This window comes from Cibotium barometz, chromosome 43 (assembly GCF_041138505.1).
Source record: "Cibotium barometz isolate CiBa-2024 chromosome 43, ASM4113850v1, whole genome shotgun sequence".
Classification (NCBI taxonomy): domain Eukaryota; kingdom Viridiplantae; phylum Streptophyta; class Polypodiopsida; order Cyatheales; family Cibotiaceae; genus Cibotium; species Cibotium barometz.
Window position 1 is genome coordinate 779,593 of NC_141088.1, and position 144,179 is coordinate 923,771.

The 144,179-nt window shown below is 43.6% G+C and overlaps 1 protein-coding gene across 1 annotated transcript; it reads right to left on the minus strand.

The window, feature by feature from the left end:
- Nucleotides 1-16,361: 16,361 nt before the first annotated feature.
- LOC147613403 (sodium/hydrogen exchanger 6-like) lies at nt 16,362-99,656 on the minus strand. Its single transcript, XM_086781339.1, has 23 exons — nt 99,461-99,656; nt 99,000-99,360; nt 58,499-58,550; nt 58,335-58,394; nt 58,167-58,191; nt 57,967-58,052; nt 57,675-57,786; nt 57,498-57,560; nt 57,263-57,282; nt 57,082-57,179; nt 33,487-33,515; nt 33,326-33,357; nt 33,156-33,203; nt 19,753-19,813; nt 19,541-19,638; nt 19,347-19,422; nt 19,204-19,223; nt 19,002-19,099; nt 18,697-18,806; nt 18,536-18,619; nt 17,316-17,419; nt 17,091-17,191; nt 16,362-17,019 (listed from the first exon to the last, which is right to left on the minus strand). Exons 2-23 carry the CDS (start codon nt 99,154-99,156, stop codon nt 16,757-16,759), a joined length of 1,797 nt encoding a protein of 598 aa, XP_086637465.1. The 5' UTR covers nt 99,157-99,360; nt 99,461-99,656; the 3' UTR covers nt 16,362-16,756.
- Between the last annotated feature and the right edge of the window lie 44,523 nt (nt 99,657-144,179).

The window sequence follows — 144,179 nt, forward strand, 5'->3', positions numbered from 1 at the left end:
GGACATCGAGGGCTTATAAAAACCTATATGTCTGTGAAGAAAAGCTTCTTCTGGCCAGGACTCAAAAAGAATGTACTTGATCATGTGCGGCAATGCTTAATGTGTGAGAGAGTTAAGGTAGAGAGAGTCAAGATGCCAAGAAAACTGCATCCCCTAGACATTCCACATAAATGAAGTGGGAATGTATCATTATGGATTTTGTCACTGGACTACCTTCAGTGCAATTAGGTTACAACTCCATTTTTGTGGTAGTTGGCAGACTAACCAAAGTTGCCCATCTGATTCTAGTCGTGAAAGAAACCTACACTACATTGGATGTTGCGAGAGTTTTTCTCAAAGAGATCTTTAAATTGCATGGCTTACCCAGGAGGATAGTAAATGACAGAGATCCCAAGTTCACATCGAAATTCTGGATTGCATTTTTTGAAGCAGTAGGAACTTTCTTGGATCTCAATACTACAGCCTATCACCTTGAAACACATGGCCAGACTAAAAGAGTGAATCAGGTAATAGAAGATATCCTTTGGTCATGCTATGGGCAGGGAACCCAAGAAGTGGTTAAGCCATTTGCACACTGGTTGAATTTTCTTACAATGCTTCTTATTATCGAGGCATCGGAATGAGCCCTTTCAAAGCTATGTATGCACAAAATTGCCTTACACCATTGACTTGGTCCGACCCATTGATCAGAGTTGAGATGCCCAGAGAGATGCTTGATGACATGGACCAGCAAATGCAATCAATCCGTAAAGATATTAAGGCAACCCAAGATAGGCAAAAGCAGCATGCAAATAAAAAGAGATCAGAGAGAGTGTTTGAAGAATCAGATATGGTCGTCATTCGAGTACGACCAAAAAGAAGTTCCTTATCTTTAGAGAAGTACAAGAAGCTCTCTCCCAGATATTGTGGACCGTATGCTGTTATAAAGAAGGTAGGCAGTTTAGACTTCTTCTGCCTCCCCATCTCAAGGTACATAATGTATTCCATGTCAGTTTGCTTAAGAAATATGTACCCAACCCGAGTCACGTGCTTGATAATGAACAATCGATTTCTCCAACTCAAGGCCAGATGGTACTCCAACCTGAAGAAATATGTACCCAACCCGAGTCACGTGCTTGATGAACAATCGATTTCTCCAACTCAAGGCCAGATGGTACTCCAACCTGAAGAAATCCTTGACGTTCGAGAGAAGGTTCTCAGGAGCAGAGTCCTCAGAGAGTTTTTTGTCAAGTGGAAGTTCTTTCCTCTAGAAGACGCCACCTGGGAGAAAGAAGAAGAGTTGGTAAAACATTACCCCCCACTTTGCGAGATGAGGACATCTCGTGTTTTTCAAGTGGGAGAAGATGTAACATTCCTCCTCACCCTGAATAATGAATAAGCTTTTACCTCAATCCCCTATAATCATTCCCTATTTTTGAATGCAAGAAAATATTATTTTTGCCTAGAGAGAAAAAAAAATCTAGAGAGAGATAATTCAATATTGAGATATTTTTGGATATAAAGATTCTCCTAATGTCTAAAATATAATTCCTTGAAACAAAAATTCTAGATAAATTCTCTAATGTGCATTAGGAATCAATTAAAAATATGTATTAAATACCTTAGCCTAAGGGTCTAGATTTTCAGAAATTTTTGGATTATGGTCCAATTAAGGTTCCTATGGGACCAATAGGATTAATCCAAGTGTTGGGATGAGATAAATCCAAAGAATTAAAAAAAACCCAAAAATGAGTAAATGCTCAAATAAGATGAAGAGTTGACTGAGTACAAGGTTTATTAGTTAAAAATTAAGAGATATTAGTAAAAAAATGAGATATTTAGAAGAAATGATGCATTTTTGACACCTTAGTAAGGAGGGAATGCCACATCAAGGAGGTTCCTTTTTCTTCATGATCACTTGAGTTTTTAATCCAAAAAATGGGATATTTTTCTCTCTCCTCTCTCTTGGACCAAACTGGATCAAAAAGGGAGCCAAAAACTGGTCCAAATCTTGTCCAAATTGAGTAAAACTGAACCTCAAAAGATCTAGAACCTAGTTGGACTTGGTTAGTGGCCTCCCTCACCTATAAATGGATCCTCATCCTTGAGCTATACCATGCCAGTGTTATATTAAAATAATCATATTTTCTATTATCCCTTAATTTTTCTCTACTTTTGGGGAGCTTGGAGCTTCTCTCTCTCTTCAACAACTCTTGGAGTTCTCTTCTCCTCTTGCTAACCAATTGATTGGTTTGGGCTTCACTACTAAAGAAAGAATCAAGCCAATCTTAGAGGTAAGATGGATTTTATGGTTTTTTTTCAATTATCTCAATAACTTTCTTCTTCTCAACCCCTCTCAAGCTTGAGAAGCTTTCTAAATGATTGTTTTAATTCAAATCAAGCTTTCCCTAAGAGTCTTAATGTTTAATTAAGAGAAAGTTAATCTTTATGCTTATTTGTAATGCTTTCTTTAAGTAAATCTCTCTCTCAAAAAGAATAGTCATCTCTATGGCTAATTCTTTAACAAAAGAATGTTTCTCAAAGATAATCTCTTATTTCAAAACTAAACTCTAGGATGGATGAGCTAGAGATTAAAAAAATGATATTTTCATGATTTTGTGCTATTAAAATAATGGTTAATTATTTTAGATTATTTAAAAAACTCCTTTAACTCATTCTAAATGAGAAATGGATTATCTTAACAAATTGGGAAAAGAGGAATGTTGAAATTGACTTAATCTAGTGGGATAATCATAATTATGATTTAAATTTATAATTAAAAAGTAAGCTTAAAAGTAGAACTTCTATCATATTTTTATTACAAGCTTTTATTCTTTTAGAAAATTTAAAAATTATCAATAATAGCAACGAACCTATGGTAAATTTTTTCAGAAAAAAATACATATCTTATTTTTATGCATAATACTAAAAGAGGAACTCCTACCATATTGTAGGTTTAGAAATTTTAAGTCAAAATAATGATTTTGACCATACTCATGAAAGAATACTTTTGTATTTATGCATAATTATTTAATTTAAAAAAAAGAAATTTTTGATAAATTTATTTTATGCATAAGAATTTTTAAATGATAAAAGAGGAATTTCCATGACATTCGAAATTCAATCATTTAAATGCAAAAAGAGGAATTTTTGGCATATTCAAAATAAAGGATATTTTTATTTAATTTAAAAAGAGAAATTTTTGATAAATTTATTTTATGCATAAGAAATTTTAAATGATAAAAGAGAAATTCCCATGACATTTAGAATTCAATCATTTAAATGCAAAAAGAGGAATTTTTGGCATATTCAAAGAAATGGATATTTGTATTTAATTAAAAAGAGAAATTTTCATGGTATTTTAAGTAGAAAAAGGTTTAAATTAATTTTGATGACAAAAGAGGAATTTTCACCATAATTCCACCTAGAAATTTAGGGTATATTAAAGTTGATAAATAACTTGGTGGAAAGAATATTCTTAGACATTTATGTGGATAAATCACCAAATTGTTTTATACCCAAAATTTAGTGGAAGAAGAGTATTTTTATAAAATCTCGATATTCTCATATAGAACTATTTCTTTATCTATTGTGATTAGGAAGGAATGAAATTCATAAAGTTAGAATTTTTCTTATGGTTAGAAGTTCAGTAGATTTTTATCTGAAGAAAATTCTTAGGAATCAAAGCTAGAAGTAAACCGAATAATTTTGGTTAGACCACGACTGTGAGAATGGCCCGCCTGTAAACTATTTGCCCATATCTCGAATCTGAATCAAGCAAAAACCTCGAGACCAATTCCAAATCTTGACACAAAGAATAGACTACCGTTGAATTAGCATAGTTTTTCCTTAACCGAAATCACCAAGAGTCAAGTTGAAAATTCAGTCAAATGATGGGTAGATTACCGTTACAATGATTCTAATTAAGAAAATCTAGATTATGGGAAAAGGGTTTTGTGGAATCAAACTCAAACCAGAATTCTATTTGCATAGAACTTCTCTTTTTAAAAGGACTATTTTACGCCAGAATGCTGGAGGAAGCATTTAGTTTGTGATTAACTAAGGAGAAGAGCCTCTCGTTGGCAACAGCTAGCGGGGAGTCGTCAAGGGACATCGCTCACGGCAAAGCATGTCAACCAATTTATCTTCCTGCAGTTCTTAAAACAGAGTTCTGCATAGAATCGATGACTTACCCGCAGTGCTCGAAATCACTTGCTTCGGTATGGTTAAAATGGTGCGCTTCCGGTATGATGGGCAAGGACCGACGAAGCGGTCCCTGAGTGAAGTGCTAGGACACCTAAGTAGGATCCTAGAGGGTTTTGACCAGGTGATGCATGGGCTCACGATTGCTAGAACACCCATACATACGTCGAGGAAGATACGAAATTACTATGGTTTCATTGAAAGATTGTTTTAAAGACAACCGAATCTGTTAAAATGGCAATTTCATATTGGGTGTGTAAGTGGTATGACTACCTTGAATTTTTCTTAAAGTGCTGGCTAGGGGACCTGGGAACTCTTTTCCTCGGTACCCGGGCAAAACATAACCAAATTTTTATAAACGAATCCCACCAATACAGTGGTTGGGTGGTTGGCTAATCCATGGAGGCTGGATCGGGGGATTCCTACTGTGATACAAATAGTTATGATTAAGTTACGTTAATTAGATTAAGTCCAAGGAAGAACTTGTTTTATGGGAGGGAATCAACGGCTGTGCCTCTTAAAAGGTGGAAAAAAGCAGTGATTCTATGGACCAAGTGCATCTCTTCCTTGATCTGACCATGTGACTTACGAGTTCGATCGTCGGATCAGTCTGGTTAGTTAAGACTTTGACTCAATAGATTAATTCTCCCGTTAGATGATTTTTCTTGTGGAATTGCTCGTGCCTTCCAGGGGTGAGGGAAGTCTTTCCGGGTTCGGTTTCAGAGGAACCACCAGGCTAGTCTCTTGTCCGGACATCCGTGGGTGGGTGAGACCCCGAGTTTGGTTCCCTGTGCCCTGTGCGAGAGGCTGACGCTGCTTCCATTGCCCCAGCGCCCTCGAAGGGGGCAGGGATCTCACAGGTGGCTAAGGTGGAAGAATTGGAGGTGGTAAGGGAATTTCAGGTACCCTTAAGATTCCTCTTTGGGCCACTTCTTGGCCAGGTTGAGGTGCATTATGATGAGCAAGTCCTGGAAAGGCTAGCGGTTGCCTAGGGTTGGCGGGCAATGCCTGAGGTAGGGCTCTTGCTAAGGCAACTTTCTGATGGTAGCAATTGGAGACCTCATGATTTCCCTTTTTGACACAATATGTATAGTAGAGGCTTGGACGGGGTCTCAGGTGTGGACACTCCGTTCCATTATGGTTAGCTTGACATGTAGGGCACCATACAAGTTCCCTCCTAGGGTAAAGATGAGGTTGGCCTCCCTGGTTCTGGCCGGTTCTCCATTGTTGGGTCATTTGGTGCATTAAAGTAGCAACCAATTTCTCAACATTCTATCCCGATGTGGACTCCTTGATTTTGCCATCAGCCTTTGTAGTGGTGGTCTTGAAAGAAGATTCTGATATGCCTCCGTGGAGTTCTCGAGAATGAGTTCCCTTGAAATTGTCCTCAAAATCCATAGCACTCCTACAACATTTCTCAAAGGAGGTATGGCCCAAGGCATACAATGAGTTGTGTAAGGGCACATCATCAAGACCCTCTAGAAATCTCCCTATTAACCTTTCGTTAGAGAACTTGTCTCTGGCACTACAATGCAAGTGGAGATATCTAACTCTATTTTGATAGTCTCACCTTCCTTTTGCCTTACATTATGTAGCTTCTCAATTGGGCTCCATCCGGTACCTTGGCGAGTATTTCCTACATTGAAAGCCTCTTTCAAAGCTTCAAAGGTGGCCTTATCCTCAGTCATCATTGGCCTACTTTGCCATCAAGGGTGAGGCCAAAGGCACTCACCTTGACTTGATCTTCTACATGGCTGAAGGCATCACAAATTTGATTAAACATCTCTGAATGTGGGATCAGATCTCCGGTCCCATAAAATTTTATAATAAGTTTTGAGATGTTTTTCGGTTTATTCTGCTCTAACCTTGGTGCAGGTTGGTACTGGTGCTGGAGGTGTGATACCTATAGCCACCCCCTCCCTATTTCCATGGCCAATCTCAGCATTTCTGGCATCAACCCTGGATGGTATAGGTGGAGTTTGAGGAAGGGTTGGTGGAGGAGTGGGGCCTGGAGGATAATATACCATAGAAGGCCCCTATCTGATTGGTGGGTTTAGATGTACCCCTTGTGGTCCCATGTGGTACTTAGGGTAGACTCCTTATTGTAGGTACTACTGATATACATGTGGACCAGGCTGATGTGAAGGGCTTGGATAGACCCTTTCGCCTTGATGCGAATTTCTTGGTCCCTGAGATGATGGACTTGGCCCTAGACTTTGTGCCAATCCTTGGACCCTATATTGATTAGCTATATGCGAGACAGGTATACACCTCACTAGATGGGTGGTTCTGTCTACGTTTGTTGGCTTTCGCTTTGTCCTACTTCTGCTCTAAGAGACGGAGTAGGCTCACTCTCTAGGGGTTGGTCCATGCCTCAACCCTGGGTTGAGGTTCTTATGACTTTGTATGTCCCAGGATAAAATCGCGTAGCCTCAATGCAAGGCTTCTCTGTAAATTTTTGGGAGAAGAAGGAGCTTGCTCTTTGACAGATGGTCTATCCATACACTAAAGTTCTGGCTCTCTGGTTTCGAGGTTTGTTGTCCCTCATCCCGTGCTTGGGTGGTCTTCCCTTTCACTGGTTCTGTCAAAGACAAACACGGTTTGATTCCAATTAGTATTGAGACCGATGGGTCCAATCTTATCAGCAGAGGCGAAGGAGCTTCCTGAGAGTTTGCTTCATCGAAGAGAGGGTTATTTTGCACCAGTCTACCCTATCGTAGGTGCATGAAAATATGGAACTATAGTACCAAACCCCTCTAAGAAAAATGTTTTTTTTTTTTGAAATGGAATGGCCGTACACTTGGGAGCGAACGGACGTATGCTTTCAGAATGTAAAGGGAACGGGCATTCGCTTCTCAAGAGGAGAGAAGGAACGGATGTTCGCTTAGGGATTAGCATGGACGTGTGCTTCAGAGTTGAAGGATGGAGTGGCCGTTCACTTCAGATCAGACGAAAACGGACATTCAAAGTTAAGTGCTGCGGAATGGGCGCTTGCTTGCAAAATGTGAAAGGAACGGGCATTCAAAATTTGGTCCAGAATGGAACCGGCGTGGCAAGCCACAAACGTTCACTTTAAAAAACTAAGTGGAATGGATGTTCGCTTTCGGTGAGAAGGAACGGACATTCACTTGCAAATTCAGGGGTCAGAGAAAAGGACGCAAGCGTGGCATATGTGGAATGCTTGTGGGAGTTGCAATTGAGAGCAGGAATGGGCATTCTCTTTAAATGAGAAGGGAACGGACGTGGCACTATCAGAACACGGGATTTTCAAAATTCAACTAGGACATTATGGCTGCAGTGTTAACCCAATTCTAGGGTTAACAAGAGCTACCAATGTAATTCCTTTAGTTGAAATCTTAAACATAAAACAATGGTTGATTCATTTCCTTCACCAAGAAATCTTCTAGTCATAATTTTAACCCCTCTTCAAGTGCATATGTCATTTCATGATCACACTGTAGGACCTTGTCAAGCATGCATAACCAATCTTTGATATGTGAGAAAGTCAAAATTTGTACATTTTCATAAATACTTGCAAAGAAATGTAGTTGCACTCACCACTTATTCTTAACATGAGGTTCAAGCTCCTTTACTATGTTATCTTGGACATCATCCCCTTCTTGTATTAATAGTCATCAAATATGTACCAAATATTTGGTACACACATATATTCACGCAACACTCTTGTCAAACCACCATTACCACTTTTTCTACCAAATTTCCTTGGACCAACATCTTTTCGTCTATAAAGAAAAGGGGTCATTTTATTCATGAAAAATTCACAAGTAATGGGGTTTTTTAAATACCCCTTGAACACGTGTGACACATAGAGATTCTTAGTAGTGCATCCCCCGAGAGGACACTCTACTAGGGGAGGGATGACAACTACACGTTCCACCACACAGTGGAGAAAGAAGAGGTCGTTCATTGAGTCATTGGAAGAGACCGCTGAGGAGGAGTCACCACAGAAAGAACAAGCCCAGGTTGCCTTTGGGTTGGGAGGAGACAACTTCGGAGAAAGGCCAATTACTTTCAGTTCAGGAGGTTGGTGGGGATGGAGATAATGTCTCTTTGCCAATTGAGAACAGATTTGTGGTTGAGTTCCAAGGATGTGGAAGAGGAAGGACCCTCCTCATCCAAGAAAGGGTGGACATGTTGATGATAAGGATGTGGTTAGCCAGGTTTCAGGGGGTATAGATATGCACATGGCAAGTTGTGGGAGATGTGATAGGTCAGTGTCGTCTAATATCCCATGAGGTCTGCCCATTGATTCCCTTTTGTCATACAAGACCACATGCTATGGTACGAGGTCTCCGCACTGACATGGCCTCATTAAAAAGTGCTTTCCAATATGAGGGCTATCTTGTAGAAAAGGGGTCGTTTGTGGTATCTACATGCAAATATGATGGGGGAGGAAAGGCATCTAACTCCATTAATAATAGCATCTTGGTCACCATTATGGAAATATGATGGGGGAGGAAAGGCATGTAACTCCATTAATAATAGCATCTTGGTCACCATTATGGAAAGAAGTGGATGCAAAGTTTGAGAAGGAGATCAACACCAGGAGTGAGTTCAAGTTTCTTTTTGGGAAGATGTTTTTTGTTTGGGAAGGAAATCATAGAGTCATGGCTTGGATGGATTTGTTCGCTCAATTGTAGAAGGAAACCAAAGCATGCCATGTCCATGTTGTGTGCTCTGTCATTAACCCTAAGTAGACATCAAAGATAGCACTTCTTGCCAGTTTGTAGAGAGAGTCAATGCGTAAGTACCTCTTTTTATGCGACTCGGTAATGAATAAATTATTTGTGGTAAAAAAATGGCTTTATTGTAAATGTTTTTAATATTAGTATGGAGTATGCCATTGTGAATCCTAGCTTGTGCGATGTGCTCTAGAAATGTAAAATATATGTAAATGTGAAGCCTAGCTTGTGCGATGTGCTCTGGAATTGCAATAATATATGTAAATGTGATATCACTGCTTTCTTGGACACCTTGTTTGCAAGAGAAAGTGAAAGTAATTGAGTCATTGAGAGCCAAATATACAAGTTCAAATGGGAAACAATAATTGTATCCTTTGACAAGAGGATATATTTTAAGGCTACTATTTTAGGTATGATTTATCTTTACATATTACAAGGATAGATGAAAGTTCAATTATATACAAACTATGTCAAATTAGAATACTCTTTCTTTGTTTCATAAAGGTGGAGTATACTTTAGAGATTAGAAAGGCCAAGGAGTTGGTGTCAAGTACAATTCCTATTAAGAAGCAGGAGGAGGCATTAAGGAAAGAGCGCTTAAAAATCCATAAGAGATTGTCTGATCGTATGGGCATGGTATGTAGCCACACTTCAATCCGTCTTATCAATTTATCACGATGTGTGCATTGGTTTTCCTAATGAGTGTCATGGCATGTGCCTTGATCTTTGGTATGCAAGTGCTTAATGTCCTCCACGCAACGCTAGGTGATCGATGGGTGTCTAGGATGCTAGGCAAGAGGTTTGACAGTCGAGATCTTGTGATCACCAATGTTGAGATACGGGAAGATAAAATTTTGGTGTTGTTATCTCTATTAGATTCAAACAAGAGGATGAAAAATATGTATGGTATGCTAACTGTAGATATTCACATTGAAATACAATAGTTATTCACATCATGAATAACTCAACCCTAGGGTAAACAAAGGCCTATTAAACAAAGAAAAGTTGGGTCAAGACAGTGAGATTTGGCCTGCTAAATTTGGTCACCCATGAGACGAGGGTTGTGCAATGAGCAATATCCAAAGGTTCCCAACATGAAGAGTGGTTATGTAAAGAGCACCTCCCTTACAAACATTTATATAGAGGGAAATCTTTACCCATCCCAACGAGCAAGTCTCTTTCACTCCTAGGATTAAGAGGGACACAAAAGGCATCGCACAAGGACTAGAGAGACCTTTTTCCCAACAAGTGAGAAGATGGAGGTAGAAGTAAAATTCAAAGAGGCCCAGAGGTAAATGCAAATCCTAAATCACAAGAAATAAGAACTAGATGCAAGAAGGGCCTTACAAGAACAAATAATTCTTGAGATGATGCAAGATCTAGAGATGGACACCTAAGTAAGGGAAAGAAAAGAGGTTATGTCATAAGCCCAAGCCCTTGCCCAAGACTTGGCACAAAAGGGATGCCACCCTTAGAAGCAGCTAGGGAAGATTCTAAGGGAGAACAGGAAACAACTACCCTTCATTAGAACCCAACTCCAAAAATGAAAAAAAAACCTAAAGAATAGCTCTATACAAAGGATGACATCAATAAAATGATGACTGATCTTCGTTTCCTAATCTCAATGCTCTTACAAGGACATGAAAGGATTCCTCTCGAAGAGGATTCCATGAACATGAAAGGGTTCCTCTAGTAGAGGATGCCTTAAACATGGAATCTCCACCTTTCCCCACGACCTTGGGTAGAGAGGATGACCACCAACAAGAAACAAACCTAAGGAAGAGGGGCAACAATAGAGCAACCCCATCTGATTTATTAAGGATGGAAATTGAAATAGGTAGGAGGATGGCAAGGGAGTTGGGGACTGCTCACGTTCATGCTCTAAGGAAATACCCTAGGAAGCCATATCATATTGTGAAACTCATGCAAAGTTTCAATGGAGATGGTGATCTCATCCAACATGTGGAAATATATATCTATTTGTGAAACATGTGTACCTATTGTGATGAGCTCATAAATATCCATTCACTTTCCCTAATATTAGGTGGAAAGACACATCGATATTTGTGAAACATGTGGACCTGTTGCGATGAGCTCATAAAGATCCATTCACTTTCCCTAATATTAGGTGGAAAGGCACACCAATGGTATCGAACTATAAAGGTGGAGAATAAGGTCAATTTCATTTCGTTAAGAAATGTATTCATGCCAAGATTTGTAAGAAGTGACGATAAGTGGAGTTGGACCTCTACAATACCAAACAACAAGAAAATGTCCATGAGAGATTATTATATTTCACTCTCAAAATTTTAAACTCTTGATGTAAGCTATGGGAGAGGTTAACTAGTGAGTAGTTTTTGTCATGCTTTCAAATGGAAGTATGGGATCCTAGAATAATACATGAGTCTATGTGCTCTTATCTGGACTAGCTACATTGGATACTTGCTTTAAAATAGCCATTGAAATTAAAGATAACATGTTGGAACTACCACATCTTAAAGAAAATAAGACTCCATCTTTGGCTACACCATCTTGGTTGTCAAGTTGACATGACTTGGACACTAGGGAAAGGCAGGTAAAAATAAGACTCCATCTTTGGCTGCACCATCTTGGTTGTCAAGTTAACATGACCTGTCAAGTTGACATGACTTGGACACTAGGGAAAGGCAGGTAAAAATAAGACTCCATATTTGGCTGTGCCATCTTAGTTGTCAAGTTAACATGACCTGGACATTAGAATAATGCATGACTCTATCTGCTCTTCTCTAGACTAGCTACATTAGATGCATACTACAAAATGGCCATTGAATTCAAAGATAACATGTTGGAACTACCCTAGGCTAAAAAAATAAGACTCCATCTTTGGCTATGCCATCTTGGTTGTCAAGTCAGACACTAGTAGGGAAAGGGAGGTAAAAAACATGGTCTTGCGAAGACAAGTTGATCTCCGCCATTCTAGAAAAAGTAAATTTGAAGAGGTAAGAGAACCCCCAAATAATGCATCTCTCTATCCCATGAGGGATCTAGTCTAGTGTTTAATATGCCGGCAGAACCACATGAGCACAAAGTGCAGGCTTATCTATGACCCAACAACCACTCTACTCTGCATAATATAGATGCTTAGGGAAGATATGTGGAGTAGATCACCTCATCAAGGGTTGTCCATACAAGTCAAGTAGAGAAGTAACAACTTTTATCAATCTAACAAAAAGTCTTCTCTTGTGATAAATATATATAACCACGATGAATAGTGACCTTACTAAACATTTCAACTCAAGCCTAGGCCCATCAATTGAATAAATATAAGGTAAACAATAAGTTTCCCACTTTTGCCTCTAAAATAGGTAGGAGAAGGTGACCAATAGGCAAGGGAGAATTGCTGGTCCTTATCCAAGATGATTGAATGAAGAGATTATAGAGATAGGGTCATCAATAGGATCCAATCAGGACATCATTATTTCAGTACAAAACTCCTATAGCCAAGGCCCAAAACCCCAAAGGGAGTTGGAGCATATCCCAACGTACAAAAAGATATTAAAAATTTGGAAACTACAAAGACTAATTAGAGAAGCCCAAGGGATGTTTGAGCAAACACTGAGAGAAATAAGGCTATTGAAACAGTGTACCCCCATGATGAGGAGGTGATACAAAACAAAAACTTGGATATTCCAAAGCCAATTCAAGAATAAGAAGAGGAGAAAGAACTTAGCTCCAATGATGGGTTAGTAAATGACCTCATAAATAAGATGTTTGATATAAGGGATGAGTTTAATACACCTAGATCACAAAGCTGTGTAGGATAGCTCGTTGAGGAAAGCGAGGTAACATGCGGACCATAGGATGTAGCTAGCTTAATGTCATCCTGACTCTTTGGAACAATTTTTGGTTCACACACTTGTATGAAGTGGTTCAATCAGTGACCAATGCATTTCCAAAGAAGTTATCCTTTTTTAGATAAATCTTCCATGTTTGTAGGTCTACCTTTAGAACTTGGGTGTCTTTTTGTAAATAGACTTGGTTTAAGGCCCAATCATGCACCAACTTAGTCTATTTCATGAAAGGTTTGCTAAATATGACATCATATAAATTTGCTTGGCACAAGAAATCCATCACTACGAACATGTGATGATATTGAAACAAAAATATTTTTTGTTTAAGTTGTTGCAAGACTACCCCCATGGGTCTTACTGATGTTCCATCGACCATCTTACGGACAAGATCATCTTGTTCTAGTTTGTTCAAAGGCTTGTTTTTCGTGTGTTTCCCATCATTTCTTTATAATGATACTCATTCATGGTCCCCCATGTAGGATCGCACTTACTAAATATTCATCATGGTGGATAGAGTGATCCCATTTGTATCATCATTTTATAGAAATGTCCCAATTGATTGACTTGAATCTAGATGAATAACTATCCTCTCTTAGAGGTGGTTGTGAGAAATTGACATTTGGTTTATTTTTTTGTTTAGCATGTGGTTCTAAAATTCCCTCCACCCATTCTTTCACATCACACTCCAAAGGGTAGGTTTGCTGGCTTTGGGGAGCATCTTGCCCTCACGATTTTCACCCTTCACATAAAGTGACCTTGGGTTTGACCTCTCTTGCAGATACTCCTACCCCTTGCACCTATGGAGTCTCCCCTAGGCAAGAGTTTCCCAGTATGATTCTCTTCCTATTAAGATCAACAAGCACCGATTATATGTCAGAAGACATAAACACATGCACACATGCTCGTCCTTGGTTTAATCGGGTGCCCCCGACCCTTGGCACACATGCACAAATATTCTTACAAGCATAAATCAAATAAACAAATGAATGCACAAATAGTTCCTTGGTTTTGACACCGATTTCTTGGTTTTTATACCACTTCCTATTAGAGTCCAACTACCCATGTCAGTGTTTGACTATGGTAGACTAACAGTATGCATATCCATCTATTCAGTTCGAATTTTCTTCGCTGAGAAATAGTGCCTGCATGAGATAGCTAGTCCCATGACTCTTGTACAAAAGATTTAGTGTTGTTCAATCTCAGTGTTGCTTCTTTGCGACAACACCATCACATTGTACTTGTCTCATAATTTTTTAGATTCTCTGTCTATTGCATTGTCCATTGTCTTTCCGTTGTGTTATATTCTTATACTAAGACATCTGAATGTTCTCTCTTTTCTCCTCAATAGGTAGGAATTGCGAGTTTCACCATAGTCAAAGAAACATTTCCAACTTTTCAAATCTAGCCTTGTTGCTAATTATTGTAACGTTTCAAAAATAGGATTCGCATGCCACGCTGTATATTTTAGCCTTGACTCTATTGCCATAGTAGTACTTCTTGACAAAAGAAATGAAGTAAGATTTATCTTAGCGTAGGAATCTTGCCACCACCCAAGACCCAGTTCATCCTTCAAAATAATCATCTTAAATTGGCTTGACCTACCCAAATCTTCTTAACCAAATTCTTGGTCCAACACATGTACTATCCAGACATAATTGAGAGACTCTAGCTCCTGAGCTTTAGCAACATGCCCTCGGCATAACTTTTCAATGGTTTAAAGCGACGAATCAAAAGGTGATCTTTCGCTCTTTAAATCAATACAAAATCGTGATCTTTCACTCTTTTAAAATCAATACACACATACATTGGTTTCCTTGAGCCACTTGCTACTTGAACCACGATCATCTCGATCCTCGCGACAGCATCCTCAACCAAAAGTTGTGGTTATGTTTTATTACATTTTGCATTTTTCACTCTTTTAAAGAAAGGTGGACAATACACAATTCAAAGAGCTTCTTGTCCCTTACCATGCCACTTAGATTATGAACATATTTATACCAAAATGTCCACTTCACAAAATATACCAATCAATACAATAATGAGTGATATTGTGACACAATATCAATACAAGAACGATTGCAATTTTCACCTCACTAGTTAGTAGGCATCTTGGCTATCATGTCCTTTTTGCTGCTCCAATGATTATCCTTTAGTAACAAAGTATAACTCTATAACCAAAGCTCTCTTGACTTTCCAAATTTACATAACATTGCATGAAAGACATTTCTCATGTGTATCAATAGACAAATCTATTATCATAATATTCGATTTATAGTTGATGGAAATTATTTCATTAAACACTCAATAAGTCATCCAATCCTTAAGGTTCTCATTCCTTGTGAGTCCTTGAGAAGATTTGGCTATGTTTTTCTATTTTTCCCTCTTTGTGTCTCTCAACAACTATCACAAGTGATGGTTCACATAGAGAACCTGAGACACGCTATGAGAAATCCTATTGACATTTGCTTACTAGCACATCAAAGTGTAACTTAGAATCTCCCTCTTCCATTTTTAAACATAAGAGATAAGAAATTTTATGATTTTCCTAATGTCGAGTTCTACACGTATGATTGTGAGCATATGTAATGTGCGTAACAACACTGTAAAAAAGCTTGTAAAGAAAAAGGAGTCATTTTGTAGACCAAAAGCGTTTGGACATTTGATCGTTTGGACATTTGATCATTTGTAGGAATTTTGAGTAGTAAATAACCTACGCTGTTATCAAGGAGGTTTTTAGGAGAAAAAAAAGTACTAGTAAGTACAAGATTTACATTACCATTTCCATTGTTTTGGTTCTCCAGTTGTTTGAAATCTTATTTTGGAAAAAGCATGACGCTTTTGAATATCTTGTGTGTTTTATTACATGCCAAGAAATTGTCACAAAAAGAATACATACTGTGGTGGTCGGAAAACACTATTTCCTCTACATCTACTATAAAGCATTGACTAGGGCCAATAAACCAAAGCAGCTTATCCCCCGAAGACTTCTGACCTTAAATTCAGAGAGAGATGTCGATAAATTCTGGCTATTGCCCAAAGCACCAAAATTCTAACTATCAAATCTATCAGGCATTTCAAGACTAAATGCTATGGCATCCCCATTCATGTCATCAGCACACAAGTGAATGTTCAGGCATAAAGGTACACCCATGAACTCAGCACCCAGGAATGTGCTCATGCATTGAGATATGTGCTTAAGGGTAGCTGGTCCGGCAAATGTGCACCGCTTCAGATAGGAAAAAATTGCATAAATCAGCTGCCCGCATTTTGGATGAACACTCCAAATGAATTCTTCACATTGAATCAAGGTAATTATGTTAGTTTAGACTATTGCATCTGCTACTTCAGCCAACTGCAACCACCTTCAAGGTAGCATGGTAAATGCTCAATCTCTTTTGGATATCAAAGAGAGAAGTAGACTTCAGGTAGCAGTAAAAGGAGAGAGCACATCAACAGCAGAACACAGCAAAGGTAGAGCCATCTATTTGAATGTTTTTGTGGAGTTCTCCATTCTAATTTGCCCCAAGATAACATTCTCTTTCAGTGCCAAAATTAAAATCTTGAATTTGTACGTCAAGGCTTTCTGAAAGCCTTCTCAGCTTTTAAAGCATGCACGCCAAGACATAAGCACAATAGACGACCAGCATTCCCCACTGAAAGGTACTTTTAATGCTTAGAGATATGTATGAACATTACATTTGATTTTTTGTAAAACTTTAACATCAGATCTGTAGGATTGATTGTATGATGTTGATTTGTGACTAAATCACATTTTTTAAAAATTGTGCATGGTTTCCACCATCCAGGTTTTGATTATTTCGGTAGAAAGCACTACAAAATTTGATACTCTTTTGATATAGACGAGCCTTACCTTGGCTCGTCTAAAATCCTACCCTGAAAGCTTTTGCCATCCTCCTTAGCGATACCTTGTAAATACCATGCCTGCCTATCCTTCAAAACAATGCTCCATATACTGTCACGTGCACCATATTTGCCAGTATTTTATGGCAGCATACCTGCCTGTCAGCATTCTGCTATCTTTCACTGCCCAGGCCTTCCATCTTGAGAGTTACTTCTGGGAGTGGAAGCTGCTTCAGACTGTTCTTTGCCAACATCCCTATCAGCATGCAGCCTATTCATTTCACTATGTGCATTGCTTGGAGAAAGCCTTCTAAGCCTGCCTTCAATGCCATTTTCACCCTCCTGAGAGGAAGCTGCTCGATTAGAAACAGAGAAAGAAGCCCTGCCCTCCCTCTTGCTGTGTGACCTGTAATATGTTTTCTCTGAACCACCAGATCCTTCCCCTGCATCAGTCGTTATCAGGTCAAAATTGCCTTCTATTTCCAGGAACAAAGACAGAAGCAACACCACTCACCAGCTGCATTATTGCCTTCCACAAGGGGATGTTCCTCTCCATTGCGGGCTGTGAAGAATGGAGTAAGAAAATTCTTATCGAATGCAGTGAACGAAGCCGTGCTGCCAACATTCAAGCCAAATTTTCTATTCAGAATTTACTCATAGAAACCTCAAATTTGTTCTCTCAAATTTTTACTAGTATTTTTTGAAAAAATAAACAGTGGAATGTTCAAATCTTCAAGACCTTTGCTGGAATTGGCGGAATCGCATCCTAAGGTTTTGTGTGGGGCTTGCATCATTCTCTCCTATAAAAGCTGGAGCCAAGTACTCATTTTCTTCATCAGGACTCTACCCGTTGCACAAAATCAGCAACACGAGTGAGTCCAAGAAATCCTTCACTTGTTTGAACCAAGATTATTAGGAACATCAAAACATACATAACAATGTTGAAACCCACCTTTGTTTATTTCATCAATCCTACCCTTTTTCTGATGTGTTGAGTCACTTTTTAGTTTTTTTATGTGACTGATCTCTGAAGGAGGGAGGGGCGTGGATGGGAAAGAGCCTTTGTCCAAGTGCAATGAGCCGTCAAGATCACCGCATTTCACATGCCAGTTTCATGTACAAGTATGTAGATACATGACCCAATCAATATCCACAGAAAAAGGGTCTTACCAATATCAGATATCAATGAGACAATTAATTCAGTGGAGTTGACAGTGGGGAATTCCAATTTCGAGAAGGAGGGGGGGGGGGGGGGGGGGGGGGGAGATTCAACGTGCTATAATTTGGTTCACTCAATAAATCCCTATTAATATAAAGCTACTTCCGTTGTGAATAGGTTGCAAAAGACAAGATGATTGCGCCAATGAGGTGATAGCTCAAGTGGTGAAGGTGTTTGCCTAGGACCAGGAGGTCCTGGGTTCAAAACCCCCCCTTGGTGCTTCCTCGCCGGCATTGCCTACGGGCAGACAATTAAGTGCCTATGGGTGGTGAAAAATCAGTAACTACGGGAGGATCTTGGGCCTATGGCCAGTTGGGGAAAAAAAGAAGAAGAAAAAAAGACAAGACAATTCCTGATCTAGGCATACCTAATGCCAACAAGAAGCCTTTAGCCACGCACCCAGTATTGGTAAGTGTAACGGCACAGCCAATACCACAACAAATCTAGAAATGGAGGCTGGAAGAGTAACATGAAGCAATGTAACCCCTTGCAGAGGACCACCAACTCAATCTGCTGTCCATTTTTTCAAAAGCAGGTACCAAAATCCTCCGAGCTCCTATAATATCCACTTGCTAAGATCCACAAGAAGATTTTCATGTGAAAGAAGAGATGGCTTCCATGGTTACCAACAAAGCAAACATGAGTTGCTAGTCTTGCATTTACCCCTACAAGCATAATCACCCACACCTTGACATGACCACATTTACCAATCAAACAGAAGACAGGCCCTTAGTGCATACCTCTCCGCTGCCAGCTGTATTGCTTTCTCCAGTTACCTCCAAAGCTTCCAGCATGGTAGAAGTGGAGCCCCCAATCAAAAGAACCTGCCAGAAAAATCCACTACCATATTCACAAGTGCAAACGAGTGAAGACGTGATAAGTACAATTGCCCTTAACATACCGTGAGCACAACTATGGCGGTGGTAGCTGTAAAAATTGTTCTTCCATGAGTCTCAGGCAAATCATGAGTAGATTGCAAGGCCAAGGCAAAAGCCATTGCTCCTCGTAAACCTGCTTGACAAAAAGTGATGAGAAGAGACTAGGTTAGTTTGAGTGCACAGAAATGCTTTATGTTAATACACATCTCTACTGTATCACTAGCTTCTAACAGACCTTTGAGCAGGTCAATGCACACACATAACCATTATGATGCTTCGCCCATGCTTGCGCAGCAATTCTTTACTTAATTTCTGTGGCATGACTCACCACTAAAGCAAAGAGCCTTCTGGTGCTTCATCGGTATCTGTCTAGACATAGGCCTGATTAGATTGACTAGATATGCACATGGGAAGACATTCACAGCCCTGCATCATCAAGCATAAAACCACCCAAATGTTTGTCCTATGGATATGTCTCAAGGTATGCTTCCATAATCAGAAATACCCACCAAGAAGGTGAGTGATGTTACCTTGCCACCACCATGAAAAGCTTTTAGGAGTAGATAGCAGTCTTCTGTCAAGGACAACATTTTTATGAAAGAGAAAACACAGGCATCAGACAAAGTAACTGTACCCAAGGCAACACAAGTAAAATTTAAGCTAAGGAGGATACAATGGAGAAGAAAATAAATCCAACATGTGACCAACTTTGATCCTCAATGGCAATGTCCAAGCCCATGTATATAAACCTAAAAACCGCCCACAGGGAAAATTTGATTGTTAATTAATTTATTAAAAACGAAATGGACCTTTTGAACTACATGCGTCTACCAAAAAATGGGCCACCCGGAATGGCTTGCAACATACACAAATGTTTCTGCCAAGGATGAGATTAGCTCAAAAAATGAAGCTGTGAATGCCTGGGCGTTGCCAGAAAGGTTTGGAAACATGTAGTGCTTCATGACCTACACAATAAAGTGTTATCACAAGCCTCAGAACATGGCACATTTCATTGCAATTTTTTTTATAAAACCTTATCAACTTGGCCTCATCCGGGCACAAAGATAGAAGATTCTTACAACACCACAGAAGAGTATGGCAACAATCCCCGAAAGACCAACACTCTCAGCCAGCATATATCTGAACAAAATGCAAAGCATTTGTAAGTGCCAACATCTTTTTCCAACTAGCCAAATCTTATAACCTTCATATCTACTGCCTACTTCAAACCAACATCAAATAGGATAAAGGATTTTCACCAATTCAACATCATGAAGTTTAATAGTGGGTAGAGTAGTGTCACGAAGTTTACGTGGTTTCATGACTAAGATTTAGTCTTCCAAGGCATCATGTGGATCATCATTGTCGGGGGATGAGTGAAAGCTAGTGGCTGCTTAAAGACGGGAAGAGTGAGGAGAAGAGGAGAAGAGAAGTGAAGGGGGAAGAAGGGAAAATGAGGGAAACAAAGAGGGGTTCTGTGCATGCATTTTGTTCTGGAAGTATTTGTGAAACTCGCGGCGGTGAGTGCCCGGGGGACTAGGGCCTTTGACACACTTGTTGATACCATCAATGCATATTAAAACATTTAAACATGGCCACAGCCTTAACACATATCCATCATCACTTTGCATAAAACATAAAGCTGGACAAAACATCCACAAATGCTGCAAATGGAGCTTGAACGTGTGACACCGCATAGAGGCCGGAATGGGCCGACCCCCCCCCCTTGGAGTATTTTATTACCCAAGGAGAATAATATCATGTACAAGCTTTGAGGGCCTTACTCTCCCCACGGGAGATGCCGGATTATCCATATACAAATGCCATAACACAGCCCAACACGAGGCAACCAAGCCGGAACATAGGCTGTAGAAATGCCGAGCCAACAATATAATCCATATACCTCCGTGTGGGTACTGATTCTTCCCCAAAACCACGGGTCTTCATGCAATAGAGAGGGTATAGCAAGTACAAATCTCCATTCAGCCGGTACAACAGGTACAATGGTTGGTACAGCCGGTACGATGGCTGGTACAGCAAGTACAACAAGTACAGAAGCTGGTACAGCCGGTACAATGGGTGGTACAGCAAGTACAGAAGCTGGTACAGCCAGTACAAGGGTGGTACAGCAAGTACAGAAGTTGGTACAGCCAGTACAAGGGCTGGTACAGCAGGTACAGTGGCTGGCACAGCCGGTATGGTGGCTGGTGCAACGGGTACGGTGGCTGGTACAGCAGGTATAGCAAGTACAAATGCTGGTACAACAAGTACAATGGCTAGAAATCATAATAAATGATTAAATACCCTTGCCTTCAGTATTTCTTCGCGATGGAAGCCTCCAAAACAGTCCCCAACAGCCGGTATTCTTCATGGGCAGCCTTCAAGTGAGAGAGAAAGAGAGTAGCCATCATTAGGGCAACCTGTAACGGTGGTAGAGGCTAGTGTGGAGCAAGAGAGCCTCCTTTAATGAAGAGAGAGGGCTCCAATTTATAGATTTGGGCCTCCCATGAGCTCAAACGGCAAGAGAAGGCTACAATGACAAGTGGAGAGCCACACAATAGCTGAAGTGACAAGTGTGAGGCCACTTGTCTCACTTTGATCCACTTTCTAACAAGTGTTAGGCCACTTGTCTCACTTTGGTTCACTTTCTTGCCACATGTCCCAATCTAAGAGATGGGTCCTTCCATAAACTTCATCTCTAAAAATATCCCAACTGGTAGACATTCTGTCATAGGCACTTTGCCAACTCTTGGTATCTGCTCAATTCCAGATGTAATGACGCGAACAGAATTTCCATCGGAGTCGGGCCAAAAATAGCAACTCTCCTAAATTTTAGGAGTGTGGTCCTTTGTATTCTAGGATAATCCCCCATTCCCAAAGCTTGTACTTTCCAAATATTCAGACATCCTGGAGTCCACCAGACCCCTTTCAGACTGGGAAATGTCCAGGTTGGTGACATCCTCCCCAGCTTCTTAAAAGTTGTCCGCAACTTTAAGCTTCAAGCCATATATTCAAGATATAATCATGTCCCGCGAGACGAGACAGTCTCAAAAATCCAATATAACTGAAGAATCCATGTCCCAAAGAAATGGGCGAGACTAAATAAGTCTCCATAATACCAATATCAAAATCATGTCCCAAGATAAATGGGCGAGACAAAAAACAGTCCCATAAGTCCAGATATCATAATGATGTCCCAAGTAAATGGGCGAGACAAATCAGTCCCATAAGTCCAGATATCATAATCCATGTCCCAAGATAAATGGGCGAGACAAATCAGTCCCATAAGTCCAGATATCATAATCCATGTCCCAAGTAAATGAGCGAGACAAAATAAGTCTCCTGCCAACAAGACATCGGTCTACATGACCCTTGGCATAGACATAAGTCCCGTCATGTCCACTTTACCACTTGCACTCCGTGTTGGTACTCTGACCACACACCTTGGATGAGAGGTGGGCTCAAGTAACAAGATAAAATAATCACTCGCAGGCATAGGTAACCTGGAGTTCCATAAGCATTTCTGCTACTTGAAAATATTCCGCCTGCCATCATAACACACCATGTGTGCATGGCCGGAATCCACACGGGCACCGCCCGAAAGTCCACAAATGTGCTGCCATGTCCTTGGACTCATATGCATCCACTCATACGATCCATACACATGCCCAGGTATAATACATACATCCGCATGTTTCTAGGCCTGACACGCATCCGCATGTCCCTAGAATATAGGGCTTTGTGACAATTTGGCATTATGAAGTGTAGGCATGTTTTTTTTTTAAAAACCGTATTTTATTGTACAGTATCCGAAAATTTCATATCGTACCAAAAATTCCCGTACGATATCGTATTTTCGTACCGTGACAACTAAGGTCTTGGCTAAGCTAATCCTCCTACTTCCGCTGATCATTCTAAGCTGCACTCCCCACTGTACCATTTTTAGAACGTGCCCTTTTCCTGTGGATTATTTGGACCTCATAGTCTAAGGAAAAGAATTCAGTGATGCAACGCAGATATTGGCATAGACTTTGGCACTCATACAGAAGGAGCCAGATCTCTCATTTTTTTTGGTTATTCTTACATGGTGGTCTCCCCACCAATCAATGGAGATCAGTTTTCGGTGTAGCACCTTCTTGTCCTAGGTGTGCGGCAGATTTTGAGACTGTACAACATTGTTTATGGGGATGCAGCACTACACAACAGATTTGGGGTTCTGTAGCCCAACTTATGGGCAAATTGAGTGGTTGAGCCATGCATGTGACTTGGGGGGCAGTTGCTTGGCTCTCCCAGTCTAGTCTACAGCTTTTTTATGAGGGCAGTGGTACAGATTCTGCTATTTTCATTCGTGGAGGTATTGCCCAGCATGGTTTATTGCAGGATGTTCCTCACTCTGATTATACACCCCCCAGACAAAGGATTGACACCAGTTGGGAGATTGTTGCCAGTATTACAGCATGGCAGATCCGGAGAGCTAGATGCACGGAGGCTATTGAGGGTATCCAAATTTTTGGGTCTCAGTGCATTAGTACTATATGGGATGATATCATCCATACTCTTATGGCTACTTGGGCTCGCATTCAAGGGCCCTCTCGTTCTACGTAGGCAAAGCGCGTGATATTTATGCGAGAGTGGGACCATGGCATCTTCTTTTCCTCTAGTACCACAAGTCTTATAGTGCATGTGACATTCCCTCTTGCTTAGCTTGGCGGCAGGTTCATGGCTTCCAAGTAGTCCACCAACAACTGGGGGTAATCTTGAAAGAACTCGTCGTCTAGCCAAACGGCTTCGTGGGTACCTCGATCTCGGAACTTCGTATAGAACTGACGCATCCGTCGACCGGAACCATGCGTCCAACGATGAAGAAGGATCTGCTTAGGCTCGATGACTTTTGCTTCGTCTACCACTCTGGCTGCTGATCATCTGAAACATCAAAAACTTCTGGTCCAACGTATGATTTTAGCCAAGAAACATGGAAAACATTATGCATTGTCCAACTGTTAGGCAACTTTAACTTCATGGAGACATCACTTATCTTTTTAACTATTGAGAATTAACTATTGAGAAAGGTCCAAAACTACGGAATGAACGCTTGGAAAAACGTTTGCCCACTTGTTTCAATCTCTGTTTCATGATGCGCGGATAGACCTAATCCCCTTCCTTGAAGTGGACATCTCGTCTAGACTTATTTGAATGTCTGCTATAAGCTTCATGTGCTTTGGTGAAGCGGTCCTTGACTGACTCAATGATTTCGGAAAATGCTTCCGTCGTTTTATTAGTCTCAAGAGATGGAGAGACCAGTCTCGTCAAAAGAGAAGAGAAACGGTGACCAAAGGCTGCTTCATACGGAGTCCGTCCGACACTGGATGAATGAGTATCGTTTAAGATGGCTTGGACTAATGAAAGATAATATTCCCATTTGGACTGGTGGTCATGACAATATGACTTGAGAACATCAAAGGCCAACTAGTTATAGATTTCTATCTGGCCATCTGTTTGTGGATGGAATGCACTAGACAACTGTAACTTAGTTCCAAAGTTTTCGAACAATGCCCTCCAGAAATGCGAGGTAAACTTGGAATCTTTGTCTCATGTAATGGTGCTAGGCAAACCACAAATTGGGTACCAATGTTTGAGAAAAAGACGGGCTACGTCCTCCGCTGTGGCCGTATGCTTGCATGGGATGAGCATGCAAAACTTACTGAAGCGATCCACAATGGTAAAACACTGAGTGTTACGAGATCCGATGGATGCTGATAGAGGCCCTACAAAGTCCATAGATATGTCGATGAAAGGTCCGTTTGGGGATAGGCAAAGGTTGAAGTAACCCCGCCTTCTTTGTATGTGGAACCTTAACTTTTTGACAAATCTTACAGGCTTGAACATGTGAATAGACATCACGCCTCACTTTTTGCCATATAAGGACCGTTCTAATTTCTCGAGGGTACTGTTGATACCTCTATGTCCTCCAACTAAGGAGTCATGGGCATCATGGAGAAGAGCTAATTTCTCGAGTAACACAGAGACGGTTCTTGAAGAACAACCAACCGTTTTGCACTGAATAATGGCTAGGCTCAAAAGTCAGGGCCAAATGGTATTGAGTACCAAACTCAGGGAAGTTGGCATACTCGTCTTTCATGCTATCTAAGTCCTTCCCCGTGATTTCGAGAATGGTAGACTCCTGCACTACCAGGATGCTGGCCTTTCGACTAAGAGCATCTACAACTAGGTTATGCTTACCAGGGATATACTCGATCATTCCTCCAAATTGTTGGAAGAGTTGACTCCACCTGGCTTGCCGATCACTCCCCTGGGCACTTGGCATGGTTTGAAGCCACTTAAGTGCTTGATGGTCTGTTTTGACTGTGAAGACCTGTCCATAGAGAAAAGGCTTCCAATGTTTGAGCGCTATGATCACACCCAAAACCTCTTTGTCATAAACCGAATAATTCTTTTCGGCGACATCCAACTTTCTACTGTAGTAGGCCACGGGTCTATTGTCATGCTGGAGAACTGCACCTATGGCTATATTGCTTGTATCGGTAATGACCTCAAAAGGTTCATCCCAAGATGCTAACTTCAAAACACGCGCTTCTGAGGCAGCTTTCTGGAGTGCACGGAATGCATCAAGCACCTTGCCTGTGACTGAGACTTTTTGTCTACGAGTCTAGGTTCGAAAACTGGTGAACATGGGTGTTGTAGGCTTGACAAAGACCTACGAAAGAACGGATCTCTTGGACAGTCTGAGGGATGTCCCAATCTAAGATTTCCTGAACCTTTGAGGGGTCCAGTCGAATCCCATCAGAACCGATGATATAGCCCAAGTATTGAACCTCTTTAACGCCGAAGATAGACTTTTTGGCGTTTATGTAGAGCCCATTATCTCGCAAAAGTTGCAGAACTTTCTCCACATCTTTCTCGTGCTGCTCTGTAGTGGCTGAGAATACAAGTATATCATCAAGAAAGATGAAGACACACTTACCAATGAGGACTGCGAAAATCTTGGACATCATTTTATTGAAGGTTGCGGGTGCATTTGTAAGCCCAAAAGGCATGACTACGAACTCGTAGTGACCACGCTCTATCCGAAAAGCTGTTTTTCGAATGTCAGCTTCAAATATGCGGACCTGACGACAACCACTCTTGAGGTCAATCTTAGTGAAAATTTTGCACCGTCTAAACGCTCCAAAATGTACTCAATCCTTGGCATAGGAAACTTATTCTTAATGGTGAGTTTATTCAATGCCTTGTAGTCTACACAAAGGCGTGCAGACTTATCCTTCTTTTGGACAAATAGGATGGGTGCAGCAAATGGTGAGGAAGAAGGCCGAAAGAATCCGGCTCGGAGGAGCTCAGATAACTGTCTTTCTAGCTCGCCCTCTAAAGTCTTGGAAAGACGATAGGAAAACTTGCTAGGAGGTTCTGATCTAGGGACCAAATCGATATGATGGTCCTCAAGACATGATGGAGGGAGACTGGATGGAAAATCGTCCCTAAGCATAATGTCCTGATGTCTGGACAGGAGGCCTGCTAACTGTGGGACTGAAGATGAGATAGGTGCTACCGATGAGGTAGAGACTGTCTGAGCACGAGCATAAAGTAGTGCTCCTTCCGCTCCCTTGCGGATAGCTCGTTGGGCCTGGAGGTGCGAAATCAATAGGATGCCAAGAATGCTTCTATTCCCACGAATCATGACAGGCTCAGAAAAACCTTTACAGATAGTAAAAGTATTCTGTCCCCAATCGGGAATAGACTCATATTGATGAAACCACTGGATTCCTAAGATCATCGAGTCGGGCTGAATTGTACACGGCTGTAGAAACATCAATGATGACCAATCTCGAACCTATGCACTCTTCCCAATGTATGTAGGAAGGCTACAAATCTGAGGCTGAGAGAAGGGGCTGATTGGGACTGTTCTAGACTATGTATGAATGCTAAAAATGAGTATGTACTATGAATGCTGAGTTTTACCTTCACCAAGTGGCTGTAGCAAAATGATGCATATGAGGGTGCTGAAAACTGTATGAATGCTGAAAATGCAAGGGGTATTGAAGGCTGAATGCTGTAGATGCTGCGTTTTACTACATAGAGGCTGAATTGCTCAAGCATTGGTGCTTCTAGATGCTAATGAGGAAAACGCTGAAGCTTATGCTCCTTGTGTTGAAGGCTCCAAGAGATGAGTTCTTCTATGCTGATTTTAATCTGAATGAATGAAAGGACTACATGCTCAGCTATTTATATGGACAAGGGATGCTGGTCGGTTGGCTACAGAGCTGGCCGACTGCACTTGTACAGGCAAAAATATATAAATGATGTAAAAATGCCCAATAAATGCTGTAAATTATGGGAATAATACTAGCATAAATGAACACATGTCTTGATGCAAACTCTAAGGCTTCTACTTACTCTACATGCATGCATGCATCTCTTCAAGTGGGTTAAGGGACTTGAACTGAGTGACTGACTGGCTGTCTAAGGCTGAGAATGACCTACGTAGCTCGTGCCTGACTTATCCTAGACTGAGGATTACAATGGGGTCACGGCTTACGAAAATTATCATCCTAAAAGGTACTAACAATGTACAATGTTGCAATGATGATGATGAGCCATCTTGTCACCATGCACTACAGTGCATAGTGCATGTGACATTGGTCTACCCCTTAGGGGTGACCTCTGGCCCCTTCTAAATGCTTCTACTGAATTCGACTTCTTCAATGATGTGAATGACTGAATAATGACTTCATGCTTATATATATGCTTGGAAGTGCTGGTCGGCCAGCTATAGGTGCTATCGGTATACTGCTTGGACCAATATTCATGGAATAAATCCCTAGTATTGCGTTTCACTTAATGCCTTCCCACACCTGATGGCCTTCACTCTGGTGCTTGGCTGCCTGGGCACCCGGCTGGCTGCTGTAAGGCAACATGGCTGCCTGCCGACAGGTCATCCAGACCCCCCCATGATGATGTTGCTGCTGATGGTGATGCTGATAATGATGATGCCGCTGATACTCATGCTGATGGTGATGCAAATGATGATGCTGATACTCATGCTTATGCTGATGATGTTGATGTTGATACTGATGAAAATGATACTGTTGATGACCTAAATCTCCTAATCAGGGATTACGATGTTCATGCTGGAGATTAGCCATGGCACAGGCGTGCATGTGACAGAGACCCTTAAGAAAATCAGTAAGCTCAGGGTCCATAACAAGTCACGAGGCTCGCTTCCTCTTCTGGCGAAAGAGAAAGCCTGATGGGGGTGTCCTCAGGGGCGGGCGAGGGGGCTACGGATGAGTCCCTCTGAGGCGGGGCGGGAGGAGCCTCCATCAGAGTCTGAAGCTACGGCGAAGGCGAGGCGAAGGCGGAGATCCTGCTAGAAACGAGCTGCACACAGAGAGGCGGAAGACGGAGAAAAAAGGAAAAACAAAACCCCCTGCGGGGCGGAAGCAAGAAAAAGGAGGGGGGGGGGGAGGGCGAAGGAGAAACCCTGGGGGGGGGGGGGGGGGGGGGGGGGCCTGCGCGCAAGAGGGAGGGGTGGAGAGCGAGCTGGCGGAGGGGGGGGACGGGGCGCTGCAGAGGGGAGGAGGGCGCGATGGAAGGGGGGGGGGGCCGCGAAGGTGAGGAAGGCGGCGGGCAGAGCAGCTAGGGAGGGGGCGTAGCAACGAAGGCAAGCGGGGGGGGGGGGGGGGCTAATGGAGGCGGCGGGCAATGCAGCGAGGGAGGGGGCGCAGCAGCGAAGGCAGGCGCGGGGGGGGGGGGGGGGCAAGGGAAGGTGCTAGGAGCGAGGGGAGGCGAGGGGGCGAGCAGGCAGGGAGGCGAAGGGCGCAGTTGTGCAGGCAACGCGAGCAGGGAGGGGGGGCGGGAGCTTCAGCGAGCTACTTTCTGTACAATTTCCCTTGGCTTTTGCTTTTCTTTTTGAATATTATTAATAATAACCAAAGTTCTTGATTTGTACTTTATTCTTCGAAGATCAATAAACATTATTTGAGGAAGGGACCAGCCGTTCCATCTCATTGTGCGTCTCTTGTCAATTCAGTAAATTATATCTTGTATTGTGCTTGTTATCCATTGAATCTCAGTGTATTGATTAGTGTTGTGTTCAACCACGCATTCTACATCGACCAGTGGAATTACATCTGCCGTACTTGTACAATACCTTTTCCTGAACTCGATAATACTTGCTGCACCTTTGGTTGTAGATGCCTATACCAGCTCTGTCGTACCAGTACATGTTTTTCACCAACTGCAATACCAATCATACCAATACTTGGTGTTCCTGATTTACCTTGCAGCCACACCCATACCTACTGTGTTGAACTCGTACCTGTGCCTACTCTATTCTACCTATATTGTACATGGCTGCACTCTACTGCCATACTGTACACAACCAGTATCAACAGCACCCAACTGCGTTGTTGTTGTGTACTTGTTGTACATGACCAACATCTACTACAGTACTCAACTGCTCCTCCATATTGCCACACACGGTACCTGCTATTGTACCCTTACGGTACCTATCAACGGTACCTGCTACTTGCACCCACTTCATTACCTACTTCTACCTGTAGCATCTGGTACCTACTTGAGTACTTGCTCTTCTACAAGTACCTGTTCGCGTCCTTGTCACTGCATGAGTACCTAATTGTGTACTTGTGCTTCTAGGATCTACACCACAGCCTCAGTGCATGTTTGTGGGTGGTCTTAGAACGACAGTTTCGCGTTGACTCCACTCCAAGTATATGAGATTGGTGGTCTGGTCTCTTTGACTCCTTCGACAAGTCCTACATCGACCTTCTACTCTGGCACACTCTTGTTTGGGTAACATGTATTCATTATTTGCATTGCATGGAATATCTGGCTAGAAAGCCCTTGGAAGTTTGTACACGGATTAAATACTCCAATAATATACAACAGTATTGGGGGGGAGGGGGGGGGAGGAGGGAGGGAGGGAGGGAGGGGTCTTCCCGTTCGCGGCCCCCATGGTGGTGTATTGTGCACTCTCTATCTTTACAGTGCTATCTTGAGCAATGTTGTGTACTTCCAATTATCTATTGCGTTGTTGTTTGTTCATATTGAAAAGTTGACGAACGAGTTGTTCACGAGACGGTGCCCAGGACGCTCACACATAACCAGTGGTATTACAACAATAAGAAGCCCACAACAAAAGTCAGAGAAAATCCACATCACCACATGAGGATCCAAGTGAAGTGTGCCTTGAGTATCCTACAACTGTCTAGCAATTCTGTTGCTATGAGATGGGCCATGAGTAGAAAAGAAGTGTTTATTGCATAGGCCTCGCATCTAAGTCCAAAATGACTCCTGGGCATGGTAACGATACTCCACTCTCTGGGCATGGTAACGATACTCCACTCCAGTATGACAGGGATGCACCACATATCCGTCTCTCTCATAGTGAGAGGAACAGAGTATTGAGACAGGACCTATGGCAGCTCTATACACGAGAGACATGGATATCACCTACACAGCCTCTTCCACCGAAGATGCTATACTACAGAGATCACTTCATGAGTATCACTGATGATGGATTTATAGAGAGGCCTAGATACATGGAGGGCTTTTTATCACACGGCTCCCATTGGTCAGCTTAGAGTCTCATCACATCGATTGGTGATCGAGACTGGCAGAGCAGCACGGATCCCCCGAGAGGAGAGGGTATGCAGATTATGCAGAGAGAGGAGGTGGAGAGTGAGGAATTATGTATGCAAATGCAGAGCATATACAGCCATCAGAGAGAGATATCCCATTTTATTCAGAGAGCCACATTCCCTACGCCGGATCTTTGAGGCAGCAGACCAACGCATACTGGGGAAATTCATTCTAGACATACAGCGGCACAGAGAGACATCATTACAGGCTCAGACAGCTCCAGAGGGGGGACGACAGACACAGATTACTACATTTCTTCAGAGATCCACCCCACTCCCAGCCCCTACACAGCAGGGAATTACTCTCCAGAGAGCAGAGACACTCAGAGCCCGCAGGAGATAGAGGACACCTCGCTTTCGGACACCACGCCTATACCAGAGAGAGATGACAGAGATCAGAGCTCAGTTTCACAGAGACCCATGGAAGAGCGGAAATCTGAGAGAAATCAAAGTAAGGCTCTGATCCTCTGCCACAAGATCAAAGTCCAGCTGGTACTCGAATAAGGATAATTTCCATGGGGCAAGGGAAAAGGCTGCCGGCAAGTGCCTGAGATGGAGTTGAAAACAACTTGGAAGAACCCTCGTCCAAGTAAACGTGCATCAAGGAAGTGCACAGCCAATTCCGAAGGGAAGTCTACCAAAAACCAATCTCTAACTTGTGAACAGGCAATCTGAGTCATAGACTCTCCAGTAAGAGTAGTCTTCATTTCATTGTTGATGTCACTTTGGAGGATGAGAAGCTCATCTTGTGAAAAATTGACAGTTCTCACGGCTTGTGGGAGTGGAAAAGGATTGGCTTGGGCAGAAGCCATAATGCCAATCAAGAGACAAAGCAGCCTACTTGAACACAATAGGAATTTTCCATATGTTGGCATAGGAAACAAAGCAGGAGGGGCAGGAGGAAGGGCTGGAAGGCGGAGAAAGCAAAGATAAGGAGGGTAGGGGTGAAAGAAGGGCTGGATGTTAGACAGGATCACAGGCACCGCGAGGTGAAAGGCGGGCAGAAGAGCATGCACAGCAATGAGGGGAAGGAGCGTGAAGGCAGGCAGAAGAGAGTGCACAGCAATGAGGAGAAGGAGGGTGAAGTCCGAAACAAGAGTGTGCAGCAAAGAGGGGAAGGAGGGTGAAAGCGGATGAGGTGAAAGGCAGGCAGAAGAGAGTGCACAGCAATGAGAGGAAGGAGCATGAAGGGCGGGCAGAAGAGAGTGTGCCGGAATGAGGGGAAGGAGGGTGACGCAGGAAAGGAAAAGCTGAAGAGGGCAAAGGCGGAAGGCTGGAGAAGACGGCAGGCAGGTGAAATAGCGGGCAAGAAAGGGCATAGGGATGTGCACAGCAGAACGCTGCAGAACAGAGAAGGGGGGCGAGTTGAAACACGGGCAGGAAGGAAGAAGCGCTCAGATGTGCAGGCAGGGAGAGGAGGGAGGGGGCGGGGGGGGTGTGGGGTTTTTTTTTTTTTTTGGGGGGGGGGGGGACGCAGCAGTACAGGGAGCACTTCCGCTGTGGACAAAGCTGATTTTTTTGTTCGACTGGCGTTTTGGCCCAAGATCCTCCCATAGTTACTGATCTTTCACCGCCTGCCGCCGCAGGCGCCTGCCTATCCACCCGTAGACAATGCCACTGATAAAGCACCAAGGGGGGTTTTGAACCCAGGAACTCTCGGTCCTAGCCAAACACCTTCACTACTTGAGCTATGACCTCATTGGCAGGACAAAGCTGATATTTGTTTTGGGTTGTCTTGAAAATCCGGTACCATGGGTGAAGGTGTCCCAAAGTACCCACAAAGCTTTATAGTTGGCAATTCTTTTTGGTTTGGGGGGGGGTGTTTATAGAGCACGGATTCACAGCATTCATATATGAGCACCAATCTTCATTTGTTCATTTTTTGCATTGTGTTATTGATTGAGTAATTAATTCAGGTCTCCAAGATACACGCACCCATTACATTGGTCTCAAAGCTCTCATTCTTTGCGCATGCGAGGACATGGTCCTATACTCACATGAACTTGATATTTGCTTGGTTGACGCCACTGGCAACAGATGCCAAGCAATAATGTGCCAACTCGTGTAAAAGCCAAAAACCTTCCATCATCTTGAGTGCACAAGGGGGATCATGCATCATCTCTACAAGGAGGGTGCCTCAGAGATGGAGACTTTTGAGGAGACAGGTTCAACGCCTCCATCAAGAGGAGGAAGAACTGAAGATTGTGCACCCCGATCAAGATGTACTGCAAAGAGAAGGACTACAAAAGACAAATGGCCTTTGAAGTGCAGATTTTCCTCCCATGGAGTTTGCCATGGCATACTTGGTGTCCCAGGGAAAATGCCGTCAAACTGGTGATGAGAAATCTTCCAGTAGTTGATGGTCGTATGGATGCGGCAAAAAGACCGAAGTCCACGTTTCATCTCGAAGAATTTCGAGCCACCTCTCACCATACATCTTCACAGCAACGGCATGATCCCAAATATCAGTATGCATAAACTATCAATTGCCTTACAAAGTTGAAGGTGCATGTAATCGAGGACTACTGAAAATGTGAAGTATAAGCAAGTAATGAACAGTAATAGCTTCAGAGGCATTCTATTCAGAGTGATGACTTGCAGGGGAGAAAGAAAGACAAAGTGCTTGCAATAATCCAGAGTGGACCTACACTCTATTATTCAACTATCAGAAGGTACATGCTTCCTAAAACAAAATTCTTCAATTTGGTGTGAGTAAAATGTTTCAGTGCTTTCAATTGCTTCGTCTCAGCATAACTTTTCAAATGCATGATGCAATTTCTAGTCAAGCGGGAAAAGAGAACACTTACGAGAAGTATGGGAAGAGAACAACCAGGCAGCATTCCAAGTTCTGGAGACTGCAACAAAGAAGAGTGGTCAAGACCTTGCACACGTTTTTTCTTTCTTTTTCTCAGAAACTCCATAAAAAAGGGGAAGAGGGAAGCCGATGAAACTAGACAGCTGAAAAAGCATATCTTACTTGTTGACTGCCAGTCCCGCATACTTGAAAAGGTGCACTGATTAAGGACCATCCAAATTGTCCACTTCACATTCTTTATAAAAGCAAGCATGCTAATGAAAGCACAGTTGTCAGTTGCATAAATTGCGTAAAATAAGGTGCAAACTTGCGAGTAAGGATATCAAAGCACAAACTAGAGCCACCACAACTCCTGCACAAACAGAAGATGTTATGAGAGCCCACTAACAGCATTCTCTCTATTGGAAGCGCAAAAACTCAAACAGAGTTTTGTTTTGTTTCTATTTTATTTTCCGTTCCACGATGAGATATGCCATGGATATTAGTGTTTGGCCTCATAGGGCCATTGGGTCTTTAATAGATGCTTCTCTCTCTCTCTCTCTCTCTCTCTCTCTCTCTCTCTCTCTCTCCCCTAACACAGGGAGATTAGAATGGTCATCAGACAGGATCTCACCATGTTGGACACTGAGAGGACGTGGCTTACACCGACACAGGAGTTAGGGACGAAGATACCACTGAGGACGGGTTCATCACACGCCCGAGATACATGGACACACACCTCTCACATGGCATTAGATGTGCTATTGGATAGATCCGCACTTCTTCCCACTAGTTACTGATTGAGACTCGCAGGTATGGACCACAAAGACTGCTTGCAGAGGAGCGCATCTGTCGCTTGTGTAACACTGCGCTTGAGACAAAGGAACACTATATATGCCACTGTCCAGTCTACTATGAGATCCGAGCGAGATTTCACTGTCTCTTCAAAGAGGATCAGGAGTCTTATAGAGTCATGTTTCAGTTTTCAGATTTCACGTTCTTTCCCATGGCAGTGTATACCCATACCCATGATATCATTGTACTATTCATATCTCATAGGCCCTTCGGGTCTTTTGTAGACGTTAATACGTCTTTCTTTCTTTTTTCCAAGAAGACCCAAGAACCCCCATGGTCAAAGAAACTATGACCAACTTGGACACTATTCTCCAAGATCCCAACTTTTTTTAAAGAGATTTCTGAGAAGTCTAAGTTTAGAAAGTATCGGGCTGGTTTGCATGACAACATTCGAGATTTTATGAATGTATGCCCAAATGATACCATCCAAGATTTGATGCATTCAGCTTCACTTGCTACCAAGGTAGACGAACCAAAGAAAAAGACAAGTATTGGAGATCAAAAGTCTTCGGTACTTGAGAAGCATGAGAACTCCAAGAATAGGTTTCAACCTATGAAGCAGGTATTCCAAACTCCTACAAAGGAAAGCACAACTTGACCAATGAGCAAATAGAGGTCTATCGCAAGGAAGGAAAATGCTTTAGATGTGGCAAAGAGGGGCACATGTCGGCCCAATGTCCGGATCGTCCTAAGGGTCCTCGAGAGCAAGTAAAGTCCAAGGAAAAGTCTAAAGCTAGTGGTTGGTGGGATTCCTGATGTATTGGGAAACACTTCAGAACCCGAGGCTAGAGAGTTATGCCTCTCTTGGGGCAAAGTGCGGGACAAGAATGCTCTAGTGTTGTTTGACATGGGAGCCACAAATAATTTCTTTTCCATAGAGCTTGCGAAACAATTGGGTATCAAACCCAAGGAGATGGAACCAGCCTTGCATGCGGAACAAGTGTTTCATGGTGATGCAGTGGCAGTAATGCCAATCATTGGTAAGTTAAGGATTCATGTCCAAGGTTATGTGGACTATGAGCATTTCTATATTTCACCTTTGAAGCACTAGGATGTCATCTTGGGGATGCCATGGTTCCATAGGTAGAGTGCTATTATCTAGATTCTCGAGAGGACTATTGCTTTTAAGAAGGATATCACTATTGTAGCAAAGAAGAAGGGAGATACCTTCCCTAGTGTATCCCATGTATCTATTTCCAAAGCAATAAAATCTTCCATCTTCGCGTATATGATCTTTGTAAAGGATAAGAGTGAAGACTCGGTGAAAAATTTGAACTCTATTGAGAGGGAGAGACTACAGTTTCTAGAGAGATACAAGGATTGCTTCACGCATGTTATTCCAGGAGAGTTGCCTCCTGAGCGACCAGAGGATCATGTGATAGAATTGATTCCAAGGAGTTTACCCCTGAATCGACCTCCTTACCATGTGAGTGCACCACAATAAGAAGAGATTATGACACAAGTACAGGACTTGCTATCAAAGGGGTTGACACGGCTAGTTCTTCACCCTTTCGTTCTTCAATGCTACTACTACAAAAGAAGGATGTCTCATTCGGCATGTGTGTGGATTATAGAGCCTTGAACAAGCTTACAATCAAGAATCGGTTTCCTATATCGAGGGTTGATGATATATTGAATCGTCTGGAAGACACGGCATTCTTTAGTTGCATTGACTTGAAGAGTGGCTATCATCAGATTCAGATCCAGCACAAGATATTCACAAGACCGCCCTCCGTACCACTTTTGGTTCGTATGAGTATTTGGTGATGCCTTTTGGACTCACAAATGCTCCGGCTACTTTCAACCACATGATGGATTGGATCTTTAGATCACATCAGAAGCATGCAAGCACTTTCTTTGATGACATCATTGTGTTTTCCAAGACCGAAGAAGAACATAGGAGGCATTTAGCTAAGGTATTTCAAGAGTTACAGAAGCACAAGTTGTTCATCAATGGAAAGAAGAATGAGTTTTTCCTTAGAAGAAATACATTATCTTGGGCATATAGTGTCTAAGAAAGGAGTGCAAATGGATCCAGCAAAGCTTGAGTCCATTAACAATTGGCCAGAATTGAAATCCGTACATGAGGTGCGCAGTTTCTTGGGATTATGCTCCTATTACAGGAGGTTCATTAGAAACTTCTCCACCATTGCATGATCTAACCAAGAAGAAAGTAGTATTCAGATGGGGTGAGCGTCAAAGACATGCTTTCAACTTATTGAAGGAGAAGCTTACTATTGGTCCGGTCCAACTAATTGAAGGAGAAGCTTACTATTGGACCGATATTGGTCATTCTAGACCTAGTGAAACCTTTTGTGGTGGAATGAGATGCAAGTGGGGATTGTATAGGGGCGGTTTTGCAACAAGAAGGGCATGTGGTTGCCTTTGAGAGCCAAAGGTTGCAACATGCCGAGAAACACTTGCAGGTTTATGAGAAAGAACTTCTAGCCGTGATTCATGCTCTTACTTCATGGAAGCATTATTTGCTTGGGACTGATTTCATGGTGAAGACAGATCATCAAAGTTTGAGATATTTTTTGACCCAAACTAAGCTTTCCGAGAAGCATATGAGGTGGGCAAACTTTTTGTCCATGTTTCATTTCCAGATTATCCATACACCTCATACACCTGGAAAGAAGAATGTGGTTGCAAATGCTCTATCTAGGAGACCACAAGTACATTCAGTTACCATTGCCTATCATAGAGAGTTGGATTCCATGAGAGATCACTATGTGCATGATACTTTGGTGGGATTATCCGAAAGCTAGAGGATGGTCAGACACTTAATCACTATTCCTTGAAAGAGGAAAATTTGATGATGGATACACGGTTATGCGTAACCAAGGATTTGAGATTTGAGGCAAAAAGTGATTGAAGAGTCGCATGCACCACCTTATACAAGACATAGAGGTATTTCTTCTACTACGCAAGCATTGCAACAATACTTTTATTGGCCTACCATGAGAAAGCATATTGACATGTATCTGAATGTTTGACTTGTCAAAAAGTCAAGTATAATCGTCAAAAGACACCAGGACTGCTTATGCCTCTACCCGCCCGAGAGGCCATGGGAAAGTAAAGCGATGGACTTCATTTTTTACTTGCTGAAGTCAAAGTTTGGGAATGACTGGATTACTGGATCTTTCTTGGAAGGCCGTCATCATTCTTGGTTTGGGGTTTTTTCTGGGACAAGTGTTCCTCTTCAGGTTATGGGTCTCCCCTTGCCTAGGGAGGATGATGTACCGGTCTTTTTTTCTATACAGGATGCATGGCAGCTAGAGAGATGTGACGTCCAGGACCTAATTGAGGGCCCCCAGATTCGTCCAGTCAGAGTTGTTGGCAGGTTAGGGAAGCACGTCTTTGTTGAACCCCCCCCCCCCCCGGATGATCACAGAGTGTTAACCTTTGGTAGTATGCCCTATCAGACATTTGCATTGGGACCCCGGTGAGTGGGAGTGGAAGGATGCTTGTAACCCTTTGAAAAGCATGCCTTTTTTCAGTTATACGGTGCGGAATGCCAGACATCTCATCTTGGGACACATTCAGAGTGTCCCTACTCTTAGACCCCATTGGGAATCTTACGGCATTTCGACTGACATTCAGAGGGTATTTGGGCGGAGATTGTGGCATTCTTATATAGGAAGGCACATATTTCCTCCTTTATCTGGGTTTCTCTTCATGTTGGTCTAGCCACCAATCAGTGGAGGTCTATTACTGGTGCTTGCCCGACATGCCCTAGATGTGCAAGAGTTTCGGAGTCAGTTTACCATTGTTTATGGGAATGCAGGAAAGCACAGAGGGTTTAGTCTGTGATTGCACACCTCTTTGGTAGGATTAAGAGGGATGCTATCATTTCTTTTGGTTCTATCATTTGGTTGACACAGTCTGGGCCTCAGCTGAGATTCGAGGGGACTGACAGGAGCTTGGCCATTATGGTTAGGCAAGGAGTTGCTCGGCAGTGTTGTCTTCAGGATTTGCCACTTTCACACTTTGTCCCTCCGACACAGAGGTTAGACAGCTCTTGGGAGATTATTGCTAGCATCTCAGCCTGGAATATCTAGAAGGCTAGATGCACCAAGGCCATTGAGGGTACTCCCGTTCTTGTTTCTCAGTGTCTTTGCAGGATTTGGAGTGATATTATTCACACCATTATGGCTACCTGGGCCAGAATCCAAGGATCTTCGAGGACTGCGGAGAGGAAGCGCAGCCAGTTTATGAGAGAGTGGGACATTGGTATCTTTTTCACAGCTTCTCATTCGGGACCCTATTGGCAGCACAGGACTCCTAATTGGTTGAGATCTCCACCTTGCTTGGTGTGAAATTTCCATTTTGTAAAATTTTTTCATACTTATTGGAAGTCTCCTTTTTGAAAAAAAAAAAAAGTTTGGGAATGATGGTATTTGGACCATTGTGGACAAGTTCAGTAAACAAGCTCATTTTATTCCAGTAAGGAAGACCATCAAGGCAGACCATCAAGGCAGACCACATGGCAAGGATTTCCTGGCACAGGTGTTCAAATATCACGGAATGCCCAAGTCTATCGTTGGTGATCGAGATCCTAGGATCACCACTTTGTTTTGGAGGGCATTGTTTCATAATATGGAGATGAAATTGGAATTTTCTTCCTCCTCTCATTCACAGACGGATAGGCAGAGTGAGATAGAAAATTCAGCCGTATTGGATTTGTTAAAGTGCGATGTGGCAAAACAGACAACAGAGTGGGAGAAGTATCTTCCACTAGTAGAGTTTGTCTACAACAATACAATGCATATTTCCACAAGAAAGGCACCGTTTGAGGTTGTTTATGGCAAACTTGTAATACCACCACTTCTAAGGACTAAGGATGATATCTTTGCAATAGATGAGTATGTCAAAGATTTGGATACGGCGTATGCGCAGGTGCGGACAGCCATAGAGAGGTCAAGTCCGAGGCTCTGCTGAAGACTCTCCTTGGCCATTGATGCAAATCCAGATAGCTGTAGGACTGCACATATGCTGGCTGAATGTGAAGAGGAGCTTCCTTCCTTAGCCTGGAGTCAACTGGATGCTGCAAACTGGGTGTACTTGGCTGAATACCTGAATGACTGAAGTGGGACTGAGGTGTCTGATTTTATATGGCCTCCTGGGGCTGGTCGGCTGCCTGAGAAGGCTGTCAGCCTGATGAATTTCCCATGACTGAATTATATGCTCCAGTCGGCTGCTTGTAAACCCCTGTGGGTTGCTGTACTTGCCCACAACTGCATCAAATGCCTAGTCCGCTGTTGTGGGGCTGGTCGGGTGCTGGCCGAGCAGACCCCAAGCCACATGGGCTGGCCGACTAACAGGCAAGGGCTTGGATGCCCTTTGTAAGGCTAACCCAGGTTGGGCTGCCTTGGGGCTGGCCCCCTTCTTTGTGCAATGAGCCTAATATGCCTACATGCAACTAAGGCTATGGCTTGACAACTACAAGCTTCTGAAAGATGCCTTCTCCAAGTGGGTTAAGAGGACTGACATCTAACTGACCTCTAAAGCTCAAAGACTAACCTACATAGCTCGTGCCTGACTGTCCCTGGACTGAGGGCTTACAATGGGGTCACAACATACAACAAATAATCCTAGAAAAGGTTCTACTTCTGTATAAATGCTGCACTGATGATCATGCTAGTGTGTCACTTTGTACCCCACTGCAGAGTGCACGTGACAGCCTGTTTTGGAGGCCGTTAACTCGCCCCCCGCAATCCCTCTCCAGGTTCACAAGTTCCCACGAGGCCCTCTGCTGGCCCTACCGAGCCTTCAGCACACCCTTCCTCACATCCCTAGCCTCCCCCTCCCTCCCAAACGCATTCCTCCCCTCTTCTTTCTTCTCCCACCTCTCAGTTGCCCCTCACCCCCTCACCCCCCCCTCCCCCTCTCCAGGTTCCCAAGTTCCCGCGAGGCCCTTTGCTCAACCTACCAACATAGTCACAAGGGACGAAGGGCCGGGAAGCGGAAACGCCGTCCCGAAACGCAGTGGTGCTCCGACATGGATCAGGGACGAGCGGGATGTCTCGGGAATCAGCGTCACCAGGGGACGGCGTCCCAAGAACGGTGGAACGGCGATACCTTGTCGGGGATAGGTCTGGAACGGGACGGACGGGACGTGTTTTTTTTTTCGTCGTTTTTTTCGCTAGTTTTTTTGTCGTTTTTTCCGCTTTTTTCCGCCGTTTATGGCCGTTGCTTCTGCCCGTTTTCTCCGGTTGGTGGCGGCGCCCGTTTTCTGTCGTTGGCACTGTGGCCTGCTTCCGTGACCCGCACCATGCTTGGACTCTGGAGCCGCCTGTAAGGCTTGAGCTCTCCTCTCTCTCTCTCTCTCACTCTCTCTCTCTCTCTCTTGGCCAGCCACCCCACTCCCTCTCCCCACTCTTGAGCTTAAGCAAAAAGCTCTCTCTCTGTCTCTCTCTCCCACTCCCTCACTCTCACAGTCTCTCTCCCACTCCCTCTCCCATGGGCCACTCACTCACTCTCTCTCTCTCTCTCTCTCTCTCTCTCTCTCTCTCTCAAGCTTTCTCTAGGCTCTAGCCTCTTAACTCTTAAGAGCTCTCTCTCTCTCTCTCTCTCTCTTTTGGAAGACGTTAATATAACATTACATTTCTCTCTCTCTCTCTCTTTTGGAAGACGTTAATAAAATCTTTCTTTCTTTCTTTCTCTCTCCCCATTCTAGGCAGCCCCATGGCGGAGATACTTGATCTAAGGAGAGGGCAACACTTCAACTGATCAGCATACATGGATCTACCTGATATACATTTTCCAATATTTTCTACACAGTATCATCTCGGAGTCTTACAGTTCTGTTCTTATAACTGAAGGACAATCAGTTTATTGTACTTTTTAGTCTCGTTTAGTTGTTCTCTTTGATGAGACACCAACTTCAGATGTACTCTTAGTTTTGGTCTCATAGGCCATTATGGCCTCTTAGAGACGTTAATATATCATTTCATTTCTCCCTCCCCCCGCACCCCCCCCCCCTCCCTCCCCCCCTCCCTTCCGCCTCTCAGGAGCATTCCCACTACCCTCCGACCACGCCAGACCTGGAGCAACGGAGGCAACCGGCAAGTTCAGTCCACTGCTTGATTCATCGTTTCTCAGAGCTAATTGAGATGACCATCGCTGCTTCTCCAATGAGGGCTCTCCCTCCAAAGTCTCCCCACGTATCTGGGGCAGCCAGTGCATTACAGTTTCTTCCGATGTCTCCTTGTTGAAGGAATTGGTATGTTCGAGGAGACGATGGCTCCCATTCGGATTTGCATGGTGTTTAATCACTCTAGGTCCTGTACGCCAGAGAGTGGCGTGATCTTCTCCTTGCCCCTGAATGTTGAAAAGGTCTTGCAACTATTGTGAGACAATGAGCTCTATATCAATGCAAAAGAGAGTGAATTTAGGGTAGTATCTGGGTTATGTTATCAATGCACATGGGATTAGCATTGACCCTAAAAAGGTAAGGGCAATTCTCGAATGGGATGTTTCCAAGAATGCTCAGGAGATCCGCTCTTTTGTAGGCCTCTCTCAAGCATACAATTCCCACATGGACAAATTTTCAAGCCTTGCAGCACCTCTTACAAACTTGCTCAAGGGCGTGAAGACGCGTCGGCAGAAAGCATCTATTATGGGCAAAGCACTCGAGGCATTCCATGCAATGAAGAAAGTTGCCTCCGAATCTCTGGTTCTCAAGTTGGCTTCATGGGATGATCCTTTTGAGGTGATTACCGATGCCAGCAATTTAGCCATAGGAGCTATCCTCCAGCAAGAAGAACGCCCAGTGGCTTATTAAGTATATGACAAAGAGTCATTGGGGGTGATGACAGCTCTTAAGCATTGGAAACCTTTCCTTTAGAGGAGGGAATTCACGATTAAGACGGATCATCAAGCACTTAAATGGTTGCAAACCATGCCTAGTGCCCAATGGAGTGGCAGACAAGCCAGCTGGAATCAGATCTTCCAGCAATTTGGAGGTATGATTGAACACATCCCTGGCAACAATAACCCCATTGCTGATGCTCTAAGTCACAAAGATACCATTTAGACTCTACAGAATTCCACTGTGCTCAATATACAAGGAAAAGATTTAGACAATATGAAGGCACAATACAAGGATTCTTTGGAAATTCGGGACTCGGTATAGATTGGCCCTTCAATCAGAACCGGGTCACTATACCATCCAAGATGGCTGGTTGTTTTACAAGAACTGGCTATGCATACTAAGAGAAAAGCAGTAGGCACTTCTTCACGATACCCATGACTCTCTTGTCGGAGGTCATTGCGGTATCAACAGTACATTGGAGTAGTTAGAGAGTTCATTTTACTGGCCAAAATGAGAAGGGATGTCTATCCGCATGTCCAATCATGTTAGGTTTGCCAAAAGGTGAAGGTTCCTCATACGAGCAGACAGGGTTGCTATAGTCTTTGCCAATTCCGAAAGGACCTTTATATCAGCATGGATTTTGTAGGACCCCTTCCAGTAGCATTTGGATCCAAGAATACACAATGCATGACAATTGTTGACTGATTCAGTAAGTTTTGCATGTTAATTCCATGCAATTAAACAGCCACAGCAGAAGATATCACTCGCTTGTTTCTTCACCTTTGGTACCCCATATGTGGTTTGCCAAGGACAATTACATCTGACACGGATCCCAAGTTTACTTCACATTTCTGGAGAGCGACAACTTTGGAACCAAGTTACAGTTGTCCAACGCATTCCATCCTCAGACAGATAGCCAGACAAAAATATATAATCAGCTGGCATTTGATGTTCTCAAGTCCTATTGCCATTATCAACAGTCGTAGTGGGAGCATTATCTTCCTTTGGTACAGGCAATCTTGAATGATACTCGCTCATCCACTATTGGTTGGATTCCTTATGAGGCAACATTTGGGCGCCCTTTCTCGTCACTTCTTACAAGGATGGTGTCGCCTTCCTTGGAGGCCAACAAGACCACAGAAACATTAACAGAAATCAATGAGTCAATAAAGGAGCGCCTCGCCAAAGCTCAGGCAGCATACACTAGGCAAGCCAACAAGTCTAGAAGAGATGTCAACTACAAAGAAGGGGATTGGGTGTATCTCTGGATCATGAAGCAGAGATTGAGGCATGGTTCCAGTTGCAGACAAAGATAGTTCTACACGAAGTTCAAGGACCGAGACACTCATGAAGCTGTATGGCTAGATGAAGAGTTCTTCTAGGAGTACCTGCATATATCGTCAGACTACCTGGAAGCCATGAACTTGCCGCCAAGCTAAGCGGGAGGGAATGTCACATACACCCTGCACTATGGTGCTATGTGACACACCGGCTCAGCATTCAATATAATATATTACACCAATAGCACCCTTTTTTAGGAATATTTGTCATATGTCATGGCCCATTGTGAGCCCCAGTTCCAGACATGTCAGGCACACGAGCTACGTAGGTCAGTCTCCCAGCCTTAGGTGTCAAGGTTTGTCCCTTAACCCACTTGGAGATAGTCACACGTAGAGTCATCTGAGGCTAGGCATGTCAAAGTCAGTCCGGTAGTTGTATTACACAAGCAGACATGGGCCATCCCATGGATCTTGCAAAGCATGTGTAGGGTGCCAAATAGCATTGGCAAACCCTAGATATCCAGTTGGCCAGCATTCAAGGCTGATCACATGCATTTTTCAGCATTGGTTACAATCGACCAGCATTAAATGTCAATCGACCAACATCTATGTCAAGTCAAGCAGCAAACATAGCATTTAATGCTTAATTTCACTAGTCGTCGTGGGGCTGGAAAACTGGCCGACAGCAGCATACTAGCATCGACCAGCAGAAAAATCACCTATATAAGCAGTCCCTAGTCCCTTGCATAAATCACAGCATTCATCAAAGTATTCAGCAAAGCAGTTAGAGAACATGTGTGATTAAGTTCCCTCAGGGTTCTTGGAGCATACAAACAGCCTCAAGCACTCTGTGCTTTAGTCCAAGGCAACATAGAAGATCCTCTCATCTCCAGCCAGCATATGTGCATATCCTCAGCAATTCTGGATTTGCATAACTGGCTTCATAGAGTCTTCTATAGTGCTATTGGTTCACCATATGTTCAGCCTGCATTCGGTCTCCTTGTCCTTGAGTTTGGTAGTCCTCAGTCATCATTCACATCATTGTAAAAAGTTCTCCAAAGTAATACAAGCAAATACTCCTGCTTGCAGAGAGGGGGGGGGGGGGGGGCGGGGGGGGGGGGGAGGAAGGGAGGGGGGGTATCAGTGGGTGTAACCTTTTTGGTCTCATAGGTCATTTTGGCCTTTTGAGGACGTTAATATATCATTTCATTTTCTCTACTCTTCTCTCTTAAAGTAAAGTGGATTGCATAAACTCACACAATTAAAGAAGGCTTTGTTGCACGTTATGATGGTCAACCTATTGCATGCTACATTATCGATGGGAACATAGCTTGCCCCGTAGATGTCCTACAAGATGCAAAGATCAAGACCTTCAGACTAAGCTTCCACCACACATTGGTGGTGATGGATTTTCAAAGAAGAGGGTCATGCACAATGATCCACGGAAGACCTTAACATGAGAGAAGCAAGGCTGGTTCATGATTAGGACGGGACGGAAATCACCTCCCTGTTCATGCTTAGTGCAGCATGAGATTCCCCCGGTCGGGGTTGAGCACAATCTTGGCAAACACTTAAGCTATTAACATAATTAAACAATTTTAAATGGCGCAACACAATAGAGTAAGAAGCTGAATTTTATTTTTGCACACTGCACTAGGGCCGGAAAGGGCCGACCCCCCCCTGTAATAGATTTTATTATCAAGGAAAACTGTTACAAGCCTCACGGGCATTCACATGCCAAACTGTTCAAGTGCATCCATGATCATGAAAACAGCATTGCAAACAAATTTGTCGTAGACGATGGAATCCATAGCTTCACTTGAGAGTAGCTTCGTTCCTTGATTCCTTGAAGCTTGTCAAACACAGCTATGCTCCACTGGCATCCATACACATACACATGTGTGTGCCAGGACCGAGACATAGGAGACCATATTGACAAAGCATTCGAATCTCAAATTGAAAATTGCTTGCAAAATGCTCTTACCAAGTATTGGACGATCAATGTCGAGCTCCACCTCCGTGCGGACGAACTACAGCTTGAATGTGACCGTTTTCCACTTCCGGCTGAAATTAGGGTTTCTGATTTTTAGGGTTTTAAGCAGGTTATATGAGTCCAAAATTGGGCATTTTGGGCTCTTTAGATGCCTATGAGTAAGGGGCACAGCTTGGTATGGTTTCCTCCAAAATTAGGGTTTTTGAAATTAGGGTTTCTGCAGAATTAGGGTTTCTGAAAATTAGGGTTTCAGCAGAATTTGGGGGCGGTAGAATGGTTAGGAGACTCCATATTCATTTAGAAAAGAGAGATAGAGTGAAAAGGTGAGCAACTGGAGGCTTAACTATGAAAGGAAGAATCCTCAAGCTTTCCATTGGAGCTGGGAGCAAGAGGGAATGAAAATCAGCACTCTCACCAAGCAAAAAGTTAGAGAGAATAACAAAAATAGGCTCTCTTGAAGGGGGGCGCCTATTTCTAGAGAGAGAGTGTAGAGAGAGGTAATTTTCAAAATGAGTAATAGCATGGTGGCAGGTTCTCATACTGCCACCCAGTCCATAACCATCCCTTTTCCACACAAATTTAGTGGGAAGGGTGCCTGGACACTCGCCTAGCCGACCGGAAGGGAATTCTAGTCTATTCTTACTTATAGTTTGTCCGCCCGAGCTTTAATGAAGTGTGGACGCCCAATCTCACTTATAACTTGGGCGGACACACTTATTAAAGTGTGGACCTGCAAAACAAAGAATACATTGCTTTAACTCATAAAAGAGTAAAGTGGTGTACTTACCACCTGTCTACAGCCCACAAACGAGGTCAGAATACAGTTTCACTCGCACGGTTCACAAGAGGGCGTCCCCTACATGTGAACTACACAAACAAATCTTGCATGCAATCAAATAGTTCATGCAAAGACAGGATTTTTAACTTGCAAACATGTTATGCAAGGATGCATTGAACAGTCTCCCTATTCATTTAGCTTGTAGTCCGTGGTACCACACTCTGGATTTGGGCGCAGATACACAATCCCAACCCATATATCCAGCCTACTGGCTCTCGGTGTAGACATAAGTCCCCAACCATAAGATGCCAGTCCATCCTACAGAACTCGTCCATAGGCCTGAAGCGCAGAGAATGCCCAAATAGTGACATCCTCCCCTGCTTCTAAACAGTTGACCGCAACTGAAATGCTTCCAAATATGCTTGGAGGAGCTGCGGATACTCCTGGAAGTATGTTTCATCCATCCATTTTGCATCCATAGGAGAATAGTTCTTGAATTTCACAAGGTAGCGCCTCTGGAGTTTGCCACCTGCAAACTTTCGCTCCTTATGAAACACAATTTGCTCTGGCTGCAATACCTCTTCCAGCTCTTCCACCTCTGGTGGATCTTCCATAACCGGTTCCAAAGGTTCCGGTCCCACATATTTGCGCAAGAGGCTCACATGGAATGCATTATGAATCTTCCAATGATCCGGTAAAGCAAGTCGAAAAGCCACATCATTGATCTTCTTGATCACTTTGAAGGGTCCATAATACCTGGTAGAGAGTTTTGGGCATGCTCTCTCCTTGCCAGACCTCTTCCTGAGTCTAGCTTTCTCAAATTTTAGCAATACCAAGTCATTCTCTTTAATGTCCAATTGCCTTCTATGCTTGTCGGCAGCTTTCTTATGCTTTGCTTGAGAGCGTGCAATGGCTGTCCGAACTTGTGAAAAGGCAATATCAAGGTCCCTGACAAAGTCATCAGCAGCAAATATCTCATCTTTTGTGCGTAAGATAGGTGGCAATACCACTTTGCCATAAATGATCTCAAATGGGGCCTTGCCTGTAGAAGCATGTACCGTATTATTGTATGCGAATTCTACAAGCGGTAGATACTTTTCCCAAGAAGATTTCTGATCTGTCACATAGCATTTAAGCAAATCCAACACAGCTGAATTTGCAGCTTCACTTTGTCCATCCGTTTGAGGATGATAAGCTGAAGAAAAATTCAGCTTTGTGTCCATGTTATCAAAAAGAGCTCTCCAAAAGAGGCTTGTTGTTCGGGGATCCCTGTCTCCCACAATTGATTTGGGCATACCATGGTGTTTAAATACCTGTGACACAAAAATTTTGACCATATGTTCTGGTTTTATGGTCTTTTTGACAGGTAGAAAATGTGCTTGTTTACTAAACCTGTCCACAATTGTCCATATTGCATCATTGCCATTTGGGGTGCGGGGCAAATCCATAATAAAATCCATTGCAATGCTTTCCCATGGCTGGTCCGGAATAGGCAAAGGCTGAAGCAAACCAGGAGTCTTTTGCCTATCAAATTTTACCTTTTGGCAGGTGACACATGCACGTACATAGGCTTCTATATCTTTCCTCATACCTGGCCAAAAGAAGTATCTCTCAATCATTTGAGTAGTAGGGAGTATCCCTCTATGCCCTGCATAAGGTGGTGCATGACATTCATCCAAAACTTTTTGTCTCATGTTTGAAACCACACATAAGCAGTTATCCTTCATGATATAACCATCTTTGACCACATAAGAAGCATGTGTATGACCAGTCATTAAATCAGCCCATAAATCTGAAAAATCAGCATCCAAATGGTACATTTCTCGCATAGTAGACAAGTCTTGATGAGAAGCAACCGAAATTGCAGCCACATATGGTTTTCTGGACAATGCATCTGCTACCACATTTTTCTTGCCAGGAGTATGCAAAATCTGAAAATGAAACATTGAGAGAAAATTGGCCATTCTCATTTGTTTCTCAGAGAGTTTAGTTTGCGTAAGAAAGTACCGCAAACTTTGGTGATCAGTTTTGACAACAAATTCAGCTCCCAATAAGTAATGTTTCCATACTGTGAGAGCATGAATGACGGCCAATAATTCCTTCTGATAAACATCAAGAGTAAGTTCAGCATTTTGCAATCTCCTGCTTTCAAATGCAATGGCATGTCCTTCTTGATTTAAGACGGCTCCAATGCAATTGCCACAAGCATCACATTCTACCACAAATGGCTTTTGCAAGTCTGGAATGATTAAGACTGGCCCTGTGATAATGGCATTCTTGAGCTTATTGAAAGCATTAATCTCAACCTCTGTCCATTTAAACATAGGACGTTTCTTGGTGAGTTCATGCAATGGCGAAGCAATCATTGCAAAGTGAAAGATAAATCTCCTGTAATATGAACATAGACCAAGAAAGCTTCGGACTTCATGAATAGATTTAAGTTCTGGCCAATCTTTGATGGTTTGGATCTTTGCAGGATCCATTCGTACACCATCCTTTGATACTATGTGTCCCAAGTAGTGAATCTCTGAAAGGAAAAATTCACTCTTTTTGGCGTTGATCATAAGCTTATGCTGCCTTAGTTCTTCAAAGACCACTCTTAAGTGCTTTTTGTGATCCTCCTCATTCTTGGAGAATACAAGAATGTCATCAAAGAACACACCTGTAAAAGTTCTATGATTTCTGAAAATTCGGTCCATCATGCGATTGAAAGTAGCCGGGGCATTTGTAAGACCGAATGGCATAACCAAATACTCATAGAGACCAAAAGAAGTGCGAAATGCTGTCTTATGTACATCCTGTGGCATCACTCGCACTTGATGATAGCCGCTTTTAAGATCAATGCGACTAAAACAAGATGATCCATCCAGCTTGTCCAAGATATCATCAATCCTCGGTATGGGAAACCGATTCTTGATGGTAATCTTATTTAATGCCCTGTAATCCACACACATACGGAATGAACCGTCTTTCTTTTGTACAAGAAGAACGGGTGAACAAAATGGCGAAGAACTAGGCCGCACCAAGCCTTTCTCAAGTAGTTCACCCACTTGTTTCATAATCTCTTCTTGTTGGCAAGCACTAACACGATATGCTGGCCTATTTGGAGGTGAATTCCCTGGAACTAATTCAATGCGGTGATCTTCTGGCCGTGAAGGAGGCATTACATTAGGTAAAGAGTCAGCAAAACAATCCCCGAATTCGCTTAAAAATTTCAGCCTCTCTTTAGTAAGAGTGTCCACATGTACATTACTGTGTTCCACATTATCACGTACAAAAACCAAGTACGAAGAAACACTCTTTTTCATTGCTTTATTGATTTGTATATGAGATACAACGGGGATAGTATCACCCGACACACCTGCATCTAAATGATGCTCTCTACCTTTATACATAAAAGTGATTTTGTTGGTCTTGTAATTCTTGGTAGGCTCAAGGCGTGCATGCCAAGGTTTTCCCAGTAATACATCACATCCACTAAGAGGGGCAACGAGAAAGTTCTCGTGGTCGAGGTATCCTTGGATATGCATTCGCAGCTTTCCAATAAGGGGTGTAACCTTCACATCTTTTTCCAGAAAAGCTGAACATGCATGAATTTCGGGTCCCATGTCACCTACTTCAATCCCCAAGGCAGCAGCCATATCAGTGGAGATGAAGTTGTCAGTGGAGCAGTCATCAAACATGAATAAAGCTGGCTGGTCTTTTAGTTGTCCCCATGCTTTGCATACCATTCTATGCATGTTTGCATGTCCCGTGTTGCCCTGTACATCATATACCATGTTGACATGCACTTTAGGCTCTTCTGGCTTCTTATTCTTGTTAGGGCATTGTGGAGAGATGTGATCTTTACTACCACATCTAAAGCATTTGCCTTCACGAATGTATTGTACCCTTTGTTGAGGAGTCAAGCCATAAACACCCTTTTTCTGCCACGGTTTCTTTTCTTTTGCATTTTCAGCTCTTTGAGGGGGCTTTACATCCTTCAAATCTGAATTTTCAGCTTTGTGCATGGCTTTGAAATCTCTTCTAAAGGGCTGTCCACCCTTTTGCACATTAAAACCAGCTTTCTCCTTACCCTTGCCCAAGCTTTGGTCAATTCTAGATTGCACCCATTTGACATTAAGCTCTTCGGAAGCCAAGACCGAGTTTATGAGTTGACGAAGAGTTTGGTTTGGATAGATTTGTAGTCCTCTTTGGAAGATGGGTTGCAATCCTGACTCAAATTTCCTCTTCTTTTCTTCTTCAGTAACGGTCATGAAGGGTAACACTTCCATTAATACCTCCCAAAATTTGGAGACGTAAGAGGTAATGGATTGCCCTTCTTTTTGCTCCAACCTGTCCCACTTCCTGCATATATCCTGAGTAAAATTTGGAGGCAAAAATTGATCATAAAACTTTTGTTTGAATTCAGCCCATGTAGAAATGGTGTTGCCGGAAAGCTTCTCGGCCAACCACCAATGAGCAGCAGTGCCTTTCATGTACATGCCCACATGTCTGAGTTTTGATGATTCTGAAAATTCTCCCTCATGAAAAGCAATTTCAAATTGGGAGATAAAAGATAGAGCTTTGGTAGAATCATATTCTCCATGAAAATACTCAAACTTAACTGTTTTGTCACCTGCAGTAAATTCTTTAGTCTTCTTCTTCTTATGTTGATGCGTTTCCTTTTCATCTCTCTCGATTGGTTGCTTATTTGCTTCATTAGTAGGAACATATCGCTCAATTCCATCATGAGGAGGGGCTGATTTATGAGTCGGTTCCTTGAGAAGACTTTCATGAGCTTTAATAGATGACCTGTGGGGAGGAGAAACATGTGCGGTAGAGGCATGATGAGAGGTAGCAGACGCCTCTTCTCTTTCCTGTCGCACAATAGATTTAAGCTTTGATGTTTCAGCTGCATGTTGATTCATAAGAGGAGGCTTTTTAAACCTAAGCCCTCCTTCCTTTCGAGTAACTACATCACCTTGTCCCATGAGGTAAGAGACAGCCATATCTCTTGGTTGAACCCCCAATTCCATGGCAACATTTTCCAATGCATCATTCACAAAAGGAGAATGCTTTGACACACGAGATACATGCCTTGACTGTGAGTCTTCATGCATATCCTTGAGTTGTTTTTGCATCATACATAATTGCCTTTTGAGGTCTGCAATTTCAGCCTGCATAGCATCATGTGCATCACTCTGTATAGCCTTCTCCTTACCTCGGGATGGCTGTCCCATATATACATGAGTTGCATTTCCTTCCCTTCTAACATAAGATGGCTGTCCGGCATGTGCAATACCATCATGTGACCCAAGAAAAACATTTTCAGCAGTGTATTGTTCATGCATTTGAGTATCATCATGCACATTGTCTCCTCTTGGCTTCACATATGTACTCTTCCTTGGATTTACATCCCGTGAAGTACCTGTTTGGCTCGCCATAATGCTTAAGAATGCTAACAGCTAGTGTAAGCTAGATTAGGACCGTCTTCCACACAGAAAGGAGGAAGATCCTAGGCTCTGATACCAATGAGATTCCCCCGGTCGGGGTTGAGCACAATCTTGGCAAACACTTAAGCTATTAACATAATTAAACAATTTTAAATGGCGCAACACAATAGAGTAAGAAGCTGAATTTTATTTTTGCACACTGCACTAGGGCCGGAAAGGGCCGACCCCCCCTGTAATAGATTTTATTATCAAGGAAAACTGTTACAAGCCTCACGGGCATTCACATGCCAAACTGTTCAAGTGCATCCATGATCATGAAAACAGCATTGCAAACAAATTTGTCGTAGACGATGGAATCCATAGCTTCACTTGAGAGTAGCTTCGTTCCTTGATTCCTTGAAGCTTGTCAAACGCAGCTATGCTCCACTGGCATCCATACACATACACATGTGTGTGCCAGGACCGAGACATAGGAGACCATATTGACAAAGCATTCGAATCTCAAATTGAAAATTGCTTGCAAAATGCTCTTACCAAGTATTGGACGATCAATGTCGAGCTCCACCTCCGTGCGGACGAACTACAGCTTGAATGTGACCGTTTTCCACTTCCGGCTGAAATTAGGGTTTCTGATTTTTAGGGTTTTAAGCAGGTTATATGAGTCCAAAATTGGGCATTTTGGGCTCTTTAGATGCCTATGAGTAAGGGGCACAGCTTGGTATGGTTTCCTCCAAAATTAGGGTTTCTGAAATTAGGGTTTCTGCAGAATTAGGGTTTCTGAAAATTAGGGTTTCAGCAGAATTTGGGGGCGGTAGAATGGTTAGGAGACTCCATATTCATTTAGAAAAGAGAGATAGAGTGAAAAGGTGAGCAACTGGAGGCTTAACTGTGAAAGGAAGAATCCTCAAGCTTTCCATTGGAGCTGGGAGCAAGAGGGAATGAAAATCAGCACTCTCACCAAGCAAAAAGTTAGAGAGAATAACAAAAATAGGCTCTCTTGAAGGGGGGCGCCTATTTCTAGAGAGAGAGTGTAGAGAGAGGTAATTTTCAAAATGAGTAATAGCATGGTGGCAGGTCCTCATACTGCCACCCAGTCCATAACCATCCCTTTTCCACACAAATTTAGTGGGAAGGGTGCCTGGACACTCGCCTAGCCGACCGGAAGGGAATTCTAGTCTATTCTTACTTATAGTTTGTCCGCCCGAGCTTTAATGAAGTGTGGACGCCCAATCTCACTTATAACTTGGGCGGACACACTTATTAAAGTGTGGACCTGCAAAACAAAGAATACATTGCTTTAACTCATAAAAGAGTAAAGTGGTGTACTTACCACCTGTCTACAGCCCACAAACGAGGTCAGAATACAGTTTCACTCGCACGGTTCACAAGAGGGCGTCCCCTACATGTGAACTACACAAACAAATCTTGCATGCAATCAAATAGTTCATGCAAAGACAGGATTTTTAACTTGCAAACATGTTATGCAAGGATGCATTGAACAGTCTCCCTATTCATTTAGCTTGTAGTCCGTGGTACCACACTCTGGATTTGGGCGCAGATACACAATCCCAACCCATATATCCAGCCTACTGGCTCTCGGTGTAGACATAAGTCCCCAACCATAAGATGCCAGTCCATCCTACAGAACTCGTCCATAGGCCTGAAGCGCAGAGAATGCCCAAATAGTGACATCAGCATCCTTTTTGGAAGCTAACAACAATTTCGAGCCAGGAGTAGCTAGTAATATATCTAGCGAGGACTCTTCTGCACAAAGATCAACTTCTACATTGCCCACAGTCACCTAGCCGAGAAGGAAAAAACTCCATAAAAAGCCTAAGGATAATCTTCTCTCCATGGAGACGGACCTTCAATGGCTTCGCTATCTGCTCGATGAAGAGCAACGAACAAAAGAACCATGTCACCTTCTTGAAATTCATCATGTCGATGGTGTCGGTTAGCTATCCGTTGATATTGTTCCTGAACTCGAATCATCCGATCTTGAACTTGAAGAAGAATGCCTTGCATTTCTTGAACTAACTGATCCACTACTGCCACCTTGTGTTGAAGAACAAAGTTGGATGGCATAATTGGTGTATGAAGCAGCTTGAAAAGCAATCATACCAATTGTTATATACCTAGATGAATCCAGGAACATACCCAAATTCACCTTATAAGAAAGTGCAATTTATAACCTCATGGTAGTCATCCACAAGACAATAAACCATCAACTCCATCATGCATAGTATGGACTAGATACTCGACATCCCCATTAATGTCATCAGCGCCTAATAGTGGGTGTAGAACTTGGTATCAATATATGCTCCCACACACACACACACCCCAGGTACCCACACACACATAAGAGCATACATTCATACAAAGGTCTGTGTACTGAGTTTTCGTCAAAGCTCCCGAGATGCAAGGCAAACTCAGCCATAATGAAGCCTAGCATTAGGGATCATAACAAATAGAAAGAATTATTACTACAAAAAGGTAGTTGATAGGACATATGCACCACTAAAGATAGAAAGAATTAACACAATATCAACTAGCTGCAACTTGGACAAAACTTCACAATGTGAAATTTGCATGTCTGCTAATACAGCATAAAGATATACCTAGATGAATCCAGGAACATGCCCGAATTCACTTTATAAGAAAGTGCAATTTATAACCTCATGGTAGTCATCCACGAGACAATAAATCATCATGCATGGTATGCACTAGATACTCGACATCCCCACTAACGATCAGCGCCCAATAGTGGGTGTAGAACTTGGTATCAGTATATGCTCCCACACACACACACCCCACGCACCCACACACACATAAGGACATGCATTCATATAAAGGTCTGTGTACTGAGTTTCTGTCAGAGCTCTCGACATGCGCGGCAGAGTCAACCATAATGAATCCTAGCACTAAGGATCATAACAAATAGAAAGAATTATTACAACAAAAAGGTAGTTGATAGAGCATATGCACCACTAAAGATAGAAAGAATTAACACAATATCAACTAGCTGTAACTTGGTCGAAAACTTCACAATGTGAAATTTGCATGTCCGCTAATACAGCATAAAGATATACCTAGATGAATCCAGGAACATGCCCAAATTGTATAATGAGAATTATTGTTGTATAATGAGAATTATACCAATTATTGTAAGAAAATTCCATCAATGGCAAATTCTCTTCCCAAGATGCTAAGCGAGACTAAATATGATATCTGAGCATCTCTTCAAGAATTTGATTAACCCTTTTAATTTGTCCATCTGTCTATGGATGATATTTGCCACGTGACTTGAAAAGTGAAGTCCAAAAATGTTCTATAAACTAGGATCTCGATCTGAAATAATGGACTTTGACAATCCATGTATCTTGAAAATATACTAAAGAAATAATGAAGTAATATCCGGAGCTAGAGCTGTCTTCTTGCATGGTATAAAATGTGCCATTTTGAAAATATATTGACTACCACCATTATCTGTGTATTACCTTTCGAAGAATAAGGTAAAGATATAATGAAATCCATACTAATGCTTTCCCACGTTCATTCATACGAGATGTGGTTGAAGGAGACCAAGTAGAGCTGGTCTACTGGCTTTCATTTGTTGCCAAGAAAACATGTAACATCTTGCTTCATTTGAGGCCAATAATGGGAAGCTATTAGCAACCTATAAGTCTTGTTGATACTAAGATGAGCTACATAAGGAACCTCATCATTACCAGGAGTTTATGCCCACAAAGCAAAAGACCCCATGGATCTAAATAAACACAAGAGTATCATGATTGGCCACACAATGGCCAAGATCTACGGAGCAATGTTAAGAGGCAGAGATCAGCTTTATGACTGAGAGGCTGGGGTATAGAGCATCAGGTCAAGCAGGCTTCAGGAGGATTTTCTCCACCCTATATCATATCTTCACCCTATGGCCATCATAGAGAAGGCGAGGTCACGCAAGCAGCATGTATACTTTTGCATTGTGGATTTTTGCAAAGCTTTTGATTCCATACCCCGATCCCGCTATTAGGACTTTTGCAAGAGCTGCCACTTCCACATGACATGATTTGGGTCCTATACAAGGCAATGCGACTGGCCGAGCTCGTGCACCAGACGGACCCTCTAGGGACATATGCAATACTATTGGGGTCAAACAAGGTTGCCCACTGTCTCCTACACTCTTTGGTCGATACATTGATGAGATAGAGGCCTTTGTAGACAGCTTTGGAGCCAGAGGCTCACCACTTGCTCATGTATGCCCATGTTGTTGTAGGCAGATGGCATCGTCTTGATCTCAGATTCAGCCAAGGTTTTACAGAGAAACTGCTTGGATGCATTAGAGAGGTTTTGAAGGGGAAGAGACCTTACCGTCAACTGGCAAGACCAAAGTCATGGTCTTTGACACATCCTATGATGTTGCATCACGGTTTTTTTAAAAGAATTTATTTTTTCAATTCTTCTCACTTTTCCTTGAGGATCACCACCTTGATTGAGAGACATGCACATCCCTAAAGGAACAAGCTCTAAGATTTGATCCCAATTTGTGGAATATCCATGTCTCATGAGAGACAAGCCTGTAATTTGGCAGTTTGCTATTTGAAGGCAGATTTGGAGAGATGACCCAACCTGCAAATAACACAGCCGCTCGTGCCCGTCCTCCACCGTAGCTCTGATACCAAAAGATATAGCTACAATTAAATCAAAGGTTTCATACCCCTGATTTCTCGGCTTTGAGATCTCATCCATAGTAATTTTCATCATCCTGCATGTAGGTTAGCAAAAATAACAGAGAGGAATTGGCTAGCTAATCACCACGCAGCCATAGGTGCTTGAGCAAGGACCACCCCCTAGTTAGGGATTAAGCACCAAAAGCCAACATCTTCCACGTAAGAGCTATGTGTCCCATACTACAAAGCCCCCACCCAATCCAGGCTGTCATGATGGAGATAGGCTAGAGGGCATAGCCAAGCTTGGAGCTTTGGATGACTCCCACTCCCGAATAATCAATAATGTTAAATGAGCCTCAAACTCATATTCATAGTCAAGGGTCTCAAATCAGTGTTATCAACTTTGCCCATAATTACAAATGAGTGCTAACCCTTGGTTAACCTAACCTCATTAATAAAACTGGCCCACGTTATGTCTTAAGGAGGACATAACAAAATGTTCATCCCACAAGTTCCCATCAGCATGCCAGGCCTAGATTCTGCTGCTGCGAATTGTCCACCGAATGTCTTTCTGCTGTTTCATCATTGGATCTCCATCTCCCTCCTCAAAAATAGACCTTGTGCATGCATTCATCTCATACTAGTGCCTACTCTTGTTCTATTTGTAAAGAACCTTATCAGCTTTGGTGACACCAAATCAATACTAGCAGATAGGCTACAGCTTTGGGTGGCCATCAGCTAGGTCTTGGCTAGCGAAGTGGTCAGCCTACTGCTGCTCCTGCCTGCTCTACCCAGGCACTCTGTGCCACAAATAATTGCTAGGCTGCCAAAGCATATGTACTCCATAAATTCAGCTATGGTAAAGTGATGCTAGGCTCATCCCCACTTGAGTATAGTTTGATACAAAAAACGCAGAAAAATGCAGCACGGACTGTATTTGACATCACAGTAAACACAGAAATCATTTCAGTTTTAATCAATGCAGATCTGTACGATCCAAAGATTCCATGCTCCGAATCAGCACATGGATTCTCTTCACCTTGTCCATCAATCACACAATTTTAATTGCACTTTATGAAACCTATATACAACTGGCTCTGCCATGGAATTACCTGCAGATAACGAGCCCACAAAAATTTCAAGAAAGCCCCAAACGGCAGCAATTATGCTGTGGTTTGCTGAAGGATGATGCTGAATATTCACCACTGTCCTGAAAAGGTTATCAAAATTGAATATTTTATAGAATGTACACAAGAAAGTAATAATTAAATAGGAGCAAAAAGGATCACTCACCTATACAGAGAAATCGCCACCTTATGTAGCATAGCCAGAGAAAAATAGCATCCCACCACAAAATGCCAAAACAAAATTGTCAAGAGAAAAAAAAACAAAAGCTTAAATGCTACATTCTCAAAAGCCATGCAATGCACACAAATCCTGCAGTCTGCACAACAGACATGCATATGTAGTTAACTCTTGATACTTGCTCTAGACACAAGATGCAACATTGTTAAGAGGCAGTCTATACCGCATCATTCAGAACAGACTCCCCAAATACTAAGGCATAAAGGTTCATGTCAGCCCCCAGTTCCTGAAATCAAAGCATCAGAAACATATTTCATGAGGTGAGATGAACATGATGCTAAAAAATGCATGAGGTGAGATGAACATGATGCTAAAACTTTTAGGAAGGCAGAAAGCATACCTGAAAAATTGCTAGAACAGTCACTGGATCTGTAGCAGAAACTATAGCCCCAAACAGTAAACTCTCCCGAAATGGTAACCTGTACATCAGAAACAGAAGTCCACCAAGATAACTGGCCAACAAGTATGGCCAGTCCAACTTTGAGTATTTTTCTGAAGCTATGGCAAAGGAGAATTGAGGACCAAAACCACAAAAAACGAACACTTCTGCTTACAAACCTAATCAGAAGTAATATGCATGGGCACATTGCATTGACTAAGAACACACAGACTGAAACTTAATAAGAACTTACACAAGGATTCCTGTGACCATTGCCGCTATAAAGGTCCCAAGAATGGCAAATGTTATGATTGCACCAAAATTTGAAAAGAAAGGTTTCTGCATGAACAATAAATAGCAGGGATGAGCAAGCAGGTAGAAAGTTTGTCAAAATGCACACGGGCACCTTAAAAATGAGAACTCAGAAAATTTTATTTAGGAAGAGGACCTTACAGGATGTAGGCTAAACCCTGAGTAAGTGATTTGAAGTCAAGGCAACAAAATCAAGATAACAATGTTATGTAAAAATATGAGAAGAAAGCAGTAACTGTAAAGCCATTCTCTCAACTGTCTGAAGAATGTTCTCTACCAAAACTTAGAACTGCCTGAACAAAAGGATATAAAATGATTGGAGGTAACAAAAACAAGAGAAAGAACTCCTCCCGGAAATTGAACCATCTCCTGTAGACACCGTCAAACATCATTCAGAAAGTGCACTTAAGAAATCTAGCAGAAGCCAGTTTATGAGAACTTCTTCGACTAACAAAAGCCATCAAATTTATTACCTGAAACTTTCTTCAGTGTTTGAAATGTTGGCTATACCACCAACAATCAGACCTGGAAAGAGCCACAGCCAGAAAGTCAGTCTTCATGGCAACAAAGCTTTATCGCTAGTTATGCCTTCAAAAGATTGAAATATGAAGCCCATTCCATTGGATTAGGATCATGCAGAGGCAATGTTGCCAAAAAACATGTTTCATCCCCAAGCATACCTGTTTGAAACGTTTCAGACATTTCATATGAGTTTTTTTGTATTTTTTTTACAAGGCCAAAAAAAAAACCTTTTCTGATAGCAACCCATGCTGACCAGAAAAAAATATAACCCTGCACAGTTTTTGAGCACCATCCTTCCTTGCTCCACTTACAACTATATCTTGCCTGGCATTTGTGTCCCCCAATCAACCTCACGCCTTGCGCACCCTTTCCAGGGCATGTATTGGCAAGGTATAGCGGTTGATCCACAACTTCCTTTGGGCAGGCAGCAATGGCAGGCCCACACAGGCCAAGGTGGCTTCGAGAATCATCATTCAGCCTCGCCACACAGACGGCCTGGGCATTATTGATCCTTCTACGTAGAGCAAAGCCCTTCTGGGTAAGTTGATCATCAGAGACTTCCTCCCAGGTGGTGAGCCCTGGAAAGACTTTCTCTTGACCCGTATCTTCACCCGCACTCCAGTTCTTGGTGGTCCCTGACCCCCCCCCGGGCGCCGATGGATCTTCACACAGATGAGGACATGCAGCCTGACCCAGCCTTCGAGGACCACTTTGTGACCAGCTTCTTCCGATCCTGGGACCACATTTGTTCTTCTCTCCCCAGCCCTGGATGAGGAGAGACTTCGTCAGCCACTGAACTGGAACACCTCGATTACCCTTTCTAGTGGCCATATGCTACGCTCCCGTCCTCACATCGCATGGGAAGCATTGAGCGAGGGACCAACTCAGTCTCTTGGACAGTGGCTCACCTTCACGCAGCTCCCACCAAAGGCCCAAGAGTGGAGCCTCGCTGGGATCTAGGGCAAAGACAGGCTCACCCTCGACATCGACCCTTCCATCCCTCCAGGGTGGCTCGCACCCACCGGTCCATGACCCACCTTTCCCAGAGTGAGTAGGGGTTTTTACCAGACATGATATCCTGATAGCGGTCCATGGTGCAGATGGAAGCACCCTCATGACTTTCTCTATTAGGCCACAAGGTAGATTCAGTTGTCACCCCCCCCCCCTCCTATAGAGGACCTCCGCAGCTGCCTTTTACAGAGAGTGAGAGTAATTGGGTTTCATGAACACAGATGGCACGTTGACCCTCCCCCAACCAAAGTGGCCAGAGAGAGATTGTGGAGATTATGGTTCCAAGAGGGCTGACCACTATGCGCCTGGAGTGGGATCCAACCGAGTGGCAGTGGCATGATCCCTTCGCCCCTAAGGATGCCCCCAACATCTATTTCTTTGAGTACACGCTCCATCTCAGCCACAAGATTCAAATGCCAAACGTTGATAGTACACTTGTAACTTGGTTGAACACAATGCTAATCAATACATTTACATATACCAAGATTTAATAGACAACATGCTCAATACAAGAAGTAATTTGCTGAATTGACAAGAGACGCACAATACAGTTGCAAAAAATGTGGTTGTCGGTGTAGATTTGCAACTCACACTACCCTCTCAAGTGCCCATGTTTCCCACCACAATTGGTAAGCTTTGATGCTTGAATATGGAAGTAAGTAGCAGGAGAGAGGAGCACGACTCCATGTTCACATACCCTGTGTAGTGTTCTCTTGTTCTACGTGCTCTCTTGCAGATTGTTGACCATGTGTTGGTGGAACAATAGAGAGCAGATAAGTACAGTCGATCGCGATAGAAGCGTTTGGAGTGTTGAAATCTTCGATCTGTTGCGATCTTTCGCGAAAAAAGTCTTCAAGAGGATGAAGGGAACCCTGGGAAAGCTTCCCCTATGGTTCAATTTGAGAAAGGAAGGCTGAAATTAGGGTTTTCAACAAAAAGACCAGAACTTACAGCAAATATAAGAGTCATTTTGCTGAATTTCAGTCATTGGAAGTGTATAGGGAAGTAAATAGTGCAGAAAATACAGCCAAAGAGGCTCATGAAGTGCCTGCTTCTAGAGAGAGAGGGAAGAGAGATGGTGAGATGTCCACCCTAGGTGTTAGGTAGAGAGGACAAGTGACTTGTGGTGCAAGCCAGGATGGACACATGGCTAGTTACCCCCTTCGTACATACTACAAAGGGGATAAGGTCTCAATGTTGAACATTGAGTTTTGTCCGCCTTGGGACATCGGTGTGTATGTACTACGAACACAACACTGGTCGTGATTTATAAGTGAGTTTTGGTCGCCCAAAACTTGATGAAGTGTGTACACACTCACTTATAAATTAATGCTAATTCCTAAGGCTAGGTTTTTTACCAATACTTACCACTTGTCATGTAGCTATTTGGCCTTCCTAGCTCTATTCACATGATGGAACCCTTGCCAGGACACTAGACCAATGGAAGAAGACATGGGGACCGGGACCGTAACGTTTGAACATGGAAAAGCACCCATTTTGGTCAAAAAGCAAAGATAAGTAAACAATCAAACTAAGTTGACCACGAGCCAGAAGCATCACAAGCAAGAGGGGATTGAGCAAGACCAAAAAGCAAAAAGTTGCTTTTTCAAAAAGTAACACTAGGACCAAAAAGCAAGGCCCTAAAGCTGGAAAAGTAAAGCACAAAGAACTTTGGAAAAGCTCGCCTTATTTGAGTAATATTTTATTGTATATAGTGAAAAAGAGCAAAAGCAAAGCAAAAAGTAAAAACAAAATCCTGGCTAGCTTTTTGACAAAAAGCAGGACTCTCTCAAGTATAAAATAAGCTTGACGCCGTCCGGTGGTTGTCACGCTACTGTGGATCTATCTTGGTTCATACTCCCCTATACGGCCTCTTGGGGATACTTTAGATTTATTACTAGCCCGATGAGAGATCTTGTGGGCCATCCCCGTGGTGTGCTCGGCATCAAAATCTCGTGCCTCGACATCGACTATGACTTGGGTTTCTTCATTAGCATATTTGTTTGCTTTTGTATTCATTGATGTATTGATCGTTGCTTCCGAGCCCGTGGATTGCTCCGAAATAAATTCCTAAAAGGGGGCGGGGCCTGTTCCCCGCTCAGTGTGTGTGTCTTGTGCAAAGTTCTCTAAACCCTACTCTCTCCCTCTCTCTATTTTCCTTATCTCTTGGATACATGGTGAAATCTGTCATAGCACGCCCCACTGGGCTTACAGAGGTATCAGTGCAGGATTTCTCTTGAGAAATCTTTCTTGAGGTAACAGAGCCATGTCGAGAGTAGAGGGCAACTAAGGGCCTAATGAAGGGAACAATTATGAGGTCAATCCAGGACTTCAGGAAGGGAACAACTATGATGGCAACCAGGGTCGTCGATCCATTACTCATGAGAACGCGGCCATGTCGTTAGAAGAGAACAATGATTTTCAGTAATTCAAGCGTTTGCTCAGGGATGAAGAATTCCTTGCTTGGAGAGCCAAAAGGGAACAGGACAAAAGAAGGGCTCCAATATTTGAAGACTTCATCAAGGATAGAGCCACTAAAGCCGAAGGGATGAAGCTGCCAAAGCTTATCTTCGTGCCAAAGGAATCACCGTTGCGAAAGGATCTAGAGCCACCAAGTTTATTTCCCATGGAGGAGACACGGAGGCTATTCCTAGGTCTGCTCTCTCGGATGCAGCCTCTTCAGGGCGAGCAACAGAAAGCAAGGCAAAGGACCCTACAACAACCGGCAAAGTGGACTTCAAGCCAAGAAAGAAGAGTGTCAAGTTCGATGCTTTCTATGGAGAGCAGGATACACAAAACTTTCTTTTATTACGCAATTCGATGCCGCTTTTGAAGGACAGAACTTCTCCAAAAAGTCCAAGCTTCGCATGCACTTGAAGGATGTAGCCTTGAATTGGTGGCTAAAGGTGGTACAAGAAGGAACTAAGGCGAAGACATAAACCGACTTCAAGGTTATGTTCAACAAGAAGTTTCTACCCGCAAACTTTAAGCGGACGTACAAAAAGAGTGGGATGAGGTAAAGCAGAAAGTCGGTGAGAATGTGGAAACATATCTTAAAAACTTTTCCGATGTTCCATTTACTGCTAATAATCCTATTCCACCGCTAATGGAAATGCCTAAGTTTGTGAATGGACTTCAACCTAAGCTTATGCAAGCAGTGTATGTGGCTGGTCCGAAATCTTTGGAGGAAGCCCAAGACAAAGCTTTGCCTTGGATGATGGGCAAGACGAAGAATGACAACCGGGATCCACCTCAAAAGAAGAAATTTAAAGCTGGACCTCAATCAAGGACCTAGCCTCAAGAGAAGAAGGATAGAAGTAGGGACAAATCTCCACTCTTTCAAAGGAAATTGTCCCACAAGCAACTTGAGGAATATGTCAAGGAAGGGAAGTGTTTTCAATGTGGAAAGAAAGGACACATGGCTGCAAAATGTCCCGACAAGCCAAAGCAAGAAGCTCCCAACTCTTGAGTCTTCATCATAAAAGGAAAGATTTCCTAAAAAAGTATGAAGATTGTTTTACAGATTCTCTACCAGGAGAGTTACCTCCGGAGAGACCGGAAGATCATTAGATTGACATCATGCTACGAAGTTCACCTCCCAACCGACCTCCTTATCATGTGAGTCAGGCACAGCAGAAGGAGATTATGAAGCAAGTGAATTGGAGAAGGGTTTGATTAGACCTAGTTCATTACCCTTTTGTTCTCCAGTTTTATTGGTTCAAAAAAAGGATGGTTCTTAGTGTATGTACATTGATTACGGGGCTCTTAACAAGCACTGTGAAGAACAGGTTTCCTATTCCTAAGATTGATGATATCCTAGACAAATTGGATGGAGCCACCATCTTTAGCAAGATTGACTTGAAGAGTGGTTACCATCAAGTCAAGATTGTTCCAAAGGACATTCACAAGACCGCATTTAGGACAACATTTGGACTTTATGAGTATTTGGTTATGCCTTTTGGTCAATGCCCCGGCTACCTTCAACCAAATGATGAAAAGAATCTTTCAACCACATAGGAAGTTTGCTGCTAATCTCTTTGATGATATTATTATGCATTCTAAAAATGAGAAAGAGCATCGAAAGCACTTGGATAATGTGTTTTAAGAACTGCAAAAGCACAAGTTGTATGTGAATGGCAAGAAGAGTGAGTTCTTTTTGTCAAAAATTCACTACTTGGGCCACAGTGTGTCCAAGGAAGGGGTCAAGACGGATCGAAAAAAGGTCAAGGCTATTATGGAATAGCCAGAGTTGACTAGTGTGCATGCAGTTCGAAGTTTCCTTGGCTTATATGGATTTTATCTCTGGATTAAAGTCAGGAAATGGGAATGATGGTATATGGACTATTATTGATAGATTCAGTAAGCAAGCCTACTTTATTCCAATGAAGAAGACCATTCGTACAGAGCATATGGCGAGATTTATTCAACAGATTTTCAAGCACCATGGATTACCTAAGTCCATTGTGGGGGATAGAGATCCTCGAACTACCAATTTCTTTTGGGAGAGCTCTTTTCGACAATATGGGGATAGCTGAATTTCTCTTCGGCTTATCATCCTCAAACCGATGGACAAAGTGAGATTGCAAACCTCACTATCTTGAATATGCTAAAGTGTTATGCTCTCGAAGCAAAGGATCAATGGGAGAAGTATTTGCCTTTGGTTGAGTATGCTTACAACAACACCGTTCATTCATCTACAAGCAAATCTCCTTTTGAGATTATCTATGGCAAACCATTGTTGTTGCCTGTGCTTAGAACCAAGAAAGAGATCTTCCAAGCGTATGAGTTTGTTCAAGACTTGGATACAGCTTTTGCACAAGTTCGAAAGGCTATTGAGACATCTCAAGCCAAGCAAAAGAAAGCTGCAGATGAGCATAGAAGGAAGGTCTTATTTGAAGAAGGGAATTGGCTCTTGTTGAGATTCGAGAAAGCAAGCCTTATGAAGTCTAAAGCCAAGGAGCACAAGGACCCAAAGCTTGCTCCTAGGTATTATGGACCTTTTTAGATTACAAAGAATATTGATAATGCATGTTATCGCTTGGGCCTTCCAGATCATTGGAGGATACATAATGCCTTCCATGTCAGTTTATTGAAACCATATACGAGACCACCCCCAAAGGAGCCCATATTGGAGGATCCACCAATGGTGGAAGAGCAAGAACAAATTTTGCAACCAGAACAGATTGTGTTTCATTCTGTGAGAAAAAGACAATGGTCAGAAAGCAAACGATGTTAAAAAACAGCTCGCTGAAGCTCTCCCCCCCCCCCCCCCCCCCTTGCTCGAGCCTGCTGCCCGCCTTCGCCATCGCCTTCGTCCCTCGCCTTCGCCCCCCGCCTGCCTGCCTTCGCCCGCGCCCTCGCCGCCTTCGCCCTCTCCCTTCGCCCTCTCCTTCGTCCCCGCCTGCTCACGCCCCCCCTCCGCGTCCCGCCCTTGCCCGCCTGCCCCCTCTTCCTTTCGCGCCCTTCTCCCCCCTTTTCGGCCCCCCCTTTCGCGCCCTTCCCGCTGCCCGCTCCCTCCCCGCTTCCCCTCGCCTTCCCCCCCCCCTTTTTTTCTCTCCTCTGTCATCCGCCCCTCCCCCCCTCGCTTTCAGTCTTTCCCTCCCGGCCCCGCGCTTCCCCCCCGTTTTCATGCAGCTTGGTTCAGGCAGGACCCTCCGTCTCCGCTTCGCCCTCGACTCAGCTTCAGACTCTGATGGAGGCCCCTCTCGCCTCACCTCAGAGGGACTCTTCCGCAGCCCCCTCGCCCGCCCCAGAGGATACCCCCATCAGGCTTTCTCTTTCGCCAGAAGAGGAAGAAGCGAGCCTCGCCGCTCGCGCAGAGGTGGAACGCCTCCAGGTACATTCCACCACCATCGGCCGTATAGTTGGCACCCGCCCCAGCAGAGGGGAGATCCGGGATCTTCTCCAGGCCCGCCTTCTTGCAGATGTGGGCAAGATCCTGGACGTTCAGTTACTGGGCTGCGGACACTACCAGATTGAGTTCAAGACAGCCCAGAGCATGGCCCAGGTCCTAGCCATGAGTCCCCTTGACATCAGGGGCGCTCGGACCTTCTTCAGACATTCGCAGCATGGTTTCGACCCAGCAACGGCCGAGCAGGGAGAGCGCCTATTCCATGTCACAGTTTGCTTTCCTGGACTTCCCCGCGAGTACCTTCCGCTCCTTTCCAGGATAGGATCATTGGTGGGCTCGGTGCTTGAGACTTGCCCCACAGCAGCATCAGTGGTGGCTAGAGCAGCTGGCCTTCCTTCGATCAGAGTTTTGGTTCCTGACATCTCCTCCCTTCCGAAGGTCATTCAGTTACCTAGGATAGGGGGGGGATGAATCGATCAGAGAGTGGAGTTTTCGGGGCTCCCGAACCAGTGTTTTATATGCAGGCAGGTCGGCCACCTGGCCAAGGCCTGCCCTCGCAGAGAGACCCCGACCTTCACCGCAGCAGCAGACCTCCGATGGCCCGTCCACAGATGCGGCTCGGCAGGCAGCCTCCGGGACACCTGCTCAGCCCACAGAGACCTCTGATTGGCAACCTGGACAGGGGCGCCGTAGAGAGAGACAGCCACAGCAGCATGACCAAAGACCGACGCAGCAGCAGACACAGCCTTACATCATTGGGTTCCAGTGAGGATCAGCTTTGCTCCCCTCCAGGAGGAGACCCCAGCGCAGACTGAGGATCAGGAGATGCCAGCGCCCCCCTCCCCCGTCCCCCCCTCCCGCCTCACTTCCACCCTCGCCTCCTCCCGTTTCCGCTCCCGCATTTTCAGTGTCTCTTTCCCCACCCCCTTCTCCCCCCCCCCTCCTCCTCCTCCGCTCGTCTCAGCTCCCCGGGAGGCACTGGTAGTGCCCTGGCGCTCACCTGTAGTCCAGCGGGCACTGAGCACCGACCTTGCTTGTGTACCGCAGAGGAGACCTACCATGCCGATTTGTGCTTCACGGATATCCTCTATCCGCAGTCAGCTGAGTAGTCTCGACACTAGACAGCGCTCGGAGGCTTTCAACTACTCCTTTACACGCCTATTTGGAGCCGAGGGCCCCCATGAGCCAGCACCTATCAGAGTTCATGTGGTGATACTTCCGGCTTGAGGGGAGGAGGCACTTGATTCAGCGGTGGCCTTCTCCTTCCCTCTTTGCAGCACTCGCGACCGGGAGTGAACTCTGGATCTTGCTCTTAGTATTTTGTAGACACAGGCAGTTGAGTTTTGTCACCATGTGAGCGACTTGTAGATTACAGACATGGTAGGCCGACTCTGGGAGTTGGCACATTTCTTTGATACCAGGAGTGCGAATGCCTCCGGGAATCGACACTTGGTGGTTCGCATAGTGGCAGACCTAGCGCGAGACCCTGGCTATGTATGCATACATGAGGATTCTTTCTCCGAGCGGGAGGCAGTCGCTATGGGACACAGCCACTGGCGCCTGGTCCGAGACTCTTGTAGCACACCGGGTGGGCAGATTCGTAGTCGCTCGGATGGGGATTACTCTCCATCCAAGCCGCTTGCGAAGGCCCGCCGTATGGCTGAGACAGCCTCCATCTTAGCAGGTCATCCATGAGGATCATCTCATGGAATGTACAGGGCCTTGGCGGTGCACACTATGTACGTTATCGTGGTTGCTTGAGGCAGGAGCTTCAGAGATGCCTAGTTGGGGGCAGTATTGATATTCTCATGATGCAGGAGCACCATTTGAGTGAGAGCAGGATTCGGAGATATGGTTCGGTGATGCCTAGTAGATGGGACACTTTTTGGTCTGCAGGTTTTGGCCCCTTGGGTGGGCAGGGAGGACTATGTATGGTCATTGCGGATGCATGGCAGCAGGCCATTGTGGATCGCGGGGTCACTGTGCCTGGTAGAGCGCAGTATGTTATTCTGAGGATGCACGATGAGCACATTGGTGTGCTCAATGTCTATGCGCCCAATCATGCTAGTGCCAGAGTGTAACTCGCAGCGGCGGGGGGTGCCCGGGGGACTAGGACCTTTGACACACTTGTTGATACCATCAATGCATATTAAAACACTTAAACATGGCCACAGCCTTAACACATATCCATCATCACTTTGCATAAAAAATAAAGCTGGACAAAACATCCACAAATGCTGAAAATGGATCTTGCACATGTGACACCGCATAGAGGCCGGAATGGGCCGACCCCCCCCTTGGAGTATTTTATTACCCAAGGAGAATAATATCATGTACAAGCTTTGAGGGCCTTACTCTCCCCATGGGAGATGCCGGATTATCCATATACAAATGCCATAACACAGCCCAACACAAGGCAACCAAGCCGGAACATAGGCTGTAGAAATGCCGAGCCAACAATATAATCCATATACCTCCGTGAGGGTACTGATTCTTCCCCAAAAACCACGGGTCTTCATGCAATAGAGCTAGTACAGCAAGTACAACTCTCCATTCAGCTGGTACAGCAGGTACAGTGGCTGGTACAGCCGGTACGGTGGCTGGTACAACAAGTACAGTGGCTGGTACAGCCGGTACGGTGGCTGGTACAACAGGTACAGCAAGTACAAATGCTGGTACAACACATACGATGGCTAGAAATCATAATAAATGATTGAATACCCTTGCCTTCAGTATTTCTTCGCGACGATGGAAGCCTCCAAAACAGTCCCATACAGCCGGTATTCTTCATGGGCAGCCTTCAAGTGAGAGAGAAAGAGAGTAGCCATCATTAGAGAAGCCTTCAACGGTGGTAGAGGGTAGTGTGCAGCAAGAGAGCCTCCATTAATGAAGAGAGGGGGCTCCAATTTATAGATTTGGGCCTCCCATGAGCTAAAATGGCAAGAGAAGGCTACAATGACAAGTGGAGAGGCACACAATAGCTGAAGTGACAAGTGTGAGGCCACTTGTCTCACTTTGATCCTTTTTCTAACAAGTGTCAGGCCACTTGTCTCACTTTGGTCCACTATCTTGCCACATGTAGGGTCCTTCCATAATCTTTACCTCTAAAAATATCCCAACTGGTAGACATTCTGTCGTAGGCACTTTGCCAACTCTTGGTATCTGCTTAATTCCAGATGTAATGACGCGAACAGAATTCCCATCGGAGTCGGGCCAAAAATAGCAACTCTCCTAAATTTTAGGAGTGTGGTCCTTTGTATTCTAGGATAATCCCCCATTCCCAAAGCTTGTACTTTCCAAATATTTAAGCATCCTGGACTCCACCAGACCCCTTTTCAGACTGGGAAATGTCCAGGCTGGTGACATCCTCCCCAACTTCTTAAAAGTTGTCCGCAACTTTAAGCTTCAAGCCATATATTCAAGATATAATCATGTCCCATCGATTGGGCGAGACGAGACAGTCTCAAAAATCCAATATAACTGAAGAATCCATGTCCCAAAGAAATGGGCGAGACTAAATAAGTCTCCATAATACCAATATCAAAATCATGTCCCAAGATAAATGGGTGAGACAAAACAGTCCCATAAGTCCAGATAGCATAATCTATGCCAATGCATATGAAATTCAACATTTAGAAAACAATGGTATGTCGATGTAGATCACCAAGGAACTGCCTTGACGCCCGGCCCGACTTCAGTGCCCATATTCTCTACCATTGGCTCTATGTTCTACCAAGCAAGGTAGCAACATCTTGAAGAGCACTTAGGTCAAGAGAAATACTACACAGGGCGGCTAAACAAGGAGTCCTGAAAACAACCACTCGCAGGCATAGATAACCTGGTGTTCCATACGCATTTCTGCTACACATAGTTTATAGGCATTTCGGCCACCAACTCACACTACCCTCTCAAGTGCCCATGTTCCCTTCCATCTGCTCTCTATTGTTCCACCCACACATGGTAGAAACAATCTTCAAGAGAGCACGTAGGACAAGAGAACACTACACAGGGTATGTTGTGCTTGTCACTACCCTTTGAAGTGCCCATGTTCCCTTCCATCTGCTCTCTATTGTTCCACCCTCACATGGTAGAAACAATCTTCAAGAGAGCACGTAGGACAAGAGAACACTACACAAGGTAAGTGAACCATGAGTTCCATAAGTCCAATGCATCCCAAATAAAGGGAGCCAAAAAGAATAATCCATCCCAGTAAAAGGGAGCCATAAACATAATCCATAAACCTTGGAGTAGAGGTGGACTTTATCCATAAAAGCATCATATCCATGAGATATCCAAAGATTTCTTCTCTATAAACTCGGACAGATTCGTCCATAGAAATTGCTTGTGAAGCCCAATATCTATATAAATCTCGTCCAAGAAAGAAATCTCCATAGATATAATCCATCCCAATAAAGGGAGCCATGAAAAGAATTCATCCCGTTAAAGGGAGCCATAAACAATGTTTCCCTGAAACCATCTCAAGGCAAACAACAACACCTTTCTCCTTGCATAGCTATACAAGGGTTAGTGAACATCAAAAACACTTCATAGTAAATAGCCAAAGCACCAACTTTGCAAACTCAAAGTATACCTAGCTTTTCTTTGCCAGGTTGGTCATGAAGCCAAAAGAAATATCTCGTCACCATATCCTTAAGATATCTCGAGATATATCTCCATATAGCTTGCCTGTAAGCTTGATAATATAATCCACAATATCCATATGGAAAGAGTGCTAAACGTGTGCAAATAAAGCCAACTCCATACTTCCAAGATAAATTTTGTGAATTCATAAATCCTTAGACCAAGCTGTCTATTGCTCATGCTCTTGCTTCATAGGCTCTGAAGTGGCTGGCCACGCTTAATAGCAATGATGGTAAGTGTGGTCCCCACTCGAGATCTTTTCTCTTCCTTATTGATAGAAGGAAGCCTCTACTTCCAAGAAAGCCTATGCTCTGATACCAATGTACCTCGCAGCGGCGGGGGATGCCCGGGGGACTAGGACCTTTGACACACTTGTTGATACCATCAATGCATATTAAAACACTTAAACATGGCCACAGCCTTAACACATATCCATCATCACTTTGCATAAAACATAAAGCTGGACAAAACATCCACAAATGCTGAAAATGGATCTTGCACATGTGACACCGCATAGAGGCCGAAATGGGCCGACCCCCCCCTTGGAGTATTTTATTACCCAAGGAGAATAATATCATGTACAAGCTTTGAGGGCCTTACTCTCCCCACGGGAGATGCCGGATTATCCATATACAAATGCCATAACACAGCCCAACACAAGGCAACCAAGCCGGAACATAGGCTGTAGAAATGCCGAGCCAACAATATAATCCATATACCTCCATGAGGGTACTGATTCTTCCCCAAAAACCACGGGTCTTCATGCAATAGAGCTAGTACAGCAACTACAACTCTCCATTCAGCTGGTACAACAGGTACAGTGGCTGGTACAGCCGGTACGGTGGCTGGTACAAGTACAGTGGCTGGTACAGCCGGTACGGTGGCTGGTACAGCAGGTACAGCAGGTACAAATGCTGGTACAACACATACGATGGCTAGAAATCATAATAAATGATTGAATACCCTTGCCTTCAGTATTTCTTCGCGATGGAAGCCTCCAAAACAGTCCCATACAGCCGGTATTCTTCATGGGCAGCCTTCAAGTGAGAGAGAAAGAGAGTAGCCATCATTAGAGAAGCCTTCAACGGTGGTAGAGGGTAGTGTGCAGCAAGAGAGCCTCCATTAATGAAGAGAGGGGGCTCCAATTTATAGATTTGGGCCTCCCATGAGCTAAAATGGCAAGAGAAGGCTACAATGACAAGTGGAGAGGCACACAATAGCTGAAGTGACAAGTGTGAGGCCACTTGTCTCACTTTGATCCTTTTTCTAACAAGTGTCAGGCCACTTGTCTCACTTTGGTCCACTATCTTGCCACATGTAGGGTCCTTCCATAATCTTTACCTCTAAAAATATCCCAACTGGTAGACATTCTGTCGTAGGCACTTTGCCAACTCTTGGTATCTGCTTAATTCCAGATGTAATGACGCGAACAGAATTCCCATCGGAGTCGGGCCAAAAATAGCAACTCTCCTAAATTTTAGGAGTGTGGTCCTTTGTATTCTAGGATAATCCCCCATTCCCAAAGCTTGTACTTTCCAAATATTTAAGCATCCTGGAGTCCACCAGACCCCTTTTCAAACTGGGAAATGTCCAGGCTGGTGACACAGAGCAGAGTTTTGGACCCTTGTTACAGATGCATTGCCCGAAGCCGCACATTGGTGTGTTGGGGGAGACTTCAACATGCTCGCTCGTGTCTCTCCCAGCCGTGTCAAGGCTGTAGCCATAGTTTCCAGAAACGGCGTTTCTGGACCACCGAAACGTGGAAACGTTTCGGAAACGTTTCCAGAAACGGAAACGGCGTTTCCAAGTTTTATTTTTTCAAGGGTTTAGAAACCCGCGTGCTCTCTTTCGCCGGCATTTTGCGCCTTCTTTCCGCCGCCTGTTTGGAGCTGCTCTACCCATCTACCTTGCCCTCTACTCCTCTACCTCCACATCAGTCCTCTACCACGCCCTCTACCTCTCTACTTGGGGCCTCCACCTTTGCCATCTAAGCTCTACCAAGCAAGAAGGAGTCACACCTTGCTCGCAGCCTGCAGGACCAGAAAAACAGCCTCCACTTCTCGAATCTCTCCGAGTCTTCCGACCTCGAACCGCACAAGTAAGTTAAGTAACATGGCTCGGACTCCGGATCCTTTTTGGCAGCATGTGGAGCAAGTGGGGGCTTATGCAGGATCTGGTGGCTCCAGGAAATGGAGATGTAAATACTGTGGGTTGGTCAAAACGGGGAGTGTCACCCGTGTGAAGGACCATCTTGCTCATGTTCCAAACAAAGATGTAGGGCCATGCCCCTTTGTTCCTCTAGATGTTCGGAAAAGCCTTGAAATGTGGAGGCGAAAGCGTTTGGCCATTCCCGAAGAGGAAGTATCTACAGCAATGGGTGGTCAAGAGCATGAAGCTGGTTCAAGTCAAGCAGCAGCAGCAAAGAGGGCCAGAGGCAGAGACACAGGATCAGATTTCTCCTCTACCTCAGTGTCGGGTGTGCATGCAAGGAGGACTCCTTTGCCAGGTGATGTCTCACTTTCACAAGACACCCCTCCAATAAATACTGTACAAAGGGCTAGCATCCAAGCAGGATTTCAAAAGCAAGCAATTGCAGAGGCAACTAGGGAGCTCACCCGGATGTTCATACGGTGTGCCATTCCCTTTCATGTGGCCAAGACAAATCAATGGAGGAAGACCATGAGGGCCATCAGCCGCATTGGATGCGAGTGGGATGGCCCTACATCTGAGGCTCTGCGGACACGAGAGCTAAAGCGGGAAAAATCATGCATAGAAGTGCAGCTAGAGCCCTTGAAGGAAACATGGAAAAAGTATGGCTGCACTATATTGTGTGATGGGTGGTCAGATGTACGCAGGAGAAATGTATACAATGTTTTGGTGTCATGCTGCAAAGGCACTATGTTTTTGAAAGCCATTGATGCCTCCCTCCCAAGTCTCACAGTTACAGGTGCATTTATTTGGACACATATAAGGGAGGCTATAGTGCAAGTTGGGCCTGAGAATGTTGTGCAGGTGGTGACAGATAATGGAAGTAATTGTAAGTCTATGGGCTCTATGCTAGAGGATGAATTTCCAGCTTTTATATTGGAGTACAGCTCGGCTTTCCTTGGCTGGGAGGGTGGTGGTGACAAATCAAGTGCTTTTAGCGACTATGTGGTATATCACGTCTTGTTGGATTTTCTCGAGCTCTTGCATCAGCCAGGTACAGAGGCTGATCAAGAACTTTCTTTGGTCTGGGCGGGATGGTCAGCCGGCCCGGGCTAAGGTTGCTTGGGCAGTTATTACTCTTCCACTGGCCCAGGGGAGCTTGGGCATTATAGATCCAACTGATCAGAGTAGAGCCTTGTTGGGGAAGCTTATTGTTCAGGGGCTGCTTCCAAGCGCTGAGCCTTGGAAGGAGCTTCTTTTTCAGCTGTGCAGGCTAGAGCTCCCCCAGTAGGGGACACTTGGGCACCAGAGATACGATGGATCTTCACAGAGATGAGGAGGACAGGCCTCAGTAGAGGATGGGAGGACAGATTTGCCTTGAGTATCCTGCGAGCTTGGGAGTTGCTAAGACCGGGGCTTTCTCAGAGACCTCCCACTTGTGAGGAGGAGCGGGCCAGACAGCCGCTCATCTGGAGCCCCGCGGTACGCACAGAGCAGGGTCATATGCTGGGTTCTCGGCCTCGTCTAGCCTGGGGACCATTGGCGGCACGCCCAGCACGCAGTTTTGGAGATTGGCAGGCCTTTTGCAGTCTCCCGGAGGAGATCCAGGCGGAGAGGCTGAGTCATTTCAGAGGGGGGCTGATTATGAGGGATGACATTCAGGAGGCTCTCACTGAGGAGTGGTTCACGCCTTTTGAGCCAGCGGCCCCACGGTGGATGGGAGCCTTTACACAGTTGGAGATCCTGATTGCTGTCAGAGCTTGCACTGAGGATGGTAGATGCCTCTACTATGAGATACAGGATGAGGGCAGACTTCAGAGAGTGGAGGCGGAGTCGCCTTTGGTTGCAGAGTGCATCTTTCAAAGGATACGGGTAGTGGCCACCGCTTCTCAGAAGTGGCATATTGATCCAGACCTTGCAGATGTGGACTCTGATTAGTGCATATGGGCATATGCTGCGCGCCCCTTGGCCCGGCTCTAGCGGGACCCTGGCAAGTACGAGTGGCATGATCCTTATGCGTCCCCCGAGGCCACAGATATCACCTTTTTCCAGTACACTGTTTGGTTGGGGAGGCATATTTTGACTACGAGGAGGACGGTCTCTCCAGCTGCATGGCAGCTACAGGGACTCTCACAGGAGTTCCTGGAGGATTTTTGGACTAGGCTCTGAGCTAGCAGACAGGCACGCAGGATCTCGGCTTTCCAGTGGTGGCTGGTTGCCCACAGGGGCTCTACAGTTGGCACCTGGCTTGTCTACAGTGGCCTTCCGCCGGCTTGCGCCCGATGTGGCCACCCATTGGAGACACAACGACATTGCCTATGGAACTGTCCACAGGCGCAGCAGATTTGCCCGAGGATTTTGCGCATTTTGGTCCCCCTCTCTCCAGAGGGAATGTATACGTGGGGAGCCGCTGCTTGGTCGACTTCGTCAGGGCTAGCTTTGGGATACGAGACGGAGCAGGCCAGCCAGGCCATCAGATTCATTGGGGGCCAGCCTCGCCTTGTTTCTTCACCGGATTTCTCGACAGCCGGCTGGACACAGGAGAGGGATTTATGATGGGAGCTCCTCAGCAGCCTCACCATATGGTTCACCTGGAGAGCACGTTGTTTCAGGGCCTTTGAGGGGAGACTGGAGCCACCAGCAGAGACTGTTCGGGCTATCTGGCAGGAGTTGATTCACACACTGCGAGGCCAATATGACCGCATCCGGGGCGACTCGGATCGAGCGATCTTGCGACGCTAGGCCTTCCACACCACTTGGCGCAGCGGCCCTTTCTATACTCTACACGCCGGTACCCCCCGCTGGCACTGCAGGCCACCTGTTTGGATTTTCCCCCCTCCTATTGTATGATATAGCCTCTCAGTTATTTGTACTTTTATGCACCTCCCTAGCTGCCTTGATTGGATCTCTGCTCTGCCTTCTTAAGAGTAGGAGAGGGTTTGTAGCCCATTGGGCTTTTTTCTTTTTATAACTAATGAAAAAATCTTTTCATGGAAAAAAAAAAAAAAGACAGTGGTCAGAAAGTTCCTCTTGAAATTTAAGAATTCTTCGCCATCGGATACGAAATGGATGCCAAAGGAGTACTTCAAGGACTATCTAGAGATACTTCGAGCTTATGAGGAAGCAGTTGGTCCAGACGTATTTGGAGTCCAGACATAGACATCTTGAGAACAAGACAGATCCAAGAGGGAGGGATTGTACCTCTAGCCCTCTTCATTGTATATATTGGAATGTAATTGATTATTATTTTGCTTATGTAAGGGTTAATTGGACATGCTCTAGTTTGGGTCGGCTGCATACTAGATGACCCAAGGAGCAAGATTTGTATTTGAGTAGCAATGATGCCAGATGAGCCATTGGGCGGCCTTTGTGCCAAATGCCTTGGATTTCACAATCAAGCGGTCATAGTGACCAGATGGCCCAGATGACTATGTTGAATTTGATAGTCGGGCGGTCAATGGTGAGACCAGATGGCCCCGATGACTATTTGACAGTCGGGCAGTCCAAGAGACCAGATGGCCAAAATGACTATTGATAAACACTCGGGCAGTCATAGTGACCAGATGACCCAAATGAGTGGCTATGATTGACTAAGCGATTTCCTTGGAGAGCCGGATAGCTCAGCAGCGGTTTCCGATGAGACCAAATGCTCGACAGAACAATCCATGAACAAGAGGATCTTTACATGTGCATTGCATACTTTTGTATGTTTGAATTTCTTTGATTTTGTGTGTTGTTTTTGATGCATGGACAATGCTTGGATTTATGGCATGTGATAGTCCACTGGGCTCTAGACTATTTTGGCCAGTACCTAGAATACCCAGTAGACACGAATGATGCATAATTGTTTGTTGCCTACATTATGTCTAGTTTTTACGGGAGGTAAGTATGGATTTCTTTTTTCTAACACATATAACAGGTCATAAAGGAAAACCATCAAGAACAAAGCCATTGGTCAAAGATAAGGTATTGAGATGTTGCTAGATGAGCAGATGACATCACAGATATGGGGAATGTCCAAATGCACAAGCTCACCAGATGGGGCTAGTACTTAGAACATATTGATATGCTTGGTACACTTGTACTCCGCAGTTGAGGACAATTGTGATATAAGAGGGAGGGAATGTATCTATTTGGCCTTCCTAGCTCTATTCACATGATGGAACCCTTGTTAGGACACTGGACCAGTGGAAGAAGGCATGCGAACAAGGACCATAAGGTTTAAACATGGAAAAGCACCTGTTTTGGTCAAAAAGCAAAGAAAAGCAAAAAGTCAAACTGAGTTGACCGTGAGCCAAGAGCATCACTAGCAAGAGGACATTAAACAGGACCAAAAAGCAAAAACTATAGGGCCAAAAAGCAAGGTCCTAAAGTTGGAAAAGCAAAGCACAAAGAACTTTGCAAAAGTTGGCCTTATTTGAGTAATATTTTATTATATAAAGTGCAAAAGAGCAAAAGCAAAGCAGAAAGTAAAAACAAAAGCTTGGCTAGCTTTTTTGCAAAAAGCAAGACCCTCTCAAGTATAAAATAAGCTTGAACCTCTCTTGAGCATCATCATCAAAGCATGGAGCTTATCACCGCCGCCTGTTTGGCCGCTGCCTGCCTTGCCACCGCTGTCGTACTATCTGATGTTGTCGACTGTTGCTGCCGTGCTGATCTGCACCAGATTTATGCGACCTGCTAATCGCCACCGCCAATATCTGTTATTCTGCGTCGTATGCATGATCTGCCATACTGCTATTTAGCGACGTACAATTTGTTGATGCTGTGCGCTGGTTGAACTACAGCTGCTTGCCGTACTACGTCGTCCGGTGGTTGCCACACTACCGTGGATCTATCCTGGTTCATACTCCCCTATACGGCCTCTTAGGGTTGTTTCTACTCTGGTTTGGGTGACTAAACTATTGTTGAACATCATAAGCTCCATCATATACACTTATCACTTGTGTACCTCGTTTACAAGCTTGGGGTACTTTAGATTTGGTACTAGCCTGGTGAGAGATCTTGCTGATCAACTCCATTATGCATACGACATTCCCACTAACGTCATCAGTGCCCAATAGTAGGTGTAGAACTCTATGTCAAGATATGCTCTCTCTCTCACACACACACACACACATAAGAGCATATATTCACGCAAAGCCCTTCATACTGAGTTTCTGTCAAACCTCTAGAGATGCAAGGCATCCTACTACCTCATATGGAATCCTGCCAAATCAACGCACACTCGGGTCCCTTTTCTGAGAGCTCTCTAGGCCTGGATATGTGAAATGAGAGGAATTCCTTGAATACTCCTATCCCCGCGAATTATGACGGGCTCAGGTAAACAACAATTGTGAAGGTGTCCTACCGCCTATCAAGAATGGGTGCATGCCCTCCTCTGAACCACTGAATGCCGAGAATCTTGTCACACCCTAGAAGCAGTGAAACTATGAAATCTAGCTAGAATGTAGCCTTTTGAACACTAAACTCAAAACTATAAGTGATACAAAAGTCTCCCATACATAATGAGTCATGCATGTGGTTAGATCTATATGCAGATCTAACCAATGCTACCACCAAGTAACGACTTCTCCCGAGAGGTGTGGACTTTGTCTTGAGGATCTGAAACTTTAGCTAAAGGAAAATATGCAACAAATTGATGAATAAACTGTGTGACTACAGAATGATCACACTTACCATCATACTTACTGAAGTTCAGTTGAGCTCGTATGATGGTGGTTGAGGAACTAGGACCAAGTGCCAATTTGGGAAGGGTTGCCATAAGACTGGCCTATAGGTTTGCTAGCAACTACTGATGCTAGAGTTGCATGGCACTAGCGGGCTCAAAAGCAGGCTCAGCCTCTAAGCAGCCCACACACAGGAGTGTTTGGTCATCGCTTTGCTATCATAAAGCATCAAGAAGCTGGCCGACAGCATATATTTTGAAGTGGGCATCATCATCAGGGCTGGCCGACCAGTAATATTCAGATTTTATTAGCATTTTATAAAGTCATGGACAAGATGAAACTGGCCGACAGCTATTCATCTGGCCGATCTGTGCAATATGGAGCCTATAAAAGTCTAGGCCTATAGATAGTCATAATCATCTGATCCCCAGTTCGGGACAGGTCATAGTCAGTCATGAAGGCAAAAGGGGTGTTAGGGTTAGGGTTTGGAGATGCTACAAACAGGCGTGGAGAGCAACATAGAAAGAACACGACTTTTGTGTATTCAGCTTGATAAAAAATGTGTAGTACAATAGCCACATAATAGTGACCTAAAGAGATGTGTTCACATGTCCGGCCATAAAATGTGCCGGGTGGACCAAAACACCTATAAACTGAATATAAGTGAAACTAAGCTAAACTGGGGAAAAAACCTCCACTAACTGAAGTAAAAAGTACCCCAGTAATCTACTGATGATCACTAGCACTCCTCTGGGTGCATACACAGCATAAAACCCAACAAACCCCCCTGGAGTGATATGTGATCACTGTACATCATCCACCAAAAGGAAACAAATTCAAAGCACTGCGGAATGCTTCGAATTTCGGACGTGGTAATGCCTTGGTGAAGATGTCTGCCACATTCTGATCTGTAGGACAGTAGATCAGACTGATATCTCCTGCCTGGAGTCTCTCCCGAACAAAATGATAGTGAATCTCAATGTGTTTCGTGCGAGCATGAAACACAGGATTCCTGGCCACAGCAATGGCACTCTGACTATCAGTATAGATAGGTGTAGGCTCCTCCACTGAAATATCCATATCAGTCATGAGACGACGCAGCCAAACACACTCAACAGTAGTAGTGTAGGCTGCTCTGTACTCTGCCTCACAAGACGAAGTGGCCACTGTGGTCTGTTTCTTGCTTAGCCAAGAAATGCATGAAGAGCCAAGAAAGAAACAATTTCCACTAGTGGAATGTCTGGTATCAAAATCACCAGCCCAATCTGAATCACTGTAAGCGTATAACTGCATGTCACCCCCCTCAGGATAAAGCAATCCAAGAGACAAGGTACCCTGCAAATAACGGAATACACGCTTCACAGCTTGCCAATGTGACAACCGCGGGCTGTGCATGAATCTGCTCAACTGAGAGACTGCATACTGAATATCTGGCCTTGTATTACACAAGTAAATAAGGCACCCAACAGCCTGAGCATATGTAGTGGCATCAAAGGAAATACTGTCATCTTGTAGTGACAGTTTCATCCCAGGCTCCATAGGAGTACTAATAGGTTTGCAATCCTGAAATTTAAACTTCTCCAAAAGTTTAGCAACATACCGTGATTGCAACAACCCAATGCCTCTGTTATCCTGCACAAACTGTATGCCCAAATAGTAATGTACAAGCCCCAAGTCAGAAATGTCAAATGTCTGTTGCAGTATCTCTTTAAAAGCTGCAATTTTGTCATCATTGGATACAAGTAATCCCGAAATGCTGAATACAAGATATGTGGGGGCAAGGGGCCATTTTATATAGCCCCTATGATCCAGTCGGCCAGTAGCAAGGACAGCCGACAACTACTAGAAGATACCCAACCTGCTGCACACCCAGTCGGTCAGAATCTATCAGCCGGCCAGCACACGTGTGAAGTCGGCCAGCTACAAAGAGGAGCGGGGAGCAGCAGGAGAAGTCGGCCATCACCTGGATCAATCCAAGAACCACAGGACAGCCTCCCACACCCGGTAAAAATAGGAAAAAAATATGGAGAGTGGGGAAAAATGATAAAACACCTAAATCAGGCGAGCACACCCACAACAGATCCCTGGTGTAAACATACAGACAGGAGATGACTGCTAACACCCCCTCTCAGCTCCTGGATGTGGAACCAACCCCAGGGAGCTGGAGTGCCGCCGGAGCATAGCCTGAGGTAGAGACTTCGTGAAGAGGTCCGCTGCATTGTCCTCCGTCAAACAATAAAGAAGCAAGATGTCACCAGCCAAGGTCTTCTCACGTACAAAGTGCTATTGTATCTCTATGTGCTTGGTCCGGGCATGGAAGACCGTGTTCCGAGCAATAGCTATACAGCTCTGGTTATCGCACTGGATGACTATGGGCTCCTTCTCTGGAAACCAATCTCGCCAAGCAACCTCCGCAGCCACACAACCTCGCAAGCAGCACCACAAGCAGCCCGGTACTCTGCCTCTGTTGATGATAAGGCAATAGCTTGCTGCCTCTTACTGCTCCATGAAACCGCTCCTAAGCCAAGAGAAAAACTGTAGCCTGATGTGGATCTCCTCGTGTCTGGATCTCCTCCCCAATCTGAGTCACTCCAACCTTGGAGTCTTGACTCCATCCATCAATCTCCCTCCTGTGTAGAAGAGTCGAAGATCCTTCGTCTACAAATACCGCAAGATCCGCAATCCTGCGTCCCAATGAGACTTCAACGGCGTATGCATGAATGAGCTCACCAGCCCCACGGAAAAGCTCAAGTCCAATCTGGTGTTTAGCAACCAGATCAATGAACCAACTAGCTTCCAGTACAGAGAGGCATCAACTGGCTCACAAGGATCATTCACTGTCAGCTTTGTGTTCGGGTCCATCGGTGACATAATAGGCTTGCAGTTCTCCATCCCAAAGGCCTCAAGCAACTCATGAACATACCGCTGCTGAGAGACAAAAAAACCCCCTCTTGGTCTGTCAGATCTCCAATCCCAAGAAGAAGTGAAGTAAGCCTAAGTCGGTCATCTCAAACTCCTTTGACAAGGCAGCCTTCGTCACTCCAACGTGCTCCACATGACCGCCAGTGATGAGAATGAGATCATCCACATAAAGGATGATTAATGTAACCATGCCGCGTTCCCGAAAGAGATACAGGTTGGGATCTGCAACCGATCTCTGAAATCCAGTCCGGAGGAGAAAGAAGGAATCGATCTTCTGATTCCAAGCCCTGGGAGCCTGTTTAAGACCATACAAGGCCTTCCTTAACCTGTGATCCTGGAACCACAAAGCTTGGAGGCTGCTCAACATACACCTCCTCCTGCAGGTCACCATTAAGGAACGCAGATTTGACATCCATCTGATACACAGGCCACCTTTGAGAAGAAGCAAGGACAAGAACGGTCCGAATCGTGGTCATCCTTGCTGTCGGTGCAAAGGTATCCTCATAGTCGATGCCTGGCCGCTGAGTATAACCCTTAGCCACGAGTCTGGCTTTGTGTTTGTCCACCGATCCATCTAACGCATATTTGGTCTTAAAGACCCACTTGACACCAATGACTGCCGTTTTGACGGCCTCAGTACCAACTCCCAAGTGTTGTTCTTCTCGATGGCATCCAGTTCCACCTGCATGGCTTTCCTCAAGTATCCTGTGCAAGGGCTTCCTTGACGGAAGTGGGCTCTTTGTCCCGCATGACACGAGACATCAAAGTATAGTTTACCTGTAAAAGCTCCGCTGAATGACTTTTGTCACGAACTCTATGCGATCTTCGAGGTCCGTCCTCTATGGTCCATTCGGAGGGAACCTCCGTGACACCTGACTCCCAAAGAGTGTCAACTAACCACCTGGGTACTCGAACAGAACGCGGAGCCTCCTCCTACTACAGAGAGTCAACTCCAGCTGCAGGCTCAACCTCCTGAACTGACTGTGGTTGTCCAGCTGGAACAATAGATTGGGAATCATCATCAGAATCCTTTGGGTCTCCAAGAAGTGGCAGCTCATCAACAGTGGGAACCAGAACATGCTCATCAAAGACCACATCCCTGCTGACAACAATCTCATTCCTCTCTGGATCAAACAACCTGTATCCCTTGGAAAGAGAGTTATATCCCACAAATATAAGCTTTTGGGACTTGGAGTCAAGCTTCCCCCTCTACTTCTTCGGAATGTGTACATACGCATCGCTCCCAAACACACGGAAATGGGAGACATCAAGTTTCCTGCCAAAATATGCCTCAAAGGGAGTCATGTTAGGTACTGAAGTTGTCAGAGACCGGTTGAGGATATGGACAGCCGTAGCCACAGCCTCTCCCCAAAGTGGACGTGGAAGATCACGATGCTCCAACATCGTCCTCGCCATCTCCACCAAAGTCCTATTCTTGCGTTCTACTACTCCATTCTCTCATGGCGAACCTGCACTGGCCAGTTCCCTCTTGATGCCATTATCTGCACAAAATCTCACAAAAGCATTTGAAGAGAATTCACCTCCTTTGTCAACCCGGAGAGTCTTTACCTGAGAGACTTTCTCCACCAATCCAGACTCTTTCTCCACCATCACATGCCACTCCTTGAACCAAGCAAAGGCTTGGTCCTTCTGAGAAAGGAAATAGACCCATGTGAATCTGGAACAATCATCAACAAGCAGCATGAAGTATAGAGATCCTCCTAAGGATGGTGTCTGCATAGGTCCACACAAGTCAGTGTGAACCAACTCCAATGGTTTCAAAGCCCACCTGGAAGCCTGCTTCGGAAAAGATTCCATGTGTTGCTTACCATGTATGCAAGAACTGCAACATCCTTGCCTGCTGCCAACATCTGGCAAGCCAACCACCATCTGGTCCCGAAAAGCTCACCGCAGTGTATCCACATTTATGTGGCTAAACCGAAAGTGCCACAAGACACCAACCTGAGAACCTGTCAAGAGGAGAGTGCGGAGAGTTTGTAGATACCATTCTCCACGCCGCCTCCCCAAATAACCTGGCCAGTCTCGCGGTCCCGTAGAGCAACTGAATGCTCCTCAAACTCCACCCCGAAGCCCGTCTTGCATGCCTCATGCACTGACAATAGATGAAAACCAAGTGCTGGGACGTAAAGAACACGAGAGGAATGCTTACCCCCCTTGTCGTCAGGAATGATCTCCATCCGGCCCTCACTATGTATCGGAATTGTGGAATTGTCGCCAATGAAAATGCAACCTGACTGCCGTTTCAGATCCAAAAAGAAGTCACGGGAAGGAGTCATGTGCCTGGAAGCACCACTGTCGAGAATCCACTCCCAAGTATCCTTTGTGGTGAAGCCAACTGCCTCCTCGCTCGAAGAAGATGAAGCATCTGAGTCCATCATCTCTAAGTGCACAAAGGCTGGAGTCTTTGCAGCTGAAGCTGAAGAATCAGCACTCTTCCCAGTCCCCTTAGGACACTTCCTCCAATAGTGGCCTTTCTCGCCACAATCATCGCAGGTCCTCTCAGCCTTCAGTTTCTCTCAGTCTGCGTCAGGCTTCTTCCCAGAAGACTTCTCCGATGAAGCCTTCCCTTTGCCCTTCTTGTTATTATTCCGGCCTTTCGACCATTGGCCAATTAAGGCCTCCGAACCTCTGCCCTGTGGAGGGTTCGTGAATCTTTCCTCCAGGTCCAAGACCATGGGCACAAGCTCCTCCCATGTGATGGTGCTGAGCCTGCCCCCACTGGTAATCAAAGAAGAGTAAAATGCTGAGTTCTGAGAGGGCAAATGCGACAGCAACGTGATGGCCATATCCTCCGATGATATCTCTTTCCCAGCTTGGAGAACTTCCTGCTGAAGAGCCTACAGCTTGATGTGCTCCCACATCGTCGACGACTTTGCAGGATTCATCACCCGCATTTGTACTTCCAAGGAGATCCTCTTCATGGGCGATACCCTGTTATAGAGAGAAGCCAAATGCTGCCATATACCTCTGGCCAGCGTCATATGCTTGATATGATTGATTATCTGCGGTGTGCAGTTGAGGAAAATGAAAGAACGGACCCTAGCGTTGACACGATCCCACAACTGTGCCTGTGCCTCGTGTTCCTTCCGAATCGAGGGTAACTCCCCTTCCTCTAAACTCCGGCCGTGGAACCCCAACAACAATGAAATCAGCAAGGTCGTAAGACTCCAAAACAGATTCCATCATTACCTTCCATATGCCGTAGTTGTTCTCGTCCAACTGACGGTCCACTGGGAACGTGGGGAGTGTCGGGATCTTCACATGCTTCTCAACCATCTCAAGTAAATCTGCCATTGCGGGCGTGTAACTGAAAAGGGTGGGTGCGTGGGAAAAAAGAACTTAAACCTGCAAGTGGCTGTCCAGTAAATCAGCCCACCTTCCTCTTGTTTCTCCTCTTCCCGAATGGTCCAAAACAGTCCACCAATCAGCAACAAAACAGCCCCCCTCTTGCTCACACAGTTCCCAAGATTTATCAAGAGCCTAGAGCTCTGATACCATGTCAGAATATGCAACGGAGATGAAGACAAAATCTGAAAACTCAAGAGCAAGTGCACTGCAGAAAAACACAGCATTAAAGAAGGAGAAAGAAAGAAAGAAAGAAAGATTTTATTAACGTCTTCCAAAAGACCGAACTCGGCCTATGAGACAAATCGGTGTACCTGTATGGGGTATCCTCTGTCATCCCAACAAAATGAAAAAGTACTGAACTAACTCTGCTATATACACAAGTAATCCCGAAATGCTGAATACGAGATATGTGGGAGCAAGGGGCCATTTTATATGGCCCCTATGATCCAGTCAGCCAGTAGCAAGGACAGCCGATAGCTACTAGAAGATACCCGACCTGTTGCACACCCAGTCGGCCAGCACACATGTGAAGTCGGCCAGCTACAGAGAGAAGCGGGGAGCAGCAGGAGCAGTCGGCCATCACCTGGATCAATCCAAGAACCACAAGACAGCCTCCCACACCTGCTAAAAATAGGGAAAAAATAGGAAAAAATATGGAGAGTGGGGAAAAATGAGAAAACACTTAAATCGGGCGGGCACACCCACAACAAAGGCCCTGGTGTAAACATACAGACACGAGATGACTGCTAACAGTGGCTGTGCCAGAGGCTTGGTCAAGGGCTATTGACAGCCTTGACCCTCTATGAGGCAGCCAACAGCATACAGGGGCAACATGTCCCTATCGGCCAATAGTAGGGGCAGCCATAGGACATGGTCTGCAACCTGTCTTGAGCTGTGTGCAAACAGCCAGCAGGCGGGGCAGCAAACATGTCATGCATAGCATTTTACAGCATTAAATGCTATTTTTTCAGCATATAAAATCATGGGCAGAAGTCAGCCAACTCAGCATGCAGCAAGGCAGGTGAAAATAACCAGTCGGCCAGCATTAAATGTTATGCCTAACATTTAATGTTAGCACTAGCATTTAATGCTAGGTTTGGCATTTTTGGTTCAAAGTGAACTGGCCGACCAGCAGCCTGTGTCACCATTTGGTGCATCTCCATTTCTGGAGCCACTTCTATGGGACTGTCACTCCATAGAGCGGCCAGATTTGTACCGTGTTCACATGTGGCCAGGCCAATGCCCCATGTGAAAGGGTCAGTCATTTGGTGTCATATGGACGGGAACCAGTTATGTGCCACCCGTGTGACCAGTATTGTGCCATATGGACAGGAGCCTATTTGCTGCCACCCGTGTATAACCAAGATTGCGTCTTATCCATGGGACTGTCACTCCATGGTAGGACTAATATTTATGCTGACCTTGTCTATGGGATTGTCACTCCATAGGAAGGCCCGTGCCAGGACTTGTGTTTTGCCTTTGGGACAAGACTTCACATTTCTGTCGTGCCAGCACAAGAAATCTTTGTACAAGTTTCATGAAAGGGAGATTTCGTCCATTACATGTGCACACGCATTTATGTTTGCATGCATAAACTTGTTTTCGCATGACTTGTTCTTATGTGTTTGCCTGCTATGTCGTGCCAGTAAATGTACCGTGGGTGTGCTATTTGCTGATGAGTTGGTGTGGCGTGTGAACAGGTGGTAAGTATTACCCTTTTTTTGGCCTTTTCAAATGTAAAATCCTTTAAGTAATGTCAACCTTAATAATTATAAGGTTGGGTGTTCACACACATTTTAACATTGGCTGGACATTTGCTCTCATGTGGGTGTCCAACATTATTTAACATTTATAGTTATTATTGCATGAAGTAATTCTTCTTCCCCCACACGTGGATAGTTGGTGGGAGTGTGATTGAAGGAAAGTACCCACCTTATTATTATCAGCCTGTACCCGCCTGTTGTACGCGACTACACCTGTACTTGCTGTATCTGCATGTTGTACCCGATTGCATATGTACTTGTTGTACCCGCCTATTGTACCCGATTGCACCTATACTTGTTGTACTCGCCTACACCTGTACTTGTAGTACCTACCCTGTTGTACCCAACTGCACTTGTACTTGTTGTACCCGCCTGTTGTACCCAACTGTACCAGCTTTACCTGTTGTACCAACAATACCTATTGTACCAGTAGTACCTGATATACTTGCTGTACTTGTTGTACCAGCCTATACTTGATGTACCTGTTGCACTAATTGTACCAACCTAAACCTGCTATACCCGTTGTACCTGCATGTACCTGACTGTACCCTTAGTTGTACCAACTGCTTTCCAGCATCTACTGTTGCCAGGATCTGCCTACAATTTGAGAGTGCAATAAAAAGGGGATGAGCTTCTCTCCTAGGAATTGAATTTAAATATTTGTCAGGTATTTATCGTTGAATTTTTTAGATTCAGTAATAATTAAAATTAAATATTATTTGAACAAGTTTTGTCAAGCAAAATATCACACCCTGTTGCCTTCATTAAGAAAGGCCATCAGGACAGTGACTTTTTCCCATGATTACCCTGACCGCGCCCTCATATTTTGGAGGAGCCAATAAAGGTCATTTGGGGTATGAGGAAAACTGGGAGCAAAGCTGATTCAGGAGCACCAGGTATTGCTCCCTCCACGGTGTTTCACCTTGCCAGGCGTTAGTACGGGCGTGCCTTTTGGTGCACGGTCCCGGAAGACCAGTGAGGGCAGGTGTTCACCCAGTGAAGGTGGGAGGTTACCTGTGACTTGGTCTACTCCGATAACATCTCATTGTTTACCAGTTGTATTCACTCCTTGTTATGGAGAAATCTGGCCGAGGGCCCGTGAGCACTTGTACAAATAAATACTCCAAGAAATACAACAGTATTAAGGGGAAGGGGGGGGAGGGGGGGGGGGGAGCCTTTCCAGCCCCAGTGATGGTGTCAAGTGTTCTTTGTTATTTCTTTTTTTTTAAGTTTTTCTACTCTACACTTATTCTACTTTGGAAGTACATCAAAATGAGCACAAATTTACACTAAAATGGTAAGCTTTTGAGTCATATTAACAAAATACGCCAATCGAAGAGTGAAGGCGTTGACGGTTGATTGTATTAATAATTAAGTAGATACAAAATGAGTCATGACTCAAGAGTCAGGACTAAGCCTTAAGGAGGCAGAATACATGGACGGACTCAAATGAGTCAATGACAAAAAGTGCTAAAGCCTAGAGCCTAGAGGCTAGAGCTAAGTAGTAAGGCCCATGAATCATGATCCATGAATGATCATCCACATGAAGTGCTCGCCTCATGGTCATGGGTAGCTTGTGCCAAAGAAGCATCAAGCTCATCCTACTCTCATCCTGCATGCTGCTCCTGCACTTCATCCTCTTGTTGCTATTCTTGTCGACTCATCTCCCACTCAGTGAAGGGATCTGCCTTCTTGGTCACGCTCTTGCAAAGCATTCGCAAGTTTGAGCTGACGAAGACAAGGTCATTGGCACGCTCTACCCCGAGTCGGTTCCTCTTCCTAGAGGCAATGTGGTTGTAGGTGCTCCAAAGTTGCTCCAAGCAAGAGGAGCTGACAGCCTGGCTAAGTATGCGCTGTAGCTTCGGTCCATCCGAACCAAAGTCCTCCCACCATAGAGCAGCACCAACTTTGGAGCGGTCGAGCTGTGCATCATGACAGCCATAGGAGCCATGACATGACCTGTACATGGAAAGCTGGTCCCTTATCTGGCGCCTAACCGATGCATCAGGCACAAGACGGTCCAAGATGATCCTCCATCCAGCGCTCACCTCCCGGTCGCTCTCCTGTTTGTTGCCTTGGAATTCTGGGTCCACCACATAACTTGCTGCATGCAATGGAGAGTAGTAGGAATTCCACCTTCCTAGACACAAGGCATGGATCTCCTCGTATCTGTCTTTGTCAGGCACGAAGTCTTTCAACTTCTCTATCATGTGATCCATGGCCTCATAGACCTTGCCTATGCATGGTAGCATAGCGTCTACAATCCTCAATAGGTGGACTATGGGCCTCACCATAGCATCCGTGGTCTTCACACGCTCCCACCAAGAGGCGTCATCCGCCCGCAACCTACACTCTTGGCCAGTGTTTGTACGGGACTCTTGCATGTCGACAAACTCGTCGCTAAGGAAAAGCCCCCTCAAAGCACCGCTACAATCCTTCAACTGGCCCAACATGAGGAAGTTGTAGGCAAACCGGGTGTCAGAATATTTGAGGAGAGAGAGAGGACCTCTTGTTGAACTCATGCCGAAGTCTTTGGTGGTTGAGGACAAAGGAGAGCATGGTGTTGGCCTCCTCAATGAGCGGGCTGATCCATGGCAATGCCCCTATGTCCTTGAGGAGGTTGTTTAGGCAATGAGCCATACAAAAGGACACTGTGACATGTCCATACATACCTTGGAGGATAGCTCCAGCCGCCCTATTGGAAGGCTCCCCATCCGCAACAAAGCCCACTACATGCTCGGGGCCAATGATCTCCATGGTGGTAACCCACTCTACTGCAAGCACATCCGCGCTCTTCCCGATGCCGGATGTATCATGAGATGAGATGAAGTACATCTCTCCGCGGGAATATGCAACCACGCCATGAATACTCCTCTTGCGGGTGTCACTCCATCCACCCACAATGAGGGAGACTCCGTTCCTCTCCCACTATCGCTTTGTGTTGTCGGCCGCTTGCTCTACAATGCGCTTCTCCTTCTCGAGCAATGTAGTGCGCAAGCTCTCGGATGAGGGAGGCGTATAGGTTGAGCCATACTTCCCAATCTTCTTAACCATGACCTTGAAGTATTCTGACCTATTCAAGAAAGCAATTTACTAATGCGAAGGGGACTAGGATGATGAAAACATGAATGATGAATTAGCAATGATCGATTGCACTTACCTAGCCGTTTGAAAGGCAATGTGTTCGTGGTAGAAGAAGCGGGCCACCGCCATATCCACCTCCTCCTTCAACTTGGGATTCCAATTCTCCCCAAGTGTAGATTGTCGCCATGGGCCACGTAATGCTTGAGAGGCCGTGGAGATGGAGGGTGCCAGCGTCGTGGATGGAGCAACATTCCGACTCGATGGTGAAGGTGATGGCGTGCATGATCCCAATCCACCACATGACTCCACTGTCGAGGCTTGAGTTCCTCTCCCCATCGTCGCAGGATCTACGGCCACTCGTGGTGTCCTTCTTGCCGCTTCGACCGCCTCGTAGACGGCAAGCTTGTCAAGAAGTTCCCATCTCTTCTCCGGCATGACATTCGTGCAAAACCTCACCTCATGCCCACTCTCATGCAAGAGGTGAGCTCGCACTTTGTCGGCGCCACCCGTTCGCCGGTACAGGCAAAGCTTGCATGCCCATAGCTGAGAACCGCCTCCATGAGCGGATGGGGTGTAGTTAACCTCCTCCCACCATGTCCATCCTGTTGTCCTTCTACAGGAAGACCTGGCACGTGAGGAGGATGCCATGGTTGAAGATGGCTTGAGCCTTGAGCCTTGAGCCTTGAAAGAGAGAGAGAGAGAGAGAGAGAGAGAGAGAAAGGCCTAGAGGCTTGGAAGTTGGAAGACTCAAGAGGCTTGAGGGAGAGGTGAGAGAGAGAGAGAGAGAGAGTCTAGAGAGTAGAGAGTAGGGCCTTGTGTGAGATGATAGAATGTGTAGCGGAAGAAGATAAAGTGGAAACACGAGAGAGAGTGAGAGAAAGAGATGGAGAGGAAACACAGGTGAGAACCTGCTCTCAATATCATCATCCAAAGGAATACATGTCCCGAGCAAGAGGGGAGAAAACCTCGTATGTGAGGGACTGCAGCAAACAATGCTAAGCAAGCAGTAAGAAATAAGGGAGGCATGTGAGGGGTGACCAACCCCTCTAGCTAACATGGTCAACCCTAGAGGCTAAAATAGGACACCAAACAAGAAGCCAGTAAGAAGGGGATGATGTCTAACACCCCCTCTCAGCACCAGATGCTGAGTGAACTCCAAGAAGCCAGAGACGTCGTCCTCGATCAAAGACGAAAGACTGCAGAAATAGGTACCAAGAAAGCTCCACAAGCAATCTCCTCAAGAACTCAACTACAAAAGCAACAGAACAAGCCACCAGGTACACCGCTCCTCTGGAAGAAAACAACCATGTAGGCTTCGACGTGCTGCTCCAAATAATGGTTCCAAACCCAAGTGTAAGAACACTCCCCAAAGTCGAACGTCGTGTATCGAGCTTAGAGAAGGTATGAAAAACCTCAAAACCAACCAAGATCAGATCCTGTATATAATCAATCCTGGGAGAAGCAAACTGCTCCTCACTAGAACCCTAAAAAGAAAGAGTCAATCTGCTCCAACTCTGTACCAAGAGTAGCCAAATGTTGTACAAAAGCATCCCCTGAAAAGATCGGCATTGCAAGATGTAAAGACTCCGTAGAAAAGATAGGGTCCAACTGCTCAAACTCTGTACCATGAGTTCCCAATGATCTACATAAGTACACGCCACTCAGGTGGACATCGCAAGATGAAAGTACTCCACATCCCCCTCTGAAAAATGATGTCGTCAGACTGGTACAAGCCCAACCTGATTCTGATCCAAATCCAAAAAACTCTGGAAGTACCACTATGCTCCAGGCACGGTTAGCAACCACAGATCCAAAGCATCCCACTGGGTCCAAAAAACCATCCTCACAATGAGGAAGGGAAGCAAGAATATAAACTGTAGTGGTAACAAAGTCCTCAAAAGCATCACTAAGAGCAGAAGACTGTTCCATAAGTAGAATCAGATCCTAAGAATCAGCAACGAACAAATGATCCATATGAAAGGATCACACCACCCTCCTTGTTTTGCAAACACTGCAAAGAACACAAGCTCGGAAAAAAGAAACTCTGCTCAGGATCTTTGAAAAGATCACAACTCTCCTCCAAAATTTGTAAACTCCTGTCACAGAAGAAAGTCTCCACAGATACAAAACAGCTCCCGAAACTGATCCTCAAGTGAAGAAGCTGGAGAAGGACCCTCTTTGAGTGTAGAAAACTCCTTTGGGAAGCAAAAACGCAGCCAAAACACTGCTGTCCAACAAAAACAGCACTCCACCGCCAACAGAAGGCAAGGAACATGACGAAACCGGGAAACCGTGTAGGCCAAGAACAAAAACGCAGGTATAGATGCTCCAAAATCAGCAAAAACGCTGACTGAAATCAGAAATTCAAAATCCTCCTCAAGTGCCAAACTGCCTCCAAAGCCACAATCCAAACAAGAAACCCCCTCTGCAAGTGATCTGTGTCAACTGGAGAAGAAAACGCAGCCAAACAAGGGGCTACAAACCTGAAAATTCAGGTCAACCAGTGTCCACACCTCCTATGAGGAAAAACGCTGAAGAGAAGGCACCTTCGGGTCCAACGGATGAAGCCCAGGTGAAGGTAGAGCTACCAACAAGAATCAATTCAAAAAAACGCAGTAACCATGGCTGTAAATCTGAAAACACAGAGGTAAAAGGGGCTGTAGAACGGGCAGAATCTGGAAAAGCAGTAGAGATATGTGGTACACCCAAGCCTCAGATCAGCAAATCAGCATCAGAAACCTGTAGAAGAAAAAACGCAGCAAATATGCTACTGTTGGCCTGTACAAAACAGGCGACCAGCACTAAGGGGGGGTAGACGGCCACCTGTAGAAAAACGCAGCACTAAGTGCTGCTGCCCTGAAAACAGTGCAAAAAACAGGTGTGAAGGAAGTCTCGGGAGGTCAAACCGACTATGGAAGACCACGGGCTGCTGAGAAGAAATGCCTGGAAGAGGCAAGCGACCAACAGCACTGCTGAGAAAAAACGCAGATCTGTCCACCTTTCTGAAAATGCAAAAAACACACGAGGGAGAGGAGGGAGCATCCAACACTGAAGATCACCGGCGCTCTGATACCATGATAGAATGTGCAGCGGAAGAAGGGAAAGTGGAAACACAGGGGGGAGAGAGTGAGAGAGAGAGATGGAGAGGAAACACAGGTGAGAACCTGCTCTCAATATCATTATCCAAAGGAATACATGTCCCGAGCAAGAGGGGAGAAAACCTCGTATGTGAGGGACTGCAGCAAACAATGCTAAGCAAGCAGTAAGAAATGAGGGAGGCAAGCCAGCTATATATATGCCCAAAAGTAGGCAGCCGGACTAGGGAAAAAGTCCTCCACGACTAGGGAAAAATACCCAAGACTCCATAAAATGGGAAATAATATGGGAAAACATATGTGAGGGGTGACCAGCCCCTCTATCTAACATGGTCAGCCCTAGAGGCTAAAATAGGACACCAAACAAGAAGCCAGCAAGAAGGGGATGATGTCTAACATGAGAGGCTTGGAACTTGGAAGTTGGAAGTTAGAAGAAGCTTGAGGGAGAGAGACTAGACAGAGTGGATACACTCATAGATTATGGCTTGCCGCTTAAAGCTTGAGGCTTGAGCAATGAGCAAACTTGCAAAGTGCCAAAGACTCAAGACCCAAGAGACTAGAGAGAAAGACTTGCTTGAAGCCTTGAAAGTTGAAGGGGTGTGTGTGTGCTTGTAGCCTTGTAGCCTTGTTCTTATATAGATATTAGATAGGCAAGAGAGAGAGGCAAGGGCCAAGCCTCAAGGCCCAAGCCTAAAGGCCAAGGCAAGAGAGAGGCAAGGGCCAAGGCCCTGAGGGACGCCTCCAGGGGGACGTCCGACCGTCCCCTGCCATCCCCGTTTCTAATCCGTCCCGAATCGACGTCCCAGCGTTCGAAGCCTCCGTCCTCTCCGTCCCCTGTGACTATGCCACCAGCAACAAAGTTAACTCTAAACCTGCTAACAATCCTACTCATAAGGATCTCACTTACCATTTGTGGTCACAAAGGCGCATTCAGCCTGACTGTCGCAAGAAGAAGAGAGAAGGTGATTCCGCAAAGAAGCCCACCATTCAAACCTCTTCGTCTACCAACCAATCCTAGAGATCCTCTTCCACCAAGGAGACTGTCTTCATCGGCATTGAGGAGCTTCCCGCATACCCACCTGTCCATGCCACCTCACGTCTTACGAATTGGCCGGTTGACGGTGGGTGCAATACTCACATGACTCACGGCCTCAGTACGGGCAACACAAAGCTCCCTATTCTCCCATACCTTGGGACGAAATAGGGGAGACAACTTGGGCGGCCAAATGGTGACATGCTTTACCGAAGTACAGCAAAACACCCAATCCTCCTTTGTAGCATCTATCAAAGGATTGGTCTCCCCAGCATAATGCTCCACAAAACGCCGATAAAAGATTGCCAGCCCAAGAAAACTTGAAAGCTCATGCACATTTTCCGGTAGGGCCACAAGACAATGGCCTCAATCTTCTTTGGATCCATCGAGATTCCATCCTCAGAGATAGCATGGCCCAAATATGAAATTTTGACTATGAAGACCTACGTCTTCTGAGGGTGAAGCCGCAATTGGTTGGCATCAATCAACCACAAAGCCGTCTCCACGTGCTTCCCATGCTTCCTCATAAGGCATGAAGGAAGAACTCGGTAAACCAGTGGTGTCCCATCCTCGAGCCGATGAAAGAGAAAGGGAACTACCTATTTGCATTCAAAGGAGTGAAAACCCTTCTCCAAGGAATTTTGCAACTTCATCATCAGAATGGTCGTACCCCTGCTCAAAAGCACGAGACTCAGTCTGCAACAATAGGCGCTCAAGGTGTCATCTGAAAGAGTGGGTACTATGATGTGATACCCACAAAGAAATGTTGCTAGAACTGTACAACACTGTATATGGACAGCAAGCATAAAGGAGAAAAGAAGACCACTGCTGAGTATCACCATAAAAGGTAGTACATCACATGGAGCAACATGAGGGAGGTCTCGCCTATCACTGCAAAAGCTGAAAAGAGAGATGATAATGATGCTAAGCCTAGCCACCTTTATATAGGTGGGAGAGGAGCTGGTCGGCCACTAGCAAATCAAAGGACTGGCCAACAATGCAAAAAAATATGAAATAATGTCTAAAAATAGGCAAAAAAAAATATGTACTGCCTAGATGCATATGCAGGGCTTCATATGGAGCCAGATACAAGAATGAATGTGCATGGGAAAGTCCATCTAGGGATGAAATAATTTCCAACACCTCCTCTTCAGCGCCGCCAGATGGGTGGACCAACTCCGGCACGCTGCAAAAAATCCTCCAAAGAGTCTGAAGGAACAACCTCCTCATAAAAGGCACAAAGCTCACGAAGATATGGTACATCTGAATACACAGAAGGTCTCCGGAAGAAGCCACGAGAAGATCTCGAAGACGAAACGCCAGGATGAATCTGGAGAGAGCAGCCCTTAGGATATGGAACCATAGATGGCTCCGAAAAATGTGGTACCTCCTCTGTATCCGCAACAAATATCGGGACCGAAGTAGAATCCTCCTCTGAAGAAGAAGGAAATGAAACATAAAGAAATTGCAGCACTTGAGGCAGTCCCGAGTGAAAACGCAGCTCCACAGGAAAACGCAGGTTACTGATGAAGAAAACGCAGCAAGTGAATAGCTACTATATGCTGTAAGCAGTCAACAGCAACATGGGAATAGAAAACGCAGGTCCCTGTAGATGTTACCCGCTCTGATACCATGAAAGAATGGGTACTATGCTGTGATACCCACAAATAAATGCTGCTAGAACTGTACAACACTGTATATGGACAGCAAGCATAAAGGAGAAAGAAGATCACTGCTGAATATCACCAGAAAAGGTAGTACATCACATGGAGCAACATGAGGGAGGTCCCATAGATGCTACCTATCACTGCAGAAGCTCAAAAGAGAGATGATAATGATGCTAAGCCCAGCCACCTTTATATAGGTGGGAGAGGAGCTGGTCGGCCACAGTAGCAAATCAGAGGACTGGCCGACAATGCAAAAAAATCTGAAATAATGTCTAAAAATAGGCAAAAAAATATGTAGTGCCTAGATGCATATGCAGGGCTTCATATGGAGCCAAATACAAGCATGAATGTGCATGGGAAAGTCCATCTAGGGATGAAATAATTTCCAACATCATCTCAAGTCTATCAAGAGAGTTAGACATATACTTGCTTCATACCCTAGAAGAAGTTAGGAATTCATGACGAATAGCCAAGAACTAGTGATGTACCATACAGCTAGTTTGATCGAGTAACGCTCAGCAAGACCTTCTTTATACCTTTAGGTTAGTGAGCATGAAGCAATCCACTTTAATCTTTATACACAGGAGGTAGAGTTGAAGAGGAGAGAGCAGAGATGACACCAGATTGGGTCCCAATACACCCACTGAAGGGTCCCCTCCCACAAACAGGAGTATTTGCATTATTATTGTAAAGAATTGTTACAATGCAAAAAACTTAATGTAAGTATGACTGACGAAGACTGCGAAACGCAAGGATATTGTAGACCAGACATCTGCTAAACCATCAAGCGGGTTGAAAGCAACTTTGAAGCCACTTCGGATAGCCTTGTGCACACACACATCTGCTGAGGGAGATGCATTACTGAAGGCTGAATGCTGAAGCAAACTTCGGGGCTGCCTATGGACTGAAGCACAAAGTGCTTGGCTGAGATTTATGCATGCAAAAGGCCCTGGTCTTTAGGCACACATATTCTGCACTGTTTCTACTGCTGAATGAATGATTTATGAGATGATTTATGCAAGGAATGTGGGGCTGCTTATATAGTATCAACAGGCTGCTGGTCGGTGACCTATGCTGCTGTTGGCCAGGAGAAAAGCCCACGACTTGCTGAAAAGTAGCATTTAATGCTTGTGCATTTCACTAATGAGACATTTTGTTGTACCCTATTCTGATGCTAGCCGACTAGTATTACCTGTTAATGACTCTTTACCGCCCCTAAGGCTGGCTGACTAGAAAGATGGGCTGCATAGCATCACCTGTAAGGCATATACCATGCCTTATGGCTGGCCACATGCTTTAATATGCTTTGTGTATGTACCTAAAGGATTGACTTAACCTCAGATGACCTAAATGCTTGTTCTCGAAGTGGGTTAAGGGACTGAACCTGACACCTAAGGCTGGGGAGAGTGACCTAAGTAGCTCGTGCCTGACATGTCCCGGGACTGGGGCTAACAATGGTCTCCTGGCGTACAACAAAGATCCGACCTTGTAAACTCTTCGAAGCTAGGGACTCTACCATATCCAAGCAGCCAACACACACGGGTGCCAGGAAATTAAAAAAAGGTTCCCTAGATTCTGATACCAACTATAGAGCTCTTGTGCCTATGTGCAGGGGCTTAGAGAGTAGAGAGAGAAGAGAGCAACGAAATTTAAACACATAGCACACACAATAGTCCTAAACAATTGATATGTATTATGTACAAGAAAAGGTGTTACAACTAAATTTCAAGTACACAAGACAACTAAAAGTTGACCAAGTACACAAGACAACTAAAAGTTGACCACAATTCTCAGCCCGACACTGTGCTGTAGTTTCCCTTGGGCCAGCCATTGAACCCAAGAGTCACTCTGTAGGCTGTCGACCTGTTTTGAGGACTGCCCACAACCTATATAGTACAAGTCGATCTAGTGTCCACTGTGGCGACTGCCACATGGAAGTGCAATGTGTAGATGCCTACACCTGCTGCCCGCCCAACCGCTCCTACTGGCTGCCCAGTTGCTCCATGTGCTCGGAATACTTTTTTTGTTTTTGTTTTTCGAGCCGGGGTCAGAGACGAGCATGCTTGTCTCTGAGACTCGAGCAGAGAAACACTTCTGTCATTAGCGTCGCTATCTCAGTCGTGAGAACGGTTTCGCTACTTCCTTAAGGCATGACCTCGGAAGACCCAATAACTGGGCACGACAGCGACCAATGACCATGCTCGTGTGTCACACCCAAACATCCTTGTTTGACAGTTTCTCTTGAAGCCGTCTTTTGATCAATGAGTCCGTGATTCCTTTCCGGGTAACTCTACCTTCAAGCCATAACTGAACATGGTGACAATTCAGCAACCTTGAAACGCTCTTGGATGTTTACCCTCAAGACCGCTATGCCAGCTATCGTGTTGACGATTACAACAGACCAGTTACAACAAAAACTAACCCATTCACAATGAGATGATTTCCAAAAAATAAAATTGCTCTAAGCAATGTAAAGCCTCCACCCAAATAACAGTCAAATTTTAGAGCTCTCTAGTGACATGATTGAATATAGAAACGTAAAAATAAAGCATATTGCACGGTAGAGCTTAAACACAACTAAAAAACTGAGGACAACTAGAAACTAGCTTCAAAGTATAAAGAGCTAGTAATTTCTCTGCTCCTTCCCATCGGTACTGAAAAATGCTCGACACCAACCCTAAAGCTTGGTGCAACCAAAAATATAATTGATAGAACAATTAGCCAAGAAATGGTGTTGAGACCACATACCTTGAAACCCCATTAGGGTTACCATAACCCGCATTGAATCCGAGATCAATGATGTGACTGCAATAGATTGTGGGTAGAGAGTCTCCTCCCAACCATAGGCTCCCTTCCGGAACCATCCCCGAGCCTGAGGTCAGATTGTCGTGAGTCGGCTAGATTGTGATCAATGATCACTGCAATAGATTGTGGGTAGCGAGTCTCCTCCCGACCATAGGCTCCCTTCCGGAACCATCCCCGATCCTGAGGTCAGATTGCCGTGAGTCGGCTAAGCCATGACAACACGCCCTCATATCCCATACCACTAGACCGCCTGCCTGTGCAGCTACTCTGGCCTTGAGGTCTTGTGCACCTCGGTAGACTTCTCTGCTTCATGGATACGCCATAATAATCATAGGTGAGTCCAGACTCCAAACTCACTTTTATAGCAATAACCGAGCTATTATTGGCCCACTGCTTTTATTATTCAGCTTTTGGCCATTATAAGCCTCTAGTTAGCTTTTCATTGACTAGGCCAATCTAGACCTCATCCTTGCTAGCCCTTAGCCTCTTGGCCAGGTGCTATTAGCCCCTATGGTAGCCCTAACACTCCGTTAGCACATCCCCTTAACCTCGGTTTATCCTAACCCCCAGTTAACACTGGCCCTAGGTCCAGTTAGGGATGTAACAAATGGTAGGCAAGAAGGTAAATGGTAACAAAACTGAACTGGTAACAGTTGAATGTTGTTGATAAAGTATGTTCAAACCAAGTCCAAACTGAGGCCTCCTGGACCAAAGCTTGTGGCAGACGAAAGTCTCTCAAGCTTGCAAGGGTGGAAAGGCATGTGAGGCCTAGGAACAACAGGATGAGACTAGGATCACTGGTGGTATACACGTAACACTAGGTAGATAGAATATCACCAGGAAATGGTATGATCCATCAGAAAATTGGCCATTGAAGCTAAGGATCGAGCAAACAGCCCAAATACAGCAGCACATTTGGAGCCTCACTGAATAGGCACCCCAGCAATTTAGAGGGTGGATCCAGCCACGTGAAGCAGCAGTACATTAAGGAAGGCATGCAGACCTGTAGATGATGCACATTAAACACCAGCAGGCTAAAAAACAAACTCAACAATACAAGTCGTTGAACCATTTCAGCCCCCACCAGCTTGTGCAGATCTTCAGCCTTGACAACTCTAATCCAACAAAACTAAGCAAGCAACACCCCCCTGTTCTTACCAAATGAGCACCATCTTCTCCAATTGGCACCTCAGTGCTGCTCACTTCAAAGTACTGCCACATCTGGAAAGCAGCAAAGCACCTCTTCCTTCTCTCATTCTTCTCAAGAAAGCAAACCTTGCCGCACTAAAGTATAAGCACAAATTTATGCTTGAATTGATTTAAACACTTGTTGTATGCACTGCCATGTTGCTATGCAGTTCAAGCAGCAATGCAATGAGATTAGGGGGGCTTACCAATGAGAAGTGAAGCACTGGCCTCGTGCAAGTAATAGATCTTATGTCGGCGCAGAACATGTCCAAGAACAAAAGCCAATCCCAGCGTAACAATCTGCAGGAGGATACTCACACTGGCCATCTGCTGTTGATCACCTGCGGCCGGTTCTCCTGCCATGGCTGATGCTTTGCAAGCAGGCAAAAAATATCCAGCCTTAAAGAAGACGCATTCACAGGCACCTGAACCTCTGATGAAAGGAAAACCCTAAAACAGACAAATGCCCTTCCTCACGCTTTCTCCTCAGCAGAACCGCAAACACTAAACCAGGCACTGTTGCTCTTTCCGTTGATTTCAATCGATTTCGTAGCTCTTATCCGACTTCTGCAACAGGAATTTGTTTTTCTCTAACCATACCGGATTTCTTCATCTTTCAACCGTATGACCTCATCAGAAAAATCAGAATAATGAATTCAAACCCTACCTTTACTTCGTCGTATGAAGCGGTGGTTGCGAGCTTCTGCACAGAGCTTCGTGGCGACATAACCGTTTGGGTAAACCCTAACACCTCGCTTTTTCTTCAGTTTTCTCACTGTATTTCCTGGACAGAAGAATTTCAATCATAGGCAACCAACACAAAAAAACACACGCCACCTGCAAACAACACATCACAGTAACCGGCTCCAGCTCTAAATTTATTTTTATTTTTTTAATTTCCACTTGTCACATATTCCTTGCCCATCGGGCCTGAGCCTTTTTACCACTCTTCAAAGGTAAGGATGTACACTCGTGTACCTGGTGGGGGTATCCCTTTCACGAGTTGGGCGAGTTAAAACCTTGGCTTCTAGATATCTTTTACACGCCGTAATCTTGCATACCACGTGTAACATTTTTTGGGCCTCTACATGAGCCGTCGTGGAGAGCTCTGCACGAGCTGCCGTGGTTAATGCCTCTCTTGCCGGTCCTAGGTTGCAGCCTCCATCGTGGGGGAGAGCTCTACATGAGCCGTCGTGGTTAATGCAACAAATGGGCCACCTCTCTTGCAAGTCCCAAGTTGCCAGGTTGCAGCGCAACCGCCTCCACCTCCGAATACGATGAATGCCATCGCGCCAGCTCCTTCGTTTCATCGTCGTCATGTTTGCAAACGCGCCACCTTGGTGGTGAGCCTCTCTGTCTGTCCTCTCTCTCTGTCTTTGTGTTTCTTGCAGTGTATTGGCACGCTAACCCTTTGTGTGTCTTGCAGGCTATTGGCAAGACGTGCTCCTTCTTGCGCTTTTTTATTGTGTTGGTTCGCGCTCCCGATCGGCTCCAGTGGACGTGCTCCTTCTTGCGTTTTTTTATTGTAGCCTTCTTGCACTTTTTTAGTGTAGGCCCTCCCCATACCGTGCTTCTGGCCGTGCTTAGCGATGGGAAAGGAGGGAGAGAGAGTGAGAGAGAGGAGGGGGTAGCATGCAGAGCGGGTGAGAGAGAGAGGAGGGGGTAGCATGCAGAGCGGGTGAGAGAGAGGGGGGGTAACATGCAACGTTCCAGAGAGAGAGGGGGGGTTGCATGCTGGTCGTGCTTGGCGATGGGAAAGGAGGGAGACAGAGTGAAAGAGAGGAGGGGGTAGCATGTAGCGGGCGAGAGAGAGAGAGAGAGAGAGAGAGAGAGAGAGAGGGGGGGGGGGTTGCATGCTAGCCGTGCTTAGCGATGGGAAAGGAGGGAGAGAGAGTGAGAGAGGGGGTGGTAGCATGCAGCGGGTGAGAGAGAGAGAGAGAGTGGGATGCATTATTCCCGAGAGAGAAGAGAGTGGGGGGGGATTGCTTGCAAACAACGGCCGTTTGGCTGCACGTTTGGCTTCAGAGTGAGAGAGGGGGGGGCTGCATGCTGGTCGTGCTTAGCGATGGGAAAGGAGGGAGAGAGAGTGAGAGAGGGGGTGGTAGCATGCAGTGGGCGAGAGAGAGAGAGAGAGAGAGAGAGAGAGAGAGAGAGAGAGAGAGAGTGGGGTAGGATGCATTGTTCTCGAGAGAGAAGAGGGGGGGTTGCTTGCGGTGGCCGGTTGGCTACACGCTTGGCTTCAGAGTGAGAGGGGGGGTAGCATGCAGCGAGTGAGAGAAAGAGAGTGGGGTAGAATGCATTGTTCCCGAGAGAGAGGGGGGGTTGCTTGCAGCGGCCGTTTGGCTGCACGTAAATGCCATGGGAAAGGAGGGGGAGAGAGAGAGAGTTTCATTTATTTTTTTTACAAAGAGTGAGAGAGGAGGGGTAGCATGCAGCGGGTGTGAGAGAGAGAGAGAGAGAGAGAGAGAGAGAGAGGGGTAGAATGCATTGTTCTCAAGAGAGAAGGGGGGGAGAGAAAGAAAGAAAGAGAGAAAAATTTTATTAACGTCTTCCAAAAGACCGAACTCGGCCTATGAGACAAATCAGTGTATTTGTGTGGGGTATCCTATGTCATCCCAACAAAATGAAAAAAAACTGAACTAAAAAGCGGTGTGCAATAAGTACAATGAGTGGGGGAGGGGATGGAGCTCTACTACTAGGAGAATGCAAAGCTATATGCATGGAGTATACAATCATGATATACAACCTAGCTAGCTCCATCCTGTACCATACTGGGGGAATAAAATGGTATACATCAATGAAGGGGGTGTCCACAGCTCCCTGAAGAACATGCATGGGTCTGCTCTCAAGCCAGTCAGTCGCTCTGCACCCTCTCTGTGAAACTGAGCTCTGATCTCTGTCATCTCTCTCTGGTATAGGCGTGGTGTCCGAAAGCCAAGTGTCCTCTGTCTCCTGCGGGCTCTGAGTGTCTCTCCTCTCTGGAGAGTAATTCCCTGCTGTGTAAGGACTGGGAGTGGGGTGGATCTCTGAAAAAATGTAGTAATCTGTGTCTGTCGTCCCCCCTCTGGAGCTGTCTGAGCCTGTAATGATGTCTCTCTATGACGCTGTATGTCTAGAATGAATCCCAGTATGCGGCGCTGGTCTGCTGCCTCAAAGATCTGCTGGTGTAGGGAAAGTGGCTCTCTGAATAAAATGGGATATCTCTCTTTAATGGCCTGTATATGCTCTGCATCTGCATACATAATGCTCCTCACTCTCCACCTCCTCTCTGCACAATCTGCATACCCTCTCCTCTCGGGGGATCCGTGCTGCTCTACCAGTCTCGATCTCCAATCGATGTGATGAGACTCTAAGCTGACCAATAGCTACTCGGGAGCCGTGTGGTAAAAAGCCCTCCATGTATCTAGGCCTCTCTATAAATCCATCATGAGTGATACTCATGAAGTGATCTCTGTAGTATAGCATCTTCGGTGGAAGAGGCTGTGTAGGCGATATCCATGTCTCTCGTGTATAGAGCTGCCATAGGTCCTGTCTCAATACTCTGTTCCTCTCACTATGAGAGAGACGGATATGTGGTGCATCCCTGTCATACTGGAATGGTGGTAGATGATCCATGTCTAGGCCATGTTGTGAGAACCAATGTGTGACCTGTGCATACCATGCTCATACCATGATCCTTTGTCTCCTGCCTCAACCAGCTGTCTAGATGCCTCAAAATCTCTGTATGTAAATCTGTCATGTGGCATCTTTCTGAATCTGTCTAGCAAGAATATAGTCTGGAATATGGCCTCTACCATCATAGGAGATGTAGCAAACTCTGCTACAATTTGTTGCATATCATGCATGCCATCATGAGGGCCTGTGGTCTCTCTATCTGTGTCCACCAATGGGTAGCGAGGCCTGGCGCCCATACCGGTGCTCCATACATCAGTGCGTGCCGATGTGACTAATGTATCAAATAGCCACCCCTTCGTCCGGGGCTCCTGAAAATGCGCCTGGTGGCACTGTCTCTCTAGCATAACCAATGCTGCATATCCCCGTGTCAATCTAGCTCTGGCTGCTAAACCCACGGTGAAGCGCGTGGCTGCTCTGCAGAGAAGGTAACCCCTAGGTACACGTATGATGTCACCACCTCCACCTGGCGTCCTGCGAGAGTGAAAGCTGACTCCTGCCCTGTCTCGATGTATGAAAGACCATAACCTTGGTTTTCCCAAGGTTCACAGTAAGACCCCTCTGTGTGTAGAAATCATCGAGTGCATGTAGATGCTGTTGTAGACCTCCTAGAGACTCAAACACTAATACAATATCATCAACATAAATCATAATATGTACTGAGGTACCTGCTAGATCAACTCCATCTCCGCCTCCCCGTGTAATGAAGTCAGCCACCTCATCAATGTACTGAGGTACCTGCTAGATCAACTCCATCTCTGCCTCCCCGTGTAATGAAGTCAGCCACCTCATCAATGTATAACCCAAATAGCATGGGGGAAAGTGGGCATCCTTTCTTCACACCAATGGTGCTAACAATAGTCTCGGACATACCTCCTGGGCATCTGACTCGCCCAAAAACCTGCTCATATAATGCATAGATGCCCCATGTCATATCTGCTGGTATGCCAAGAGGCTGCAGGCGCCGAAAGAGCCTCTTTTGTGGTACTGTGTCAAATGCCTTGCGGAAATCCACAAAGCAGCAATAGAGCTTTCTCTTCCTCACTCTGGCCTGATCAATCATACATCTCAAAGTGAATACATGGTCAGTGGTAGAGAAAGCTCTCCTGAAGCCTGCCTGCCCTGATGAGTGTAAACTGCTCAGCATATAAGCTAAGCTCTTGCTCTCCAACACTGCACCATAGAGTTTGGCCAACACGTGGCCAACCATAACCGTCCTGTAGTTGCTCGGATCGATCATATCCCCTATTTTGTGGATCGGCACAATGGTGTGCATCATCCACTCCGCAGGCAAACCCTCTGCTAGTGCCCTATTAAACAGGTGTGCAAGAAAAGGAGCCAAAGAATCTACTGCATATATGAGATGCTCACCCTGTAGGCCCATATGGTCGGCAGCCCGTCCATGCTGTAGGCGGCGGATAGCTTCCTTTACCATCGAGTGGGTAAAGAAGCTAGCCGTGGGGTAGGTCGAGGCTCCTATATGGCTGAGGTATAGGTGGCTGTTGTGGGGCATGGTATAGGCCCTCTGCATATGTGTGCCATGTCTGTGGGTCTGCAATGGGTGTCGGTGTCCGGGGCTCTCTGAAGTGCCGCCATGAGATAGGGCTATCTCTACTCATGAAGAAATGGAAGATCTCTAGCTCCTGTATCTCTGCGAAGGCCCGCCTTTTGCAGCGAGTAAGTCTCCTCAACTCCTGCTCTGTGATGGCTCCCAAGGCTCTTTGTATGCGGAGCCGTGAGTATAGGGCTCTGCATTCGTCATCATACCATGTGTTCTGGGGCATAGTCCCATATCTCGCAGGCTCTCCTGAGTGGACACGATGTGGGAAGCTTTGTAATGTAGCCATGTGTGGAGTGATGCGAACTGGGCTGTAATGGTATCCATAGGTGCCAGGGGGGGATCCATGAGTAGGAGCCCATCCTCTACTCTGCCAGTGTATATGTCTGCCATGTCATGTGTGAAGTAGATGGTAGTGTGTGGCGTCGGTATGTGCGGGGCTGGTGATCCGGCTAGTGAAAATGCCAAGTATGTATGATCTACCCCAATAGGACGAGGTGGGATGGACAATGAGGTGACAAGCTATGATGCCTCCAAAGACCCCATAATGTAGTCTACCACCGTGCCTCCGGTCCGTGTATGACCCCCATGTGGGAAGCATGTCAGCCCTCCTGATCATGGCCACTGTAGCATCCCTATTATAAATAACGAGACGATGCCTGGCTCCCAACTCTAGTAAGTGGTCCCCATAATGTCCTCTGTCTGGTCCAGTGTCCTCTGATGCTCGACTATAATCTCCTCTGACAGACAAGTGTATGGCGAGGCTCCTATCTCCTCCTCCTATGGCATGTCCTCTGTAATGACATAGGAGGATCCTGATGGAGGAAAGTAACATAGGGCTATGTATATAACCCTGTCCTGTGAGAGCTGTAAGCTGATCCACATGTATATGGCCTCTGGATCCTGAATAGAACTGCTACTCCCGTCGACCCTCTCGAGGTACCCTGGCGTGTGGTCCTCCTGTATGCTGACTCCCACTAGAATCCCTCTACTCGAGGTAGCCCTCTCTCTGGGCTCTGATGTGTCTCTGTCAGAAGTATGATGTCTCTCCTCACCATAACATGCTCCAGTCGTCTACGCTACACCCATAGTGAACCATTACAATTCCATACTACCATGTGTATCTCTGTCAGTGGCCTGGTCTATGTCCCATAGGCCCCAAACCGCTAATCCATGGGCCGGCCATCAATGATAACCCGACCATCTCGATAGAAGGCCTTCTTGCCTTCTCTCCTCGCGTGTAAGACTCGTGGCATGCAAGCTCTCCTATGCTCTAGCTGCATCCTCGTGAGATCATCATCCAAGAAAATAGGAGCTCCCTCTAAGCCTCGTAGTATGACCCTCTTCCTCATGAAGGTGACCCTCTCCGTCTCTCCTGCAAACTGTAGGATGAGGGCTCGCTTGCGTGTTGAGTCTTTCTCGGCTCTTCATGCTTTGGTGAAGGGGAGAGGGTCCTCTTCCATGTAGCCTAGCTTCATGCATAGAAGCTGTCCATCTTTCTCGGGAGTGGAGTTGGGTGTCTCGGCTATACCTGTGACTCGAATGTTGAGGTGGCAGGCATGCCTCATCTTCTCCTCCTCAATGGTGGTGTGAATGATTTGATGTTCTTCCCTTTGAGTCTCCTCCCTCACTTCTTTATGGATGTTCTTCTTCACCACCTCAACCCATCCTGACTGCTTGGCTTCGAGTTTTCCCTCCATGTCCTTTGTGATCTCCTTGGAGATCTCTTCTTTGATGGCCGCGTGAGAGTGTTGTCATTGATCTCCCTTTCTTCCTTCTCGGTGTTCTTGACGGCTACCAGTTCCAGGTTGGAATCAGATATCTTCTTGTTCTCCTTGATTAGTGCCTTCATTGCCATCTCGAGGGCCTCCAGTTTCTCTTGGAGACTCGGGGCCATTCCTCGAGATTACTCTGCAGCCCTTCCCACAGGCAGAGAGAGAGAGAGAGAGAGAGAGAGAGAGAGAGAGAGAGAGAGAGAGAGAGAGAGAGAGAGAGAGAGAGAGAGAGAGTTTAATATTAATCTCTCTTTTTTTATAGTCTCACCTTTTTGTGTGTTTTGGAGTTGTTTGCAAGCAAAAGGCGAGCAGCTTACAGCTTCTCGTCGGAAGTAAGTTGCCCGGTTAACCCTCTTTATTCACTATGTCCGTCTTTCTGTCAGGGACTACGTGTCCGTTGTTCTGAAAATGTTAGAAGTTTTTTGAAAATGTTAGAAGTTTTTTATAATGTTTTTAATTTGAAATAGAGTGTGGTTGTGTGTGTGTGTGAGAGAGAGAGAGAGAGAGTGTGTTGAGTATTTTTTTTAAATGTTTTATTGATACAAGGTAGTATTGCCATTACTATCATATTTTCATTACAAGCTTTTATTCTTTAGAAAAAAATTGAGAGTTATCAGTAATAGCAGCGAAGCTATGGCAAAATTTTTAGAAAATAATACATATCTTATTTTTATGCATCATGCTAAAAGAGGACTTCCTACCATATTCTAGGATTGGACATCCTATGCAAAAAGAATGATTTTCATCATATTCATGAGAAATAATTTTTTTTGTAATTATGCATAATTAATTGATTATGAGAAAAGAGTAAATTTTGGTAAATTTATTTTTATACAAAAAGAGGAATTCCCATGATATTTGAGATCCAAGTAATCAAATGGTAAAAGAGGAACTTGTGGTAAATTTATTTTTATACAAAAAGAGGAATTCCCATGATTTTTGAGATCCAAGTAATTAAATGGTAAAAGAGGAATTTCGGGTAAATTTATTTTATGCAAAAAGAGGAATTCCCATGATAATTGAGATCCAAGAAATTAAATGGTAAAAGAGGAATTTCTGGCATAATTCAAATTATGAGTATTTATACTGGGAGGCCTAGATATATGCATCAATTGTACCAGGATTCAATGGCTATTGTTAGGAAGATGTGTAAACCTGACCTTTTATCACCTTTACTTGCAATCCCAAGTGGGACGGAATAACCAATGCTTTATTGCCGGGTCAGGTTGCCCAGGATTGACCTGACTAGACTGCACGGGTCTTTTATGAGAAGCATAAGGATATGATACACTTATTGGTGAAAAATCAATATTTGGAAGGGTATTGGGATTTGTTTCTGTTATTGAATTTCAAAAAAGTGGCTTGCCACATGCACATATATTATTGATATTGGAAAGTGGAAGTAAACCGATTGAGATCCCTCACTATGATATGTTGGTATGTGTTGAACTTCCTGAGACAAGGTGATGTTTCCAGAGTTGCAAAGCATAATTAGTAATTGTAATGTATATGGACCATGTGGTGAACTAAATATGCGCTCTCCTTGCATGGTTAACGGAAGTTGCAAACATCGATATCCTCAAAATTTTTGTGAGACTACTATCATTGATGACAATGGGTATCCAACTTACATGTAATGAGACGATGGTGCTTTCATCTAGGTAAAGGATCATAAGGTGGATAGTCCGATGGGTTATTCCATATAACCCTTTTCTCTCTTTGAGGCACAAAGCCCATATTAACATAGAAGTATGCTCTACCATTCCAACTGTAAAGTATTTGTATAAGTATGTATACAAAGGACATGATAGAGCTACTATAGAATTGCATGACAGAAATTGATGAGGTTAGTCAATATCTGGATGCACGGTACATTTCAGCGTCAGAGGCATGCTAGCACATATATCAATATGATTTGCACAATGAAAAGCCTGCTATACAAAGGTTACATGTTCATCTCTCGATGCACAATAATGTGCTTTTCAATGACCAAGATGACTTGCGTGATGTGATTAGTTGTGACAAAAACCAAAGAACATCTCTCATCGAATGGTTCAAAGCTAATCAATTGTATGCGGATGCAAATAGCTTACTATATGTGGATTTCCCTTGCAAGTGGGTGTGGAATTCGGCTCTTCGCTCATGGACTAAAAGGAAAAGGGGAAATATGACCGGACGTATGTATAATGCTAGTTCGAGTGTAGGTGAGCAATATTACTTACGCATGCTACTCACAGTGTGCAAAGGGTGTAAATCTTTTGAGGACTTGCGAACAGTGAATGGACATTTGTATTCATGTTTTAAGGCTACATGTGAAGCCAGAGGGATGCTGCTGGAGAGTGATGAGGAGTGGTATATGTGTCTCCAAGAAGTTGCAATTCAGAATACAGGATTCCAGTTGCGTCAATTGTTTGTCATTATAATAGTTTTTTATGAGCCTATATACCCTGGACAGCTTTGGGACAAATTTTTCGCCAAACTTTCAAAAGTTTTTTTTCATTTCTTGCAGCAGAGAGGGTGCGTTGATGTTGGTGTTTGTTATACTATAGCAAAGAATCAGGCTTTGTTGCACATACAAGATCTCTTACAACAATATGAAAAGTGGTTAGCTGATTTTGAAGGGTTGCCTATTCCAGATAGATCAAGTGTTGCCACTATCAACAATGGTTTGCTGATGGAAGAGATGATGTCTGATTCTGTTCAGCAGGATGATTTGTCTGTTTCCATGGAAAGGAGTCTTAATAGTTGTTAATTAAGAGTATTTGATACTATCCTTAGAGCTGTTTCTTTGAACCAGGGTGGTGTTTTTTTCCTTGATGGACCAGGTGGATGACCAGGTGGATCAGACAAAACCTAGCTTTACAATGCCTTGCTATCTCGATTGCGTGGAGAGAAACAAGTTTCCCTGGCATGTGCATCATCTGGAATAGCTGCAATGTTACTCTCAAATGGTCGTACAGCTCACTCATGTTTCAAAATCCCATTGGATTTATGAATAAATTATTTTTACACTAAAAGTGTAATTTTCATCATATTTGTTATTTCTAAAAAGAGAGAAGGTTATGCATAAATTATTTTACACTAGAAGAATAATTCTTATCATATTTGATGTTTAGAAAATGTGAGAAGTTTATACATAAATTCTCATATTAGTAAAAGTGAAATTTTTACCACATTAGATACTTGGATAATGTGGGGAAGCTATGGCAAAATTTTTAGAAGTTGAATTTTATGCATAATAAATTTTTATGCTAAAAGTGAAATTTTGAGCATTCTCATTTCATAGAAAATGCGGGGAAGCTATGGCAAAAATTTTATCATTAAAAAATAAATTTAAATGTGCATAATAAATTTTATGCTAAAAGAGGAGTTTTGAGCATTATTCATTTGCTAGAAAAATAAAGAAGGTTATGTACAAATTTTTCTAGATTCATTCAATTTATGGGAGTTATGGAAAGATTCACATAATTTTTCCTTTTATCAAAAGTGAACTTTTGAGTATATTATATTTTAGAAATTACGAGAAGGTTATGTACAATTCCTCTAATTTTCAAATGGGATTATGAATATAATTCATTTAGATAAAAATGAATTAGTATGTGTGCATAAATATTTTATGCTGAAAGAGGAATTATGGGTATAATTGATTTTGTAAATCCCATAAGAATGTATGCATAAATCTTTTATTACAAAGAAGAATATTGAGCATATTTTATTTTGGAAAAATTGAGAAAAGAATGTAAAAATATTCATAGGAATGCATTGAGAAAACATGGATAAATTTTTAATCTGAATGGGAAAAAGGTGAGTGGAAACTCTTACCAGAATTATTGGTTAAATCAAGAATTCCACCATAATCAGATTTAATGATTTAATATGGAATGATGAGGAATGATGTGTAAAGATGGAAATCTTACTTGAAAAATGCATGTGAAACCTATTTTTAAAGATTGTTTTATGTCAAGAATGCTGGAAGCATTTTGACTATCTTCTGGAAAGAGGTCATGGACCTAGGTTGAGAATGTTGCAACAACCAGACGGAGAGTCAAAGAAGGACATCTCGCGTGGCAAGGTCGATCGAGGTCTTGATCAGCCTCGATTCGGTTAAAATGGTGCTGACCATACGGTGCTCAGGCTCTAGGTCACCCAGGATACCCACGCGTGCGTCAAGGAAGAAATGGAACATTGAGTTGGAGTTGTTTTCTGAATACGCACCTGGATCTGGTTGGTTGACCTTGCTGATGAGTCCATGGCTCCTTTTTGGTAAACTTGATCTTGTTGGTTGATTTAGCTGATCTTCAACAGAGAGTCCTTATGGATTTTATGGATAAAAGAGATTATACTCCTGGGTACTATGAGTTAGGAACCATAAAATGACCCCTGAGTGAAGTACTAGGTGAACTTAGAGGGATTGACCAGGTGGTGGACGCTCTGGTTGCCGATGATGCCATAGGTACGCTGAGGAAGGTATGAATTGAATTTGGATTTTATGGTTGGAAATTGGAAAAGTTGGAACTTGGGCCTGGAACTGGAATATTGAGGATTATGATGGAAACACTGTGGTTTTATTGCAATTTTGTCTTGAAAATAGTTGAATATGAGAAAAAGGTAATTTCATATTGGGTGCGTAAGTGGTGTGTCTATTTAATATTTTTGCATGAGTGCCAGTTAGGGGGCTTGGGAACTCTTTTTCCTGGTACCCGGGACAAAACCCAACCAAATTTTTATAAAGAGGGATCCCACCAATACAGTGGTTGGGCGATCGGCTAAACTATCGGTGGATTCCTACAGTGAAGATCAATTCTGTTTAAAGTTACGATAGTTGAAGTAAGTCACGGGATAATTCTTGTTCTATGGGAAAGAATAAACGGATGTGCCTCACTTGAGGAAAAAAAAGCGTTGATCTCTATGAACCAAGTGCAATTTCCTCCTTTGATTCAGCCATGTGACCTGCGGGTTTGGTCGAAATACAAAGGATAGTTAAGGCTCTTGATTACGTTAGAAAGATTCGAAAAGAAATTACTTGGAGGAATCGCCTATGTTTTCCCAGCAAGAAAACTTTTTCCAAGATCGATTTCGGAAAGAACAGAGAGATTAGTCTCTTGCCTGGATATTCGTGGGGGCGAGGCCCCGAGTAAGTTGCTCTACCCTGCATAATCGTTATTCCGCTGCCTATTTTTCAGTTAAACTACAGGGTAGGGGTCTTACAGTGTGTGTAAAGCATATTGTGGAATATAAAAGAGAGGCATAGAAGGTTTAAATAAAGTCTTCACAACTAATGTTGTCTACAAGGAGGTTTTGCAAATGGCATGCCGAAGAATGTAAATGTATTTGGTAGCTTACAAATGTTAGAGGCTATATTTATACATATCTTTATACAATGAAGTAAGCATTTGAATGGGGCATGTTTGTAAAGATGTGCCATGTGCAATCTTTGTTTTCTTCTAGATTGCTTTTATATACAGTGCCATTATATTATCCTTTGCTTTTATATACAGTGCCATTATATTATCCCTTGCTTGGCTCAAGCTATTGAGAGCACGCACACACACACACACACACACACATATGTACACACACACACACACACACACACACACATATGTATATATATATACACACACACACACACACACATATATGTATATATATATATATATATATATATATATATATAGAGAGAGAGAGAGAGAGAGAGAGAGAGAGAGAGTTATTTGATATTAGGGGTATATTGCTTAGGATGAATGTGGCAAGGAGGTCATTTTCATTTATTTATGGTGATGGACAAGATATTGAAGGTATTTTTTTTGGAAGTTTGATATAATATAGGTATTATTGTTTTCCAAGATCTATTTAATATTCATGGTGGCTGAATTGTAGACCCTCCATTTTGGGAAGGACAAGCAACATCATCTCTAATTATCGAACCATTAGAGAGCACTAGTGTTTTATGGTATATATATATAGAAACTTCCTTTTTATGTCGCTTCTGTGTTTTATTTGATTAATTCATATTTTTATTAAAACATTCTTTTTGCAACAGGAATATCTTTTTTTTTAAAGAACCCAGATTATTGTTGGGTTTGTATGGTCGACACTTACAACGAGAGCTTTGGGCTCCTGGGAATTTACAATCTAAGATTGCGGATCAACTTCATGTACGTGTAATGTTTGTGGACTCTGAAAAGCCTGATAAGTTAGATTTTTAGTGTATAGGCACTGGACAATACATAATTTTTTGATTTACTGTTTACAAGCCTATTCAAATGTCGTTTTCCTCAAATATTGATCCACCAAATGAGTTTTGTAAGGTTCTTTCTTTATCCTTCTTTTTTTCAACAAAAATTATATCTTCAATGCTAATGTTTTTATCTTGCATTTATTTTGCAAGATAGAGGCAAAAGGGTATAGGCTTCCAAGGAGAGATAATCCAATTGTCCGAAGATTGTTTTGAAGCCGTGTTCAGGTGTGTTAAGATTGTCATCATTTTATTGGGTTGTAATGCTAGATATATTTTTATATGGAAAGGAAGGGTGACTTTACTACATGCAAAATGCTACCTTGAAAAAGTTATATTTTTTAATGGTGTGTCTAGCTCCTACCCGTCGGAGACGGGTCGCGACAGTAGTGATGCAATAATAAACGCACTACCACTTTCTCTCTCTAGTCTCTAACACACACACTCTCTCTCTCTCTCTCTCTCTCTCTCCTCTCAATATCACACATTTCTCTACCTCTCTCTATCCCTCTCAATCTCACACATCTCTCTCTCTCTCTCTCTCTCTCTCTCTCTCTCTCTCACACACACACACACACACACACACACACACACACACACACATCACAAATCAAGTAAGTTCATCAAATTTTCTTGCTCATATACTCAAATTATTATGCTCCGTGTTCTTCATCAATCTATTAATTAATAGGTAAAATGATATTTGTACCAATTATATATGATACCATGTGATAATTCCACCGAGTGTTTTTGTCAATACACATAATAGCTCGATACTCCCACAGTGGAAGCAGGCACCATCGAAGTTGCCCCAACGCAGCTTAAAGGGTACCTTGCCCAGAGATGGTCCATGATCTCCACCCAGATTGGCCTCTCGGTTTGCATGCTAAACTCGCCCTTGCTGAAGCGATTCACTTTTCTGGGAGTGCTATGATGATGGTGGACAGTGAGCATTGGAAGAGAGCATGGAAGAAAATTGGTGAGTTTGGACCAGGGTTTTCACCGCCCACGTACCATGCTATGCGAAATGATCTACTAGAGAAGCGCAAGTAAAAGAACGTGTACAAAGAATAATTCTTAGCAACATAGAGCTTTTTGGATGTAGTATAGTAAGTGATGGATGGTCCAATGTACAAAGAAAACCATTAATTAATATAATGGTTATTTCACCTAGAGGTGAGACTTTCATCCGTGCCGTGGATTCTGCTGGTTCAATCAAAACTGGGGCTTACATTGCTCAACTCATTGGCTCTGTGATAGAGGAAGTGGGTGCCAAAAATGTAGTCCAAATCGTCATGGACAATGCAAAGAATTGCAAGAATGCATCCAAAATCCTAAAGCGGCACTATCCACATGTTTTTCCGGTAGGCTGTAATACTCATAGTTTGAATCTTGTATTAAAAGATTGGTATAAAAGTGATGATACCAAATGGTTTGCCTCAATCGTCGACACTGCTCGCCAGCTTGTGAGATTCATGCTCAAGAGACAGAGAGTGTTAGATATTTTTTGACCTCGCATGTCAGTTATGCAGCGGAGACTAGGTTTTGCACTCACTTTTACACTTTTGAGTCTCTTCTTCGAAATAAAGATGCAGCTTGCGAAACATTTACATGTATGACATTTCATGACTGGGAGAGCACTCAACCTGAAAAAGTGAAAGAGAATCAAAGTCTTGAAGGCAGCGCTTACGAGAAGAAGTTGGTGGAACAGTGTGATGGATGTATACCATGTAATGATGCGTGTTATGTATGCCATACGAAATCTTGATCAAAGAGCGCCTAATCTTGGGAAAGCATGGATGCAATGGTGGACTGTCCAGCGGAGTTTGGAGTGTCTTGAGACATTAGAGCATTCAGTGGTGGAAAAGAAATGGCGTGTACCATTCTCCAGTAGACAAAGAAAAGTCATATTGAAGTACTTCCATGCTAGATGGATTGGAGCGTATTCACTACACAGTGCTGCTTACATGCTAGATCTTGAATACTGGAATATGGATTTGATGTCCAACGTTGAGGTGGTTCAAGATTTTTATAAAGTGGTAAACACTTTTTATAATAATGTTGATGATCGTGTAAAGTGCATAAAGGAGATGACCTCATTTTGATTGAAAGAGGGTTTATTTTCCAACTCCCTTGTTCAACAAATGGCTAAAGAGCAGCCTGCATGGAAGTGGTGGATGATGAATGGTGGTGAGCACTATGCTTTATTGCGCAACCTTGCGATGAAGGTTCTAAGTCAGTGCTCTTCAAACTCAGGCTCAGAAAGAAACTGGAGCATGTACAAATATATTCACAGTACTATTCGCAATCAACTTCTTGTTGTTTGTTGCAGATCGAGCAGATAAACTTGTTTACATGTATTACAATGAAAAGATCTTGCGAGACATTGAAAGCGAAGAGTATGAAGAAGATATGCCCAGATGGATGTACGATTGTGATGATGTAGTAGACGAGAACTTTGATGTTGGACGTACATCGTGCACTAGCCTTGAGATAGAAGACAATTTGGACATTGACTTAGATGAGCTTAATTTAGCAGACGAGAGGGTAAACGGTGAAAGAATTTTGGAGCAAGATACTGACATAGAGGAAGAAGCCATGTCATTAATTTCATAAAAAATACTTGTACAAATGATTGTATTTGGAGAAATTATCAATACAAAAGTAGGATTTATGTCTTTCTTAGCTTTCATCTTGAAATAAATTGCGAATTGCACTAGGAGTTGCACCTAAAGGTCCTGTGGTTTATATTCGCTAGCCATGCCGAACACTGTATAAATACCTTGATTTATTGGGACACTGCACAATGCACATGTGGAAATACTTTGCATGTGCCTCACTAAACATATTAAGTGGTAGTAGTGTCCACAGGGCAGTATATACTGGTCGCTCCACCCATCGAATACTTTGTAACATACAGGACATTGGGGGGTGGAGGAACTAGTAGCCTCAACAGAAACTCCCACAAGATCAATATGTACCAAAAAATGAGAGATGTGGTTCCCTTGGCGCACAGGAGCTATACGCGAAGAGAGGGTCAGTACATCTTGGTGGCTGTTCTTTGTGAGCTGCTCTTGAATCCCTCTATTGGCCGGGGGAGGAGTTGACGCTTGAGATAATCGTACAGCTTCTTTCTCCTTCTCTGCTAGCTGTGCCCCTAAGCTTTCTTTGACCTTGTTTAACTCCAATCCAGTGCCCTCCACCATGAGAGCAAGTTCCTCCCTTGTGAATGTCACTGTCTCTTCACGTATGTCGTGGGTGCTGACAGTGGGCTCTCTGGAGGCGAAGTCCACTGGAGTTTCTAGAATAAATTGTGCATATAGCATCTTAGCAAAATGGAGTGGAGCGTCGACGTTATGGAGAGGACGACCGTACACCTCCAAGAAAATGCGCTCGGCATTAATTTTGATATCATTATGAGTGCAATGCGAAACCTTCCATCTTCCCTTCTTAATCTCGCTATCTGGACATGGCCATATTTCCTTGATCATCTCTGTGGTTACGCGTTTATTTATGTCTTTCCATTGGGCATAAGTAGGATTTGTCCATTTCGACAACCTGCATGCTGTTCTCGTAGCTTCGCGGGCTGTCAGTCCATGTGCAAGGGCCTTCATTCGCTCATATGCCTTCTTGGCTAACTCTTGATGCTCGTTTGCTTGTGCTTCTGCCATATCTGCATGAACGTAAATGACTTTAGGATTTTAATAAACTATAAAGATCAGCGTAAGATAAATTGACCATTACCCTCAAAAACTTAAAGTTTAACACCACGAGATGAGATATGAATTGCAAAGACTCAATGAGAAATATCCACTTGACTCAAAGAATATTTCAAACAATGCGCGCACATCAAATTTTGAAGAGAAAACATAAACTTAAACACCACAAGAGGAGAGAGAGATTGCAAAGACTCAATGAGAAAATATTTCAAACAGTGCGCACATATCAAATTTTGAAGAGAGACAAACAAAGAGCCATTCTTGAAACTAAATCTCCTGATACTGTTAAATTACAAAATTGGGGTGAATGACACCGATAGCTCTACAAGAGGACGTTGTGCCCTCGTCGGGTCAGTATTTAGTGATCTAAAAAATTTCGCTACTTGCAAAACAGATTTTCGCTCGTCGCGATTAGGTAGACACATCCAATTTTTGACTCTATAAATAATAGTATCCATGGTAACTTTGTCGTAGGAACTATTGTCCATCCACAACTCTTGTACTTTCTGCCAAAAGTCATATAAAATTTGTAATAAATACCCTAAAGCAAAAACATCAGATGCAGGAGTGTATGCATCTGCCAAAAACGGATCAAAAATTTTTGGGGCTATCCCACGGCCGTTTATTTTGCTCTCTGTCCGCGTAGGAGACCGCCTCTGCCACCTTCTCAGGGTTCTTGTCTGCTTCAAATACAAAATTGAGAGACATCCGTTTTTTGGACACTCTTAGCAGTAACCCCCAATCGATAATAGGCTTCAACTCTTTTGTAAAATCCAACACTACATTGAATGGATGTAGGTCGGTATGTACAATTCCTGCCAAATGTGCTGCCGCTAGGCCTTCCACCAGGGCATGCATAATATGTGGCATGGTTATTACTATTTGTTTTATTTTAGAAAGTTCTAGATGACTTAAAGGAATATTATCGAGCGGGGGTTTTCTCCATCCTCAATCCAAACGGAAAATTGCTCTGGTGAACTCACTGAATCTGAAGGGGACCTTCAGAAGAGTATCACCAAGCGAGCCGCCATTATAGTATGGGAAAATAGTGATCCAAGGAGATTCTTTTGTGAAGGCAATACACCTGACAATTGATGGGTGTAGAACCTGCATGCCCTGCTCTGCCTGGAAGCTCTCAAACTTGGCGCTGCCTTCTCCTTTGTAGTGCTTTGCGCAAAAAGTAATGTGCTCTAGCAAAAATGATATACCTCTAACTGTATACTCTTTTACTGTGCCAAAAACACCAGAGCCTATTGTTTGCCCTTCGACCAAAGCCTCGTGCGGGACGCCAATGAGGTGTGTGCACATAGAATTGTAGATTGTGCGATTTAGTGGCACCCATCCCACTCGCATCTGGCTGGCTGAACGTTGCAGCGACGTCCTGGGCAATGCGCACTCTTTTGGGGAGTGACTCTGCATCCAGCGCCTTCATGCGCTTGCTCTTGGCTCTTTGCTCGCTCCATACAGCGTCCCATAACTGTAAACGATGCATATTAGCTTCAGGCGGGGCAGCATCTCTAAGATCATTGCATGCTACACGCATGCTCCCCAAAATAGTTCGTGTTATATGTTGATGGTTGAAGTCTGCTATCTTTTGTCTATCAAGCAACTCAGCGTTGCCTCCGCTTCAAAGTCGACGCTGTGCATTTTCCCATATCTTCTCTAATAGATCTCGCATGAGTATCTCAGACTCATTGATCTTTTTGACGATGTCTTTTGAACATTGTGACACTGTGATGACTGCTTCAATGCGAATTGCTCGTAGAACGATTTTACGCTCTTCAGGGGAAAGCATGGTGGTCGTCTTCGCAAATTTAGCAAATATCACTAAACACAACAAAAACAGAATATCAAACAACATTACTGAAATCAACATCAAGCAATACATCATCGAACGTGAGAGAACCGCAACAAGTGTATCATTACTTATCAATGATCAAACAAAAACGGAATATCAAATAATATTACTGAAATCAACATCATGCAATACATCATCAAACGTGAGACAACCGCAACAAGTGTATCATTACTTATCAATGATCAAACAAAAAGGGAATATCAAACAATATTACTGAACTCAACATCATGCAATACATTATTGAACATGAGACAACCGCAACAAGTGTATCATTACTTATCAATGTTCATCGAACGTGAGATATACGCAACAAGTGTATCATTACTTATCAATGATCGAACAAGTGCATCAAACATAAGCTTCTATACATAATCACTAGAGAGCATCATACATGAGCTTCATTACATAATCACTAGAGAGCATCATACATGAGCTTCATTACTAGAATCGAGAGAGAGAGAGAGAGAGAGAGAGAGTTGTGGAGTCGTGTGTATCGATAGGTGTGCAGATGAGAGAGTCAACATTGAGTGACTAGAGAGAGAGAGATGATAAAGCCAAAGTTAATGCAACTAATAGTATACCTTAAGACAAGTTGTAAAAGTGTTTAAAAGAGGATCTTGCTAGAGTGAGTGGCAGACACTTTACCCGACTCTCTCTCTCTATCTTCTTTTCGTGTGCCTGCTCCTCTCTCTTTCTACTACAGTCATTTTACTTTGTAAACATCTTCTATATATCTCAAAAGTCTATTTTTGACAAGAAAGTGCCATACCCAAAAACCTACACTTACATAATAAAAGCTATCGTTAGATTTTGGAGTGTCTTATACATGTTGCACTCCTCATCTACACACCTACCGAGAGAGAGAGAGAGAGAGAGAGAGAGAGAGAGAGAGAGAGAGAGTTGTGAAGTGTATCATGAGAGAGAGAGAGAGAGGGGGGGAGGAAGAGAGAGAGAGAGAGTCGTGTGCCAGATAGAGAGAGAGGGAACATTAGATGACATTTTTAATAGTTTTGTGAGTTCTTAAAGAGAGGAAAATAATGTTTAGTATTGTTTTATATTTTAAGAAAATAGAGGGAGAAAAGGTAATTTATTAGGGATTATGTATATTTTAAAAGAAAAAAAAAGCACTCCTCATCTACACACCCATCGTGTGACAGAGAGAGAGAGAGTTGTGAAGTGTATCATGAGCGAGAGAGAGAGAGAGAGTTGTGAAGTGTATCGAGAGAGAGAGAGAGTTGTGAAGTGTATCATGAGAGAGAGAGAGAGAGAGAGAGAGGGGGGGAGGAAGAGAGAGAGAGTCATGTGATAGATAGATAGAGAGGGAACATTAGATGACATTTTTAATAGTTTTGTGAGTTCCTAAAGAGAGAAAAATAATGTTTAGTATTGTTTTATACTTTAAGAAAATAGAGGGAGAAAAGATAATTTATTAGGCATTATGTATATTTTAAGAGAAAAAAGAAGAACTCCTCATCTACACACCTATTGTGAGAGAGAGAGAGAGAGAGAGAGAGAGAGAGAGTTGTGAAGTGTATCATGAGAGAGAGAGAGAGAGAGAGAGAGAGAGAGAGAGAGAGTTGTGAAGTGTATCGAGAGAGAGAGAGAGAGTTGTGAAGTGTATCATGAGAGAGAGAGAGAGAGGGGGGGAGGAAGAGAGAGAGAGAGAGATATTCATTTTTACGAGTCACGACATCATGAAATTAAACTTAAAGACAAGATGATGTAAACTTTGATCCATGAAATACTCATGGCGCGTTACCAACCAAGTATCGCATGGATCAAACACAATAAAAACAACACAAGCTGCATCAAGCAAATTTACGACATTTTTCCGACCGCGTTAACGATCAAATGTCGCAATATGCAAAAAACAATATATGCACTAGCGGACGACACCAACTTGTCGCGTTAATAACCACAAAATGCCGCCCGAATCTATGGGAATACGAATAGGATACGGACATACACTGGCCGCATTACCGACCATATGCTCGCATTTGACAAAGGGAAGGGAAGGGAAGGTGACATCGCCATAACGATACTATGCTTGCCGCGTTACCGACTAGTACCGCTACGGCGTGCCATACTTACCATAGGACACAAACCAGCCGCGTTACCGACTATGTGCCCCACGATAAGCACCATTCCGAAGAATGGCCTTACGCACACACACACCCCTCATGTGGCGGACCACGCACATCCTGCCGCGCATTGCGACCATGGGCAGCTGCCCGCACGAACACACACACACCCACACACACACACACAACTGTCATTACCTGTGTATACTGTCAGCAATGAACTCCCAAAGGGACCCCCGGGCCCGTATATATACAAAAAATGTAGCTCGCCGGGCTAAATGACGACCCCGCCGGGCCCGTCGGGGTTTTAAAATTCTCGGCGGGACCGCCGGGTATTGCAAAAATCCCGGCGGGATTTTAGTTGGTTACCAGGGAACCTCCCACCGGCTTTTTTGGGAACATATTAACATGTTAACATGTTAACATGTTAACATGTTAATAACATGTTAACACATGTTATTAACAAAAAAAAATTGTGATCACGTGAATATAAAATCATTGGTCTAGAGACATGAGTCTGATCCTAGAGACATGAGCCATGATTCTAGAGGTAGGTGAACCCAATATTGTACCATGTCAATTAAAATTGCCTTGAAGACTTATAGGAATACACCTATGCATGTTCTATAGAGATTTTATTGTCATACAGTATGTATCAGCACCAAATTCTAAAGGAAATTTCTTATCCTTTATTAGAGCATTAAGTATAATTATTGCCCATTAAATATACTTAATGCTTAGAGCCCCACGACTGCTTGGAATTTGTGCCCAAGTAGGCCTATTCATGAAAATCAAAATGTGTGAGCCTATTTCTCAAAACAATTTGTGAGCCTAGCTAGGCATAAGCTGTGAGCGGCATGAAACCATGAGTCTAGCTCACCAAACCCACATGAGCCACTAGATATGAGCTGCTAGTTAGGCATAAGCCATGAGCCAATAGACATGAGCTAACATGGATATGTTCTGTGAGCCTATTTTTTAAAAAGGTTTAAAAAACCTCATTAAAAAAAATGGAACTTGGGGTAGAACATACATGTTTGAATCCATTTGGACCTGCATGCTAGTGATGATCAATTCACAGAGAGAAATCCTTTGAAGATAACTGGATATGGACTACTTGTTGGAATCAATAATTTAGTCAACTATAGTGCATCAAACCATACCTCCTTAAACCCATAGTGCCTTCGATCCCATAAAAAAACCTACACTTAACATAGTGCTCTCCGTTAAGAAGGCAAGAATCCTTTGGATCTACCTCAAGCAAGGAGTTTTGGGAAGAAATGAGCCAAATAAACGTTGATGTGGATGGAGGAACTATGAAAACCTTGGAAATGGGAGCTGTCGCCTTACAATTCTTGAAGCTCAAATTCAATAATAAGCTCAGTATTAGTGCTATAAACATTGTGAAAAGGGCATTAAACCACCCCATCTTTGGGCAAAACTCTAGTGGAGGAGCGAAAGCAAGATGAGGCCATCAAGGTTTGCTCCAATTGGAAGTTCTCAAACCATGTTAGCACATTTGGTGTCAATCTTGAGTTCAGTTTACCCCAAGCTAGCTATGGCCAAGCAACCCAATAACAATAATTGCAGGGCAATCAAGACATGTCTCTTTTGTAGCACTATCAAGGGCAAGCAATCCATAAACCAGTCAGCAAAAATGAGTCAGCAAAGCACACACTATCCAAGGAGTTGTTCCACCTCTTAAAATGAGTCAGCAAAATCACACACAATGCAAGGAGCTATTCCACCTCTTAAATAGAGCACATTTTGGAATTCTCTTCACCACACAAAACTAAGTTTTGACTCTTCTTTGCTCAAATTCTCTGGAATGAGGAATAGTGAACGCAGGGAAAAGAAAAGAACCAAAAAATAAAAAAGGGCGCATTTTGGAATTTTCTTCACCACACAAAACCAAGTTCTAGCTTTTCTTTGTTCAAATTCATTGTTCAAATGAGGAATAGTGAATGCGGGGAAAGGAAAAGAACCAAAAAATTAAAAAAATAATAACTTGGTCAAAACAATGTGTCTAAATCCAATCAAACCTACACGTTAGAGATGGATTCACCAAAGAGAAACCCTTATTGAGACAATAATCTAGTTGGTTGTAGTGCATCAAACCATACCTCCTCAAACCCACGCAGCCCTCGGCCCCATCAATGACCAGCACTCAACAGAGTGCTCCCCTATTAAGAAGAAAAGACTCCTTTAGATCTCTCTCTCTCTCTCTCACACACACACATTAAATTTTCTTCCATGTAGCTTTGTTTTGGCCATCCTATGTGGCTTTTTTTTCAGTCATTAGTCTCTCTCTCTCTCTCTCTCTCTCTCTCTCTCATTATGGTTAAACTACACCCTAATATGACATAAGGATTGGAGTAAGTTTTAGCCATGGACAAACTTAAGTCAATGCTTCTAATCTACTAAGACTCTACTCTCTCTCTCTCTCTCTCTCTCTTTTTCACACACACACACACACCCCCCTTCTATGAGTATGTCTCTTGCTCTATCTGTCTTTCTTTCACACACACACACACACACCTTGTATCTGTGTGTCTCTTGCTCTATCTATCTTTCTTTCACACACAAACACACCCCTTCTATCTATATGTCTTTTTCCCTCTCTATCTCTCTCTTTCTTTCACACACACACACACACACATTCTCTCTCTCTCTCTCTCTCACCACACACAAACACATATGTGCATGGTAGATGGTGATGAAGACACTAGCAGTGGAGACGATGATGATGCTTACGATGATGACTAGCTAGAGTCTGATGGTAACGAGTTCAATGGGGTAAATCTGATAAAGAAGGTACTCCTAACCCTTGATCCTCATTCTTTTTCACCACACACTTTACTTAAAATGAAAGGAAAAAAACAAGATAAAGAAATCACAATCTTGCATGACGATCGTAGTACACATGATTTTATTTCCAAATGTCTTGCACATGCTCTTCATCTTAACATGATTCCTTCTCGTTTTAAAGTAAAGGTTTCTTTTCAAAATAAAAAGTATAATTTCACTAAGAAAGTTAAGAATCTTGCTTTGTCTATTGCACAATTTTATGATGAACTCACTTTCTTAGTAGCACCTTTGCATGGTATTGACATGATTTTGAGAATGCCTTTTTGACATTAGTACACACAACATATTGATTATGCAAAGCACGCAATGAGAAATGTGCCATTGTCTATGCAGAATGGGAAATTGAAGTATCTTACAGATGTACTTCATGTTCCAAATATTATAAAGAATCTGGCTTCTGTTGGCTAGATGATTGAGTAAGGTTTGCAAGTGCGCTTTAATCCTGATGTGGATGTTATGTCAAAGACTTTAAAGGCAAGTGCAAGTTGGTTGCAAAAGGCAATAGAGTGGGCATAATGTTTACACTAGATGTAAATATGTCTAAAGTGAAAGATGTAATGTTTGCACAGGGTTCAGGAGTTTTTGCAAATACAGACATTTGGCATAAGAGAATTGGGCATGTAAATGTGCAAAGAATGAAGCCTATGCAGACTAAACAAATTGTGATAGGGCTACCTAAGTTTAAGGTTGATGGTATGCAGAAAGTATGCAGAAAGTATGTGAAGCATGTCAGGGTTCAGGAGTTTTTGCAGATACAGACATTTGGCATAAGAGAATTGGGCATGTAAATGTGCAAAGAATGAAGCCTACGCAGACTAAACAAATTGTGATAGGGCTACCTAAGTTTAAGGTTGATGGTATGCAGAAAGTATGTGAAGCATGTCAATTTGGAAAGCAAACAAAGCATGTATTTTCACATGACAGAAATGTGAGTAGGAATGTAATAGATGTTGTGCGTTCAGATGTATGGGGTCTTGCAAAAACTACGTCCATGGGTGGCTACAGGTATTATGTAACATTCATTGATAAGCACACGACAAAAGTGTGGGTTTGCTTCATGAAGGAGAAGAGTAAAGTTTTCACTCATTTTCAAAATTTTAGAGTGATGGTGGCTAAAAAGTAGAAATGGAGATAGTTTACATGTAGATTCACTCCACAGCAAAATGGAGTTATTGAGTAAAAAAACAAGTACATTGTAGAGATAGCACAAGCATTGATGACAAAGAAGAATAGCTATTGGTCTAAAGCTGTTTCTACAGCAGTTTATATCATGAATAGGACTCCTACTGCAGCCATATATGATGTAATACCATAGGAGAAATTAAGTGGCAAGAAACCTGATTCGTCTCACTTGAAAGTTTTTGGATGTATTGCCTATGTGCATGTGCCAGATGAGTTGCGTACGAAGCTGGATCCAAAGGCTGAAAATGGTGTGTTTATTGGATATTCCCTTGAGCAAAAGGTATATAGATGCTATAACCCTACTACAATGAGTTGAGGGTAAGTAGAGATGTTGTGTTTGATGAAACGAGTAGCTGGTATGCTACTAAAAAAGATGTTGTTGGGGTTGATGTAACTGAAAATATGATTGCACAGAATGCAAGTCAGAAATCATAATCATTAAGTGGATTTGGAGAGTCCTCTTATGTTGGGTCTATTAATAGACCATGGAGTGGTAGGCTACGTCAAAATACCAGTTCTGAAAATGTAGTTGGTACATCGTGGAAAGGCAAAGAGAAGGTTGGTGTGAGCCTCTTGGTATGCCCGACATTTTTGTAGGGCATTGTTATGTTGATGGAGAGTCTAGTGGCTCATAGCAGAGCCTTGATGATGAGCTTGGGATTCCAACTATTAGAACACCTGGTGTAAGAATGGCAAGAGAAGCTACAAAAATGCTAAGTAGTGATCATGGACAACGTAGGTTAGGGAGATTCAGAAAACCTATTAATAGGTTGACATATGATGGTTATGTTGCTCATCATTACTCATATTGGCTAAAGTTGTGTAAGGTGCTAAACCCACATGTTTTAAAGAAGCTGTTGGAAATTTAGATTGGTAGAAAGCCATGGATGAAGAAATGGCTGCATTGTATGGAAATGAGACTTGGGATTTGGTGCCATTGCTTGAAGACAAGAAAGCTATTGGATGTAAGTGGGTGTATAAGGCAAAACATAACAATGATGGTAGCATAAGCAGGTACAAGGCTAGATTGGTAGCCAAAGGATATGCATAGACCATGGGAATGATTATGAGGAGATGTTTGCCCCTAGTTGCAAAGATGGGAACTGTGAGAGCTGTGAATGTTGCGGTGGCTCTGTAGCTAAAGGCTGATTTTTACATCAGATGGATGTAGAAAATATGTTCTTGCATGGTGACTTGCAAGAAGAAGTGTATATGGATCAGCCACATGGTTTTGAGGATATAGGTTACCCACAGTATGTATGTAAGCTTTGTAAGGCATGTAAGCTTTGTAAGGCATGTAAGCTTTGTAAGGCCTTATATGGGCTGAAGCAAGCTCCATGAGCATGGCATGATAAGATTTTTAAGTATCTTGTCACTATTGGTTTTTATATGGCAGATGCAAATCACTCTTTGTATATGTGCAAGAGTGATAAGGGTATTATGATCATCACCATCTATGTAGATGATCTTATTGTTGGGGATGACAACTTGGAAGAGATTGAGCATGTTAAAAATCTTCTTAAAAGGAAGTTTGACATGAAGGATTTGGGAGATTTGCGCTACTTTTTGGGCATTGAGATCATTTGCACACCTGATGGTATTTGGCTGTCACATTAGGAATTTTTTGGACGGGGCTCCTATAAGGATTCCCAATTTTAAGGGATTAGAGCTTAAAAAGCTAGGCTTAAGGGAGACAAAGGCTATGATGACCCCTATTTTTTGCCTTGCCACATCAGCCATACCCCCCTAGTTTCACTTTTTAAAGGGAATATTCTCATACTCTCTCTCTTACTTTTTGACTTTTCTCATACTTTTTGACTTTTTTATCTTCACTCTACAAATTGAATCTTTCTTGTCAGTTTGAAATCTCCTTTCTCATTAACTCCCACCATATCTCCCTTCCACATCAGCAAAACATTCTCGTATTTAGTTGGGCCCCAAAACATTCTCGTATTTAGTTGGGCCCCAAAAAGTTAAAATTTTTATTTTTTTTATTTTTTTACATTTTGAGGTGGAAAACACACCACCCAACCAATATGTATGATGAAAGTATTTTTTTCCCTCCATGTTAAAACCCTAAGTTCTCTCTAGATAATTGTTATGCATAAACATGCATAAATCAGGCATAAACTCATCTTCCCAACCACCCCCGAGCCCAAGGGATACACACATGAAATATAATGAAATACATCATACCTCTACCTTGATGTCCCCTACCATCCAAGAGGTATAACTCCAATCCAATAGCATGTAGCTATAGTGTGAAATGGTAGGTAAGTAGATATGGACCTCTACACAAGAGACCATAGCATAACCTCTAAGCCCCCAAGCCTCCCTTGAGTGTGCTCCATGCCCTTATTATATAGGAGGGCCCTCAAGTGACTCTTGACTCTCCATTTCCCATGTGTGACCCTTGGATGCCTGACCCTAACCTTAACCGTTAAGGTTAGTCCTAGCCCTTAACCCTTAAGGTTAGTCCTAGCCCATGCTCCACTAGAGCTTGTTTCCATGCTCCCATGCTCATAAGCCTAATGTGGGTTAGCCTCCTAGTATATGCACACATAATGTGCATATAACATAGCACACATAATGTACATATAACACTCCAAAAAGCTTATAATTCAAGGGTCATGTCAGAAGCTAGTACATCCATAACTAACTATCAGGAACCACTACATCCATGAGATCCCAAAATTATGGGGACCCCAAAAATTATTATTTTAAAATTCTCATAAATGTAATTTATTGATGAAAAACTCCATGTTAGTATATTTGTATATCAAAAATATAATTTTCTACTTAGAAAAACGGATTTGTTGTTAAACCTCCAACAACAAACCTCCAACAGCAAAGTTTTAATAGTCTCTCTCTCTCACTCTCTCTCTCTCTCTCTCTCTCTCTCTCTCTCTCTCTCTTCATCCCTCTGAGGATCTCTCTGCTATAACCAAAAAGTGTAAGGGTTAATTCTAGACATGTAGTGGAATCAGATACACCTTTCTTCTCATCAACTTGAAACTTGACTCTTCCACATTATCAAAGCCCATGATGCTAAAGTGTTGACGCAGGTTTGCTAGGCTCCAATGTTTGCTTGTTGCCACTCACTCAATCCATCCATTTTGCATCATCACAGCTACCTCAATCGGCACAATTTCTTCTTCTAAGGCTTGAAGTGGGATCCATGTCCCGTGCTTTTGCATCCATCTTTGATAGTGCAGACGCATGTACAAAATAGAGCGTGCCTTTAAGAACCTGAAAGACATTGCACTTGTACACATCACCTTGATGTGACCCCTCATTAACCTCCCAACCCTCTCCTAGTAATCCTTGAATGAGGTCAAACCATACCTCTTACAAATATACATTGTTTTTGTTTGGTGCATTGGCATGGAATTGAACATGTGCACAAAAACATGTAAAGGACAAAACCAATTTAGCCCTACTAACCTAGATGCCTTTGAAAACTTGAGTGATGTCTTGATATCACTTACCATCTTAAATTTTAAGCATAAGATGGTCTAAGCATCAGGTTTGGGTCATTCGGGATTGTTAGAGCGGGGTTGGGGATCTCTTCTAGCTTGCTTAATAAACCTGGTTTTTTATCTACAAAATATGAGTCACGAGAAAAGAAAAAGATATTGTAGATCACTTGGGCTTTGAGATACAAACATTGCCTCTCCAATGGATGCATGCATAGCATTGAAAACTCCAGTAAGGCTTTGGAGTGGTTGTTCCTCAACATAATTAGAGGAGAAAATATCTGCATATAGAGACATAAGAAAATAAAGAATCATAAGAAAATTTGAAACAAAAAATCCAATATTAGCATGTTGTTAAAGCTGTGTTTATAGTACACTGACAATTTGAAGGAAACCTTGGTTGTAAGATCCCTGTCCCCACCGCGCAACAAATTCAGGGGTGCTAGCAGCGGAAGTAGCACTTCTTGCGCGAGGCAGGGTTCCACACTCGGGGCCTCTCCCACAGATATCCGGACAAGAGACTAATCCATCGGTTCTTCCAAAACCGAACCCGAAAAAACTTCCCTTGCCCGGAAAGCTCGGGCGATTCCTCGAGGATAAATTTTTCTCTAACGTAGTCAAAAGCCTTAACTAACTAAATTGATCTGACCGAACCCGTAAATCCCATAGTCAGATCAGGGAAAGATTGCACTTGGATCATAGAGACCAATGCTTTTTTCCTCATTAAGAGGCACAACCGTTGATTCTTTTCCATAGAACAATTTTTGTCCGAGATTTACTTCATCAAGCGTACCATGAAAGAATTGAGTCTCAATTTAGGGATCCATCAGTCCAGCCTAACGCCATCCAATCCCATGGGTAAGCCAACCGCCAACAAACCACTGTAGTGATAGGATCCAATTAGGAATTTTGTTAGGTTTTGTCCCGGGTACCAGGGAAAAGAGTTCCGAGGTCCCTTAGCCGGATATTCATGCAAACTTAAAACTAGTCACACCACTTACACACCCAATATGAATTACCTTTTTCACAGATTCAGCTGTCTTTAAAACAATCATTTAATGAAATCACAGAAACTGATCATAATCCTCCAAAAATTTTCGGTTAAATTCTAATTTCCAATCATTCCTTCCTCAGTATACCTATGGTATCATTGGCAACCAGAATGCTCACCACCTGTCCACTCAGGGGTCTTTTCGATGGTTCCTAGCTCATAGTACTCGACAATATTCACATATCAAAATAGAATCTTCGTTTTGAAGATCAGTAAGATCAACCAACAGATCCATATAAAAGAACCATGGACTCATCCGTTGAGGACCAGCAAGGTCAATCAACTAGATCCATGCCCAAATTCAGAAAACAACTCTTACTCCTTGCTCCAATATCTTTCTTCACGATGCACGTATGGGTATCATTGTCGATGACTCAGAGCCCGAGCACCGTATGGTTAGCACCCTCTAGGATCCTTTGCAAGTGACCTAGCGCTTCACTCATAGGCTGCTTCCTTGGTCCCTCATCCACCGTACCGGAAGCTCACCATTTTAATCGAACCGAGGCTGGTCCAAGACCTCGGCTGACCTTGCTATGCGAGACGTCCTCCAATGACTCTCCGTCAGCTATTGCAAATTTATCAGACTAGGTCTCCATGACCTCATTCACAAGACGGTCAAAATGCTTCTCTAGCATTCTTGACATAAAACAGTCATTTAAAAAAAGTTTAAAAATACAATTTCTATAACAAACTCTCGTCTTTCCACATTGCTCCACATCAAACCACATTAATTAATTCCACAACCATTTCATACGTATTCCTATTCTCATCCAATCACATCATTTTCATCTCATCACATCTTTCCTCAATTTATCCTCATCAGATCTCATCCACTCACATCTACCCATATCCACATCTCATCACATCACATTCATTCACATCTCATCCATTCACACCACATCACATTCACTCACATCTCACATCACATCTCATTCATTTTACCTCACATCTCATTCATTCACATCTATCCCGATTCACATCCCATCACATCACATACATTCATATCCATCACATTCACTTTCATTCATATCCATCACATTCATTCTCATCACCATTATATCACATCACTTCTATCCACATCATATCTCATTCATACACAACTCATCTCATTCATCCACATCCATTCAATCATTCACATGTATGACTACTCGCATCTATCCACATTCATATCTATCACTTCACATCCACATATATTCATGTCACATCTCATCTCTTTACATCACATCACATTCTTTCACATACATATCTATATCCATTCTTTCACATACATCCACATCCATTCTTTCACATACTCATTCACATCCATTCTTCTCATACACATTCACATCCATTCTTCACATACACATTCTTATCCATTCTTTCACATACTCATTCACATCCATTCTTCACATACACATTCACTCACATCTTATATCATTCATTTACATTCTGATTCACATGACATCACATCCCATCCACTCATTCACATTTATCTGATTCACATCACATCTATTCACCTCACATCTCATCACCTCTATTCACATCACATCCATCCATCCATTCACATCTATCTAATTCACATCACATCTCATCACATCTATTTACCTCTCATCTCATCACCTCTATTCACATCAAACCCATCCATCCATTCATTCACATCTATCTAATTCACATCACATCCATCCATCCAATCATCATCTATCTGATTCACATCTTATCTATTCACCACCTCATATTCTCATCATCTCTATTCACACCACATCCATCCATCCATTCTTCTCATCTATCTAATTCCCATCACATCTCATCACATCTATTCACCTCATATTCTCATCACTTCTATTCACATCACATCCATCCATCCATTCGCATCTATCTAATTCACATCACATTCTCATCATCTCTATTCACATCACATCCATCCATTCAATCATCATCTGATTCACATCTTATCTCATCACATCTATTCACCTCATATTCTCATCACTTCTATTCACAGAATTTAAACATAGAATTTAAGAAGATTCTAATTTTTGATATAAAGATTCTTTACGCATCCATTTATGCATAATTCAATTTTAAGAAAAATTACACTTTTGAAATAAAATTAAATCCTTTATGCATCTTCCTATGCATAAATTCAATTTTAATGAGAATGACACTTTTGAAATAAAAATAATTCTTTTATGCATCTTCCTATGCATAAATTCAATTTTAATGAGAATGACACTTTTGAAATAAAAATAATTCTTTTATGCATCTTCCTATACATAAATTCAATTTTAATGAGAATGAGACTTTTTAAATAAAAATAAATCTTTTATGCATCCTTCCTATGCATAAATTCAATTTAATGAGAGTAAAACTTTTGATATAAAAATAAATCTTTTAGAATGCACAAATGGAGGGAATTACTCTTTTAGAATAACCTAATGATAAACTTTAGTTTCTTAAAATTTAAGAAAATTTTGCCATAACCTCCTTTTTGTATGGCTGACCATTTCTCAATTTTATCATTCAATTTATGACTTGAATTAATCCAATTTGAATTCTAATATCTCTAATCTACTCCATTTTCCAAAAATCAAGAGAGTAAACAATGAAAAGAGTTTAATCAATCTTTGAATTAAACTTTCTAGGATTGAGAAGGGCTGAATTGTAAAGAAGAGAAGGGGGTGGCCTTTCCATTAAGGCATAGCATTAGATTTTAGTTCAACATTTACAAAGCATAAAATTTGAGAAAACCATAGATTTAAAAATTCACAATAAGTAAGAATTAAGCTTACATGGAGATTGTAAGCTTTCCTTTGGCTTGAGGAATTGAGGGTTCTACTCTTGTTTGCAGCAAGAGTGGCTACCAAATTCACTTGGAGAGGATCGGGATTAGGTTATCAAGAAATTCAATGTTAAATGGCTCAGGACAGAAGCAGAGTAATAGTGCATAAACACCATTAAGATTTTACAAAGGGGGAGGCTTCTATTTATAGGAAAAAGTGAGCCTCTAACCAAGCAAACTGATTCTAGAATTTTCCAGATCAGTTTAGTCACTTTTTGACCATTTTTAGGTCAATTTAGCTTACTTTTTGGATCTAGTTAAAACAGGAGAGAGGAGAGATAAAAATATCTCATTATTTGTGAGTTTAAAACTCATCCACACATGTGAAATAGGCGCCTCCTTCATGAGGGGAATTCCCCACACTGAGGTGTAGAAAATGCATCATTTTCTCTAAATATCTCTTCTTTTTTAACTAATAAACCTTGTCCTTAGTCAACTCTTCATTTTATGTGAGTATTTACTCTTTTTTGGGAGATTTTCTTTTATTCTTCAATTTATCTCCTCCCTACATTTGGATTAATCTTATTGGTCTATAGGAACCTTAATCCAAAATTTTTAAAATATCTGGACCCTCAGGATAAGGTCCTTTTTACCTATTTTCAAATTTATTCCAATTGTACATTGGAAAGTTTTGAAATTTAGTTTAATAAGAAAGGATATTTTCCATCCAAAGATATCTAAAGATTGAGTTACCTCTCTCTAGAACATTTTCTCTCTTTAGGCCAAAACAGGTAGAAACAAGATCTTTTATTATTCTGAAAAGGGGATTGATTACAAGGGAAGAAATTGGACATCTTGAGGGGCTGGGGAGGAATCTTACATTCTCTCCCACTCGAAAAACACGAGATGTCCTCATCTCGCAGGTGGAGTATGATCTCTTTCATCTTCTTCTTCTTCTTCAATTACTTCCAGCGTTACTGCCTTGGAAGTGGACGGCCGATTTCGAAATATCTCTCTTTGCCTTCCCCTATTCTGAGGCGGAGGTCTTGCATTACTTTGGATTGAGACTGCAGGTTTAGACGGTCTACCTCTGGGATTTTCTTGATTTTGGCAGAAAGAGACCTGATTATTCTAAAAGGAAGGAGCTGGAGTCGAGAATCTTGATCCCTGATTTCCCTGCCCCAAAAACCTTCATCCAAAAGGTGTTGGGTAATCCATACTGTGATATCCAAATCCTTGACAGTTATAGCATTTCACTCCCTTGTTCAAGGGTGGAACTTATGAAGTTGAATTCCAAGGGATTGAGTTTCGAGAAAAGGACATTTCTTCCATTCTAGAACTTCCCATGTCCTAGGCTTTGACCCTGATATCTTTTAGGTGGTAGATTTTTGAAAGGTGATGGTGCTAGCTTTGGTGGGACTTTGACATCAAAGGCCTTGGTGAAATCCTTCGCCATCTGCACTACTTCAGCCATGGAAACTGGCTTGGCATTCTTCATCAGGATATTCAAAGGTTCGTTCAGTCCCCGAATGAACCTGGCCATCAGTTGTTCTTCATCCAGCGGCGGTGGCGAGAATTTGAGGAGGAGAGCGAATGCTTGGTGATATAATTCAATAGTTTTGCTCCCCTGGGTTAACTCTAAGAATTCATTCATCTTTGTTTCTAAAAAGTCGGGAGGACAGAACCTCGTCCTTAGGTAATTTTTGAGATCATTCCATGTCTAGGTATTTCGATACAGACGGTTTGTCTCGCAGTGGTTTCTCCATGCCACTCTGGCTATTTCTACTATCTTCAGTCTTGTAAGAGCCATTTTACTCTTCTCATTGTACCCAGTGACATCGAAGTACTCTTCCATTTCTTCGATCCACTTTTCCACAGCCTCACCCAAGTTTTCCCCTTCACCCTTGAAAGGTCCAGGCCGCGATCTATGAAGAGTTTTACGAACATCCAAGTCGAGCTCTTCCTCATCGAGTTGGGGGTTATCATTTCTACCACGACGACCTCGATCCATGCTTCTATCAATACGAAAATTCTTGTTAAGTCCCTTTATTTATGATTCAATTCCGATTTTAGATTCAACTGATTTTGGGGTTCTTTAGATTGGTCAGTTCCTCATAGAATCATGGGATAAAGATATTTATATAGAACTCATTACATCGGATAACAATTCATTCAGAACATCTCATTCATATGGTCCATTAGACCAAAATTTCCATCTGAACAGTCCTCCATGAGGATTTTAATTATACAGATTTTTTTTTTGTCATCCCCTAACTTGATCCACTGGGTCAAGTGTTAACAGTAGCAATTTGTTAGCACAATCCACTAATCTTATAGTGATTTGTTGAAGTCATTATCATCATTCCAGTTATGAACATCATCACAGGGACTCATCCCATTCATCCTAATTGTGGTTTTGTTCAGCTTATTACATTTCAACCAAAATTTAGGAATCATCATTTTTCAATCAGAATCCAAATCAATTCATCAGTTCTCAACCAGAATTTTAAAATCATATCAACCACATTCGAATTCATCATGTGGATAGCATTTTTGCTTATAATTTCAAGATCTTAGATTTACTCGTATATATTGCCATTAAAGAGCTGGAGTTATAGTTATACACTCAGTATATACGGGTAGTCACGGTCCTTCGAATTATAAGGTAAATACCATCATGTCTAGGCCTTAAGCAAGTCAGGGATTCTATATAATTGCGGTACTTCCATCTGAAGACCCAATTACCAATTTATAAATTTCAGTCTGAATAACAATTTGTATGAATTTTATTACACAATTTCAACCTTTTACTGCTACTTCATTAATTTTTGACAATTTTGGCTTCTCAGTTGATCGACTTTAGCGAATTTTGCTCTGATACCATGTGTAAGATCCTTGTCCCCACCGTGCAACGAATTCAGGGGTGCTAGCAGAGCGGAAGTAGCACTTCTTACGCGGGGCAGGGTCCCACACTTAAGGCCTCGCCCATGGATATCCGGACAAGAGACTAATCCATCAGTTCTTCCAAAACCGAACCCGAAAAAACTTTCCTTGCTCGAAAAGCTCGGGCGATTCCTCTAGGATAAATTTTTCTCTAACATAGTCAAAAGCCTTAACTAACTGAATTGATTTGATCAAACCCGTAAATTCCATAGTTAGATCAGGGAAAGATTGCACTTGGATCATAGAGACCAATGCTTTTTTTCTCATTTAGAGGCACAGCAGAAAATTTTTTATCTGAGATTTACTTCATCTAGTGTACCATAACAGAATTGAGTCTCAATTTAGGGATCCATCAGTCAAGTCTAACCCCATCCAATCCCATGGGTTAGTCAACCACCCAACCATTGTAGTGATGGGATCCAATTAGGAATTTGGTTAGGTTTTGTCCCGAGTACCAGGGAAAAGAGTTCCCAGGCCCCCTAGCTAGATATTCATGCAAACTTAAAACTAGTCACCCCACTTACACACCCAATATGAAATTGCCTTTTTCACAAATTCAGTTGTCTTTAAAACAATCATTTAATGAAATCATAGTCATTGATCATAATCCTCCAAAAATTTTCGGTTGAATTCTAATTTCCAATCATTCCTTCCTCAGTGTACCTATGGCATCATTGGCAACCAGAACGCTCACCACCTATCCACTCAAGGGTCTTTTCGATGTTTCCTAGCTCATAGTACTCGACAATATTCACATATCAAAATGTAATCTTCGTTGAAGATAAGCAAGATCAACCAACAGATCCATGTAAAAGAACCATGGACTCATCCGTTGAGGACTGGCACGGTCAATCAACCAGATCCATGCCCGAATTCAGAAAACAACTCTTACTCCTTGTTCCAATATTTTCCACGACGCACGTGTGGGTATCGTCGGTGACCCAAAGCCCGAGCACCGTATGGTCAGCACCCTCTAGGATCCTTCGCAAGTGACCTAGCACTTTACTCATAGGCTGCTTCCTTGGTCCTCATCCACCGTACCGGAAGCTCACCATTTTAATCGAACCGAGACTGGTCAAGACCTCGGCCGACGACCTTGCTATGCGAGACGTCCTCTGTGCGCTTTTGCCGCACAGGTCGTAGCTGGGGACTTGCCAGACACCGTATGCGAGCCATGAATGGCTACAAGCATACAACCAGGGAAGGAAGCTCAAATAGAATGCCAAAGGGTGTGTCACTCACCGCTCAACCGCCGCCTTGAAGGATTCCCGCGTCGCAGCCGTGAAGGAGGAGCTACCGTCTCGCCGCTCTACCGCCTCGCTGCCGCCGCCGCCGTGCCGCTACACAGTGCGCTCGATCGCTCTCTCTCACTCTCTCTCTCTCTCTCACACACACACACGCAGGAGAAGGAAACCAAAGAGATAAGGCAAGAGCACTCTTGTATTCACAACACATGAGAATGAGGATTTTAGGGTTACATTTGACTCTTATAGGTGACTTGGCCGTTCACACTTGGGCGCCCATACATGGCCGACCGACCCTAACCCTTATCCTACTGATATTCAAGGTGCGCCTCTCATCGGCGATCACCCAATCCCTCTATCCTTAACATATGGTGCCGACAAGCCCGGCCCATGGCTCAGAATATTTAAATTAATGACGTAAAACATAATACGTCTCAATGTCCGCCATGGGTTAACATGCCCCCCTTCCTGATGTAGATTCCGTCCTCGGAAGCTATGGTATGGTAAGCTCGATAGGGTTGTTGTGGTGGACCGTCTGCAAAACAGGGAAGTAGAGTGAAAGTATGCTGGAATTCAAAAGATATAAAGTGTATAAATTCAAGCATGTTTGACCACAATGGATGTTTTTATGAGAACTTAGTTTAAGGGTCACATGAATGAGTTAGTGTAGCAAATTAACAGGAGTTTAAAATTATTGAAAGTAAATCAAGAGTAAGCAAGGTGTCAAAGGTTAATCAAGGTTTATAACTGGCCTAAATCAAGGAAAATAACCAAGCTTAATAAATAAATACATGACCACACTGTGTCTACTCTAAGAACAAGTTAATACCACAAGCCTAGGGACACAAGAAACATCAGAGTTACAGGAGCTTTTTGTCTTAAAAAAAAATAAAAAAAATGCACGTGACAATTTTTACACACAATGGCGACCTTCCTAAGGCAAAACTAACATCGATCCTGGTACCATGTTTAACACAAGGCATTATCCAGGAATCTATTAGCTCACTTTAGGCAAGGCTACCCCCTACCAACCAAGGCATCGGTCTGGAGTAGAATACTCCTCGCCTACCAGGTATCAATAAGGCGATAGGCCAACATTAAAGCACATCATAGACTTGTATTGCCATTTATTGTAGGCTTTTTTTTTTAATAATCTATTTCTTTTGATCTTCGCTCCTGAACTATAATTTGTCTTGCATCCTTTCGACAAAGGGGTAATAGCTATGTCCTAGAGGTCAACACACACATGGCCAGGTGTCAAACATTAAGATGGTTTGACCCTAGACCTAAGACAATCGTATTCCAAGGTTAACTAAAGACGTCATGCTGCCTAGGAATATTTCCAATAAAGTTAAGCTCATTAATGATTTACACTACCATGCAAGCAACTTCAAAAACTAAGTAGTACATGGACAATTTCCATGTGGTCATGCATTATAGTTTATGCAATTGATTGAACAGTAAAAACGAAAGAGAGTGGGTATGGAAGAATTACACCTGTAATTGGAGATCTCCTTGATACGATGAGACAGCTTGCAATTTGATGTAGATATATTTTGATGAACGTTGCGGCAGTCTCAGGACTTGAAAGCGAACCCACCTCAAACTTTTTTAACCTGTACAATCAACTAACAAGCACTATACCTCGAGAGGCACATCAGTGTGAAAATTTCAAGACTTGTTTAAGGAATCTAAACTAGAAAAAACTTAAAAACACTAACCTACCTACCAGTCACCACACTACTACTGAGGATACGGTAAGAGGATGTTGTAGAGTCCTGGCTCTAGCCCTAAGGCTAAGCCTCTATCCGCATCATCCAAACAAATAAAGTCAACCTCAGTAGTGCCATGAGTTTCATCCGTCCATTCATCATTGTCAGATATTTCCTTTTCATTTTCCCCATCCACATAAACTCATCAAAAATGTAACCATGCGAGGATAGTCATCTTGTGGAAAAGGAAAGCAGTGGGCTATCGGGGATATGTCCTCTACGGAGTAGGGGTCAGTCATGGTCAATAGGCGAATTAGCCATTCTAATTCCTCAATATTTTCCTCTCTGGCTAGTACATCTATATGATCCCATTCAGTTTCAATTACAGGATAGCACATGTGGAATATCTGAGAAAGGTACAGATGATACCTCTCACCAAAGGTAGGAGTGGATGAAGTGTATGATGATCGGGTATCTGCCATATCTGCAACACAAATATAGCATCAGTAGGTGTATGACAGGTCAATCTAGTTCTTGATTGTATACGGATATTTCTCTTGTTTTTGTGCTCTTGCTCTTTTTACTATTTTTTGTTTTTCTTTTCTTTGTTTGTTTGTTGTTTTTTTTTTAAATGTATGAAGCTATATATATACATCCCCTTGAATTTGGCAATTGCATGGTCAGGGGAGAAGGTTAAGGAGGAAGCATTAGAATGTCGAGCGTGAGTACATGCTCCCCCTTTCCTTAGGTAGATCATATTATTTACAATGATGTTGCAGCCTCTTGGAACCAATTTGTCCAGCGGGTCATAGGTTGTGAGGTGGGCAGATAGCTTTTTATGACCCTTGTGGCCACATCCAATTGTAGAGATGGTAGTGTACGCTCCCATTGACGAATGGAGGAAATGGTTTCCGACGATACTATTACAAGGGGAGACGTAGACTCATTGGTTTTTTGTTGGGTGTTGACAAGAGTAGGTGTAGAGCATGTAGAAACTTCTATATGAGTGTGTGCCTGGCATGAGGAGCTAGAAGCTTCATGTGGCTCCCCCCTTCCTGAGCTAGGTGGTAATGATCGATATCGTTTGGGAATCCAAACTAACTCTGGAAGAAGTGGTGCAGAGCACTCTATTACCTTTCCCTTACCACGGTCTTGAATTGTCATTGGGGTGGCAACAATTGGTTTGCAAGGTTTTACAGGTGATGTAGAGGGTTTCAACTTATGTTTAGGGACCCAAATCTGGTCATTTCCCTCGTAGTACCCTTGGGCTACTAATAATTTTTTAGGGATCCATCGCGATGTTACATTGCCCTTTCTCGGGTGGGTAGCTGCTTTCCTTTTACGAGGCTTCTTGGTGGCTGAACGAGATTGAGCAGGGGAAGTAGCTGTTAACGAAGCTTTGGGAACCCATTTGTATGTACTCGCTGGCATAGTAAGCGAAGCTTTAGAGACCACCTTGCCTGTTTCCAATCTTGGCGTTGAAGCGTTAGAGGGGTGGCAAACAATCAAAGATGGTTTTGCCACTGGACTTGGTGATTTTTCGTTATCCATCATTTTGTCCAGAGTCGATGGCTTAGGATCGAGATTTTGAGCGGTCAGACCTAGTGTTGGTTCTTGCATCGTGACTCGTCTGGTTACCCAATCGATATTGCATTTGGTGGCCATCATCCATTTGCGCCCTAAGTTTACAGTCCCTTCCATGGTACCAGCAGGCATAACCAAAAAGCTTTGAATTATGGTTCCCTTGTCATAAGCAACCGGAGTGTGCAGAATTCCTGAGACAGGGGTTTTCTTCTTGTTGATTCCTTGAACTTGGATAGAACTCTTGGATAAAGGTGGTTTTCCCAGTTGACACCACACACCATATGATAGCAAATTGTGTTGAGCTCCTGTATCCAATAATGCATTATACAGCACCTCCCCGTAAGGACTCTGTAACTCAATTGTGTATCTTAGTGGTGGGTCAGATTCCAGTGCATCCTCCTCTGCTTCCTCGAAAAATACTTGCGTAATTCCCAAGTTGGCTTCTCGTTGTCTCCTAGCACGCTGTTGACGTTCTTTGGCTTCGACTCTTGCTTGTATCTTTTTAAGCTCAGCCTGTTCTTTAGCTGCCTTCTTTTGATGGATTGTGTGTAACTCCTCCTGGCTCAGGGGGTCATAGTATCTTTTGAATTTACTCCCATTAAGGAATCCAATGGTTTCAACTCCGTCGAGAGTCTCCACTCTGATGGTACCTTGCGGGGTAATTTCACATACTCTATACGGTCCCTTACCAGCATATTTGAGCTTCTTCTTTTCGTTTCGCACTCCATACATCAGGACTTTATCCCCAACCTTGATGTCCTTATCCTTTAGATGGCGATCAAACCATTTTTTCATTCTATCCTTCTCCACAAGGGCATTGTACACAGCCAATTGTCTTTCTTCATTTAGCCGCTCAAGGATATACAGACGCTTTGCTAAGGGATTACCATCCCAACCCTCTTGAGTAGCAACATGAAGACTAGGAATGACAAATTCCCACGGCATGACTGCTTCTTGGCCATATACCATTTTGAATGGTGTGCAATTAATAGCCACTTTGTACGCAGTACGATAGGCCCATAAAGCTATCGTAAGCTTTAGATCCCAATCCGTGCGATGAGCTTCAACTGTCTTTGTCAAAATAGAGATTAAAGTCTTGTTGGTACTCTCGGCTTGGCCATTCGCTTGCGGATAGTAAGGAGTAGATTTATGATGCGATATCATGAAATTTGTCGTGAGCTCCTTAATCACTTCATTTATAAAATGCGTACCATTGTTGCTCACAAGTTCAAAAGGACAACCGAATCGTGTGATTATATTTTCAAAGAGGAACTTGGCTGTTGTCCTCGCATCTGCCTTACGTGTCGCTTTCGCTTCAGCCCATTTGGTCATATAGTCAGTGGCCACAATAATATAGCGAGATTGTGTGTTTCGGGCCACTGGACTAATTGGACCTACAAAGTCTAAACCCCACTTTTCAAATGGTTGGTTTACTTTGATTGGATGTAGGGGCATCTGATCTTTCCTCTGGGGTTTCTTATATCGTTGGCATTCATCGCAACCCTTCACAAAGAGTGATGCATCTTGGAACATAGTGGGCCACCAATACCCTGATTGTAAGATCTTTTGCGCAGTTAAGTCTCCTGAGAAGTGACCACCGGCTACGCCCATATGTGCCTCTTGCAAAATGTATAGATACTCATCCTCTCGGGCACAATGCCTAAGAACGTCATCCTTTCCTCTTTTATAAAGAGTCCCGGCTACTATCAGGCAATAGGGTTCGCATTCTTTGATCAGCTTTCGAGCTAGATCTTTACGAAGCTCCTTGGGTGGAAAGCCATTAACCAAAAAGTTAACAATCTTCTCACTCCATTCAGGCATTGTCTCCACCATGAACAGGGAAGTGTCCGGTAAGTCATCATCAACCCCCGTAGGAGCCTCACCATTAGGTATGCGAGACAAATGATCAGCCATAACATGTTTTTTGCCAGGTCTCACAACAACAGTGAAATCAAACTCAAGAAGAATCAATAGCCATCGTGTGATTCTTCCTGTGGAGCATGGTTTGTTTACCAGATACAACAATGCTTGATGATCTACATAGAAAACAAACTTGGTGGCAAGGAGGTAATAACGAAATTTCCTTACTGCATATATCATTGCCAACCCTTCTCACTCCGTAGTGGTGTAGTTCATCTCAGCATCGTTCAACTGGCGACTGACAAAGCTAATGGGGTAGTCTAGCTTGTGTTCTCCAGGTTGAGTTAAAACACACCCAATAGCAAAGTTTGATGCATCGATATGCACATGGAAGAGTAAATCCCAGTTAGGCATTCTCAAGATTGGAGCACTCGCCAAGGCCTTCTTTAATAGCTCATAGGCACGGTCACATTCTTCGGTCCAAATAAACTCGATGAGAAGCTTATACAATGGTCGAGCTATCTCGGCGAAGAAGAGAATAAACCTTCGATAATAACCAACGTGGCCCATAAAGCGTTGGACTCCCTTGTAGTTGGTAGGTGGGGGTAATTCCAGAATGACCTTGATTTTACTCTCGTCAGTGGAAATCCCATTTTTGGACACTATATGTCCTAAGATAACTCCGTGTTTAACCCAGAATTGGCATTTGAAAGGATTCAAGGAGATGCGATATAATCTACACCTTTCAAATATTTTTCGTAAACACATCAGGTGCTCGTCCCAGGAGGAATGAACACAAAGATCATCTAAGAAAGCTTCACAAAAGTCCCTTAGATATTTCTTAAAGGCCGTGTTTATCAATTGTTGGAATGTTGCAGGTGCATTGGTCAAGCCAAAGGCCATGACGCGAAAGGCAAACACTCCAAACTCCGTGATAAATGCTGTTTTAGCTTGGTCCTCGACTGCAATTGTGATCTGATTGTAACCCGAGTACCCATCTAAAAAGCTATATGCCTCCTTGCCCGCCACTCTTTCAAGCACATGTTCAGAATATGGCAAGGGGTAATGATCCCTTCTGGTGGCTGCATTAACCTTTTTGAGATCAACGCACACTCTGAGTTTCCCATTCTTCTTTGGCACGGTGACTATCGGAGAAACCCATTCTGAGTGCTCAATAGGATATATGAATCCACATTTTACCAGCTTTTCAATTTTCTCTTGTACAATCTTTGCGTACGTCTGGTTTAGCAGTGCTAATCATTGGAATCGTGTGTTGCACCACCGAGGGTGGGACACCCTTCATATCATGATATGTCCAGGCAAATATGTCCTTGAATTCCTTAAGAAGCTTCGTAAGTGCAGCTTCTTCCGCCTTAGTGAGGTCTTGAGCAATAAAAACTGGTTTAGACTCCTCACCCGGATCTGCTAACTCTATCTCCTTGACTACCGCAGGGCCATCGTAGACACCGCTACTCCCATTGGTAGGCGTTCGTTGGGCTTTTGCGTAGACTACTTTACGTTCCCCTATGGTGAATGATTTGAAATGCTCGGGTGCGGGGTGTAAGTCTACTGGTTCTTGTTGTGCCCGGTTTTTTTCTTTTAATTCTGCCTCCTTTTGTTGTTGAGCCAACTCTTGGTTTTGCTGCCTTCTTGCAGTACGACTTAGTTTTGGCTTCTCTTCGATTTCTAATTGGGTGACGTCATGAGGTTGCGGAATACACCACATGGCACTTTGGAGGTATTGTCCCCAATTATCCGCTATCTTCCGATGAGCATCAATGGCTCCTACATAACTAAGCCATTCTGCAGTGGATTGCTCCTTGTTTATTGCAGTTCGTACATTAGCTCGATAGCGTTGGCGCTTATGTCTCGTTTTCTTCTTACCAAGTTTTTGATTTTTGTTTCTATCAGATTCGAACTCACTTGGTCGATCTTCACTTTCGGATGAACTGCAGGAGGTCACTGTCCTAGGCCTTGAGCACCTTGTTTCCACATTTGGGTGAATATTTGATTCATTTTCCCCATTAGGCTCAGGGTCAGTTTCTTCTTGAGATTCATACTCAGAGTTGCATTGGTCAGAGTCTTCGCTACTTTCAGTGTCGGTGGAGTTTGCCACGTTCTCGCCATCAGGAGTCAAGTGCATAAAACCTATCATGTTTATTGGCACTAATGGTGGCATATCTTGCCCCTCAGGTGTTACCCAACTTGTGCCTCTATTTTCCCATGTGTCTATGGTTGCCGCTAGGTGTACCCAATCCACGTTATCCGACTCAGTCATACCCGGTAGGACATCCATGTAAGGAGAATCTTTCCCATCATCAGTCTCTTTTTTACATGTATAGCAATACCTTAATGGGGCGGAGTGAACAGTGGTATCCGATCGATTATCGATGATAACCTTGCTTCCTAAAGGATGCGCACGACCATTCTCAAGATCAAATCGAATGACAGAGTCCTGGAATTGTAGGTAGACATGGTTTTTCGACCAGTAATGCACCATTTGTGCTTCCCTCATAAAAGGACGTCCTAAGATCATTTGATATGACATAGGATGCTTGGAGAAATCCATTACAATGAAGGTATGTTTTACCTTGTATCCCAGGACCTTGATCTTAAGGTCCCTTAACATTCCAATAGGTTTAGCAATAGTTCCGTTTGCCATCTTAACCACTATGTTTGTGACTTCGAGGTGAGGCCTTCCCATAGATTCCCAACAGTTTTTAGTCACAATGCTCACTCCAGCACCACCATCAAGGATTCCCTTTAGAGTTAATCCCTTGGTAGTAATGGGGAGGGTGGCATTAGATTCGTCACCTTCAAAGTACTGTCCCAACTTGTTCACAGGTATTTCCACGACCGAATCTTCATCAAAGTTGGGTTGTAGATCCCAATGCTCCCCTTCATCTTGAAGCGTGTCGGGTCTATCCATATTTGCAAATTGTGGTAACCCCGCCTTTAGTTCTCCATTGAGAAATGCCCGAAGAGCTAAGAATAGCTCAGGATCTCCGTATAATTTGGATATGATCATGGTTCTGATCTCAGAGGACATGAAATCCATTAGCTTGGACACATTCAACGGTACTTTTCGAGACATCGCCCCTTGACTAGGGACTGGTGAAGATGGAATCACTTCCTCTTCGATGGGGTCAGGCATTCCCTCACTAAACATTCTTTCCAGCAAGAAGGGTGTTTGCCCACTTCCGGATGTCCTATCCTCACTTTCTTCCCGAATGATACTAGGTATAGCTAACGGTTTATGGTTCCGGTGAGGCTGAACTTGCGTAGGAAACACTGTGTCAGGAATTTTGATTTTTCTCGGGTTTGGCTCTAGTTCTCTTTGTGTTTCTTCCACCAAACCCCTTAAGTGTTGCACTTGTTCAATCTCCTCAACTGGGTTTGGGTAAGTTCAAATCTTTTTCTTGAGGGTTTTTGGCCCACGTGGCTTGTCTTGGGGAGTCTCAGTCAGTTTGGGTGGTCGAGAGGGCATTAACTGACTTGGTTGTGGGACCGAGGAAGTTTCCTTCTGTTTTCCCTTATTTATGTACTCGCTTGATTCTCCTTCATTGAGCTCCCGAGTGGGTTCCTCCTTTAAGGTAGTGGCTTTGGTCCCCATGGTTTCTATTGAATCAGAATCATCTTCAGGATCATTCATATACACGGGGTCGTCTCCTGTCCCTATGTTAGTCTTTGAACTGGGCTTGGAGCTCGTGGCATTAAGCGATCTCTTTCGTCGTGTTTTCTTTTTCTTTGCCTGAGCGATTGATGCAGTATCCCTCTCTTCAAGAATGTAGTTTTGATTTTGAAGCATTG

What these genes read in the sequence shown, in the direction of transcription:
- LOC147613403 (XM_086781339.1), bottom strand. Translation starts at nt 99,156, where the DNA reads ATGGCAGGAGAACCGGCCGCAGGTGATCAACAGCAGATGGCCAGTGTG. An exon ending in CTTTTCATGGTGGTGGCAAG is followed by an intron (nt 19,100 to 19,203) that starts GTAACATCACTC and finishes TTGATGATGCAG; the next exon opens with GGCTGTGAATGTCTTCCCAT. An exon ending in ATACAGCTGGCAGCGGAGAG is followed by an intron (nt 17,420 to 18,535) that starts GTATGCACTAAG and finishes TGCAACGGGTAG; the next exon opens with AGTCCTGATGAAGAAAATGA.